At 42.4% G+C, this 137,091-nt stretch overlaps 3 protein-coding genes across 4 annotated transcripts; all 3 read right to left on the bottom strand.

The window, feature by feature from the left end:
• Positions 1-12,260: 12,260 nt before the first annotated feature.
• On the bottom strand, positions 12,261-21,430 carry rab18a (RAB18A, member RAS oncogene family). Its single transcript, XM_053342661.1, has 7 exons — positions 21,243-21,430; positions 18,583-18,638; positions 16,172-16,233; positions 15,795-15,867; positions 15,149-15,267; positions 13,861-13,927; positions 12,261-13,102 (listed from the first exon to the last, which is right to left on the bottom strand). The coding sequence occupies exons 1-7, from the start codon at positions 21,308-21,310 to the stop codon at positions 12,933-12,935; spliced, it is 615 nt and encodes a 204-aa protein (XP_053198636.1). The 5' UTR covers positions 21,311-21,430; the 3' UTR covers positions 12,261-12,932.
• Positions 21,431-24,416: 2,986 nt separating this feature from the next.
• On the bottom strand, positions 24,417-54,437 carry LOC128382657 (integrin beta-1-like). The gene is made up of 16 exons (XM_053342655.1): positions 54,152-54,437; positions 36,864-36,924; positions 36,395-36,480; positions 34,896-35,115; positions 34,600-34,770; positions 33,891-34,129; positions 33,390-33,545; positions 33,196-33,291; positions 32,342-32,431; positions 31,964-32,104; positions 30,655-30,848; positions 30,268-30,506; positions 29,957-30,179; positions 28,222-28,457; positions 27,853-28,019; positions 24,417-25,651 (listed from the first exon to the last, which is right to left on the bottom strand). Exons 2-16 carry the CDS (start codon positions 36,922-36,924, stop codon positions 25,586-25,588), a joined length of 2,385 nt encoding a protein of 794 aa, XP_053198630.1. The 5' UTR covers positions 54,152-54,437; the 3' UTR covers positions 24,417-25,585.
• Positions 54,438-59,872: 5,435 nt separating this feature from the next.
• On the bottom strand, positions 59,873-121,995 carry nrp1a (neuropilin 1a). Of its 2 annotated transcripts, none has more exons than XM_053342653.1 (18): positions 121,672-121,995; positions 119,832-120,267; positions 118,120-118,294; positions 100,771-100,952; positions 92,414-92,641; positions 89,152-89,307; positions 86,198-86,364; positions 76,081-76,236; positions 73,895-74,039; positions 70,021-70,352; positions 68,417-68,561; positions 66,529-66,639; positions 65,623-65,673; positions 63,586-63,729; positions 63,199-63,476; positions 62,995-63,091; positions 62,822-62,875; positions 59,873-62,696 (listed from the first exon to the last, which is right to left on the bottom strand). In XM_053342653.1, exons 2-18 carry the CDS (start codon positions 119,932-119,934, stop codon positions 62,410-62,412), a joined length of 2,811 nt encoding a protein of 936 aa, XP_053198628.1. In that variant the 5' UTR covers positions 119,935-120,267; positions 121,672-121,995; the 3' UTR covers positions 59,873-62,409. The 2 variants fall into 2 exon arrangements, with proteins under 2 accessions (XP_053198628.1, XP_053198629.1); XM_053342654.1 differs by having other exon boundaries at positions 66,550-66,639.
• Positions 121,996-137,091: the final 15,096 nt, after the last annotated feature.

The following is a 137,091-nucleotide window of genomic DNA, read 5'->3' as shown; positions in this document are numbered from 1 at the left end:
TCTTCTTTATCTGCTAAATGCTCCATTACTGTATCTGTCTGTCTGTGAAGTAAAGTGAACTGAAGCATTGTTGCTGAAATCATGGCTGATGAGAGCCGTGAGACTGAACAAAAATGTTCCATTTGAGGGCTGTAAAACAAAAACAATGAGCTGAAAGAAGCTACAATGCTTCATTGAGCTTGGCTGGTAATACATCTCTGTGGGCTCATCATCATGAATATTACACATATATATTGTAGTCATTTTTTACATTGGTAATATGAAGGTATGGACTGGTGCAGCTATAACTGATGTTTTTTCTCTTTTGCTTTATGTTAATTCTATTTTGTTAATCTTATGCCTTTTATTATCTTGTCCATTTGATATTTTATGCATACATTAACTTTGAACAATTTTATTACCTTTGTTAGAATCTGCCTTAACTGCCTGACTTAATTATTGACTGAACAGTAGAAATGTATGTTAGCAGTTACAGTGTGCAGTTTCATTTCTGGACTGTCTCTGATTGATCAACTTTCACACAGTATTTCAAACCTCATGTCCACATGAGAACACAGCTTGAAGTCCTGTGAGGGCAGAGAGAGTTTTTCTTCCAGCAGCAGCAGCAACAGCAGCAGCAGCAGCAGCGGGCAGACTGCAGAGTAAAACAGAAGCCACAAGCACTCATAACATAATGACAGCCGGGGGATCACAAATAAGACGTAGAGGAGAGTGGGGCCTGGTGTCTCTGTGTAATATTTCATCACAGAAAAGCTAAATAAATTCCTCAGTACAGTCAAGTGAAACCACGTAAATGCAGCAGATGTAAGAAATGGCAGCTGCCGGAGGAATGTGGTTTGGCAGCGTGCGAGGCCTGGAGGGAGTCTGGAAGGTCCTCTCACGTTAACACTTTGTGTTTGGGAACACAAAGATACATTGTTGACGGACTCAGCGTGATTCAATCGCAACTCTGCCTGTGCCTTGTATGTGTGTGTGTGTGTGTGTGTGTGTGTGTGTGTGTGTGTGTGTGTGTGTGTGTAAAAGGGACAGAGTGGTGGGTCTGATCTCCTTGATCGTGTCCTTTCTCATCATATGGAAAAATCACACACAAAACAGGCTTCCAAGTGTCCAGACCTAGTGAAACTCCCAGGACATATTTTAAAAGGATGGCATTACAGAACTGTCATAGTGGTATTTAAAAGGTATTAAATACAGATGCACACACACATTTTACTGTTTTATGAGAGCATATTGTGATATTTAAACATTCAGGGAGAGAGACATAGAGACAGAGTGAGAGGCCGTAGAATTGGCAGGCAAATATATACACATGAGGCGTAAAAAATTGTGGAGTGGAGCTGTCTGGATTCACAATCTCACCATGGGTGACTCGCAGTTTGATGAAGCCAGGTTACCGTTTTATTCACAGCATTCTGCTTTAGTGGATTGAAATCGATCAGACATCTAATCCTGTCTAGAAGGTGTAGGTATATATGCTGTTAGGAAGGCTGTTTTGACTACCTGCTGCATCAAACACTCAATCTGTCTTTGCATACAGCCCATTACTGTTGGGAGGAGGGATTATTCGTCTTAAACTGTAAGCTTCTACTCAAATACAAAAAAATAAAATTGGACTATGTTTCAGTTATATTTATGTTGCTTCCATAGCAACAATTTATATTCACTGAGTGTAATTAGAAAATGTTAAAAATGGCCTGTTGGTACCAAATTACATTTTAGAAAACCTTTTGGAGTGAACTATTAGTCACATTTAAGCCATCTGTAATCAGAGTAGTGTTGTGTTTTCACGGTGTGCAAACCACAATGGAAAGTAATTGTTACTGATTATCAACTAAGCCAGATGTTAGTGCTTAATACTGACGGTGTTAACTGTTAAACCAGGCTTGTAACATTTCTGATATGCTGTTAAATATACAAGGAGAGTACAAGACAAAGAGTGCACAGTTTGTGTGGCATTTTTTCCCCCTATCTCCATCAAAGTGCCACATTATCATTATAAATCAATGCTCTCTAACAATATGTATTGAAGTGATACGAACTAAGTGCTGAAAGTCATACAGAGCTGATGTACAAAAGGCCTCATTAAATATGAATGCTGTATAGATTAAACTACAGTTGTTCAAATGAACCCCATTTGGAGCAGCTACAGTGTAAAATGCAGCTCATAATCATACATAATAATACAACAATAGTATAATACATATAATATTATAAGTCATTCTCCATTTACTGATAATACATTAACCCATGATCAGTAAAATGTTGAATTGAGGATTTTTAATGGAGTATTTTCACATTGTAGTATTGGAGTATAAATGACATACAATATAATAAAATACAGACATTGATCTAGTTCTACATTAAGCAACAGGTTACAGAAAGGCAGATGTATGACTTTGTTAGACTGTTTCAATTGCTGGTATTTTCCTATTTTGTGGTATTGGTATTGAGTGTCACTAAAACTTCCAAAGCTCCACCACACCTTCTAAACACCACTAAAACAGGTTGTGTGGCCTCCATTAACACAACATCATTACTCATGACAAACTGCACTTGATTGACTCTCAGTAATGCTTGACCCACTGGACTTCTCCTCCCTTAACATACCCTAAATTAGAAAAGTTAGACACTAAATATTATTAATTGTCAGATATAACAAAGAGGTTGTAGTTCAGTTGTTATGCAATGATAAAATTAAGCAATTTCACAATGCCAAAAAGTTGGTGCGCAAAGAGGAATACCAGCTTTATAATGCAAAATCCATCTGGAGCGCAGACCATTTGAGACCATTTGAAAAATCTAAAATAAATGAATATAAAATGACTGTGAACATAAGCTGCAAAACAACATAATTGTTTGGGGAAAAATAAGACCTCTAATAGCAGGATTTCTAATACTTGTGGGTTTGATTATAACAAGTTAAACACTGTTTTAGGTTGCATAAATCCTTGTTATTGAGTGGAGGGGGAACCAGACAGAATAAACTAGTATCATTTTACAGGGAACATAAGCCTGTAGAGATTTCTAGACTTGGTGGAATTGCTTTTCATTGATTGTTGATAGGGAAATTGAATTTTAAAAATGATCAGTTCCTCCCCAGTCTTAACCTACTTGATATGGATAACAGTGTTGAGCAAAGCAATTCCAAAAATAAGGGAAGTTTCTAAAGCGGCCTCTGCATGGTTTCCTCTTTTAGATACACAGCAGGCTCATCTTCAGCCGTGCTTCATCTGCCTTGGAAGAGACCTCAGTGATGTGTACAGTAGCGCTTTACAGCCTGCTGCGTGACTTTAGCACCATTTGGCACGGACCGCACGAGACCTCCCGAGGCCTTTGGAAAATATAGTCCTTTCACTGCCTACAGAGCACATGTTGTGCAACAGTCTGGATTCTTCCTCTAAGTTCAATCATCATGCCTTATACCATTTTTGGGTGCAGATGGCTGTGGGACGACCTCAGGAGGACATATATGGTCACATACAGTATGCTTTTCATTCAGAGTCGCCTGGCTGTGACCATTGTGGGCTACGTTTCAGGGCTGGTGGAAGGATGAAGAAGAGGCTATTCTGTGGATCAGCATCACTAATACAGGGCATGCAGAGATGGCATGTTAGGATGTATTCACAGTGCAGCAGAAAGTACATGAGACAGATGTGACTGTTGAATAAACCTGCATAGAGTTGCATTTTACTCCAATGGATCACATCCTGAAGCATCCAAAGGACAAACACTACATGTAACTTAGAATTTGTCAGTGTTGCCATAACAGAAAGTAAATATTACACTATTCACCTGATACAACTGTCATAATTTTCACACCCGCAGCAGCTTGGCTAAGACCAATGAGATATAGCAATTGAAAGAAAGCCTAATAGCCCATTTGGTTTGTATTTAGGGAGACAAATCAGTTCAGTCAAAACATATGTACCGAAACAAAAATGTGTCCAAAACAAATGAGAGAAGTGCAGGAACAATAATAAACGTATTGTCTCATGTTATTAGCAGTGTGTATGAGCATGTGAGTCTCAGTTCACACTGGTATCACATATTGCATTCAACAATAGAAATATCTGATTTAAATAAATAGTTGACATTTTGGCTTGAGAGTTAAATAAGAAGCTATACATGATTTTAATATAATAATATAAAAACAGGGGAAATCAGCTAGTTTGGCTCTGTTGAGTGGTAATACATTCCACTCAACATCACCCCTAATAACACACTATATACTATACTGTACACTATAACTCACAACCCCCAAATTCTCTTGATACTTTGGTTTTTGTACAGATGAAATTAATGTGATATATCGTGTTTATTAGTGAGCTTCAGGTCACTAATAGATTGATTTTGTGACCTTTAGACAAAGACAGACTGGCTGCTTTTTCCTGCTTCCAGCTAAACTAACCCACAGAGACGTATTAATCCTCTTATCTAACTCCCGGCAAGACAGTGTGCAAAATGTGCAACTATTTCTAGAGAACCAAAGAGGAAATCTGGTCTACTCTAAAGACAGGAGCTGGTGTTTGGTATCCACACAATGGCGGTGGTAATAGATGGGAGCTCACAACCTCACTGAAATATATAGGCCTCGTTGCTACTGTCTGCTGTTTGATTGGATAAATGTAAATATTTGAGCCCAGCATTGCTGTCTGTTGGGAAGCTGAGCCCAGGCATCCAGCACTGTAAATGAATTTGGGAGGTGCTCCGGGCCCTGTGAGTGAAAAGCAAAAGTTGGAACTGTGGGGAAGGAGAACCTACACCCACATACACCAGTTATTTTATCTGTTCACAGCCCCAGGAGGGCACAAGGCAACAGTGGGGCGGGGGATAGTCAGTCTTTTATTACAAGCCTGCTCTGGGCACAGTGTTTGTGAAAGCTGATGTAAAGTAAGACACAGGAGAGAGAGTCTGGAGTCACCGCCACTCTGCGTTAAGACAAGGTAGAGCTCAGCAGGATAATAACATGAGCCATATTGCAACTGAAAGTGGTGAGGTGTAGACAAAATAGCCGCCCCAGTACTGTAGTAACCATTACACCTCACAGCTTTCACACACAGGCACAGTTACAAAGACATTGCATGCAGGACGGCATAAAGGAATGCCCACATGGATGCACATCTGGTTAGCAAGTCTGAGGCATCTGAAGGTGTCAGTTTCCTGACATCTGAAACAAACAATCAAAAACAGTGCTTCGCTAAATTCCAAGAACAGCACTGCTCTACAAACCAAAACATTACTAGGCTTACATATTTGCTCAAACCTGAGGTAGCTTTATATTAAAAATTGTGCAAACTAGGGATGGGCATGATTAATCAATGATCGATAATTGATCATTAAAAATGTCGATCACATGAATTTTTTATCGATCAAACGCTGGTGTCAAATAGAAGGTGTGTTGTGTAGTGTAGTCTTGAAGCAATGCAATGAATTTCACTATGTGGCAACAATGAGACATCTTACCAACAGGGGGCGATATTTGACAGAGAAAACAGCTCAGCTACCTACCAGCTGCCGTAGATATCGTAAACATGAAGAGGTCAAGGCTAAGTTTGGCGTGGGACCTTTTCAAACTAAAAATGAAAATGAGTTCATTGTAAACCCTGCACCTTGACCAGGCTACCCACTACCAGGATAGGACAATGCCTCTGCATCCCGGCCACTTCGGTCCAGTCAGAGCGTTTCAGCTGCTGGACTGACTGTCACCATGGCTACTACAGTTACACCAACTAATCTCACCAGATAGCTAAAACAAGAGAACTAATAAGGTAGGCATATTATGTTGGCTTGTTGCTAACATATAATGTATGTAATTTTGATTATCTGACTATATGTAATTCTATTTGATATACCATTTAAATGAGGCAGTAGCTAAAAGGTAACTAGCTCAGTGTAGCAGTGTCTTAGCTTCTGAGTCTGGTGGTACTTGTGATTTGGTGAAGTTAAGGTAAATTTAGATTACTCAGTGGGATGTATAGAATTAGATACTCACTTTATATACTTAATTAGTTCAAATCTACAAGACAGCTTAAAGAAAGCATTGTTATATTCCTAACACTGTGAACCATGTCCATTTGACAGAGCATTAAACTGCCGATTTGCATTAAAGCTTTCAAAATATGATGAGAGAAGTGGATATTTAGACTGTTCATTTCAACTTCTCTGACTCCAGATGTAGATGTAGTTTTTGATTTAGCCAGTTTTCATCACTTCAGCACATGAAAACAAAGGCAAACTGCAGAGTACTTGGGGCAATTCTCACAAGGACTGTCCTGCCCTGCTTTGCCATGTCTTGATCTATAAGTAGCCTTGAGTAACCAGAGATCAAACAATGTCCTCTCTCAGCCCATTAGACAGACAGGAGTACCTGTGCATGAACTCCACTAAATGACTCTCGCAAGCTATGTGGTTACAAAACACTTGTCGCGCCTCTGTTATTCCATATAATCTGATTGAAAGGAAATCCTGCGACAAAGTGGATAGTGGAAACACACAGTCCGAATTAAATGAAACCCACGTACATGTTAGGTATCTCGTGTTTGTGTGACCTGGCTATGATTTCCTTAGAGACAGTTTTATTTGACTTTAACTTGCTGGTGGGAGGGTGGGAGAGGTAGAACGTTGGCTTTGCTTTTTCAAATTCAATTGTCCACTATACAGTCACAGAGCCTCAGCTTCCTGTGGTTTGCAGTAATAAACCTAAACTCGGGTTACATCCAAGACACAAAGGACTGCAAATGGTCAGGGGAAAAAAAAAACACAGTTATGTGGACCTGTAATAAGTTAAGGCCCCAAACAGTAAGACCCTGCAAGAACTAGAGAAAGTACCAAAAGGTTTCAACCTCTGAACTTTATCCTTCTGCTCTGCTCAGCTGAGGTCTGGCTTGGTGGAAAAACAGCTCCTATGAAGCAACAGTGGATCTTCCCGGGCCTGCTAGACCTCCTTGTCTCTTCAAAGTAAGTGAAATTGGGGTCTCTTGGTCTTGGTGGTTTACAACAAATTCTCTGCTCCAACCCCAAAATGGAGATCAGCTTGGCAAAGAAAAATAAGCAGTGCAATTACAACACAGGGGCCAGATTATTTATACAAAATAATGGATTTGTTTCTATACATGCCAATCATTTCACTCAAAAGGGAGTTTATTAATGTGGATTTTTTTTGGGTAAGCAGACTGCTGTAGTGGAGCATGTGTCCAGTCCATGACAATGTTTGAGGCATGTGGAAAGCTTACACCCAGTCCATGTTGATACAAAGTGATTAGTTTATTATAGAAGCCAAGGCCTGAGTACATGGGTATTTGCTTCCATGTTGTAGCGGTAGCATGAGTGAGATCCGGATGGCCGTCCTGACATACTGAATGACGACACAGCCGTGGAATCTGAGATAGGGAGGTGGCGTGTGGCCAGGGATATGCCACACAGGACAGGAGCACCGTGAACAAGGGGAAATATGGGTGGTGGGATGATGAATGAAGTTACTCATCCTTCCATTTTGTTTCTACAAGGCAGCAGTGCCCCCCCGTTGCCTGCCTGTCCTCGGACCGTGTGCTTATTGCCACAGTAACCTGAGGCCTGGATGAAAGCATCCCCTACTGCGAGAGGAGTTTTCTCTTCGAGGGTGAGGAGTCTCCATCTCTTGCTTTCTTTAGGGCCTGTACACAGGGCACTGTGTTTTTGAAAATAACAAGAGTGGGTTACAATACAATCATTTAGGTTTAAATTAGATTGACAGAGTGTCAAATATGAGGAAACTCAATTACAGCCCTATTACTAGCTGAATTGACTTACATGTATCTGAGGCCAGAGGTTCACACCAAACAACGATAGAAGTTTCCTGCTTACCCGAGGCCTGTTCTTATTAAGTTATGGGGGGCCTGGCATGATTGATAGGCAGACATACAGTTCTGCTGCCTCTTAGGATGTAGGTAAGCCTTTCTGTTGACAGAATCCATATCAGTTCTTGATAGAACTTCTGCCCACAGATGTTTTTTTTACTACTTACATTTAACACTATAACCATTCAGGTAGTATTCTCAGTTGAAATATTACTGAATTAAAAAAATACTTACAGCAGGCCCACACAAGGAGGTTCAAGGATCATCTGAGTGAGTCAGGAAAAGGGGGAGGAGGGTTATATTCTCTGTAACCCAAAGGACTTCGAGGCCTACGGCAGGTCACGCAGCTCAAAACAGATCAGCCCTGAAATGGGACGCTCCCGTTGCCTGATGAAATGTCAAAGGGTCTAAATGTAAACGGGTGCAACAATGTAAACACAAGGTTCCACATAATCAAAATGTTTCCACCTGCAGTGACAGAGCCATCAGTTCTGGGCATGCCGGTCATTACCTCACAGTCTTCTGGTGTTCAGAGGGTAACCTAAGAGAGGCCAGAGGTGGGCCTTGGCTGACTTCAGAGGAAGGAAAGAGCAGGAGCAAAGGGGCATTTTCCTCTACCTCACCTCAGAATATAAACAGTGAAACAGTCTGCAGACCTGCAGGTGGTACAGGAATCTGTTTGGCCAGAACAAGGAAGGTTGTCTGGAAGGAGAAGGGCTTTGATTTTGTTTGTAAAGGTTGATCTCCAAGAGGGCCCTGAACTTCTGTCCACAATCTCTGCAAAGGTGAAGAAGACAAGAGAAAGTCTACTTAACCTTAGTGTCACCCAGTCCCATCACATTGTCATGATCACAGAGTATGAAGAAGTTCCTCATGGCGAACATACATTAGGTCCAATTCAGGTGGTCGAAGCAGAAGATGATCTTTCCAATCATCCTCTCACTGTCTCCTGTTCTCTTACAGTATAAACCAGCATGGCAAAACAATTACCTGATAGAAAATCAGCAATGAGCATGACAAAATGAGTGACGCCTGGGAACCCAACACCTTATGAAACGATGCCCGACGTCTCGTAACATTTTTACACATGACAGCATGACTGCTCTCCTGAGGGGCTCGTCTGAGCGCTAATCCATACGGACCGCCGCTGTGGCAGGCAGAGGAGGAGCAGGGAGACAAGACTGTGTTAATGAGAGCCAGATCTGCTTTGTTAGCTTAGCGGCTGGCTGCACGCTCAGACACAGACAGCAGGACAGAAAGCAGTCCGTCAAGCTGTCCCTGCACAACTGCTCTCGGGCTTCTGAGGCAACAAGGTGGGGCAGGACAAAAGGAGTTCTGGGAGTTTGGCATATTACTAAACCTGGGTGTGCTATTAGTACTCCCTCCCATCTCCAACAGAGCTTTACCCACTTGCAGTTTTTCGTTGTCAGTGTGCAGCCAAAAGAAGTCCATGGCCCAGAAACCATACTCAGTCAGTTGTTCCAAACCTTGTGACCATCTAAATTGTAACACTGTCTGTTTTTGAACCACTGCAGTGGTTGCATGTGTCTTTGGGGTATGACGAGGTCGACCAAAGAGTGATTTTCCCTGTCTCATTACATTCTGTTTTTATTTTATTTTTAAGTTTTCAGGGGCAATTTTTGACCTCCTTCAATAGTTGAATAAAGAGAGATGACAGGAAATGAGAGGAGAGATGGGGAAAGATATCTAAGTAAAGTTTTAAATGTTTGCAGAGGTAAAATTCACCGGTAATTTATTTAAGTGTAAAGAAAATTACAATATTAGAAGAATGACATGAATGAGCATGTACATTTTTTCCAAACTTAGCCTAGTAACCTTGCACCCCCCTGGGCCTCTGACCCCTCATATGTTCATGGTAGACATTCCACCATTGACATTGCAGAAAGAATCGAAACAATTTTGATAAGTAATCAATAAAGTATGTACTTTTTAAGCTACAACAGCAACTACTACTAGCTCCAGATTGTCAAATGTGAGTCAGATGTAGTTTTGGGCTGTTGGTTAGACAAAACAAGCAAGTTAATATCCACATAATTGTATTGGCAAATAGGCATTTTCATTATTTTCTGAGTTAATGAGGGGAAAGAAAGTTTGATAAGTGAAACAGTTTGGTTGAAGCCATTATTTAACTCTCTACTACATACTGTTCTCCTAAGGCAACAGCTATCTATGAATACATTTATGGTGACACAGTGTAATATCTGACATGTTTCTGATTAATACAATACAAATCTGAAATTTACACTTAATTAATGTTGCATTTTGTGATAGGAACACCTTTTTTGTGTTGATTAGAGACAAAAAAAAAGGTAAGGTTGAAAATAGGTGCTTGAATCTCAATCTGTGTCCTAATGTAATTTCTGATGCATGAGTGTGTTGCTTGTTTTCACCTAAAACTTCTACAGAGATCTGACTTTTTTTGGTGTTTTTGCACTAATATTACACACTGTGGTCCTAGTCATGCAGTAGAAGGTTAAAGAGCCCATTCTTGATTAGGATAAATACTTCTGACATTTACAGTGTACCTAATAAGAAACTGTATTCAATTTTAAAAGGGCAGTGAAGGGGGATTTTTAGGAAGGCTACTGCACTATTTCTCATGATGTGGCAATTAACTTTGTGAATTATTCTAAAAAAATATAGAACCTGTCATCTCGGCCCCTTGAGTAGCTGATATTTTTCCAGTTCAGGCATGAGGAAACAGCAGCACTACAGCTCAGCACATTGTTGGACCACATGAAGGCATTATTATGCTGTATGCCTCCGTTGTTGTTTGACTGAGACATATTTCCAGACGGCTGCCTGGACTGTGGCAGGAGATGAGGGATACGCTACAAGGGAAGAGTCTTCGCTCTCGCTGCCAGCCCCAACCCTTTCATAATCGCCCAGGAATTATACACATCCCAGTTAAAGCACTGGTAGAGTGAGTTATGGCTGCAGTGGTGTTTCCTGACAAGTCTGCCAAAAAGATGATTTAGATAGATCACACGTCTGGGGTCTGAGGGTTCCTCGGACACTGTTTAAACACCAGTCTTTATCCTGAGGACAGAGGAATGTGAAGGGTGCTGAGTGAAAAACCCCTCACCTAACAGTGACATTTCCAACACGGAAACCATGACAACAATGTTATTGGGCATCTCTGCTGTAGACTTGGACATTGAAACCATTACTAGAAATTACTCATTATTATTCAAAGTAGCTCTTCAAGTAACAGATGTCAGCAGCTCCACAACATTAACAACGACACATTCACTTAAAAAAGAATTTTATTTAGTTTAATACATAGGGCGGTTTGTAGTGAAATATGTATACATTCAGCTTTACAATTCATACAGGAATTATCCCACCAAATTCCTAAAATACACACAATTTACAAAGTATACAATTTCCAACATATTTCTGAACACAAAAAAAGACAGCGATACCAGTTTAATAAGTAAAAGCATTCTTTCTTTTTGTTCTATTATACCATTCGATTCAAATGGTAAACCTGTAATGCAATGCTTTATTTTCAGCTAAATATAAGTTAAGGTGTTTACAGCAAATAGCCTCTCGAGGTCATTCACTAGACAAACAAACAAAAAGAATGGCACGCAGAGTTTCCCATGCAATAATAATTAAAAATTAAAAAAAATAGTTAAAAAAAAAATCCCATCTGTCATAACACATGGTGGCATCCATGTCGTTTTTTCTTCATCTCGAGATCGTACTACATCTCCCAAAACGTACGCCAGCACTCAAATACTACAAACATGGTCAGAGATCGGGGGGTACAGTACATTTATAGCTGTTTCTCAGATACAAACACAGAGATAGGAGTACTGTGAAATCCATTAGCAATGTGGAGCACAGAGACTTTTCTTTGATTTTCCAAAATTTTAGTGGAAACACCCATATGACTCACTGCCCTGTTTAATATTGAACACTTTCCCTTTGTCTCTGTCCAGTCAAAGGGATCTATATGAAAGACTGCAGCAGTACTAGTGATATTACTGATATTATCTGTCTGAGTGAGGGGGTGCCAGTAGGTCGCACTCCATTAAAGCAACTCATTACAAAAAAGGCGTGCAATTTTAAGAGGCTCCCTCTTCTTCAGCACCCAGTGGAAAGCTCACTGGTGCCAATCTCTTTGATTTACGCACTCTTCAAAAAACACACTGAAGGTTTGAAGTTGGAGTCAATAAAAGTAGTAAAACGTCATTCCAAACACTTGGTAACTCTATTATAGTCTCAACAAAACGAGGCAGTTGTGTGGACAACAGAGACACATAATCCAAGCCTTTATAACTGAGAGTGGTGGGAAGGAATAGAGGATGGCTTGGCTTGATAAGCTTCTCCATAAGCAGCATACAGTTCATAGGTGCTGTGCTAAGAGGGTTGGGGAAAGGAAGGAAGGAGAAGAAGGAGGAGGGGGAGCGGGGGGGGGGGGGGGGGGCAGGATCAAGCGCATGACAGAGCGGAGGAAAGACAAACACTGGAGAAAAGTCAGCCCTGCAAATGATACAGATGTGCTCCCTAAGGCAAGGTGCTCCGAGGACACAAAATAAAAGCATGCTGGAGACAAGAAAGAAACCTTGGTCAAAACTGTTTCCATTCTCATTATCATACTTCACAGATTTAGCCATATGCCTGACAAACTTTGGTTGACACTATTGGACTTCACTGCCTTGTTAAAATTAAATTGCAGAGTATAAACTGAGAAATGGTTATTACTTTGACCAAGGTCCCAAAACTGCACAAAACTGTAACTCAAAAACAAAACAAAGAGAGAGAAAGTTGCTCAAATGTCATTAAGAGGAAGGCTGAGCTGCTATGGCGTTTTAGCACAGCATTGTTGTTTTTTTAAGTTTTTTTTTTACAAAGTGTGCAAAAAGTAGTGTCTGTGTGAACACAGGTACAGAGTGGGGACGGTCGACCCTTACAGCTCAGCGGAGGGGACACAGCAAAGCCTCCACTGCCTTCATGTCTGAGGAGGGAGGCTGTTCTTTCAAGTGAGTGTGTATGCTTGTATTTAAGTGTGTGTGTGTGTGTGTGTGTGTGTGTGTTTGATCGTGTGTGTATGTGTGTGTGCGTCGTCTAGATCAGAGAGCAGTAGCCGCCGCAGCTTCCGGTTCCCGCGTCTTCGTCGGAGAGCTGCACTCCTCGTCCGTGGTTCTCGCTCTGCCATAATCCTGGAGTCTGGATGATTTTCTCCACCAGCTCCTCGAACGCACACTGAACCCCGTCCCTGGTCTTAGCGCTCGCCTCTGAGAGGACAGAGTTAGGAGGAGTAGAAGTAGAGAGGAGAGGAATGAAAGAACGGTGACACAAGGTGAAATAGAATAAAGCAGGTCAGAAAAATAAGAGAGAAAAAAAAGAAAAATGATGTGCAGAAAGAAGAAGGTGACAAGAGAGAAGGGACCAAAAAAAAAAAAAAAAGGGAGGAGAAAGGAAGATGAGACACAGCTACAACAACTGTTAATGTCTGCACCTTGATGTCATCATCTGTTGGGCTCCCAGACTGGAGCGGCAAGTGGTGGAAAATGTCTCAACAATAACTGTCAAGTCCAGACACTAATAGTAGACCTTCAGAGGTTATTAGGGGATATAGGCAATACCCGCTCCACAACTTGATCCAGTAACATTATAATAATCATAGGATGAAGAAATAAATCTCATTTAGAAAGCCAAATCAGAGTTTATAATATCTGGAACTGCCTTGGAAATGTTTCCATTTCAACAAACATTTTTCAGGATTAGATGGAGATAAAAACTGGGTGGTTGACTTAAAGCGCGAATCAATTCAACTGCTACTTTAGTATAGATCTTTGTTGAAAAATAAAAAGTACAGGGGAAAAACAAGAGCACATGGAAGATGATATATGAAGCCTGTTTTATAAATAGTACTATGCAAGCATTCCTCAGCAAGTATGAGAGTTATTTCAAAGGCTGTTTCCCCTGTGTAGTAGTCTGCTGTAACTCATGCCCAGCAGGTCTTTGAGAGTGGGGAATCCTCCTGACTTACCTATAAAAAGCATGGAATGTTTTCTTGCAAACTTCAGTCCTTCGGCCCGGTCTAGTTCGTGGTTTTCCTAAAACAAAAGGAGAGGTAATGGCTTATTGGAGGTCTGCCGGGCGGAGCTGTCAGCTACTGTGGTCGTCACAGGGCGGAGAGGAAAAGTGATTTTCACAGACAAAGAACAGGACACAATAAATTCATAATGCTCTACTTAGTGGACATTTTTTTAAGTAGGGATTGGAATCATAGATGATCTGACGATACTATCACAATATTTTCCCCACAAAACGACATATCACAACAAAGGCGATTCTGTGATACACAATATATCGCAAAGAAATATATCACAATATCTGTAACTGATAATGTGCAGTGTTTATTAACAGTACATTAGTATCGCAGAGACAGACAGGTGATGCAGTGCTAATAACCAAAAGATTTATTCCTTTTCTGTGACAGTAAAAACACCCACCCCGCCGATTCCAAACTTCTATATAATGATTTAACAAGCTATTCTGGGCTGAAGGGTGATGACAGTAGGCTAAACGTTAACATGATGAACAGCTTTCTTTTTTGTTGTCACCTAGAATTGCCATCCATCTGACCATCACCAGTCTGCTGAGAGCGTCCATAATAAAAGTCAAAGTAGCTGAATCAATTCTGAGCTTGCAGTATCGATAACGTAGAAATATCACGATATGTTGTAATATTGTGATTTTGCCTTTATTTGACAGTGGGTGGCATAGAGGCTGACAGGAAACAGGGTGAGTGAGAGGGGAATACCAAGGTGCTCCCATATTGTGATTTTTTTTTTTCAATGATTGAATTCCATTTTTTTTCTCCCACCCCTATTTTTATCCACACTGACTCATTCTGGTATCCTGGTAAAGGATGCCCTGCCAAACATTATGAAAGTGGGTCTGTCATGGTCATTTAGTTGAGTAATTTGTCAACTGGCTGTGAGTTGACTTTTTTCAAACATACTTATTTCTGGAGACTTATTTTCCTGTTCTGTGGGTGTTTTTGGGAAAGTTAAATACACATCAAGATATAGAAAACTGTTTTAATGTAAGATATTTTTATTCAATTCAACCTTAAATGATTGCCGGATGACTAGTAATGTTTTTGGTCATAAGAACTTAAGCCAAGGCCACAAACACTGCACTTTATATATTAAGTTGTACCATGTGCTTGACGACCTGAAAATAATAATACATTTTAATGTGTTGCTAATCTCTAACCAAGACCTTGTTTTACCTGAGTGGCAAACATTTCATACCACAAACACACTAACCTTATCAATTTTGTTTCCCACAAGCATTTTCACGAGGTCGTTCCTTGTACAGTATGTCTCCAGTTCATTCAGCCAGTTGTCGAGCTTGGTGAAGGTTTCTCGCCGTGTGACATCATACACTGCGTAAACCAAATGAATAAGACATGCTCGGCATCAAAGACGAAAAAAAAAAAGCAATATCAAGTAACAACACATGAAAACAAAGGGACTGAAGTCTTCTGACAGAATCACACTGGACACTCATAATCCCAGTGCTACAGCAAGGCGCCTTCTGTTTCTATATATCATTAGAGTGGTCAAAAAGCATGGGCTGCAGAGGAAGTCTGTTTAAGAGTTTTAACTTAGTTCCTGTGTGTGTGCGCATATGCATACTGTACATGCATGTCCATATGAGGAGTCTGACTTAAGGGTATAAACTAACTTCCAGAAAGAAAGAGAGAGAGACAGAGAGAGGCCAGCGTATGTGCGTGTGTGTGGGTCACAGGATGAAAAGCCATCACTCTCTTTACAACCAGGGGCCTGACTCTGAAGTGGAGAGGGCACACACACACACACACACACACACACACACACACACACACACACACGTACATACAGACATGGACACAGGTGCTTGAGCAATGATGGCAGCAACAGCTTGGCTTACCGAGGATGACTCCCTGGGCGCCGCGGTAGTAACTAGGCGTCAGAGTTCGGAAGCGCTCCTGTCCTGCAGTGTCCTGCAAAACAAAAACGGGCTCAGCACTATTTAGACACACTCAAGAGGGAAAAAAAACAACTAGTGGCTCAAACTGGAAAAAACAGGGCAGACTGACATAAACAACAAGAGCAACTCTTCTGTTTCTCAAGGCGTGTTTAGACAGAAATGATGTTACGTTAGCACCATCTTCTGGCCACTAGAGAGAACTGCAAGACTGTACTCACAGCAGGTTTGATCCCCTTCGACTGACAGACAAGAGCCACATGTTGCATTTATATGAGTGTTACTGAAGTATTGTGATCATTGTGGAGTCTGTTACTTACCCATATTGCAAGCTTTGCCTTGTTACCGTCCACCGTAATGGTCTTCACCTTGAAGTCAACACCTAGACAATGAAAAAGTAGTCGATCACTCCAGCTGTCGTGATTACCTCATCCTGCTGCAGTCGCAATATGATGATTCCTACAGGTTTCACCAATTACTGCCAAGAATATTATATCATGGTGACAGACTATAATTATTGATGATGAATTGTCAAAACATACATACCACACAATGTCCCTGAACTTATGCTAACCCCAGCTATCCAGACATTGGCATCATGCCCATCCTATGTCCTGTATTTAAATTATGGTGTAATTGTGTATTCATATCCACCACTAAAAAGGATGGTTTAAGGCCTTAAACTGAAACCAATACAGGTCTTTATGAAGAAAAAAAAAACACTAAATCCAGCACCTGTGAAATGGCTCAGAAAGCCATTATTCACCCCTAAAAGTCCCAAAAGAGCAGACATTTACATCAAAATAACAATACTGTCCCCCTTCACCTTTAACAAGTAAATCTCCTCTATTGCTTTTGAGCAGTGTCTGGTTGTGACTGGATGACATATCTGCCTTCACCGACAGATTTACCAGGGAAATGTACACTTGTGATGGGCTTGTTTTTACATCTGGGACTGAGGTGGAAGAGTTCAGCTCAGAGCCAAAACGGAGGAGAAGAAAAAAGGGGGACGTGAAGACAGACGAGACAGGCTGAGGATAGATGACACACGCTGTGTGTGCCACGCATGCACGCTTCTGCACACAAATATACAGCCTGTTCGCACAAGTCGATCGGAACGGCTTAAGCTCTTTCCTCGAGTCCGGTGGGGGTTGCTTGGATACGGTTGCCAGATGCACGCGGGGAGATGAGTTTACACTAAACATTTCCCTGGACCTGGACCGGTCCCTCCTGTTTTAATTTACTAAAAAATTTCTGACGTTTCCCAGAGAACATGCAGTGTCTGTTTGTAATATCCCCAACACAACAAATGCCACTACTGCTGGAAGTCAAGGCTGGGTTGATCTCTGATGATAGAAATATGCTGTGAACACCACAACACGCTAGAGTTGCTGTGTTGTCTCCTCTTTACCTTTTAAAATGACTATTCCAACTATATTTACTGGCAGCTAAATTCATCAATAAAAAGTGATGACAGTGATTACTGTTATGTAACTACGTTTAGATCAATATTCTATAGGCTAATGTGATAATGTACAATAAACTATAAGCTCAGTAAACTGCTTCAGGTGGTGAGAATGATGATATTCTGATTGATAAAGACTGACAATAGATTCAAAGTGATTTTAATTGAATCTGAAGGGATTTTGGTTAATAAATGAGCCTCTACTCAAATGAAGACATCTGTTTGGCAAAAGAAATCCCAGCTGGCCAAAGCAAAACAGTAGCGATCCACGCTTTGACCTTGAAAAAAAAAAAAAAAAGAGAAGTGTTTTTAAGGCTCCGACCTTTCTTGGAATCTGTTCTTTTTCGGTTGTTTTTAACAAAAGGCAGCATTGTGAGCTACTAGCTTCTTCATGAGATAGAAAATACATGTGGGCTCATAAACAGGATTGATGAATTTTGAGTTGTTAAACGAACGTAAACCTCTTAGGGTAGTAACAGCACCAAGGACGCCTCCGAATATAGATGGTGTGTGTCCTTGATCTAATATAAATTTACAGATGTGCCTGAATTGGAAGAGAGACCCCCCCCTCCCTCCCTCCCTCCCTTATAAAATTCACCATTTCGGTCCGCTTTCAGATGATTTTCACACTCCTCGTTGAGTTTATAATAAATCAAATAGCTCTGCTGCTGTGAGGTTTGTGGCTGTGTGGTATCGCGGTGAGTTTTACTTCAAGCTTGTGAAAGTGCCTCAAAGCTCCTGTCAGATATCTGTGCGCTGACCTCGATTTGACTTTGATTTCACTATTTTAAAAAAACTTTTAATTTTCTGTTTTGAATTATTTGCAAGAAACACCGGGGTGTGCAATAGACACAACCAAGCCAGCGTGGTGATTGAGCCAATTCTGATGCTGGAGCAGATAACTAGCGGTTGTATCATTGTGTGGATTTTGTTGTTCGGCATCTGCCAGCAGCCTCAAATACAGACTACACACTAGGAATTCAATTCAAAACAGTATCTTGTATCAGTTTTATGAATGTGATAGTGATTGTTGTTTATTTTCATTTACATATGTGTGTATCACTATTAATCCAATGACATGAGAAGAGAGTGAGACATGTCACTCTTAATTATTCCAATATAATGTTTGTATTAACCTGTGGTTCCGAGTGCTTGTTCAATATTATTTTCACTACCAGTAAAGTTTAAAGATGACTCTACTGATGAATGAACAGCACATGTTGTACACTCAGCCTTTATTTTTTTGAGCTCCCATGTGTTACTCACCTATTGTTGCTGATTGTTCTGGGTCAAAGGTGTCATCTGTGAATCTTAAGAGGAGGCTGTTGACAGGAAGAAGGATATAATGAGATTGAGACACATGAATCACTAACACACTCAGCAGAACAGCTTTTTTCCCCTCCAGCTATTTGATTCTACTTAAAGTGCTTTTTGGTGTGGGATCAGGTTTCCGTTTATCTTGCTGACGTAACCTAACCAATGACAGCAGACTTCATCTAATACTGTATCTCTATCTCTTTCTATTGATCCCTTTGTCCTCCACATGCATCGCTGGCACATTGTTTGATTGTGGTCAGGAGGGGCCAAGGTTCATTACTTAACTATGACTAATCAAGTGCAAATGCCTTAATCACGATGCTGATGATGTGGATAAGCTCACCGCTTTTCCTTGACCAAAAGTGCAACTCTCTTATTTTTCCTCATGGGCCATTAGAAGGGATGCTGGAGCAATGACTGTTTATTGTTTGAGGTCCATGCAGCTGATGAGCTGCGTTCAGAGACGGCCAAGTTACAAATGTATTCAGTGTAGGTCATTTGTCCAGGTAAAATGAAACCTGTGTATTCCTCGCCAGGCAGATTTTTTTGATGAGTTGAGGGCCTCTACAGATTGCGGGGAAACAAATTAAATATCTGTACGCGATTCCAAAGAAAAAAGAGGCTAATCGGTGCACTCGATGATAGCACGACTGGCTCGAGATGATTCAAACGGTGACATTTGAAACTAATCATAGTCTGAACTAGTTTATTGTATTAAGCAAAAGCCTATTTAATAATAATACAAAATTGCTTTCTGGAAACGCCACTCCTTGGCCTCGGTGGTGCACAAGCAGGAAGCGTATAGTGCAGCTGGCCACAAACGCGTCTGTTTTCTGGAAATATGGAAATATGAGCAAACCCAGGTCTATGTTATGATGTTGGCATGAACTCAATCTGTGTTTGGTCCGTGCGGACCTGCAATCACAGTAAGCAAACGACCAGCACTGCCAGAAAAAAAGCAAGTCTGCCCATCAGCTGAAACAGGCACGCACCCAAGATCTAAATTACAGCAGTGTGTCATAATCAATAAATTGTCTAAATAAGCATAATGCCAAAAAAATTGAATAAAACAACACTGAGATTAAAAGTTAAACATGTAGCGCTGACATAAGCTGATGTAAAGAGCGTGAATTAGTGTAAACATCTGAGATTGTTTACAACCTTCTGGGCTGAAGATCAGCTGATCTTAAATGTAGGATAACCACATATCTACTTTACACTACATTCAATATCTTGCTGACCATGCTGAAGAGCCCAGTCTTGTGATTACTACACAAAAAGGCCTTTTACCCTTTCATGGTTCATGTTACGGCTTGTTACTTTGAGAACCTGGGGCTTGATCATCAGCCTGCATTGAAAGATGATTATTTTGGCCAGACAGTTCTTTTATAAAAGGCTCACCGCAACGCTTTGGGGCAGCTCATTATCTATGTACCGTGCTACAGCTCTGGAAGACACGCTGTACTCGGTGCCATTTGAAATGTGATGGTTGATGGCTCAGGCCAGCGATCAGGATTCTTTCATGCAGTCTGGACCACAATCGAAAAACTGACCAAGCTCATTGTTGGCAGTTGCCAGACTAAAGACTGCCAGACTAATCTTGGTAAAAAAAACGTTATACTGGGCCTTTAATTATTAGGTGCATTAGTGGTTACTAACAAGCACCTCTGATTACCATATAATGGCAACTGTAGGGGACGGGACTTTGATTGATTGACTGATGTCTTCAATCAATCTATTTGCGTTTGAACCACCTGATCTTGAAACGTTATGGTCCATGATTAGAAAGTGGTGGTTAGGATTGTTTTTGTTTTTTTAACTACTCATCACATCTTCACATAACGCTATGCAATGCGATCCAATACAACAGCCCTTCCATAAATCCTACTCTTTTTAAAGTTTATGCATTTTCAGTTTTTGATGACATTGTCAGGAAGGTGATAATTCTACTTTATGTTTATTATTGAGGTCATTGTGGGTGATGGTGGTGTATTATGGTGTATTATATTGAATAGTGTTTCTACTATTTTGTCCACTCCATTAACATACATGAGGGGGGCAACATAAGAAAAAACAGTCATTATAATGCACTTCAGTACGCCACCACCACTTAGTACTACCTCAGTAATAAACATAAAGTAGAATTATCACTTTTTTTGACAATGTTAACAAAAACTGAAAATGTATAAACTTCAAGACAGCAGCATTTATGAAAGAGTTGTTGTATTGGATTGAATTAAACTGCACAGATGTATCTAATGAAGTGTCCAGTGAGTGTAATAGTCTTAAATAACTGTCCACGCCATGAAGTCTGGGCAGCAGACTGGACTCGGGATTGCAACATCTTCAAGCAACAAAGATGATGTCACACACACAGCTAATGTAAGCTAGCTGAGGTTAGCCAGACAGCTAGCACATTTCAACCTTTACATTAGGTTATGTAAGACAGACAACGCGACCTGTTTTCTAATAACGAAGAGGAGCACCACACCTTTGTTATTTTAAAAAGCTGGTGTAGCTTTTAAACGCAGCAATGAGCGGTTAGCTGCTAGGTTAACAGTTAGCAGTAAGCCACGACATCATTTTTCTTCACGATAACTTTAGCTTACCTGGACTTTCCAACACCGCTTTCTCCTATTATCAATATTTTCAACGTCGTTAATGTATCATCTTCCATTTTCCTCCTTCACAATGAGATGTCTCACTCTTTAGATAAATGGAACACACTGTTTTAAAACGACGTGTCTGGAGAACTTGCGCTCTTGTTTACAGCTACAGCAGAGATAGTTTGACAGCGTTTTTTTCTGGTGAGACGTCTCACTCCAACCATATCCGGTATGACGTTTTCTCCAACCATATCCGGTTTGACTATTTGGCACATCCGGTTGGAATTTGTACTCGAATATCTAATTAGTTTATCTTGTGATTACATAAGAAAACACACAGAAAGACACAAATATAACAATAACATAAGAGAAATAATCTGTATATTCATAAAATGATTTCCACATTATTGATATATGTGGTGTGATGACCACTTTTGTTTCCCTGCTCTGACTGGCTGCTCTGTTTTGTCTTTTCTCCTCCTTCCAGGTAGTACTCAAGCAGAGCCCAGTTCACCTGGGCTGGGGGCTGGGGACTGGGCCACCTTTTAACATCAGCTGGCCTGCTCAGTCTCTCTCTCTCTACCAGCAGCAGGACCCTTTTTCTTTGTTTGCTTCATTTGTTTGATTTTTAGCACACAAGATATTCCCGCATCCATGCACTTCCAGACACCACTGATTCTACAGATTTAGCACATAGCTTTGATTAATTTATGTAAATAAGTTACTTTAATAAATTACTTTGGTTTTGTTTAATTTAAATGTGTGTTTTCCTCAGTTTGTCTGAACTTTGAGCCAGTACATGACAAAATGGGGGCTCGCCCATTCAGTAAGACCTTGTAGTTATTTGAATATGGAGGAGTTTTTGGAGCAATGCACTAAGGACCAGCTCTTGAAAATTGCTGAGCACTTTAAGATTTTAAGAAATTCCTGACTAAAAACCTGAAAGTCACTATAAAGACTATGAAATGTAAATTGCTAGATGATGGTATATTGTTCGTGGGATGGGTTTGATTCCTTTATTTGCCCCACTCCACAAGGTGAACCTGAACTGTGGTTTAGTTTCTGGTGATGTAAACATTGCACTTCAGCGTGAACTTCCACTTGAAGGGGTAGATATTATCCTTGGTAATGATTTAGCTGGTAGTCATGTATGGCCAGATGACACAATTGGGGATATTTCTGAGCAACCTCATAGCTTGTCATCTTCACAGTGTTCTGTGGTTGAGCCAGGGAGGGTCCCAGCCTGTGCTGTCTCTCGGGCTAGGAGCAGGTAAAGCCCTGACCTCTCCTAGGAAACAGAGCCTGAAGTTCCCCCTCCTCGATTTTTTTGGACAAGTCTCATGTTGAGGACTTAAAAAATGCTTTCAGTACACCTACCCTGACAATTGCTCCTTTTGTGTCCACTTCTAGTGGTCAGTCAGCCAATGTATCAGGTTGTTGCCTTGTTACCTGTGGTGGGATCCCTATTTCAAGCTCAGGCTTCTGGTCAGTTTACTATGAGACAGCAGGTTTCTGACTGTGACTATTTGATTTCTCTGGCCAAATGTGCGCCCAGAGTTTGTCATGTTAACCTGTTGACCCCTTATTTTGTGTGTTGACCTTCAACATCTGACACAGGACCTGTGTCCTGTTCAAATCCTGTTCTATGCTTTGGTGTGGTGTCCGGTCATACCTCTTTTGTTTGGGGGGGCAATTGGGGCGGAGGTGTCACCTGATTGCGTGTTGCAGGGCAGGTTAAACTAATCTGAGGCAGATTTTGCTTACTTTTGACCATTTCGGATGACTCATTTTTCCAGTCTTTACTTTTTCCTTAGTGTTGTCCCTTCAGTTTCCCTTTTTAAAAATGCTCATCAGGTATCAGGCTGCAGGGAATTGAGATGGGCAACAGTTTAGTGAGTTGTCTTGAGTGTGTACATTAGTAGCCCAACTGGCTCAGTGTTTCTGTAATTCACATATATACTGATATTCATTCATCCAGTTTAAAGGAATGATTGGTTTGTTGCTTATTAAAGTATGTTATATGATTGAACATTTTATAGGGTTGTATGTGTGTGTGTATAACAATTGTAGTTTGTAGTACAGAAATCCTTGGTGGGGGAATGTGATGACCACTTTTGTTTCCCTCTTCTCCCTGGCTGGTCTGTTTTCTTTTCTCCTCCTTCCAGGAAGTACTTAAGAAGAGCCAAGGTCATCAGGCTGGAGCAGTTCACCTGGGATGGGGACTGGGCCTTTTTTTTTTAAATCAGCCGGCCTGCTCAGTCTGTCTCTCTCTACCAGCAGCAGAACCCTTTTTCTTTGTTTGCTTCATTTGGTTGATTTCTAGCACACAACATATTCCTGCATCCATGCACTTCCAATTCTACAGATTTATTGTGTATATATATACAGCGTATATATGTTTGTATATAGTGTGTGTATATGTACAGCGTATATATAGTGTGTGTATATATACACCGCGTATATGTGTATATATAGTGTGTGTATATTTATATACAGCGTGTATGTGTATATATAGTGTATGTGTACATATAGGGTATATGTATGTGTATATATAGTGTGTATATATATGTAGTGTGTATATGTGTATATATAGCTCCCTGGAGCTGCAGGTAAATGTAGGGGCTGTAGTAAAGCTATTGCCTTACTTAGATGTAGGCTAATCAGTTGTGATTTTATGAGTCATCCACACATTGATCTCATCAAGGTAAGGTTATAGCCTTACTTAGATGTAGGGGCTGTAGTATAGCCAATCACAACAAGTGATTAGCCTACATCTAAGTAAGGCTATAACCTTACTTAGATATAGACTAATCAGTTGTATAGCCTTACTATAGCCCCTACACATTGATCTCATCAAGGTAAGGTTATAGCCTTACTTACATGTAGGGGCTGTAGTAAGGCTGTAGCCTTACTTAGATGTTGAATAATCAGTTGTTGTGATTTTATGAGTCATCCACACATTGATCTCATTAAGGTAAGGCACTTACTTAGATGTAGGGGCTTTAACAGTGTATATATGTTTTTATGTATAAAACAATAACTTAAAATTGTTCACAGTGGGTTTATGTCTCAGTGAAGTCACAGAGTGAAACACACAGGTTTTGTACTTTATTTAATAAATAACTCATAACAGCATCAGGAGAGATCATGGTATTGAAACAAAAGGCACTTTGAAAACAATACTGTAAAGGCTTGAGTGTGATAGTTCATAGGCATTTGGGTGCAAATACATTTCGGAGGTGATTCATCTGACGTCTGAACAAACTGAAATACTCTTGTTTGAGTCTTACGTTCTGAAAAAAAAAGTAACACACAAAACATCTCATATGGCCTCTCCCAAATGAGATCACTGAACAAGCTGACAGAAAAACATCATGACATATTTTTGGCGCGCTTGACAAGACACAGGAAAGGACCTGAGAATGAGTAATAAAGTCACTGTAGTTAGAAAAAACAGCATGTCATTAGTTAATTGCAACTTGTATCATAACAAATCTTTTGATTGTTCAACATCGCTGTAATTTCATAATTTCAACAAGTGGTATACAGTCCCTTTGTGATAGTATATCAACCATACAAATGACAGTTGATATTAATCTTCATCTCATGTATTAAATCCTTCAAGTTAAAACAACAGTACTCAATAAGAGTGCAATAAAACCTTCAACGTTGGATGTTTCTAAGCTGCAGTTCAAAACTACATTTACAACTAGTCACCACTGCATGATCTATTGTGATTCTACACAATTGTCCAATCTGAGTTGAATGCTTAATATTATTCCTATTGCAGCTGCTTTCTATATATACACATACACTTTGACGTAATGTGCTGCTACGACTGACGATTTACATATTAGACTCAGGTCCTATTTGGAACACACAAACACACAGGAAGTCAGTGCACAGAGAGAAACAGAGGAGAGGAAACAAGAAGCTGAAGGACAAAAAACAGAAAGTGTCTGAGGAAGAGACAGAAGCTGAAGAATTCTTGGACATATTAAATATCCATGTTGTCCACTTTATGTTGTTTAAAAAAAGCTAAATCCTCTGCCCATACCAGTCCTGTGGCAGGAATACAAACTCCTTCAACTTCTGCAAATATGCAACTTAAAAAGTATATACACATATTGTATACTGTACATCTAAAATACAACAAAAAGCATATAAATCATATGTGTTAGTAAAAATACAGATGCAGTGGCAGAATGGTACATTATAGTGACAAAGCGACAAGAGGAAACGACATAAATTCCACCTCGAGTTCCCCTTCAGAACCAAAACCTACGGTAAACACTGCAGTCGTCAAACACTTGATAGCAGAGTTCGTTGGGAAAAAAACGGCGCCATCATTTGCCTTCGTATTTGGGATTGACCACAGTTGTGACGGCACTTTTGTAGATGGGATTTTCACCCTAGAGAGAAAAGATTGAAGTTGGAGTTGTGTTATTATTACTCAATGAAGCAATATAGAAGAGTTTATGTTATGTTCAAATCACACTGTAAAAACTGGGTTACCTTTACACACCTTTACCCACAAGAATACAATATTTAACAGTGAATGTGTTATATACGTGTTATCATTTACTGTATACGTCATCAATTTAGATCACACTCCGTCACAACATGCTTTCACAATAACATAAAAATATCAGGGGGTACAATATACAAATGAGGCCTCACATTTCATTAAATACTAGCATACATACTTACCATGAAAGAGTGTTTGTATTTGTTGCCTGGAGACAATTTTGAACGTTTTTTATAACCTACAGCTCTTTGTTTATCACAGCACACTCATGCAGTTGTTCCCTAACTATAAAAGCTATATTACTCTTAGTATGAGCCCACTTTTCCACCTAAGTTTTCTTTGAGGTTTTTAAAAAAAAATGGTGAAAGAGGTAGAAAGCCAAACTGAGTGAAAGCAGGAGGTGCATAATCATAGACAGATCATGCAGGAAAATCAAGTGGAAAGGAAAAGAAATACAAACTTAAAGGACAGTAGCTTTTTGTCCATAGCTCGGGTTCTGGAACTGATTGATAGGACTCTTGTATATGGGGTTTTCTTGCTACAGGTAGAGAATGAGGACAGAATAGAGTTCAACAGAAGAGGGAAAAAGGTAACAGTAACAAAGCAGCACAGAAAAAAAAGAATAATAAGGCAGTGGGAGTGATGATAGGAAGATAATATGAGAAACACAGGATGAGAGAGAAGAAATGAAAACGTAAAAGATGTCCATAACACTGCAGGGTTAACATTAAATAAAGGTATGTTCAGCCATTTTCACTGGTATTGTTTACATTAACTCTAAAGTTCTGCTGTTGGTTGAAAAAGATCCTGACCTGCATTAGCTTGTTTATGCCGAGAACCTGCATGAATATGAGTATACCTGATACTGTATCATACAAAATACTGTAAAAAAAATATTAAAGAAAACCATTAATGTAAAGCAGTGATGCAGCTTATATTTCTATTAAGCTATTCTGCTGTCTGACACACTGAAATGTCTGCTCTTATTTCAGTGGAAGTTCATTGTAAGTCTTCACTGTGCAGCTGTGAAGGGGCGGGGGGTGGGATTGGAGAGTGGGTGCTACACTTGTGTAAAAACACAAACTGCCATTAAGGTTGGGGACACAGTTATTTACCTTTAATTCTTCTGCAGTCTCCACTCAGGATGAGCACAGTGAGGAATGGAGGACACTACTCACTTAGCCAATGTGACATGAATAACCTCTTAGCTGCTAATGTGAAGTGTGGCAATATTGAGGTCAAAGGTCATGTTCATGTATCATACGATAAGTCCATATGTAGACATGATGATGTTGATAATTATGTTATTGTGCGATAAGTCTATAATTATTGTGATAGACCTACAATTTACTAATTATTATTTAGTAAATGCTGTGGACCATGATCTTGTTGGAAAATCCAGGTTGGTCCAGTTTGACTAACAGTCTCTAATTTATCTAAAATTACAGGGATGTGGAGCCATAGGCTGCCCTGCCCATGGTAATCAGAAAGACCCCAACATACAGAGCTGCCTCAGTGCAGATCAGGGACATATGTTTCATCAAACCCACATATACTGTAGGTATGACATGATCCTGCCACTAGGTGGAGGCAGATCACAGCGCATGAAGTTCTGCTGAAACCCAGTCTTCTGTCATATTGATGTTGGCTGATGAATCTGCAGAGGGGAGGATCTGTGGCCACTCCCCGGAAAAAGTTCTGGCTATGCTCAGAGTGCATAACATTCCCAAAAAAGTACACACAGCCTCTGACATTTTTCCTTTTATTTTGAGCGCCACTCAAAAGCAACACATCGGATCCGTGTCTGCAGCTGCGAGACTGTTGGAGAATGTGAGCGAGGTACTTCGCGATGATATCAACAGGTCTGAAAATCTCATCTGTTGCCCAGAACAACAACTGATCTTCGCAAATTAATTCCGTAACAGCGACTGGCTTTGCGGAGCGGCCAAACAACACCTGTTTTCCACATTTAAGTTACTCTACAACTAGGGGTGGTTTGGGGGGGGATTCAAACATCTGCCAAATATCGAAAAAATATTATCCTGCTCATATTTCACAGGAGCCGGTATGCTTCCAGACACTCACCGTATCCCATTTGGCGTTCATCTTCTCCTTCTCAAACTTGGCGAACTCTCTCCTGTCGTGGATGATCATCAGCAGTTTCCAGATGAGCAGCAGGGCTAAGCCGATGAGGACGATGCCGGCGACCACCCCCGCCACGATGGGGATGATGTCAGGGCCGGCGGGGCAGTCTGAAACACAGCGGGGTTCAGTGGAGTGCTTAGGCAGCTTGAAATAACAGTGTAAAAATAACATAGCATGGCAAAAACATACTGTCACACGGCTATATGTGAATAAACTATTTTTGCATTCCAGTCACCACCAGCACCCCTGTAATTAACTTCTTCTGTAACAAAAACCTTCCACACCCTGCCTCGTGTTAGCCCAGCTTACCCAGAGTGTCCACCACATGGACCTCCTTCTCCGTGTTGTTGTTGACGGCGTAGGTGTAGTAGAACCAGCAGTCATTGGCGTCTCTCTCCTTGCAGTGCATCACAGGGTAGGAGGCGTCATTGGGTTGAGGCAGCTTGTCCCTGTCCTTCACTTTAATCAGGTTGAAGTCGCTGCAGTCGCGTTCGCACGTGTCCTTCTTCTCGCCCGTGCCGAAGGCCCGACACTGGACGCACTCTCTGGAGGGGACAGAGGGTTTCTGTTAGTGATGAGCACTTGGGTCAAGGCTGCAATAGTACCTTGTACCACCATTTGTACTGGGAAACCTTACAACTCCATATTTTGCTTTGGACATACTAGGTTTCCAACAGTGACCATAATTATCAACATGAAGAGAATGGGTCAAGTCTTGTGTTGTATTTCTGTGGAGCCTGACAAAGGAAAGAGAAAAAAAAGAATGTGCTTTTTTTTTTTTAAATCCCATCATTGAGGGCCTTTTTCTGATCAAGGGCCCCTGGGATTGTGCGTATGGTAGATCCGGCCCATGAGTGAGGTCGGTTTCGCCAAATAAAAAATGTTTATCTTCAGTTGTGTGTAATCATGCAGAGAGTTTTGGCTTTATTTGTCCAGGATTTTGGGATATCTGCCCCCACTCCGTTACAAGAGAGGTGAATGAAATGACATATGTGCTATTCAAAGCACTGAAAAAAAGACATCAGTGTCCTTTTTACATGGGATAATCCACAGAACACTGTCATCAGCTTTCAAGAGGACAATATTTTTAGGAGAAAATAGTTCAGATGAATGAGGATTATGAGGACTGTGGATCATTCCTAAATGTCATTTTTCAATGATGACAGCATCGTGGACAAAATTCCATACGCCTCCATTTTACCTTAGATAGATATATTAAAACCTGGGCAAATAAAACCCAAACCATCTGCATGGCTGGAGACCAATGAAAGTAAGTGATAAAGTATATCTATATATATATATATATCTATATAATATATTTATACCCATATAGTGTTAATTTATATTACTATACAATATGGGCCTTCTTGGTCTCTTCTAGTATTGCACTTTTTAGAATTTCACTTTTTCTATACTGTCTAAAAATGTAGATATTTGTCCTGCCTTTGCATAGTTTCGTCCTATCAATACAATCAATGAAAGCATATTATTATTAGAGTATCATGAAGTTTTAAAGATCAGATTTTTTCCAAGTCTGTTTGAATGCAATACCTAGATGCCAGAACAGTACATTAAAGAGTAACTGAACGCTGTGGGAGATGAAGTCCACATTCTTTGTTTTGTGTGAAAACACATTCTTAACTTCAAGCCAAAGCTAAAATGACATTTTACCAGGTATCTTTGACCTGGCATCCATTTTCATCATTGCTGGTATTGTGACTCAGAAACAAATACATGTGAGACCACTGAGACTCAGCGAGGAAACAGTTCAGAGAAAGACAAATGAGGGAATTTTGTACTAACCAGACCTTAACTGGAAAATATGCACTTTAATTTGCCTAAAGTCGGATTCCTGCAAATTAGCTTCACATGAAGTTTGGAATGTATTTTTTTCAGGAAGAAAGGACTATGTGTTTTTAATCCTGCATTTCTTAGAGTCTAGTTGCTACAGCTACAGTAGCATGTGAGTATTGCATTAAGATAGACTTGAAATGTATAAGTACTTCTTCATGAACAGATGGACACATCTTCATGTTGGCCTTACTTGTGTTCGTCACACACTCCTGGACAGGTGGGGCAGGTTTCACAGGTGGGACCCTGGAATTTGGGGTCGGTGCACTTACAGGTGCCACACTCGCACTTCCCTCTACCGTTACAGATCTGCTTATTGCTTGCCAGACACGTGTTGGTATCCAGAGAGCAGTCACAGGCACTCCCGGTCCAATTGGGTTCACAGATACACACCCTGCACTCACAGCGTCCATGTCCTAAAGAAAACAGAAAGATGAGGAATCCTGTGGTTTTCTCTTTAACATCATTTTACATTCTTAGAGGAGAACTTCCTGTCATTCTTACCTCCACACAGCTTGTTTCCAGAGCGGTCACAGTTGAAGTTGTCACACTCGCAGTACTGCCCGCTGTACCTCTCCTCGGGGTTGTCTCTCTTCTTGCACTCACATGTGCCGCACACGCAGTCTCCGTTGTTGCTGCAGATGTCGGTGCCGTTGTCTTTGCGGCAGGTCCGGTCCATATCCTCTGTTGCCACGTCGTTGCTGCTGCACTCGCACTGTCTGCCTACACGTCCTTCATTACATCTGAGACAGAGGGACGGGAAGGAGGGACAGATGTGTGAGGTTGTGCTTTTAATCAATTTCTGTGCCTCATCACTACAAAAATAGAAATCCTAGTAAGACTTGGAATATGAATGTTTTTAAGTGTTTTTATACATGTTTGTGGACTTACTTGCAGGCTCCACATTCATAAGTCCCGTGGCCAAAGTGGCAGAGGTCACTGTTCTCGATGCCATCTTTGTGGCAATCACACTCGCAGATGAATTTGAGAGTAATCTCCACCTCCTCTGTGAATCCCAGAGGTTTTATCTTGATGGTCTCAGCCTTTGGACAGCCCTTAGATGTTACGCTGATGGTAAATGTGACCTAGCAGCAAAGGAAGAAAGGAGAAGAGGGAGCCAGAGAGTAAGTTTACCTTTTTTAAGTCTACAAGAGTTACAAAAAGAATCGATAGAGAAGTTTCCACACAGCATTAATGTCAAAACAAACTAGAATTAATGAGAGTTCATGGGAAGATCAACAAGAGAAGTGTTTTTGTTGCAATACACATTGCAAAAGTGATGGGTGGAGAATCTCCCGTAAAACACAGAGGGTATAATTTGCTATTTGTATCTAGTGATCTCCTCAGAGCTGTGGATTTTAATAACATGCTGGATGGTTTCTCCAAAAAAAACATGTTAGAAAGAAATATTTGTTTTAAGGTCAGCTCACTCTGTTACTGAGTCAGGGGCAAGTTTGATGATTGTTAAATCCTGTGTTGACGCAGTTCTGAGATTGAATCTTCGCACATTGCAGCCATCTAATATTGAGTGTACACAAATGTGAGACATCTGGTATTTATCTAGAGTCTGGTACATTGTGAAAGCACACAGTAAGAATTTAAATCACGCTAATGTTACTAATATTTAACAGGAGTGAGCTTTGATGCTCCTATTACTGCTTACTTATTTACCAATATCAGTTGATCACAGTCTATTTTTATATATTTTTGCTTGGTTTTATATAATAATCGATGTAATCTCAATGTGTGATGCAATAATATTCTGCTTGTATCTCACACACACAATTAACTCTAAAACTTTCTTTTTTGTAGTTCCAGCATTTCTACATGCTCTGAATATCCATGATATGCTGTCATGACATCATGGTAATGTATTTTCTGCCCCAAACCAGTGTGCACATCTTCAATTGTTTGTAAATAGGGCATCTACTGTTGTTAAAATATGCTATTTGTGATTTGACTTAAAAGTTATAAACTGTAAAATGCACAGTATAAATGATATCTGTATCACTAAGACTCTTCTTTTCTAAATACAGGATCCTATGGACACGGCTGTTAATTACTGTGAAACCGTTCAATCATTGCATGCAATACTTCTAACACATTTCATTTGACACTTCCAGCCTTTCAATGGCCAGAGGATGCCTTGTGTGATTGAAAAACCGACAGCCTTCATGAAGAGACATTTTCTAATTCTCACCTCATCTCCAATGGAGATATTGGAGCACTTGCGTCCACTTTCTCCCTCGCTAACCACCCCGTTCTTACAGCGGGAGGTGTAAGCTATGGTCACTCCGTCTGGAAGCTTGCTGTTCTCCAGAATGACCTCGGAGGAGAGAGACTGCCAAGAACCGAGAGATAACAACATGAATGTTATTTTCTACAGAGGAATGTCATCTGGTAGTTTTGTTTTGACAGTGTACAATACACAAAGGCTTAGGATGGGTATTAAATGAGAGGACGCGTTAGGGGGGAAAGTTTTTTAGGTGTTCTAACTCAGTCAGAATGCTTTAATGTGGCTCATGTGAGTAAATGATAATCAAATGCTTGACGTGAACAATCTCAACAGTATACTTACATTGTAGGCATCTATAATGAGGTTGATTACATTGCTTGAGTTGGCAGACAGGGTTCCCACTGCAGACTTTGGTATCAGATTTTTCAGCTCCTGAGGAGATAAGCGTTTAGAACAAAAGCATGTGTAAAAGTTCTGCTAATCTTGTGATCTCTGGAATCCCAGTGAGCAAAAACGTGGGATCAGGAATACTTTTCTATGCACTTTTAAAGACTGTTGTTCCAGCTGTAGCACACAAATGCATCACAGTAGAGTTACAAAGGCCCCCAAAAATAAACAGCGTTAACCATTTCATGCCAGATTTAGATAGACATAACACTGATTTCGACCCTGAAATTATTAGGGTGTTGATGCTCTAAAGCAAACTGAAGCTTCTGTGAGGTAATGAAAAAAACTTTGATCAAACTCAGATGGAGCTGATGGAAGTGGCCTGAAAAGCAACAGCATGGCAGAAGGAAATAATCAGAGCTTCAAGGGGACGCTGCCATTAACTTGCAGCAGATGTATTAACTCAGGTAGATTTATTTATTTTTTTTTTTACAAACTGGGCATCTTCCAAACACACACATTCAAGTGAAAGGGATTTAAAAAGATAAAGGAAAAAAGGAGATTAGGACTACAAGGATTCATTTTTATTACTGTTTAATCTGCTGATTATATTCTCAGTTAATCAATCCCCATAGGTAAAGATGACATACCGGTAATTCAATTCCAAAAGCTAAAGATATCCAGTTTACTATGTTAGAAAAGCAGCAGATTCTCACATTGGGAAACCAGTGAATATTTGGCGTTTTTGTTTAAAAATGATTAACTGATTAATTTCCTGTTTATTGGCTAATTGAGGAAAAAGAACTAACTTGGTAAACAGGCTGGAACTCCTCTGTGACTGCAAAGATGGTCTGAATGTTGTTGTCGCTCAGCTTCTGAACCAGGTGAGCAATGGAGGGATAGTCCTTCAAAATAAGACGGAGAAGAAAAATCAGATTGACACAGTAAAATCACATGACAAAAGATAATCCGGACTCTTTCTCCATCTAGAAACCTTTCTTACATAGTAGTGGCTCATGGTATACACGTTGTTCTCCAAGTGGCATTTTCCATCGTTGGGCAGTACGATTCCACCCAGCTTGCCATCTCCGGCAAAGTGGAAGCCGGCGTCAGTGGAGAACACCAGCAAGCGAGTCACATTCCTCCAACCGATCTGATCCTGAGAGATGAGAAAGAAATAATCCAGTTAGTAAAATAAATACCTGCTACCAGCTATAATTACGCTCCATAAAAACTAAAGGGGAATCTAAGCAGCTCAGAATGAGACACATCATCTTTTGATTATCCCTGCATCCAAAAAATTCCTTGTAAAACACCAAGGACTCATAAAATACCATTTCACACATCTCCACATAAACACATTTACTGGCGCTGCATCCCTCCGAGCAAGTGGCATAATTATGGGAAAATAACTTCAAATTGTGAACCTGAGCGTGATTATTTCCCCCAGGATCACCTAATAGCAACAGCTGTTTTTTGGGAGTTTTTTTTTTTTTTTGCTTACCCCACACACAGCCACTTGCATGATGGCATCGAAGCCCCCCTCAGGTGAATCCAGGTTTCCGGAGATGTGCTGCTGACCCACCAGGGTGTTGAACTTCTTGCCGTCGCTGGTCAGCTTCAGGACGTTCTTGTAGCTGAAGGGGCTGGTGCAGTTCTGGTCGCCGGTGCATGGGTTCAGCAGCTTGGCCGGGGTGGTGCTGATGTAAGGCATGACTGTCTTCTCCACAAAGGAACCAAAGCCTTTGGGAAAAAAAAACCCATCAAAAAAACAAAGGAAAGAAAGTTTGATTCAGAGTTTCTATTCAAATGACTTCAGATTGTTTGGTGTGGAGATTGAGCACTTGAGTCTAAGGGTAAGTTGACACTGAATGAATTCAGACAAGGTCACTGAACTCTTAAGTGTTTACTCCTTTGGTTTGTTTATGTAGGTCAGAATAAGGTCATTTAAACTTGGGTGGCACTAAATACCTAGAGGAACACCTGAAAATACAAGTCTGTCTGTCTACTTCAAGGACAACTGTGCAGCTCCTTGAGTTTACATGTTTGTAGCAGCAATAGGACATGACATATTTGTCTTTTTTTTCCTATAATAAATAAATATTCTTAGCTACCAAATCTGTTTTTAGTCCTAGTTTTCTAAAGCTCTTGCTCTTGCCCCCAAAAGGAAACAAGCTGTCAGTGAAATCACACATCAGAGTCAGAATCCTCACCTATCCTAAAGTCAGAGGTGATCTTTGACATCTCCAGCATCAAACTGGTTCCCAGGTTCTTGACATTCTCCAGATCGTCCTTCATGGAGTAGGACAGGTCCATCAAGTAGTACAGGTCGATGGGATAATCTTCCGCTCGTTTGAACGTCAAGTCGAAAGATTGTGGCTCTCCTATATACACACACACACACACACATCATACATTTAGAGATGTTAAAAAATGTGGATTGACCTTTCCTTAAAAAAAAAAAAACAAGAATATTCTGAGAAAAAGTTATGCTAAAGTGGTTCCTCACCAGATCGGAGGGTGAGGCTGAGCTTCTGGGGCTGGATCTGAGTGATTTCCTCTGGTTTCAGTTTGCCTGGTCCCTTTCTGCGATTTGTCACCTTTTTGTCCTGAAGGATCGTCTGTCCTCCACGCGGGTTCTCAATCAGTTCCTCTGTACATCCCCTTTTCAACAGAGACTGCAGCTCATCGCACCGTGACGACACAGTCTCGCCCTGTTTCAGGAAGTCCTGAGAGAAGCAGCACAGAGACAGATAAGAAAATATGTTTATTTAACCTGTGGAAACATTTTGTATACTATAATATATTTTGTTGCTCTGAAAAATCCCCCGGATGATGCCATCAGTCATGACATCATTATTTCTCAGACTGGGCTTGTAAACTACTCATTTAAAAGCCTACATTACAAACTGGAAGCATGGAGATTGAAAGATGTGGAATTTACCAGGCAGAGTATCTAATTATAGTCTCTATCCAGCTGAATTATGGGACATTAAGGATCCAGTGTTTTTACCTGTAAAAGGCACTAAATGAATGGTTTTAGTTCATGGCACATTAACTAAAATCAAACCAAACCTAAATATCATCCAGACATAAACATAAACCTCCCACAAATAACACTCCAGGATATCTCCTGATATACAAACACAGCAGCATGGGCACAAGAACAAATCTACATGTACATCATTAGTGCCAAACACTGTATTTTTGATCCAGTTCATAAACAAATAGTCTGCAATCCATGTAGAGTAGGAATTTATCTGTCATAAAAAGACTGAAAGTGGGGATATTTTGGCCTCTGATCAGACAAACATACTGCGTTAAACCTGTCAGCAATATCAGTGGCATTGAGTTTATTGTTCCATGTAAGTTCTGAAATTATTCATCATTTAAGTCATTTATCAAGCTTTTTGGCTTGTTCCTCCATCTAAAATGTGAAGATGAGAGCTGCAACTAATTATTTTTTCATTATTGATTAATCTAGTTATTATTTTCTTGATTAATGGATTAATTGTATGGTATATAAAACATCAGAAAACAGGTAAAAAAATCCACTTCACACCTTTCCAGAGCCCAAGGAGACATCTTTAAATTGCTTGTTTCTGTATAAACCCTAAATATATTCAATTTACAAAAATCAAAAGCAAGGAAAGAAAGCAAATCTTGAAATTTGAGAAGCTGGAACAAGGAAATGTTTGGTATTTTTGAATGAAAACCAATAATAAATGATCAAAAGTTGCTGATTCATTTCTGATAGTTAAACAAGACAATACAAAAAGCAAACTAAAACTAAAAACTATTTAAAGAATTCATCCTGGCCTCTGTGAAATTGCGCTTTTCATTATTTTCTGATATTTCACAGGATCAAAAACAGCTCTTAGCTACAGCCCTACATTAGACGCTATCCAAAATGACACGCCTATAATAACTTTAGTCCTTATGGCATCGTAATGGCATCATACTGCACTTCTCGGCACTGAGTATAGCCGACGGCTTCGATTCACATACTGGATCTGTACACCAGCCACATTTGGCTCCAGCCTGGATGCACTCCCCGCAGTATTTGGCGTTGGCATTGATGCACTCGTTCCCCTCTGGATGGAAAACAAAGAGAGAAGAGAAGAGGAGGCAGAGTCAGAGGGTACAGCACAGCCCCTGCAAAGTAAGCAGCCTGTTAAGCCCCCGTGTTTACACATCAGTTCATCTGGAACACCGTGTGGCTCAATGGTAATTGGAGACAGAGTAGGAATATTCCGTCTTTTCCATTATCCTCTACTCTCCATGACGCTAAAGTGGAGTTACAGTTCTGGTCAATGACATCATTAAGCTAAAGTAGCCTGCCTCTCTCTCTCAGGGGAAAGGATCATCATTATACGTCTACTATGTGAGCTGACGTCAACAAAACTAAATGAAGTGACAGAATAATGATGCGAGCCATTCTGGTTTGACAAAATGAGAACTGACAGAGTAATCTTACCTTTCTGAGCATTACAGAAGACTCCTAACAAGGCCGATATCAAGAGTAGCTTCAGGTCCATCTGAAAACACACACACAAAAAAGATATTTAGCCAGATAGAATAGAATCTTTCAAACATACCGCGGTCCTTTGTTCACCTGTGCTATTTTGAAAAGAAACATGTCATTGGTGAATATCTCTTTGTTATTAACAATAGCTGGCGTGCTTGGTGGCCTGAATGCCTCGATTCATAATTTCCTGGACAAAAGGGACCTGAAAAGCCAGTGAGAGCCTCCCACAGATGACAGATTCAATCTCTAAATGGCTCGGTTATAATTGGAGGTGATAAATTATCCAGTGGCAGGGGCTTGGCTATTCTCAGTCGGTCATAGGGCAACAGGCGGCTAATTCAATTCGCACGCAAACATGGATGCACACACATAATGTTGCACAGCTTGGACGGCAGCCTTGCTTTTCACATAATTCCTTTTACTGTAAACAACACCGCTCCCCAGAGTCCCTCTCTTTTCATGTATATTGATCCCTTGTCTGCTAGCAGGCCCTTTGGTCCACCATATCCATGAATCTCGTCCCCCTCTTAATGCAAAGCTCTTGACTTTCTAATAATAAGAGGACTTACGACCTTTCTCTGCACTGTACAGCTGATTTGTGAACAGTCTCCCGCTACGCTAACAGCTTTGTGAGGCTATTCTACAGCAGTGCTTTGAGCTAAATGCTAACACGAGCACGCTACCACGCTCACGATGACTGATGTTTAGCAGGAGTAATGTTTTCCATGGACCCATCCTAGTTTGCAGTGTTAGCATGGTGCCAATTATCAAGAAACACATGAAACAGTTGATGGGAGTTAAATGTTGGCCTGATCATGGCGCTAGAGGAAAATTATTGTAAATGATCCTGTTGGGAACACAAATCAAATTTCATGGCAACTCCATCCAATAGCTGTTGAGATATCTCAGTTTGGACCAAAGTGGTAGGCTGACTTGATGTTATCCAAGGATTTTTATTAAAAACCACAAATGTTGACCTCATGATATAGTGCTACTGAAAAAGCCAGGAAGGGAGGGAATCAACAAAGTCAATTGGATGGCTACATCGTCTGGTAGCTGTCAATGTCTGGACCAAATCTTGTGACAATCCAGACAGTAAATGTTGGGATTTGTTTTAAATGAAAGCACTAAATGAAAAACCAAAAGTGTCAATGCTAATGGTGCTACAATAATAAATGTTAGGAGATTATCAAAGTCATTAGGACTCATGAGTCATTTTGGACCCTGAATGATCACAAGATTCTGCGGTTATCCACCCAATAGTAGCTAAAATATTTCAGTCTACCAAACAATGACAGACTGACATTGCTATCCCTAGAGTAACGCTGCTAGTATGGCCAAAAAATATGTGGGAAGACTTTATTAAGTTTGAGGTCAAAGCCTTCTTGAGAATATACAATCATGAGAACAGAGCTGAAGCTATATTTAAACTGCACTGTATGAACAGAGTTTAAATATACAACCATTGTAAATTTTTGCTTTACTGCTGTTGTCTCAAAAGATTTAGCCAGCACTGACATGCTTAAGGACTCTTTTTTGGCAGGTCTAACGAACAACAGCTGGGAAAGCTTTGACAAGGACGAACCAGATCAATGGTCTTGTATTGTATTGTATTAAGGTGCGCGGGCCAGCAAGGGATCACCTTTGTGCCGAATCTAATTAACATGTGGAATGTAAAACCAACATCCCGTCTGACCATAAATCAAAAACTCATGGGAGTCATTTCTATGAGAATCTCCACAGTAGCTCAAACATCTACCACACTGGATATTACAGCATGAGGTTCAAATTAGAGATGGACAGACGGTGATAAAGTGACAAAATCTTTTTTTTTCTCTTTTTTGGACCTGTGGCTGTTGCCGGCTATTCATGGAGGCTACATTAAAAGACTGCCTTACACTGTGGTAAAAGAAGCTCTGACGTCCAGTGTGTGTGGTGTTGAATGATGCATTCCTGAGTGTGTGTGTGTGTGTGTGTGTGTCAGTGTCCGTTTATATAGACACAGGAGAGTAGACGTCCTGTCTGTGGCCCCCCAGATTAGATCAGCTGGTTTGAATCTCCACTGCTGTACGTGTGTGTGTGTGTGTGTGTGTGTACCACATTTAACCTGGCTTGGCCACTGTTACTACATCACCATCACCGTGTTGAAGCCTTTGGTGACACCTAAAAATCACAATTTTAAGTTTATATGTCTTAAAATCAATAGGTTTCATATTGTGAGTTGTTGTGAATCTCAAAGTATGACAGCTGTATCCAAGATGATGAACAAGTGATTTCAGTGAACACCAAGCTTACAATAAGGGAGGTAAAATTTGCATTCCTCTCACAACAAAACCACACTCGGATATCTTCTCTTTATTATTACTGGGGCTTCGTCTTCAGCTCTGGTTCGCCGTTCCAAGGACTCATTCACATGCAAACTACATTTATAAAACGCCAGTGAGGTGTCAAGTTAGAAAAATAACCATGTTGTCTTTCAGCCTGTGAAGCTTAGCAGCTGCACAGAGGAATGTTCAGTAAAAAGTAAGGTAAAATATAGCGCAGAGACTAGAGAGCAGGCCAAGACAGGGCTTGGAGCAGGATGTTATGCTGCCTTCAAGTACTCTTCAAAACCTCCAAGTTCTGAAGTCATAAATACGACTTGTCAGACAATTCAAGGTGGTTTGGGTTAAGATGGACAATATAACAAATGTAGCTTTTTGCCTGTTTTATCTTAGAAGTAAAAAGACAAAATGAAGATGAAAAAACACTAATCGTACATGAAAATGACGTAAAGAAGCCCTGCGGAGTTTTCTTGTAAAGAAAGTTTCCGTTACATTCGGTGTTACTCATCAAAACTCACTGTGTGTATCCTTGAGGTCTAAACATGCCTTCCTCATAAAACATTTGCAAAAAACCAAGCAAAAAAAAAAAAAAAAATCAGAGCTGATGACAACCATGAGACATGGTTGAAAAACCGGAAAAAACGATAGTAGATAGCAGCCCTTGAGGTAAGTCCTATGGTTTGCTTCAATGTGCTATTTCTGTATGTTAAACATATAATCTAAAACCAACGTTTTTTAACTAGTCTAGCCACAGGATTGTCTTTTACCATTAAAGGCGTCAGTATGCTCCAACCGAAGTGCTCGTCAAATGGTCCATCACAGTTGGAAGTGCAACATTTACAATTGTTTACCCCAGACCTATTAAATGGTTGCTTTATACTTGTTTGTTGCTATATATTTCCACATTTATATATGTGGACAATCACACCAATTTCTTTACATCCATTTAAAGAAAGCTAAAAACCTACCTCTTCACTTGAGTCTTTTATAAGCTTTTCTGACAGTCATCTCTGATAGTATCACTGATGCACTACTGAACGTCTCTTGGGTAACTAAAGCAAGCCGATAAAACCTGGTTTGCAACTGTTTTTTATGGTAGATAAGCAGGGGTGTGGCTCACTCTCCTGTGGACCTCCTGCACTTTAAAATAACTTCAAAATTTGTCTTGGTTTTTGAACGCCTACATGATTTCTCTTCTTGACCAAGTTTCAGCCCAGTGAGAAGCTGCAACCATGTAGTAAATATGAGTGTATCCTTCATGACCCCAACACATTGGAAATATATATATAAAAATATATTATGTAAAAAAAGAGCAGTAATTCACATGAAAGTGCTTAAAACATAATGAATTAAAAACTATTCATACATAAGAAAGAAGTTCTTGGCTCTACAAACAAACAGAAGTTCTGACTTCCCGAGACGTTTCGATGATATTTTGATATTTTCATAAATGCTTAGTTGCTAAGAATAATATTTCCAGCACTGCCTAACAACAGACTAACTGCACTCCTCGGTGGGAAAGCTGAACTGTGATGCTGTGAAGCCATATCCACAGACTTTTTTTGAACGGGCAAGATAGAGCCAAGAAAACATTAACATGTATCATTGAGTAACATCGCAATAAATAACAGTCAGTTTGATTTATTGGGGTTGAAAAGTTCATGCTCCTATAAGTACATTGTCATAAACAGCTGGAATACATTGGTTGTGGTACAGAATATTCATCAAAAGAGGAGGGATGACTTTTAGGATTTGTTGCATAACAACCATAATGATAACAGTATTTATCCATGGGAAAGTATGTAAATACAGATATTCGACAGTTTATTGACCCAAGCTCCCACGCTTTTCCTGTGTCTTTCACTCTGACATCAGCATACATACACACATGTTTTATTCCTCAGTGCCTGTCCACTTGTCACACACACCTGAACTGTGACTAAAGGCAGTCCAGTGTTTTATGGGCTCTATCAGTTGGCAGGACGAGGTGATGCATGGCAGACGCTGTGGTGCGTGACTAAAATGGGCCGAGCCTCTCAGGCATTCCTGAGAGACTGAACGTTGCCTGACCAGGATAGTAACCTACAACACTCTTACTGCACTTTGGTGAAATGTGAGCTACGACACCCATGTTGCAGGGATGCTTTATTTGCAGCACCCTATTTCTTTTTACCTCTTGTCCTGCCAGATCTCTAACCATTACCATGTGCTTTTAAAAACAGAGGAGATGGGAAAGACAAATGCAATGTGTATAAATCCTAGGCTTCTCAAACCTATGAGACAAACGTTTCCCAGTTTATTTAAGTAGTGTTAAAATGCTTACTCTATCAATTGATTAGTTGACTAATTAAAGCAATTAAAGCACTTGTGCCAATAATGCATTTTTAAATTTGGAAAGACTGCGCCCCCCACATATGCCTCACAATGGTTTGGTCCACTGCCTACCATCCTCAAACTCCCATGTACATTAGACCTCAGTATGAGTGTCTATGGAGCAATCTCTGGAAGTGTGTCAAATTATTTCCTTTGACTTTATTAACCACCTTCAGCATCACACACGTCAGCAGAAACGATAAGTGCGTCTTTAAATTGAGAGTGATATGCGCATTTACGCATGTGGCACAGTGACAGTGGTAACTTCATTAACACAGGATCTGATGGTAATTAGTGCTCTGTGCTCTGCTACACATCTGGCAGGTCAGCTGTGACACAGTGATTCCAGGTTTATATTGTGGGATTGTTGTAATAAAGCAGCCCTTTTATGAATGAATCCTGAACTTCGTCATGGCTGTCAGGATATTTTTATTTTAAGCTTAAAGTCTGAGATAAACCTCATTACGCACACAACAAAATGTCAGTGTTTAAATTGTGTTCTGGCACTGGAGCTTTCTAGCTGCTCAGATAAATCTGGACCTCTTTCCAACTGTTTCATATATGGGGCTGTGGCTTTTAATTTCTCTACGATCTTTGACAGTAATATTGTTTTAAAGGATGGCAATGTGGAGACTTTAGTCCAATTATTTAACAATTACTGCTCCTCAGTGCTGGATAAGGTAGCCCCTCTGAAGCTCACAAAGATCCCATCCACAAATGAATCCCCATGGATAAATCTAACTATGTACAGTTTTTGGTGCAAATTTTGGATGACTGAGCACTTGTGGAAAGCCACAAAGCTTGAAGTATACAGGTTATATCTCAAAGACCTTATAGGTGTCCTCAATGACATGGTGGAGGTTGACAGATCCTCTTATTTTTTCTAATCTAATGTCCTCCAGCAAGAGAAATCCCAAAGTGCTGTTTGATACAATAAACAGAATTGTCTCTCCGAGCACTCCAAATCTGCCAATTTTCTCTAGAGGTGAGTGCAATAACGTTTCACCCTGTCCACTCACTAGTGGTTCCTGTAAGCCATCCATCTTGGATTCTTTTTGTCCTGTCTCTAGAGATGATGTCACAGCCTTGTTAGGAAAAATTAATCTCTTCAAGCCCACTAGATGTCCTACCAATCTTTCTGTTTTTAAAGGTTGCCGGCTTAGTTAAAACTATAAACTGCTCTTTTGTATCCATAAGAAATGAGACCTGAACCCCTCCCTACCAGAGAAACACAGAAACTTCCTTTCTTCTCCTGAATTTTAGAAAAGGTTATTGAAAGGCAACTTGTTCCAACACTGGTTTTGCACAAGGTGTGTGACAAATTTATATCTGATTTTACAGATTCCAGATTTCCAAATTACCCTCCAATGAAATGGCTCTCCATAAGGTTTCAAATGATATCCTAATGGCTGCAGGTGATGGAAAATGCTAGATTTTGGTTTTGTTGGATATTAGCACAGCATTTGATACTGTTGACCATCACATATTAATCCACAGGTTAAAACACCTAGTGGGCATTTTTGGGACTGCTTTAGAGAGGTTCCCCTCCTATCTCACTGATAGTGTTTTCTCAGACAAACTTCTGTCAGACACTGCTGCTTTGTTATGTAGTGTACCCCAGGGATCAGTCCTAGGGTCTATTTTATTATCCTTATATATTATTTTCTAGGACAGATTATCAGTACTTTCAGCAACATCTGCTATCATTTGTACACCGATGACATTCAGTTATACATCTCCTTTAAATCTGATGAGTTTGATAGACTGCCCTGTATTGAACAACTGTTTAAGTGCAATTAGGAACTGAGGAACTGAGTGGAACATTATTTCCTGCAGTTAAATGCAGATAAAACTGATGTCTGGATTATTATCCTATATAATCTGCCGCACTGAGCGAACACTCAGAACTACCCCCCCCCCCCCAAACTGCAGAACATTTTATTACAGGAGATGCAGATAAAAGGCCAAGAAAATTGTCAGGGAGCCCAGTCACCCCAGTAACAGTCTTTTCTCTCTGCTGCCATGAGGAAGGTGTTATTGCTGCCTGAAGGCCAATACTTCTTCCATGACCACATCTGGCTTCCTCAGGACTATCACAACAATTTACACTTTGCACAATTTTGCAATTTCTCATCTGGATACAGTACATACCATATTTTACCTCCAAGTTAGTCTGCACTAACTGCAACTCTCAACTCTGTGTACTGTGTCTAATTTAAATCACTGTTTTAAATGATTGTTTGGTTTACTGTTGTGTTAACTCAGCTGGAACAGGTACATTACAGGCATTTCTCTGTGTATTGTACTGTGTGTGATTGCATATGTGAGAAATAACATTTGAATAGTTGTTTCTTGTTCCTTCTTATCCATGATTTATCTACTGGGTTTCTTTTGTGTACTTGTGAAGCACTTAGTGATTGGTATGTGTGAAAGGTCTATTTAAAGGCACAGTTCACACCTTTTCCCCCAACACTTCTAGTACTGTAGTATTGTATATTCAGAAAGTGTCTCCAAGTGTTGTCTCCATTTCAATACTGTGCCCTACCACCCCATCACCCCCATATCCATTTGAACCCACTAATGCCTGACTGAATATTTCACCCTTGTCCACAACAGGAGTTGTACAGCTGTCTTTTTTATGTGTTTTTTTCCATTAAAAAATATGTAAACCATGCAAAAGTGTCTTTAACCAACTACATGTCTAATAATCTATGATAAAGTAATTTCAACCATTTCCATGTATGCTGCTTCTCTCTGTTTTATATCATTGTACATATTTGTGTTTTGAACAGTTGGAAAGACAAAATGAGAAAAAAATTAGAGGATTAATTAATTTAAAAATAACTAACAGAATGTATAACTTTAATATATCCTCATTGTGTTGAGGCATTCTTGGTGTCCACTCAAAGTCCTCAAAAGGTTCTAAGACCACAGTGTGAAAATCCCTAGTGTAGAAAACCCATCGTAATTGAGCCACACAAACTTGAGCAATGAATGAGTGGACTTACTTTCCTTTAAATTGAGTTGCATTTGCAAGTGCTTAGAAGTACTTACTTCAGCAAGCACTGCCATGAATAATGACCAGCGTAGTGAGGGAGGCAGTGAGGGAAAACAGCTCCACACAGTACAGCATACAGCATGTAGCAGTAAAGAACTGGTGGCGGCTCAGAGTCACTGTGCTCTTTGTGGGAAAACGTCTGGGTTTCCCTCACTAAGAATGGCTGTTCTTCTCAAGCTGTGAAAAGGGGGAATGGAAAAGAGGGGAAAACAGGAAAGGGCGGTGCACATTTCCCAACTCGGAGGGAAAGGGGTTGCCTCTTGCCTAAAGGAAAGGATCTTACAGACTTTCTTTGCTTTTGCTGAGTTAGCCCTTTAATCTTTCCTAATCCTCCCTCCTCCATTCAACTATATATTTGTTAAGACCTGTTTAATATCAGTTACTGAAACTAAACAGGTCTGCCGGCTTAAGCATTTCCGTCCTCATATTTTTTAAGGATATTGATTTTAGTTAATATTTCATTAAAACATCCCAAGAAGCATTGAGCCACTCCGATGTATGTGGCATATCTCCGGCATCCTTCACTCCCATCCTCCTTCCTCTCCCCCCCATTTCCTTCCTCTCTCTCTCACTCTGTCTCCCTCCTCCCTCATACCACCCACACAATTGCTCTGTTCACTCCCTCCATTAAAAGCCAAACCAAACCGATGGCCTCTTAACTTCACATAACCTTCAAAACAGCGCAGAGCAAGGGAACATGTCTGAGATGTAAAATCCCCCCGCCAGAACTGAAGGAGAATACCAAACAGTGTCCGTCTGTGTCTCTGTCCTCCCCCCCCACCGACACCGCTGCTATCTCCCAACACGATCTGGAGGACCCTCTCCTAGCAGACAAAAGCAATGAATCAGGCTGCCCTCTGAGACCATGACAGAGGGTCTGATCCTTAAAGTGGTCCCACTCACCGTCCCCTCTTTACTAAAAGAGCCTCTGTGAGATAAATAATACTAATGAGACAGATGTCTTTAATCTTTTTTGCTGCTTCTTTGCTTCCAGGACAGTGATATGGGCAGACAATCCACTCTGGTTTCCGTAGCGATATTTCCACTGAAAAAAATACTTTAGATGATAGGCATGAATGTACAAAAGCCTAGAAATGTCATCATAGTTTCCACGTTACATGAGCATTCTAGTTTTCAAACTTTTCCTTAATAGAGGATTCTTCAGATAGAAAGAAACATGAACATATGCGGCGTTGAACAGCTCCGTCGCAATGGAACTTTTGAGCAAGGAGAAGGAATGCCAAAGACTTTCCATCATGTCTGATTTCCCCAGTCTGTCTTATTTTTAGCTTCAAAAGAAATACACAGGTACTGTATGTGTTAATGACATCAGCTTCTATTTCTGTTTTCACATTTTGAAAAAATGTTAAGTGATTTAGGGCCCAGAGTATGATGAAGATTGCATCACACAGTTGTGACATTAGCTAACGAGAGAAGCATATTCTCCAACATTTTTACCACAGATAAGACATGCAAAGTAGGCAATTTCCCTGAGGTAGCTTCAAAGTATGAGTATGAAACTTGCGGTGGTTGATTAAATGTTTACCATTGACATGTTAAAATATAGTATAACCAAAGCACAGGCAGGAAACTCATAAAGGGAGCAAACTGATAGTATCTTTCTACACATGAGCAACCATGAGCTAATTATGTAAATATACTTTTCTGTGGTTTTTGTGTGTTTCCTGCAGCTGAGGTCTGCTTTTAGAAGAAAGAAGAAAGAGGAAAAAAGGCTAAAAGTTGATGCCTGTTAGCCAAAGCTGCCTTACGTCAACCCAGCGGGAGTGAGAACACTATGTCAACGGCAAAAACACACAAGTACAGAAAAGTCTTCGTAGTCATACCAGACAGTGGCGTGTCAATCACAATAGCTCTCTGAGCTAGGTTGATAAATAATCAGATAGTACGTTAGCTAGCTTAGTTACTAACAGGACAATACATTCACACAGTATATTCAAGAGACACGTTTGTACCACTGACTTCACCATTCCTCTTTTATTGAACAAACACCTCCATTAAAGGAAGTTTAAATAAAACCATTTGGTACAACACAGTTTATAAACTATGATAACTTCTCCTTTTCCTAGATTAGCATTATCAGGGGGGGGGTTGCTATTGGTCAATGCACCAATACACATGTAAAAGTTCCGCAAAGTTGAACTTGATGAAAAAGGTTCACATTATACCCCCACAAACATATCCACATATCACCATACGTTCATGGATACTAATTGTTTTTGCTGTGAAATGTTGCCCCTTTAAATGCTGGTGTGATCTTAAGACTGCAGCTGAATTAAATGTATTTAATTAACACCCACACAGAGGTTTCTACTTATTCTAACTGATTACACCTCTGTTCAGCTTGACGTAGGGTGCAGCTATGCAGGGAATTATGTGAGGTCACCAAACTTCATGTACCAATTAAAAAGATTAAGGTGTCGTCTTGCCGTAACACATTCAACAAAGCCAAGAGTGAGGGAGACGTCAGTCAAGCAGACTCTGTACATGCACATGGCTCTGAAAGCAGCTCTAATCAAGTTGAATAAGTGAGAACACGTGTTTAGGTGGACCATGACTGTTTAAGGGCGCTAACTGTAGCAGATCAAAGTGGTAGCTAGGTGATATATAGTGCAAATGGTCAATGATACTTTTTTTACTTTTTATTCCTGGCCTAAAGCATGTGAAGTGACGGCCACAAGAGAATTAAGTACTTCACAGCAGTTTCCAAAATAGTTAATCTAATCCGCACTGAGGCCCACAATCATCCACTCTGTAATAGTTTAATAGAATAATAGAGGTAGTTGCTAGTGTCTAAATGCCAGCTTTATGAGGAGCTGAAAAGACAGTTTGTTGCTGATCTTGAAACTTCTGCTCTGCATTTCACACAAAACACTTAGCCGCATATGTTGGCTTGAAGCCTACCAACATTCCTCTTGTGTGTGACAGAGGCTAAAGATACACTTCTAGCAGTGGGATATTGCCTTGGAAGGACTTTACTTTTTCCAGTTAGATAATCAATAACACTTAAGCAGTTGGTTCTGGTTTCTTCTCTGCAAAATACATTGGTATTGAATACAGTTCACGTCTCATCACAACATGTCTTCCCGCAGTAGTTCAGTAGGAACAATCGAGGCAGAACCACAGCCTTTGGAGGACAGCCAAATCCATATCACTATTCATGGCTCCATCTCTGTGTTGAAAATAGCTATGCAGTGCTAACAAGTTATTTCTGACTTGTCCTCCCCACCTGGCGTCTGCAATCATTCTAAAAAGGTAGACTAATTCACAAGAGACACAAAATCAAACCTGTCTTAACCCCACAGAGATAAAGAAAAACAACTAACATATGTTAAATAGTGACATTTCTATACATTCTTGGACTTATGGGTAGGAAAATGTGTTCCATATAACTCATTACACAAACTGCAGATCGAATGCTGTTATACTGCTCAACTTTTGAAGTACAAGACAGAAACCTGACAGTAGCTGTGCTCTAGCATCTGTAAAATTGGACATTTTTAGGGGCCCATCTGTTTTACCGTTTATGGTGATCCACTGAAAGCAGATCTAGAGAAAGTCAGAGCATCCAATTCTCACCACCGACCATTAGGCTGAAATGTAGGCTAGTTGTTGGGATCTGTTGGAGTTGCCTGGCTGTTACAGTGTGAGCCCAGGGCTCAGTCCATGGTGCTGCAATCTGCTGTACAGTAAGCCTCCCCAAAGTCCCTGACTTTGCTGAGTCTGCCTTTTCTTTGCTCAAACACAGGAAGCGCAACCAGATCACACAGGAAGCCTGTATCATTCTGCCTGAGAACCAGCCATATTTCCTCCCTTGAAGGCGTGACGACATATTTTGCATTCAATGGAGAAAGGAAGAGAAAGAATGGGAGAGAGACAGAGAGAGGGGACCACACTGCCTTGTTACAGGCAGTTGAAAATGTTGTGAGCTGCCAGAACGGCAGCATATTGTCTTTATGAATCAAGCGTGTCTGATTCCTAAACCTAAACCAGGCCATCAATGTAATCTAAGCTGTGGGAAAAGCTAAACAAGCCTGGAAGCTGCATCATACAGTGTCAGCAACACAGCCAAAGTGGACCTTACCGGACATTAACAACTGGCTGTAAAAGATATCAACTCTCTGAGATGATGCACAAAAATCAGCACTGCACAGGGAGATAGTGAAACATGTAGATGCATGACAGCAGCCTGCAGTCTCAGAGAAATACTTGAAATGATTAATCAACAGACAGTGAGGACTGAGACAAGAACAAAAACCTTTTCCCCAGAGCTACTGTCTGCTGGCAAACAACTGGCAGACAAACTGTATCTGCTAAAAACAAGTCCACATGCAAAACATGATTTAAGGCAAAAACAGAGAGAAAACTGCTTTATACAAGCTGTCCAACAGAAGGCAACACGTCACAAAGGCTGTGTGAAAATTGTGTGAAAGTGCTGCTCTGTTTTTCTCTACACGGACAATTATGTCAAAGTTTGGTCTTAATCCGATTTTAACCCTGACGCAGGCCAGCTGTGGACACCTCAGCTGTATTTCTGCTGAGGCCCTTAATGTGCAGAAACTGGCACATTAATGACACTCAGCTGTCTTTCATTAGGCCCCAGACTTGACACTTGAACTAGAGGGCCTCCATTTCCGCTACCGTGGTAGGGTGAAAAATATGCAGACTTAAAACAGTAAGCGTTCCACAGTTACATGTATTTCCTCATGGGAACAGTAGAGGAGTAGCCGTCATGTTTAATTCTCAAGGCCTCTGAATGAACATCTTGTTCTAAAACGGTTTGAGCTCTGCTGTAGCATTTAATCAGAGCAGCAGACTATGAGTAAAAAAGGGTCGACTTAGACAACCTTTCAAGCTCGATGTTCCTTAACAATATACAGCTCGACATCAAGTTGTTTCTGGCATGTGATCGTCATCCTTTTAAGGTACTTATGTTTATTTCCTCAGTCACTTCTGTATATACTTTAAATACATTTAAATACTTTCTAGGAACAGTTGGTGTAATATGTCTGGTCTTTCTGAAAAGAAACAAACGAACACATTCCTCGAATATTAGAGAGGTATGGTATGGTCTTTTGCAGCTTCAGTGGGAATGGCTGATTCTTTTAAGTATGACATGGACATTTTGTTACAGTGTAAGTGGTTGTATTTTCGTTGTATGTACAGTACAGTGCGGAATGTTGCGTGACATTTCTGATGGTATTAGATCAGATATGCAAAGCTGCAAGAATTCAAAAGAAATGAGATCCAATCTATGACCTTATGATGCTATACTGTGTTTCTGTGTCTGATCTGGCAAGTTGTTGGTAACTCACTGAAAACCCTGAGAAACCAGCATCTACAGACCACATTCACAATGACAGAACAGTGCTCGCATTGTTTTGGTTCTATATGTTCATACATGTAGAGCAGCGAAGTGGGTGCACCAGAACTGATCAATGGTCAGTAATGACCAAAGGTATGAAGAAAGGCCAGTTTTAAAAATATTGACTTTATTTGTAATTATAATTAATGGAACATTTATGTCAGTAGATAGATGGGCAATGACATGGCACAAAAGCCAGACGTGAACCCGGGACGTTGTACTTTTTGGTTAGTGTGTCAACCGTAGGACACCAGGGCATCCCAACTATGAACTTCTAATTAAAGCTGAACTGATTAAAATGCAGCAATCATACTCAAGAAAAGACTTTAACAGCTACACCAAGACTCTTTAGAGGAAATGGTCTCCGTCCGGTCACAAACAAAATCTGGAGTGATTCATTTGTGAGGTGGGAACATGATCTGACCTCAATCTGACCCAATTTCAAGGAGTACTCAGCAAGTTTGAGCCAAACTGCTCCTGTAGCTTGGTGTGCAGTTACTAGCAGCTAGCCAGACAGTGAATGGAGGTTCAACCCGGACTCATAACAAAGGACTCTAGGCAGAGAGAAGGTTCTTCCTTCTGGACCTTATTTCTGTTTACATTCTCATGCTTTCAGTGATGCATTTTGGTTCAACTGAATTTCTTTCTGCTTTGTCCTTCTCTGTGAAAACAAACTGAACCAATGAAAAAAATTCACCAGGTTAACCAACTCATCCACATCAGAACCATCTACAGGACTGACCACCACTATGGAACTGTTTCAAATTTCGTTTGTGACTGGAGTGAGACCCACTTCATCTGAAGGGACTCAGTGAGGTTGTTTTGATCCAAGTATGACTACTGTGATCAGACCTACCCAAGTGAATCATACCATGGATGAAAACAAATCAGTCAGAATAAACAAAAACCCCTTAATTTAACAAAAGAACACAAGCAGCTGTGTTATACCTTTAAAGTCTGAAAATGACTAAATTATATTTAAATCAGAAACTCTGACATCAAAGGCAAAGTCAACAAAATGATAACTCTTGGGACATTAAGGTAACACTGATCATGTAATTAGGGCTCAACCGATGCCGATAAAAGGGAGATACATTGGCCGATAATCTTACATACAGTTTACAAACTTTATTGTATAAAATGACATCAGTGCACTGAAACAGTAAACTACACTGGGAATTTAATAATGATAAATTACTATAGGTAATAAAACACATAAAAAAACGTGTGTATATATTTAGGATTAGATATACAGAAAATGCTGCCTATATAACTTTTAAAAAATATCGGTGCATATCAGACAACATATATGGTGATACCGATATATCTGTGATAGGCCAATATCGGCCGATAATATTGGCTGACTGATATATCGGTCTGTTCAAGTCTGGGGGGCTAAGCACATATTGTTCATCATCCCTCATTTCTTGTCACATCTGCACTGATGATGAAATCAATGCCCAAAAATCTAAAAAAAGACTAAAGACTAAGTGTGACTACACATTTGATGCCAGCTCTCAGTACTTGATAGTGTTTGAGTGTTTGATAGTGCTGGGTACGACAGACATTTTTTAGTTGCTACCAACAAAGTGCAAAGTTTGATATCTGGCTTTGACTATCAGTTTTGAACAGAATGTCCATTTTCTTGATCGCAGCCTTCTTATTTTAAGTGTTAATGAAAGACAAGCTACTGTTCATGTTAGTGAATGAAGCCACACTTTGAAACACAAACTCTTTAATACCCTTCAGCTGAGTCGTGCTGTGAGAAAAGCACATAAACATTTCTCTTCTTTCCCTTTTCACAGACGAGCCTGTCACAATAATAAACACAGTACGACAGATCTCACAACCCGCAACAGTCCACTACTATTACTACCAACATAAAATGTTTGGCCTTATTTTCCCAGCAGACCTTGGCAAGCAGGGGGTCAGATTTAACTACGCCATTCCTCGCTGTGTTTCAGAGGCTGTTTTTAGAAGCAGAAGCCCCCCACCTCCCCCCTAGGAAAGGCCAGAGACTACATTTGAGCTCAATAGTGGGAAGAAAGAGTGGAGTAGGAGGATAAAAGAGGGAAAAAGTGTTGGCTATGTGAAGCTTTGGAGGTTGCGCACCAAAAACCAAAAGTAAGGCCCACCCCGCAATCTAGCTGCAAAAATAGAAAAATTGGTGCCAAAAATGAGTTTCAGAGGAATGGAATTGAACAAACGCCGGAAAAGAAAGTTATTGTACCACACAGAAAGGACTCGACTTGAATTTTTGCTCAAAGTGGACCTCAACTTTCCAAAATGGCTTAAGAAACCTTGAGAATGTAGGAAAGACTGCGGAGGTTTGTGCTTGCTGGTCAGGCATGTGATTTGCTGCCTAACAAATCATAGATAACTGCTCTTCTGGGATCATCAGCTGTAGACCCGCTCTCAAACCTGGATGGTGGATGTGTGTGTGTGTGTGTGTGTGTGTGTATGTGTGTGGTGGAGGTAAATGGCTGTAACAGGCGATTATTTGTACCACTTTACGCCTCCGAGACTGAGATTTCCCCCTTTAGCGCAAAGCATGTGTCACGGTGGGCAATCGCACACATTCATCACTTCAGTCTCACAGGAGCAGAGCAGCACATTGAATCCATGTCTTTTGCACACACACACACACACACACACACACACACACACACACACACACACACACACACACACACACACACTCATCAGTTCAGTCTAAAGGGGTCAAGTTTGACCATTAGGTGTGCGTCTCTCATTGACAAAGAAACAAACACACACACACACACACACACACACACACACACACACACACACAGGAAGCGTCACATGTTCAGAAAAAGAGGTCTGGGTGTGGCTGTGTGCAGTAAGGAGTCTTATAAATCAGGTGGGAGCCCGGCCCCTGCAGCAGCAGCTGTTCCCCCCGGGGCCCTGAGGTCACATCCATATAGCTGGTGGCTACTGGCTACTGTCTTTCAACTCCACCACTCCCCCCCCCCCCCCCCCCTCTTTCCATCCTCCCCTGCCCCCCACTGTCCTACATTTACCCTCCTCCTCAATTAGCCCTCCTCCACCCATCTCCTTCATGACATCCCCTCCTTCAATCCGTCCTCGCCTCCCTCTCCCCCCACCCACCCGCCTTTCCTGCCTCCACTTCCCTGATTAAACTGAGCGCTTTACTGTGGAGTCAGCGTGCTCAGCTGCATTTGCGAGGCCTTCATCCTCCACACTCTCCTTCAAGATGAAATGTCAGATCTCTGCTTGATCCAATCAGTGGCTGCTGTGCCGCCTGTCAATCATACATCGCATGGGAGGGAAAAACAAGCAGGAAAATGTGTATTTAAATGTCAGAAAGCTACTGTGTGTAGTCTGATGTCTGTGTCTTCTGCAGTAAGGACACAGAACAGCGCCTGTGTTCTCCTGTTGGGCTCTGAGTGTGATACACAGATTCATGTCTTCCTGTCTCTCGGGGGCCTCACTGGGTCAAGCTTTCAACAGTTGCAGATTGTCAGCATCTCCTTTTAAGTGATCCCTGAGTAATTTGAAGAGATCATGTGAGATGACTTGTTGATGCTCTTTCATATGACCGTCCACATTAATGGGAGGAAGAGCAACAGCTGCCTGTTGCATCTGATCCACCAACCATGGATGACTGCTGTACTGTAGATCACAATACCCACAGAGTAGATTTGATTTATCAATCATACTGTCATACTGAGATGATTACATCACACTCACACATTCACACATAGACACTTATGAGACTAAACTACATTCAATCACCTTCTGAAAGACAATATCAAAGCTTTCACCTATTAAAATGAATACTATAGAGCTGTTTAAGTGATATTTCGCCATGTTAACACCATACACTACATTATGTTTACTATTAACACATGTTGGACTGCTGTAGACAACTATCAACCCTTATAGGACTTTGAAATTATACTACAACAGAAAGAAATTACCTGTAATGCAATGACATCACTCTAAAGTTAGTATTGAGAGCTTCAAACATGCAAGTTCAAACATACAGCAATAAAAATAGTCTTTGTTGCACTGGGACAGAGGAAGACAACATGTAGAGATGAAGGATCTTGTTTACCTTGGCACTGTGGTGTTATTTCCGAGGCAGCATAAAGCAGTAAAGCTCGCTTTCCTCCACAGATCCAGGGATCCAGGGATGATCCTCTGCGCTGCCCTGCTGGCACCAGGGGCCACTTTCTCCTTCCTCCCGAAAAGTCACCGCGGATTTCCCCCGCTGCTCATTCCCTCCTCACAGGAAAACGTGTGCAGTTTATACTGAAGCCAAACGGGGGAGCAGCTCGACGGCTGGGAGGAAAAAAACAAACAGCGTCCCTTCAGCGTCTGTGTGGAGCCCGTCTCCTCGGTGTGTTACAGGGGGGAAAGCGGAGAGGCAAACCCGCAGCGCTCTGCTCCTCCTGCCCGAAGCACACTGACGTCAATGCGCACAGCGTAACATGAGAAGTTTCCGGTTATGATTTTAAAAATAAAAAAAAGAACTAACACGCTAGTAGTTTGAAAACTCACTAGACTTGATTCTATTACAAGCATGTGCAAGCTTATATTTATATTGGATATAATATTTACATGTAGACATATTAGGCTATAAAATAATAGGATATAGGCTGTAAATCTTCTCTTTGTGCTTACATATGTATATGTATGTATGTATGTATGTAAGCACAGTACATAGGCTACATCTCTCTCTCTCTCTCTCTCTCTCTGTGTCTGTGTGTCTGTGTGTGTGAGTATATTTAGCCTACAGTTATGTCAGAGTAACAGCCTATACGCACAGGAAAGCTTTAGTGTTCCCACCATACTATCACAACAGTGGCACAATTATTCAGTCATGCATAACATAGCGGCCATTCCTCTCTCTCTCTCTCTCTCTCTCTCTCTCTCTCTCTCTCTCTCACTCTCTCTCTCTCTCTCTCTCTCTCTCACACACACACACACACACACACACACACACACACACACACACACACACACACACACACACACACACACACACACACACATTGACATTAATTTCCTGGAGACCATACCCTAACCATGACCACTATTTGACTTACCCTAAACTTAACCTTAACCTAACTCTAACTGTAACCACTGACATAGCAATAAGTGTTTACCAATTGGGCACTGGACAGGCCCTTCCGTAATTAACTGGTCTTAATGTCCCTGAAAGTTGCTTATGATAATCCGCCACCACACCTTCACACACACTATATGGCTGGAAAGATTAATATTTTTTTTTTTTTTTAAATCAGCTACTTTTGTTTTGAAGGCACCTACTTCTGTGTTCCTGTTTTATTTTAGCTGACTTAGCAGCTCCAGTCTGGCCCTCCTGCTGACGTCACTGTTAGAGAACAAACCTACTCACATAATTGCCTATTTATACAGATGATGCCAACATGTCTCTTCAATATCATTCTTCTTCATCATCATCATCATCATCATCATTGATCATCATTACACAAAAAAAACAAAAGGTTATTGCAGAAATAATTCCAGACATACATTCTTTCCCCACCTTGTAATCATGAAATAATACACATACTGTATGTTTATCCGGAAATCAAATCTAGCATTGAAAAATAATGCAGTGCTATGAATGAAGTCAGTAGTTATCATCACAACAAATATGATGGTAAATTGTCATGATCACTTACATGATTGCTTCAGCTGAATACACTTTAAGCAGTTTGAGGTGTCTAACTATAGTTTTCTCATAACCACTGACAACTGTATGAAAAACCTGTGTCCCTATACATTAATGGTCTCATCTTTTACCCTAAACATCCTGAGGTGTACGATAGTGTTCTCTGTGAATATAGCCTAGATAAATCCATGTTACAAATACAAAAGATAAAAAGAAGCATGAAAAAAGAAAGAAGGTACATTGAACAGTGGTATCTAAAAAACCTATTAAATACATAGTAATCACAAAAAATAAACAAATGAATAAATAGCATCACTGTGTAAGTGGATGTCACAAGTATTTAAAGCCACTGCACAGTTTTGGATCAGTTTCAGTGAAAATAATCAGCTCAGCCATCTATTTATTTGCTTTAAACTTAGCGGAAAGATACTTCTGTCCCAGCACTGGGGACATAGTGGAAAATGTTAAAGAAAACAAACTATCTAGTCCGGAAGATCCTTGAATCCTGTTTAGTCTCCAGAGAATGTTTACCAGGGAATGCAGCTTTTTTCAAAAAATGTCCTTGTGACCTCTTGAGATGAGTGAAAAGTTGAATGTGCGTTAAGCCCACAGATACTATAATGTCTTTCCCATGTAGTTCATGAATCTGGCATTAGATGTACAGAGAGAAATGTATAGTTTCTGGTGACACTTTCTTTTTTCTATAAGAGTCCAGAGTAGAATTTATCAGGACTCACAATAGAGGTCACGTCCTTCTAGATTCCTAAAGGGATACAGAAATGTCTCTGATATGAATCATACTCAAGAAGAAAGAACAACAGCATTAAAAGGTTATGAATCATACCGAAGATAGAGCAAAAAATGACCAGAAAAAGAAGAGAGATTTGTTTAGACTCAGTAACAGGAAGTGGAAGTGATGAAGATGAAGAATGTCAACTATTTGACGTCTGCTGTTTGAAGAGATACGGAGTACAGCAGAGGCTCAGACAGACTATATGTGACCCAGATGGATTCGACGTCATGGAAATTGACTTCATATGATTAAGTGTTGTCTGGGTTCAACATCTGATTTCCTCTGAATAAAAAGGCTCAGGCTGTAAAAAAGGAGAGAGCAATTTATCATGTTACTTTAAAAGAAAAAGAAAAACAAACCAAGGGTTTTTTATTGGTTTGTTTTGATCCCACTATGTTCAATAGTGACTGGAACATCCCATTTATAGATATAAACCATTATAATGTATTTTTCTTAGGATTATAAGGATTTTCAAGAGATACAGCATAAATTAAATGTTAATGCATCCATAGATTCTGGAGCCTCCTTGTGGTCTGTTTTGGTCAATGCAAGGAAACAAAGACCAAGCACTAAGGACTAAGCAGCGTTTTACTATGTAACTAGTCAATTTCATTAGGTCATTATTTCTGGTATGTATTGTATATTGAATGTGCTTGCTGAAGGACTTGCTGTCATTTGTGTGTATAATATCTCTGGTATATAACTAGAATGATAGCTGACAAGGACCAAAAGAAAAGACCACATTACACCATAAAATCCTTTCATTGATTTCTGTCATGTTCATATCGATTTCAATTATTATTTTATTACTTTATGAGGCGCTTTGTTGTCTTTTTTTTTTTTTTTTTTAACATGTTTGCAATGTATGAACCAGGAAGGTCAAAGGCCAAAATGCAGGACAAAACCTTTGTAAACTTACACCATACCTCTTTAGCCTGGCTTTTGAGTAGAATTTCCAATGGTTATTATGTAATATCTATTTAATCCTTTATTCAATTGTGTTAATCTTGTTGTAAATATTTGTATCTCATTTATTTTTAATGTCTTTTATCTGCTTTATTGGTTTGTAATTTCCAGTGGTCTCAAACTGATTCATCTTTTATATTTGTATTGTCTTCGATTGTCAGTCACCCGCAAAGACTTTGAATTGCTGTATAATAGGAGCTATACAAATACAATTTGATTGATACATTGCATATTGTATGAGAACATTATTTAGCAAACTATGTGCCCTGTATTTCAAAATGTGATACTTAATTGGTTGTGTAGAACCAGCCTTAATCATATTTCAATAGAATACCCATGAGGCATTTGTACTGGTTTAAAAATAAACACACACACACACACAAACACAAAAAAAAATTGTGACTCTACTGTTCCATCTAGTGGAAAATAGGAAATCTACAGTTATAGTTTGATAACTGTTTTATAGGACAAACAATCTTTTTTTAAATCTGCTGAGCAAATTCACTTCATATGAAGAGAAAGTGGTCATACACCACTAACAGTAACTCAGGAGTCTATTAAAAACTATACTTTTTGACTTGACTTCAATTATACATGTCCTACATGTTATATTTGGCTGCTACTATAGTTCACTTCAAAGGACAGGTTCACAGTTTTTCAAATCTATCTTTAGACGACAGTCAGGAGCCCAAATGAGCACTGGAGCATGTTTTTCTTTGCTGCAATCATTCCACCTATTCAAAGTGACAGATGGAATAATGTACAGTGTAAGTGATGAGGGCCAAAATCCACAGTCCTCCTTCTGTGCAAAAATGTATTTAAAAGTTGATCTGAAGCTAATATGAAGCTTCAGCTGTTCAAATGAGTCAAATCAGGTAGATATCGTTCAATATTAGTCAAGTCCCTATTTTTGTTACTATTTGAATATGATGTTAAAAGACTGTAAATGTGTCAGATATCCACTTGATATGACTAACCCAGACTGCTGAAGCCTCATATAAGCTTAACATCTACCTTTAAATGCAACACCATTACTTACATTGAAGGCACATTTGTTGTTTTACATACCGGAAAAATTGTGAACCGCTCCTTTAAGTTGCAATTCCACAAGAAATATTCTACACAGAGAAATGATCGATGACGCTTTGTTGCTTGACTTATTAATGAATGCTTGGTACTGTTCTACAAGATCATTGTTTTGAGTGGGTTTAAGACAGATAAAAAATGATCCAGTGTGGCTGCTGTGTTACAAAATCTCTTTTAGTTAATTGTGTGTGAAGGATATGAAGCCAAATGATGTTAGGAGTCTAATTTGCTTGTTTATGATAATGGGGACTAAGCATTGCTGCTATTTATCTAAGAAGTGTTAATGCTTAAACACATTCATCAACATCCTGAGCTTCTGTCTCACATATTTAAACTGGAATATAACTGAACCTATAAATAAACTGATTTCCATTCATATTGTCCTATTTAGACTTTCAATGTCCTGCCAAAGTAATACACCAACACTTTAGGATGTGGTTTACCTCCTCAGAGAAGCAAAAAAAAAAAAAAAAAAAAAAAATTCAGTGAAAATGAAGACTGAGCCTAATTTCGGCTAATGATAGGCCAACATGAAAACCAGCTCACTGAACGAGTGCAGCTCACATCAGCTTCTCATTAGTGGTCAGCACCCGCCCTTCGCTCTATGCCATTATTTTCACCGCTGTTTACCACTCCAATAGGTGGAGAGTCCTCACATCAGAGGCTTCACTGGAGTTGTTTCCATCTGCTTGGAGATCTGGGCATAAATATTCACCATTTATTACTAACTGAGTGGCTCAGCAGCTTCATTAGTTGTTTTTCTCTCTTCGGTTAAGATTACCAAAGCAGCCTTATTGATAAATAACTGAACCTTGAATAAATGATCAATCCCTCATGTGAAGACGCTTTTTATTTGTATCTTTGGAAAGTGATGGTTGAGAGACAAAGAGTAGACAGAGCGTTCTTGTTTACATCACCGCCTTGTTGTAATAGAGCTTCCACATTACCCTGATGGACATAACAGATGTTGTTTCGAAGAGGTCCTCATGAGGATGTTGAAGTTAACCCTTAACAGCATGGTGGTGATGCGGAACAACACTGGAGCTCACAGTTTGATGATGCTGAGAGTGTTCTGGATCACAATACAAATATTCCCTTCTTTTTCTTTTTAAGGCCTTGCTGTTTATTCATTTTTTTTCCTACAACAGCAAATTACAGAAGCAGTATTGAAAATAAAAGTCTTATTTTTTTGTTTTTGTAAAAAAAAAAAAAAAATCTGCACAAAATTTGAATGACAGTACAAAACGGAGCGTTAATATGCCATGTAAATGAAGGAGGGAGGGACATTACTGTGGGAAAATCTATTATGCCTTTTTCAATAATGAAAACATCTCAATATTTTTTACATTTCAGAATTATATCACATAATCTGAAACTATATATATAAAAATGATGAAAGAATTGTGTTTTTTGTGTTTTTGACTTTCTTCAGTTTTTTTTCTTCTTTTTTTTTGCAAATGAACGCTATAAACACATAAACCTCTTAAATATATTTATCAGTGCAACATTGTTTCTTTTGAGTCCACGCTACAGTATCCTTTTTCTCTAGTTTAGCAGACGTTGCTGGAGCTACAGTCCTCTATAGCCGAAAAGCGCAGATGGTACGATGTAGAGGTTGAAGAGAGTAGGACGCCAAATCTGAAATGAACAAGCTGAGCATGTGTTCACCACGGCACGACATACAAAGCACACAGATGTAAAAAGACGTCACCCATCTCAGAAGCAAGTTTTTTGATTGTTTCACTGTGGTACAAAAAAACCCCACTGAGTTCTGGGTCCCGTGGGACCTTTTGTCCTGATACTCTCAGTTCACTTCCCCTTGGAGTGTTAAGCGGAGGCATTGTCCCAACCATCCATCTGCAAAAACAAGAGTCAATAGAGATTTTGAAGAGTTCACATCAAGGTGACGTTTGCACTTCTTTTAAGCTTAAAAAGACATAGAAAAACAGACATTGCTCCTCTCTACAAGAGTCCTATCATATCCCCTGTTGATTTTCTCTTCCAGGTCTCTGACAGGGCAAAGCAAGTAGTCAGTTCTTTTAGTGAGTGATGACCGTTTGGTGAACTGGGGTCTTATAGTAGTTGTGGGTTGGTGAGATCCCCCAGCAAGCATCAGCAAGAGGGGGCAACCATCCTTTGGTAAAGCCAACGGAGGGAGGCCAGTTGACCTGATTCAGGTGTCGCCCCTCGATCCTCCGCTGCACCAGTGTCCCGTTCTAATGACATCAGCTCTGACATCACAACGTTATGGCTGCTAAACGTGAAACACGTAAAAACTCTTTGCGGCCCGACAGGCCATTTTTATGCTACAATACAGCATGTGAACACTACAAACTGGGTTTATCATGAGACACATGTCTGGCTAAAAGTAATGATAGCACCATTCTTCAGTTAGTGTGTTAACCCCTCATTTAATAGGCTTCTATCAGGAGGGAATCAGTAACAAAGTGCATTCAAGCTGCATTGTCCAGATAGCATTACTTCAGTGAACAATCCACAGTGATGTTTGGAGGTGATGATGAGTTTATCTAAGCAAAGCAATGATGATTGTTGGATTTTTTTGGTATGTTGGCAGATATTTTCATATATTTTACTACCTGCTCTGCCATCAAAATGAGCATGTTTGAAGCTAAGTGTGAAAAAAGTGGTGATCAGTCAGACTCACAGCAGAGATATGATGGAGAAATGAGAGATGGGCTCAGAAAAAGCCAAAAGTTCATCATGATGGCTGATTTATTTTTTTGTTACCTCTTAATTCGCCCTTGAGTGGTTTTTCATGAAGTGCGTGTTTCGATGACAGATGGCTTGAATGCACATTGATATCGCTGTAACATCAGCACACACAAAAAGTTTGCTCATTTGAGCAACGTAATCTAAAATGGAAAAAAAAAACGGTACACTGCACCTTCCACAAAACAGTCAGAAGATTGTATTTACACACACACACAACCCATGAAAAAAGGGATACTGCAGCTTTTTTCCTTTTTACTTTCTTTAAAAAGGGCAATAAAATATATTAAAACTTATTTACAGTGTGTGGTTTTTTGGACAGAAAACAACAAAAACAAAACAAAGCGCTTTGATAGATTGGATCCTGTTTTGCAGGTATTTATAAGATAATGTGCCCCTGTTTCCTGTCATTATAACTTAAGCCAAGTACAGTAAAAAACACCCAGATCAACAGAGGAGGCCAACCGAGATGTACTAAAGGCACTGTCAGAACCATACATTGCCATGGATGGGACCCTCACTTTAGAGTGATAGGGGTCAAAGGGGAAAGGGTACATATTTTCGGGTCATAGATTATGGGCACACCCTGTATGCCACACCATGGGGCAAATCTACAGTTTTGCCGGATATGGTTCATTTAGGATTTTGATACGTCTCTTTCAAAACTTGAAAATAAAGAACAGCCTTCATGAACTGATGATAAAAAAAAACATTTCTTTCCCAGAAAATGATAAATACTTTAAACATTATTAATAAATTGGTCTCAACACCAGCATCCGATTGTAAAAATTAATGAAAATCAAAATAGAAAATTAAAATATCATCTAAATCATCTGTACATATTTTTTCTGTATTTGTTTTGTACACAGTGTCCCCTACTGGTAGGTTCTTTTTACTGCAGCTCCTGAGAAAAGCGTGGATCAGTCCAAACCTCCCATTGATTCCTGAACCTGTCCCTCATTCAGCGAGTTGAGGGCGTTGGCAGTCCTTACAGTCCGCCTACTCGCGGATATATGAGAGGATATGCCTACAGCCAGTCTGGTGCACGCTCTGTGAGCTCTGCACGTCATACAGTCACACAAATGCACTCAGTCCCACCTCACGCCTCTGAGTATGAACTCTGTACATTTAGTTTGTCCTTCTTTAGCTTGACACCATCCACCAGTTCAAAGTTATAGTTTTCCAGGGCTGATAGGTTCCTGTCCGACATGCCTCCGTGCGAGCAGGCGCAGTACAGGACCACACCGCAAATGGCGCCCAGGAACACCCCCAGGGCAGACATGGCGATGATAGTGATAAGGATTGGGTCGAGCGTCTTCAGCATGTTGCCTGCTCCGCTAATCTGGTTGGTTTCCACAAAGTCTGGGTATTCAGTGATCTCCTCAACTAGGGGGTAGACACAGAAGAAGAGGAGGAGAATGAGATATGAGATATGAACCATGAAGGATTGAGAGAAAATGGTTCTTTAAAAGGAATACCACTAAATAAACCCTCCTTGTGAAATGACTTACTGATTCCATTGAAGGTATCCTCGGGTAACATAGGCTCAGTGGGTACGTCTGGATCTGTTTGAACAAAAATCCCAATTAAATCCAATGGTGGAAGAAAATAAACTGCAGTCCAAACTGTACAGTCATAAAGGAGTGAATGGGGGCATTGTAACTATGACCACTAAAAGCCTCACCTTTGCAGTCCGTCATGCTGAGCCCATTGAGAACTTTAATGTCATCCACAGCAATGTCTCCCCAGCTCTTTCTCTCCACCAGCCCTTCGATCACCACCTTGAAATAAAAATAAAAAGAGTCACATTTCATCTACCCTTTCTTTAAATGATGGAGTGGAAAAATAAACAAGTGACACAGTAAACGGCAAAAGAATTCTTATTTACCTGATAGGGTTTGTTCGTGCGTGGAACAGGGACGCGACCTTCCCTCCACCGGTTACCTTGGTGACCACTGACTGTCCACAGTAGGATGTCAGCCTGTCCATCAGCTGTCTGTTTGCGCTGTTTAATATGCAGGGTGCCAATATGAGGTCCGAACATGTGGTACCAAAAAGACACACACAAGTCCGTGTCCGGGGAGCTGACCATTGGGCTGACCAGTCGAGCCACCTCCGTCTCCTGGGGACCCGTCGCCAAGGTGTAGATGAAGTTCCCTGATCCACCTGTTAATGTTGGATAAAAGAACTTTTATCACCGGCCGACAAAAACATGAGGTTGCATATCTCTTGTATAGCGATATGGCAATAGAGCAGTATCCTACAGGTCTCTCACCTGTGTGGTCCATGTTGGGTCCGGTGTTGAGGGTGGGGGTACCACTGGACTGGATCTGCCACTTTGAGCCAGTATCCTCTGACGTCCAGCTGCAGAAGGATGGGTCAGTGGCCCAGCCGAAGTCACAGGCAAACCACAGGAATGCTGCAAACATGATAAAGCAAGATGGTAAGGTGTCTGAAGGTGACTTTTCATCATCCTCCTTATTACAAAAGGAGAAATTGCCAAGAGCTCTGGGCTTTACCTGGGACAATGACCTGAGGGCCTGTCATGATATGACTGCAGGCTACACTTTAGGTCTTCATTCACTCATCTTACAAGCTACAAACACTAGAGGGCAGCAAAGAACTGTGGGATGTAAGCTTAGACTTCCACAGCTGGGGAATAAAAACAGCTCACTCAGAAGGAAGAAACTACTGGGATGGAAGGATCATCTCAATGATCTCTTTTAATGAACGTAACATATTAAGAGAGGTGTGGAGGGCCACTAGGACCATTAAGAATAGGCACAGTACAAAGCAGAGGAAGATGGGGTCTGGTCATGGTGTCCAGTTGAGAAAGCAACATTCATAGCAACCCACAGAGAGCTCAGGATTTTTAATGAGAGCTGGGACAGGAGGTTTGAAGACAGCTATGGTAACAGTGCCGGGGCCCCATTCCAACAATGCAATCCCCCCACGGACACACGCTGCGGTGAAGAAGGCTCTGTCGAGGCCAGAAAATGTGTGGGAGCGTGGGTTTTAGTGCTCCTCAAATTGGATAAAGGAAGACTTCCAGGGAACACAAGGGAGTGAGACGTTTTGGGATGTTAGCCACGGCCTTAAACTCCGGCATGAGATGCCTTTTGAGATACAATGAGGCAGATTTCCAAGTGACAAAATATACAATCCCAGCCAATATCCCCTTTAATAATGGGAAGGTTTTAACAAGCTTCTGCAGGCAACAACTCTATTTACCAATTAAATGCAAAGGGTGGAATTCTCTTGTGGAGCTGCATTTCAGACGCCAAGCCGCTTTTTTGTGTCAAGAAATCCCATTTCCAATTAAAATGGTTTTGACTTTGGCTTTTTTTTTTGTTCCATTCTTGGGAGGTTTTGACTTCGGCTACCAACGAGCTCTGGATCTAAGATGAGCTGCCACATGAGTCACTTTGCCATTTGATGAAAAGAAAAAGAAGACTTTTTCTTGCAGAACGCCGATGGAAACGACATCCTATGAGATTAGGGTGCTCGGCACGCACGCACCCGCCGCACGTACATACGCGGAGCTGATTAGCGCGCATGTTTTGAGAGTCTCGAAATGAAAAGTCAGACAGATAAGTGTTTACCCACAGACACTTAGTTATGTTTATACACACGCTCCTGCACCTCAACCCTCATCTATTATCATCAGCGAGGGTCCCGGCAGACAGACCCAAGAGCCGGCTGATGGAGTGAAGGGGGCTGGGTGGAGCTTACACTATGGCCCATTAGCCAAGGTCAGACTGGGGCATAGCTTCTCAGCTGGCTGCTGCCTCATCAACCTGCTATAGGAGTCAGTGCTACTGTATGTGTGTGTATATGTGTGTGCATGTGGCCCCGAAGAGCACCCAATTTCCTCCGGTCATTTACATTCTGCTTTCCTGTTTTGTATTGTTTGTCTTGTGTGTGTGTGTGTGTGTGTGTGTATTTAGTGCATGCCTGTGTCGGCCCAGTGATTAGTGATTATGCTGAGAAGGCAGCAGCAGAGCACCAGTGCTAATCATCAGCTAGCCCTGCATCACACAACCTCTCTCACCCTGTCAGCAGGAGCCTCTCAGGGCCATATCATCAGCTTTAATAACAGACACACATCAGAGGAGAGAGGCCGCCTCAAGCTGGCAATCATTAGCTTCTTGATAAATCTATGGAAATATATTCAAAACAAACCTTGAGCGGTTAAATATTTACCCTGCGTTTCAACAGTCCGGCATGCAGCGATCATAAAAGACATTCTGTCCTTAGTGAGACATGTAATCTTTCAGGTACAAATATTGTATAATATAAGTTTTCTGCTCACCTGGGATGGTGTCCACTTCAGCGGTGGTGGTGTCTGGCGTTGTGGTACCACCTGTCACGACACAAAGCATCAGCACATTTAGCCTAGCCTGGATTCCTTTCAAAACTCTGCACACACGCACTAAATGTATCTGGCTAAATCAAGCTCGTCACACGACACATGCCTCGTCTTTTTCTTCATTCTCACCCTCCTCTCTCTCTCTCTGTCTCTCTCTCTGTTGATATATCTATCTTATGTAACGTGTTCAGAACACGTGACTGAGACTGTGCCATGCTCATCATTGGAGACTGCTGGTTAATGGGGGAGTGCAGGCAGCAGTGCAGATACAGAGAGTTACTGGGTTAGTGGGCAATGAGGCCGAGAGGAGTGGGTGGAGAAAAAAAAGAGCCGGAGGAGGACAAGCAAGGTGAGAAATGGAAGGATAGAGATGGAGGCTGTATGCAGGTTTAGAAGCAGGTGTGTGTGTGTGTGTGTGTGTGTGTGAGAGAGGACGTGCAAGTGAATCCTCTTGTGAGCTTGCAGAGGTGGAGGTAAGAGGGGATAGGCTGTATAGAGAGAGAGAGAGAGAGAGAGAGACAGAGAGAGAGAGAGAGAGAGAGAGAGAGAGATAGGTGGGAGCTACAGGTGCAGCTAATTAGAGTTGTGCAGCATGCCCGCGTTCACGTGAGTGCATGCGCCCGTGCTCGGGAGCGTGCACGGTGGATGGTAGATTAGCCGCGGTGTCAAATCGAACTGCGGCAGAGAGAAGTGAAGAGAAGGGAAAGCGGCTGTGGCACGAAATCGAGGGGGAGCGGATCGAGCGTGTGCCGTAGCAGAAGAATAAGGGGGAAGGAGGAGGAGGAGGAGGAGGGAGAGGAAGGAGGAGAGAGGGGTTTGGTTGCAGTCTCATGAGGGCGATGTTAGCACCTGTCACATCGTAGTCATCACCTGTGCCGCTGTGGCAGCTCGCCTGGTCGTCGTCGCAGTCATCGGATGGAGTGGTGCTCGGGATGATGGTGGTAGGAGGCAATGTGGGAGCTGCGGAGAAGAGAGACAACAGATAACATATTGGTTAGACTTCAATTTAAACATGAATTCACTGGTGCAGGGGCTCAGCTACATCACTGTCATGTTAGCATTTCTGTTAAATGTCTTTATTGTTCACAAAATGTAAGAAAACATGGACCATCTGCACTTCAAATGACAAACTCAGCTTAAAAGGGAAAGTACTCTAGATGTTAAAATAACTACTTTGCTTTAGCTATTAGCACCTCTTTTTTTAATCAAGCTGTGGAGGTGTTGGTGTATAAATAGAGTTGAATCTAAATCGTGGTGCTTTTAGGGTTTGTGCGGCTGAAGCTCAAAGTTGCAGAAACAGAGCTTGGGATTGGCTATTTGCAGGGCTTCTGGCTGCCATAGCGGCCTATCATTATAGCCCTGCTCCACTCGGATGTGGGCAAGACCCAAGAACCCCACAGCCGTCCTGCAGCATGTGTTTGTGTTTACACTGAGTGAGTTGAATGGGCTTCCCCAGAAGCAGAGGGAAGGAAAAAGGATGAAGAGAGAGAGAGAGAGGCATAGATGGATAGAGGCAAACTGCCTGAAAATGTATGTGCATAGTATCTGTGTGTGTGTGTGTGTGTGAGAGGGATTGTGAGTATGTGTGAATGTGTGTGTGAAGCACCGCTCTTGCTCTCTCCCTCAGCTAGATGAAATATGAGGCAGATCAGCCCCTGTCAGATTCAGGGTGGGGAAGGTCAGGGATGGGGTCAGCGCTGCGTCAGGGGAGCCTCTCACAGAAATGAGGATTTAGCTCTCCTTCTACAGCTTGCTACGCATACACACACACACATACTGGCACACACTAGTACAAGCACCTGCCTGTGTGTGTGTGTGATTGTGTATACATGCCTGTAACCACATGTTTGGCTGGGTGATTGCGGTTTCCCCTCTGCGTGAGTATGTGTGTGTTTGGCATTAACACTGAAAACAAGCATTATCATCTGACTAAAGCTCCCGGTGGGAGTCCATAGGCTTACGACGGAATGGGCCTCCCTGAAATCCAATATGTAAATCCACTTAGGGCGAGCCCGCTACACACTCTTACATCGCTGAGCTGTTTCTGCGCTACGTCAGCTTCAAGAGAGAGGGACAGATAAAGAGCTGTGGGGAGAAAAAAGTGTAATTTCAAAGATGGCAAAGTGGGTGCAGCCCCTTTTGGAAAGAAGAGTGGCTTTGGGAGGAGTGTGATAGGGGCCAGGCTGCGATAATCCTACTTGGCCAGGTGGGTTTTCATTTGATCCCCCTCTAGAAGTGGCGAGTTATGAGGGCAGCTTTGATGTTACAAGGAGACAAGACAACTGTCCCTTGTCAGGATAAAGAGCAAGAGCTAGACAGCTGTGGGTTCAACACAGGGAGCCCTCACGCTCATCTTTAAATAACCAGGACTGTGGCAAAGGCATGAAGCACAAGCTACTTACAGCCACGTCATTAGCCAAGATGATAGATGGCTCACCTGTATGAGTGCGTGTGGCAATCTGACATGTTGAGAGAGTGAAAATGTCATTGCCAAGGTTTAAAACCTCACAACAGATGGAAATGTCATCGGCATGAGGGAAATAAATGTTGTCACTCTGGGTAGGAACTTTGGTAGAAATGTCATTACTGCTGATAGAGATATCATCACTATAAGTAGAAAGGTCATTGTCATGGGAAGGACTGCCTTTCCTACTTGGCTTCTTTGCCTCCTTACTATCACCAAATCAGCTGTTATTTAGATGGAATAAATGTTAATGCGATTGCAGTTCCGGTTTACCTTCAACCTCGCAACCCAGGAGCTCCAGTCGTAGCCCCATCCCGGCAGGAGTGGACCTCTCTGGGTAAATTCTGATGAATCGGGTAAGCAGGGGCTCCACCAACCTCAGCTCGGGTGTGTCATAGTTGCTGTTCCCTTCAAATATCTGGTAGAGGAAAAAAGGAGAGAGGGACACAGACAAGAGAAGACAGAGCAGACGAGTTAAAAAAAAGACATAAAGCACAATATTGCTGATAATGTCACTTCTGGCTGTTTGACTTATTCGGCTTTTCCGAAATGCAGACACCCCCGAGGCAGGCTTATTCCTGCCTTCTACAACCAAAAAAAAAAAAAAAAAAAACAGAGGAGGGAGGAGTGGTGGAGAGATTCTGGGAAGATGGAAAAATGATGAGAAACAGCAGCAGAAGATGACCAGAACTCTTTCATCTTCCTGACATCTAAAGAACAGCTTAGGTGGGTGACATAAGGGCGGGGGTAGGGGGAGGGCCGGGGGGCAAAGACAGCATGACACACACCTTTGTCAAAGCTAATTTACAATCCTTCAGTTCAGATCCTGAAGGAAGGAATAAAGGTGGGAAAAGAGGAGAATGTGGGAGATCCGCGAGAGAAGGCAGCGAAGGAGGAGATGGAGGGCTGATGGAAGTGGATTAATGGGTGTGACCACGTGAAGAAGCATGGTGCGACTCCCTTAGATGTTGGGATCCTCTTAGGCGAGGGGAGAGAGTCTGCTAACTAGGACAGGAGGGGGGGATATGGATCCTCCTCACTCCCTTCATAAATCAACCATCAGCCCATCTGGATCAGATTTATGCCCTGTCAGGGACGCTTGTAATTGGGGACGGGCTGCTGCAGCTCCTCCTGGTCCTGGAGGTAGGTGTGTGTGTGTGTGTGTGTGTGTGTGTGTGTGCGGTTGTGTACGAACTCATATATATTCTTTGTGTGTAAGCGTGTGCATGCATTGAGCAAAGTGTTGCCGTGCGTCTTCCACGTGCGAGTCGTGACACCTGCAGATAAATCTTAGGTCACTTCTCTATGTTGCATGTTCTCTTTCATCTTCTGTCCTCCTCTTTCCTCTTTTCTTCCCACCTTCACTCACTCCGTTCACCCCTCCTTTTCTCTCAGGAGAGGTTTCGCTATTCCATTGAAAGGGTCGAACTACTGTGTGTAGCACGGAATACAAAGCAGGAAGAGAGAACTGGGAAAAGACTGTGAGAGACTTGAGATGCTTATCCTAATGTGATTCAAAGCACCGCCGAAATTGACTCGCAACGATTGCTGAGTGACTCACAACTGCCGGGGATCAACACCGCGGTGAAAATTGACTAAATGCGTCATGATCTGAATTGATGCTCTGACGTATCCGAGAGACATTTTTAGAAGCGTGTATTCCAATCATTTTCTACAATGCTGGAAGGTAAAACCCCATCTTTTGATTTGGGTTAGAAATCAAACTGTCAATTCCAATAAAAAGAAAGAACTTTGCCATAAAGAATGTCAAGGGTTAGGGTTAGGTTAGGGTTACGCTTAACAACCCAAACATCCCAGTGGTTTTAAACATCTTAAACATTACTCAAGATTATTATCTGTAACCGAAATCCTCTTACCTTTGGCTTGTTCCCGTTGGTGTCCAAAACCATCCGCCAATCGGAGCCGTTGTTGCTGTAGCCCAGGCGGAACTTCTTCATGAAGACCTTGTTCTCACGGTGCTTCCCTCCCTGGATGATCAACCCCTTCACCAGCTTCTCCTCACCCAGATCCACCTGCAGCCATTCATTGATGAAAGGTTGGGGCTGAGGGAGCAGGGTCCAACCGGTCCGACTGGTCAGCAGGCGAGCGTTCTCCGGTACCCAGCTTCGATCGGTGTGAGAAGACGCTGTGATCTGGTTGTCGGTGATCAAGCCCGATACCATTCCCAGCATGCCTGAACATGGGTACTCTGAGAAACAAAAGGGAATGGGAAAAAGTGCTTAGTTTTTTTGATATAAACTAATGGAAACCTGCAGAGATTCAGGGAACCAAAGGCTTGATCTATGTCCAAAAGCTTAATATTCATCATCATTTACAGCGCCACAAGTCTAGCTTGCTGAGTTTGAGGTTCATATAGGGGCAACGAGGATATTGAAAGTCGAAATGAGGAACACAATTCCCCAAACTCTTTGTGATGTTACTGTGATCTCTCCCTCTATTCTCTTTCTCTTTCTGTCCATAGCTCTCATGCATACTAATTCCTCTGCCTGAAGCACTTGTCTCCAGGCAGCCAATTAAAACCCTCCTCTCCGTTGGTGCTTCCACCTCCTGCATTCTGGGAGCGCTTTTTCTTTTCATCTCCCTTATCCATCCTCCTCCTCCCTCCATAGGCTCACATATACTCACACAGCACAAAAAAAAAGAAAAAAAAATTCTCTTTGTGTTTTATCTGCTGCTGCGCTCATCTACCTTCTGCTCCACAGCTGTCAACATCTGTGGGATTGTGTCTTTTAACACCACGTCCACATTTTTTAAACTTTCTTCTTCTGCTTATTTTTTTGTTCTACTTCTCTGATCTTATTCTATCAGAACTCTCCATTTTTACCATCTTTGGATCCATCTCTCACTTTTTTCCAAAGGGAGCAGCTGTTTTTTTTTATTTTTCTCACCCTTTTATCTTTAGAACATCCCTCCATATCAAAAGCAAGAAAATCAACTTGTTGCTGCTGCTGCTTGAAAGCAATTGTGTTTGTTTAAATCTGAAGTTTTTAACACATGTTGTCACCTTCGTAGTGCAGCAAAGACTGGGATAATCCGATAATTTCCAGTCTTATCCATGCTAAATTGTTTCCAGTATTCTATCTAATGACATGTTATAATATCAGGTTTATTTAAGGGACTGTACTAGCAGTTTGCAAAGGTCAAACACATTAGATCATGATTCAGAGAGCTCGAGTGTAAGATGCAAATCATCAATAAATATCCAATTCTCAAGGAGGAGAGCTCCAGGAGTAAAATATAGTCATTTGTGGAATCTTTGCCATAATGTCTTCCTATCTGAACACACCTTTACAATTGTGAAACCAACTAATACAAGGTGTGATACTTCTCACCTTGTATTAGTGGTAAATAATCTTCCTGTGTGTCCCTTCCTAGCCTTCCTCCAGCACTTTAATACCAAGACACTGAGTCAGGGACCTGCGGTAAGCAATAACATATTTACTATCTGGCTCCCATGGAGGGATAAATCCAGGCATTATTACATCTTCTGTGTCTGTATGAGACAAAGTGTGCACTGTACCGCTGCAGGACTAAATGGCGTTAGCTGCATCTGGGAAAAAAGTGAGCGAGGACTCCGAGAACAAGGCCTCTTTCAGACGTGTCTCTCTCTCGCTCTCTCTGGCTATCTAAAGCCGCTTCAATGCAGACCCCGTGAGACGAATTCCCGGTCCTGAACTCCGGGACTAGGAAAGTCCAAAAAAACTGGAGCTCAAGGAACAAACGTTGGCGGTGCGGAAGCCTCCTGACTTATTTTCAGACTTTTTTTCTCATTCTTTCTTTCGTCTTGGGCCAAGATCTGTTCGAGAGTGATCACGGGAGCCAACCTCTGGCAGAGCAGAGCTAAGGCAGTGCGCACTGACCGCCTTTGAAGTGGTGGGATATGAGAGAAAGGTATGAGATTGTGATTGAGAGTTTGTATGTGTGTGTGTGTGTGTGACTGATCTGAGTTTAGACACTTGGTGAACTCCCCGGGTCATCTGGAGCTGCTAATCGACTTCAGCTGCGATCACAGACGCTTCCAAGATGGCAAAGCACGCAATGACACACCCAGAGGAACAAACACCAGCGTGCGCCTCTGCGGACGGCGACTGTGTAGTTGGTGATGTGTGGGTTCGTGGGCCCACATTTAGGGGTTTGGGTGGAGCATCAGCGGGTTCATCACAGATATTTATATGCCACGGCCTATTTACAAACAACAGGGCGGTGGATCTTTTTATTAATGAGTAGCTGCGTGTATCAGCAGGGGCACGCGACCATAATGATTTAGGAGGAACATCTTGCAGCTTTCTGAGGTCCAGCTCCTCCTCTCTTCTGATGCCTGAATGACATCTAAAGAGGACGGCAGGCACCTTTGAATATACAGCATGTTTTGGCTGCTATCATGACAGCACCCTTCAGAAAAAGTGAGCGTGCACTCAGAGGCTCCCCATAATTCTTTCTACACAAGTTCTTTATGAAGATTTTGCTATCAGGGATTCATAACTCATAAGATAGAAAGCAGTGAGTCACCGAGTTTATGCAGCCCTCAAGAGCCTCATCGTTTCTCTCTGTCTCTCTTTCTTTCTTTCTCTCTCTCTCTTTCTTTCTTTCTGACTGTGCTGGTAGCATCTAGTGGAGCTGGCAGTGTCTTCAGAGCACCCATGGGTGCTGACGTCATCACGGAGGCCCTGTGGTGACTGCGATCTTGTGATGTGTTTACGCTCTGTGCAGCGGCTTGGTCGTATGCCAGGAACACACGCCCCAGCTGTAACCCTGCTGTGCCTACGCTGCCCTCCGCTATTACACCAACAGCCACACGTACTGTATGTGACGCATAGCTGCATAACACCACACGCACTAACACACAAGGACAACTGGCCCGACCACTACTAATCCTAGCCCTAACTTTAATCCAAGCTTTAATCCTGAAGTAACAACAGTGACAAAACAAATCCACTCTGTTTTATTCTGCCCTTGTAAGATATACTCCAAGTGAAGAAGTACACACAAAGGCAAGCACTAATTAACATTCAATACATACACTCATAAGCCCATTGAGATGCAGGCAGATGTGCGAAAGCCATATGAAAGCAAGCCCCACACACACACACACACACACACACACACACACACACACACACACACAAACACACACACACGCCAGTCTCATTAAAATAACATCGACGAAAAGGCAAAAGATGAGAAGAGCTTTGCCAAAATCAAAGCTCTGTAAGCAAACGACAGACTGTGGCTAAAGAAGAGGCTGAGACCAGACCAGCAGGAGGGATGGGACCGTGTAGAGCCCACCCAGCACCCGGCTCCCCTCTGCTTGCCAGCTGTTGGCTCCATTTATATTGAATGAGGTACATCTAAACATGGGGTAACATAAATAGGTAATCCTCCTTCGTGCGCCACTCCTCTATTATGCAGCAGCTTTTTCTTTAGCCTTGGAGGACTTCTCACAGATACATAGCTTCTCCTCACACCTGGCAGAGGTGAGCTGTTTGTGCAACAGAGACCGAGGTGGGAAGAGGTATAAACAAACACTGGAACATGTGCAGAAATGCGAAATCATGACATCATCTCATGAATGTGTTCAATATTTCATCAGGATATAAATGGTGTAATGTGTTGTGTGTTTTTAGTGGTGGGTTTAAGCAAAGGCAGAGCTGATGTGTGTGTGTGTGTGTGTGAGAGAGAGTGTGTGTGTGTGTGTGTATGTGTGTATGCATGGATCTCTGCAGTACCAACCTGATATCTTACATCCATACACCTCGAAGCGCAGCGCGATGCCTGTTTCCCAGGTAACGGGACGGATCCGGATGAAGCGCGTCAGTGTGGGTTTGGGCAGCATCGTCTTGGCAACGTCTGTTGGGTTGGTGTTGCCTTGGAAAACCTGCGAGAGAGGCAGGAGAAAAAGTCAATTATTGACAGAAAGTTGAGATGCAGGGTGGATATTTTTCTGAAGCCTTGGCTGCAGCACATTCAGAAAGGAGAGATTTCAATTGGTTTTAAACACATGAGGTTAAGATGCTGCAAGTTTTTTCCTCAAAGCTGAAAGTAAACAATAAAACTGCTGGAGCTGAGAAACTGGTTTTATTGTGAGTGAAGGTAATGACACATAAACATCTAAATGAAAAAATCTAAAAGGATCTTTACAGTGTGGTGGTATGCTGTGTAACACAACTTTTACACATAAAACAAAGTTGCGTAACACTCTTAAAGTTGTTCTTCCTCTTTCCATGCACCACATGTCGCAAAAAGCCCATGTCCTGTGAAACCTGATGCAGTATCTGTAACACGGACAGGACCAGATTGGCTCAAGATGCCCCCCCTTTTCTGTCCTCTAAGTCCCAGATCTGGTGGATGTTTTACTGCAGTGTCTTGTTTAAAAGGTCAGAGATGTCAATGTTTCTCCCCTGGGGTCGGTTGACAGTTTACTAGCACCATACGTAGAGGCCGGCCACCCAGCATAACAACTCCCAACAGTCCATCACAGTTCATTCCGGGTAATTGAATCACACCGCTGACCATACGGCCTCCTGACTGAGCTATGTGACTGAGAAAGAGAGATAGATAGAAAGATAGTTCAGCATATCTACACTCAACTACAACACCACCAAGGTTGAACCATTAGTCCATACTTCCTGGCTACCCCCCCACCCCCTCCCTTCCCTTCTGTAATCCAGTCTCTGAGCAATACCTGTCAACCACCACGCCGCTAAGGGACTCAGCAACAAATTCATCCACTCTCTTAAATGTCACGCTGAGTCTCTCCTCCGCTAGCTAACGGTAAAGTGGCTTTTTCCAGAGCTACGGTAAGACGTCAAATTGCAGGCTCAGCATGTAGCAAATGGTGCCCCTTCGCACAAAAGCACTTTAGAGTCCGGAAAAACACAGACCGGGCTTACCACGGCACCTTTAAGCTGCCACTTTACAGAAGGGACTGTGTACTTTGAAAGAGACCATAAAGAATCAGGCCTCGGGGGCATGTGTACACAGCAGTACCAACACGCTTGTTTGGATGCTGTGTTGCTCTTGAGAACTTTTTTTTTTTTGGTTCCACTTGCAGCCTCACACTTTTTCCGCTTAAAAATACCTCGTGGTGTTAACATGTCACACGAGACAACACAACGTGAGGACTGTCCGACACACACACACACACACACATACTTCCTTCAGCCTCTGGACACCCACAGTCGAGGGGTGTGTTTGCTTCCAGATGGACAAAACCTGGTCTGTTGACAGGCCGATCAGCAATCGATAGTTACAGCCTGTCACGCTCCGGTCAAGCATGCCATCCCTCCCCTCTTCTTCTTTTCCCTCTTGCCTTGGACCCACCTCTACCAGCTGCTCAAACATGACAGCCTCTCCTTTTTTTTCTCCACTCCTCCTATCCATATCCCCCTTTTTACTCTTGTTTGTCAAGTCTTTTGTCATCGCCACTTCTTTTACGATAAGATGACGGGTGCCTGACATAAACCAGGAGCTACATTGCTAACAAAATCTTCCCTATGGCTACTGCGGCACTATTAGCACGGCAACGCGCGCTGTAAATACTCTCCACTTACACAGTTGGTAGGGTATAATTGCATGTTTTGAGACAGAGACTAAAGTACATATAGCTGGGTATTCCCCTTGTTGTTGAAATCAAAGGCGACTTAGAGCAGACCACAATTCAAGTCAGCTGTCTTCTTAAAGATGGGTTATTCTAAGTGCATTACATGTGCATGGAGTGGTTTCTATGACACAGGGCATGCACACACTGAAATAGACTATTTTCACTATCTAGCCTGGCCTTAAAGTCTTATGTAGAGCTGAGGGCTGCAAGTATTTCGACATGTTATCCAAACCTTTTCAGATAATGAAACTTTTTCCACCCCTAAGTAACTTAAGAGTGTAGAGATGATGTCATTAGACCGCTGAGTATTAGCTACCTTTTGTTTGGAGCCCTCCTTCAGCGTGATCCAATCCTCTCCATTAGAGCTGACGTCCACTTTGTAAGCCTTGACAAAGTAAACCCTCTTGGTCTCCTGGGAGATGGCGCCCTGGGTACCGATGGCCGAGACGAACCTCAAGAACCCGAGGTCCACCTGTGAGGACAAAAAGAGAAGAGACAAGTGAGCAAAAGCTGCTTGAAATCATTTATCATGACTAAATTCCATCAGAGCTGTGAGCACGACAGTATTTTCTCTTTTTTCAGCGTTTGACTGCTGATTAAGTGGAGCAGATTCAGCTGAAAGCACAATACTCTTCACCTGTTAAAAGGCATGAATTCTTTTTTTTATGAGGGAAAGGTTTTTAATGCACATGTCTGTATTAATAATGCACTGACACGCCGGGAGAGTTAAAAATATAACCCCCGCTATTAGAATCACCTCTGGCCATGGTCTCGTCAGCTGCTACCTGGAATTTAATAAACAGCAATGAAATGATATTCGGGCTAATGAAAGAGACATAGGATGACAACTTAATTTCCTGAGATGGGAGACAAGAGCTTATTGGATAAAAGTGAACGCCGAATAGAACGAGGAGTTCCGCAATCGCATTATCAAAATCGGCCAAGAGGAAAGAGAGATAGATTGAATATCAAATATTGTGCCTTTAAAATATGCAGGGCTTTATAAAGTAATCATGAACTGCGGTGCACTACTGGAGGAGCTATTATATTTTCACAAGGAGACTGCCAGAAGCTTTGGGGTCAGTGCACGTCTGTTCTGTGCTCACATGTATGTGTTCTTATATGATCTGTGTGTGTGTGTGTCTGCTGGATTTAAAGGTGAAGCTGAGCAGAGAAAGCTGCTGGTTTGCATCAGACCTGGTAAAGGAGCACACTGTCTGTCTGCAAAGCGTCATGCCTGCTCATGACCATGACCGTCACTGACAGGAAACACACAAAAACACAAACACAAACACACACACACACACATACAGCCTTCTGGATGTCACACTGGCTTTTGTTTCTGTGGTAAGAATAGCCTTCAAACTGGCTTATGATCCTGTTAATGCTTCTGTCCGTTGCCTGTCTAACTGCATTGGGAACCAACAAGAGAGCTGCTATCTCTGCTTCTGGGACACACACACACACACACACACACGTAAACTCACACATATACAATTCCTCAGTCACCAGTGGTAACAAATCCGTTCCTCCTGACCTCTGTGGAGGCTACTTAACCCCACCGTACCATCCCTTCATCCATAACAGAGAGAAAAAAGAAGAGTGGTTCCAGTGTGAGACTGGAGGGCTTTCAAAGTATGCTAACTCCCCTGCATTTAAAGCAGCGTGCTTAAGTCGAACAAGCGTTAACAGGGTCTCTGACAGGCCCGAGCTGATGTTAATGAGGAGTAATGGCGTTTGCGTGTAGACCTCTTAGAACACGGGAGCGGTGCAGGAAGCCAAGGTGTCAGTGGAACAGGTTTTCCAGATCGTGATGACGGACACGGGGGGCTTTGATCTGGACGCGCGATGGGCTCAGAGCTTTGATGGATGGTGACCCGGAGTCTTGAGTAGATTACCGAATCGACGCAGAGGAGTTCATCGGTATGTGAGGGTGCATAAGCGAGGAAGAGTGTGACAACAGTGAAATCCCTTATGTGAGAGCTGAGAGCAGACAGACGCGATCAAAGCCAGGGTAGATCTGTCTCCAAAAAGAGCTCCATGGAGTTCCAGGATGTTAAATTCATATACTTACTCAGCTCCAGCTAAGCTTCGCCTGCCAGCCTTATATACAGTACTATACCATGCTTAATGAGTCGGAGTCAAAAGCAGGAGAGGAACATCTGCATGCCACAGAGTACCGGTCACTCCTTAAATTCACATTTTATTTCTCAAAGTAAAAAAGACATAAACAGATGGGAGCAATAAATGACGTTCCACTATGCTATTCTCTCACTCTCACTTGGCCACTCAAAGGATTTGGATGGATGGAGACTAACAAAAAAGACAGTCACACATACAGAGATGGAATACTTTTGTTCCTGTCTACAGGCTCAAGGGGCTTACTCAGTAAGTCCCAGATTTCTTTCGGGTCCACAAATAGAGACAAAATCAAATCCCTCCAGCTTCAGATGTTTCTCATTTAATAACGCAAGGAGCTGAATTCCTCTCTGCTGGTTAAACAGATATATGTGCCAGCGCTGGATGAGGAAAGAATAAGGAGATGGCAGTGAGGCCCAGGCAGGTCTTTAACATCTGCACTTAGATGGCCTTGTGTGACTCATATCCAATCTAGACCAATGGCAAAGCGGCTTACTGAAAAAGGCTTACCTAAAAAAAGGTCTAATAGGAAGACTTGGCCTTGGGATGTTTTCTCTGAAAGGATCTCATTAGGTGTAATGGAGAAGAAGAGCCGCTGGGAGTGAAATGAGTGGCGGGGCTAATTGGGAACACTCATGGGTGCTCAGACTCAAACAATCCCAGCATGCTGAAATATGACTGGTTTGAAGAGGGTTGGACGAATATATCGGTTTAATCAATAGTCAAGGCCAGTGGGATTTTTTTTTTTCATTTTGTTTTTGTAAATTATTGCTTTCATTAAAAAAAAAAAAGGCAGCCGTTTAACCAGCAGCTGGTTCTCTGCCATGTCATGGGTGTGGTGTTTTAAAGAGCTGCACATAGTAACATACTTTTATCCCTTTGTGGTTTAATACTTTTAAAGGTGCAATAAATCACGCTGATTGAGAGGGTGCGTCATACTGACAAGAAGGAAAACGTAATAATTAAGTAAGTATTTTGGCACAAAAGCTCAAGGTAAGCTGTGAGAGGACGTGAAAGATAGCAGAAGGGACAGAAAGGGCGAAAGATGAAGCGCCAAAAAAAAAGTGATGAGGACGAAGAGAAGAGCGAAACGGACAAGGTTGGGAGGGCAAACGAGCCGCTGACAGTGATGCCTTGGAAGATGTGAAGGACAGAACCATGGGAGGGGGGGTGTATGGCGAAGAAGTGCACAGTCTAGATCAATTTCACAGACACAGGGCTGATAACAGGGTCTGGGTAATAAGCAAAGCATGATTTATTAATGGCTCCTTGTTAGAGGCGGAGGAACGAGGCTGAGGCTGAGCAGGCAGACTGAGGTTACGCGGGTCAGGGAGAGAAGACGGACTCTGCCAGGACGCTTGGATGTAAAGCTCAGTCCATTCCATACCGCAGAAGCCACCGTGAAAACAAACAGGCCTGGGTAATGATTACTAGTGGGACTGCTTTTAGCCCAGAGCGACAGACAGCACTAACTGGCCTATATGCATAAAAACCAATAAGCAAGGTTTCAAGTTCTCAGCGGATCTTAGCTAAATATATCACTCTCAGATGATAAAGTATTTGTCATCAAGCCCTGACAGTCTGAATCATGTTTAATGGGTGATGTAATCACAGCACAGAAAGGTGTGAATAATGACTCCTAATCTCATGTTTAGGAGGAGGTGCTGCATTTTGAAACTTTGCTGATTTTACAAGATGAAGCTTGTGTCTGGGTCGCATTCACCTTATTCCTATTTCTCCCAGGAGGTAGGTGTTTTGGACCCACCTATAGACAAATGACACTATACATTCTGGGCATGCTGGCGCACTGTAACTCATATCTAGGAGGGGACACATACACACTCGGAGCCATAAACATGCCAGGCTGGGTAAGAAATCATCCAGACTGCTCCGAATCTTTTCCATAAAGTAACAGCAGGCTGATATGTGGGCAGGACTTCAATGTGTCCTTGTCTCCGAGGAGTTTCTTCACGCTCCAGTGTGGTCCAAAATATGTGTGACGCTTCGAGTGTGTCTGTTTTCGGGAGTGGGGGTTGTTCTCTACCTTCCCGTTGTGAGGCGAACTGATAACTTAAAAAAAAAGAAGCCTTTTTGCCTCACAACAGCCAGTGTACACGGCTCCAGTCGTTTCATGGGCTAATGAAAGCAGAAAGGCAGAAAAAGAATTAGACGTGCTCGGGCTTGTAACATCAGCCAGTTAAAACCTGGTGTGCGTGCAATTAGATCAACTTACCGAAACACACATGGGCCATTTGAATGAGTTTATATGCACATGAGTGACACACAGTATATTTGTGTGTTTATGTGTGTTTGTACCAAATTTGAAAAGATAATTTCCCAATTATCCCTCAACGGTGTCGGCAGCTGTAGGCGTGATCATTAGGTCTAGCTGCTGCTCGGTGTATCGTCTGTGTGACTGTGTGTGACTCAGATGTGCAGCGAGGCCACATGATATGCATTTGAGGCAAAGGCCAGTCATTGTTGTGTGTGGGTGCAGAGAAGGAGACATGCGGTTTATAAGGCGGGCGAGGAGAGGGGGGGGGGGGGGTGTTTGACAAAACAGCAAAAAAGGCTCAAAAGCTCTATCTCTCGCTGCTTGATTGGCTTATAATTGAGTTGCCAGGAAGTCGTATGCAGCAATCTGTGCTCCGAGAGAAGTTTACCAAATACTTTCATGCATTTCTCTGCTTCCCCCAACAGAAATAAGGAGGTGGGTGTGTGGGGAGAGGGAAGGGAGGGGAGAGGGAGGGGGTAACTTCCCATCTGCGTATGCGTGTGGGCTGCTGACTGAATAACCGAGGCCTCTGGGGAATGAGTTTATTCGCTTTTCCCTCACCGAAAAAGAGAGAGAAATGAAGAGGGTGAAAAAGAAGGGGAGAGTTCCAAAAGTCAAAGAGCAGCTGGTAGACGTAGGCAACCACTGGAAATACTTCACCCATCTCAAAGGGTGGTACAGTTAGAAGATAGCTTGGAATCATCAAGTAGATGTCACCTGCATATAAAATCTGATTATAATATCCTTTGTATGGTAATGAGAGAAATAAGACTGTTCTTTTGGTGTGAGCTGACAGATGAAACAGCTATTTTGCTAAGAGAAATCTTTCTAGCTCCATATGCAAGCATTCCTAAGCCAAGCTTTTAAGCAATCTGTCCACTAATTTCACCTACAGTACTTTTGGTGTTGGTAACGGAAGCTTTTTTGGAATAGCTCCATTACATTAAAAGTGTAATTAATTCTCCTTTTCATGAAAATTGTATTACTCAAACGCTCCAGGACCTATGAGCTCCACTCACGACCCTCCATTTATCACAATATCCACCTGACGGAATTGCGGTTTAATTTTAGCCCCTGACACCTTCTTTGGTGGCTTTTAAATTATGCATGTCTTCCCCAATGCGCCAATCACGCTGCCCCCCCCCCCCCCCCCCCGAGAAAATAAAAGGCATATCCATATAAGATGGGATGACCATTTGTGTGGTTTGGGTATTACTGTTTCATGATTAAAAGGCTCCAGCTGTTAGAGGAAGGATTTGTCACTTCCATCCTCTCCACACACTCACATGAGTAAAGCTCTGAGTAATGATAGTGAAACCAAGGAGCAGTGATCGGGATGGAAAAGGAAGCGACCAGGATGCATGACATGTCTGGGAAAGCTGCTTGACAATCCTATCTCTGGACATACAGCTGTGGATGACTGTTTAGTGATAGCGTTCGACTACAAGGCTTCCAGGCGTTTGGCTCATCTGTGGCGCAGACATTGCAAATGACACTGATTACTGAGCTGAGAGAAGCCTTTTTTTTTTTTTTTTGTCTCCCAGTACTTACGCAGCACTGTTTCATTTCATTACATCATGCCATCCCTCATGTTTCGGCGACTACCTCTCAAGTGTGTCTCTCTACCCCCCCTCCCTCCCTCCCTCCTCCTCCATTGATTTTCCAATTGAGAGCGAGGCCTGGGAAACGGCGGCGGCTGGCAGAGACAGCATCCATTGTTTCCACGACTACGACGACGATGATGATCTCACTGCGACCGGCCTCCGAACTCTCTCCTGCTTCTCGCTAGACCTCATCAACTGAGAAGCCGCTGTTAATTACAAGCCCGGTGTTCAAATTACTCATCACTGGGCACAGTGGCGGTGAGCTCCAGAGCAGGGGACAGGACAGAGAGAGAGAGAGAGAGAGAGAGAGAGAGAGAGAGAGATAGAGAGAGAGAGAGAGAGAGGGAGACAATGGGGGCATTTCTGCAACTCATTGACCTGAAGTAACTGAAAGCATATGTGAATGAAACAGGACAAACAGGATAACCTTTGTACTGGGCGCCGTGGAAAAGATCAACGCTACGGTGGCCAGAGTGGTGTTATTTTTTCATAGAGGAAGCAGGTAATTAGCGGTTGTTCGGTTGGTCAGGCGGCTGGACTCAATCTGTTATCTTTAGTAAGTGGAACAGATTGGAGGAAAATACATGCATGAGGAAATATGGTCAAAGCAGGACATATCTCCCTTTCCCCCATCACCACAACTACTACCAATGTTACAAACTCCTATGTCAGCCCAAGACAAGACCCCCCCCCCTTTCCCCTTCTGTAAATGCTTGACTTTACCTTGAGATGACTATCTCATGGAGAAGATAAAGGAGCATACTGTGTAAACAAACACTGATATGCGTCCCCATGCTCGCTGCTTTCATCTATCAGAAAGTCAAGATTAAAGCATTTCTAACATGAGAAGACTCCGACTCATAATCTCCTCTCACGACCGAACAATTTAGCTTATCAGAGACACGTATACATGCTGATGCTGGCAAATACATAAGTGCAAATAAAGTAATCATGGATAATGCATCCCGGCAACAAGATTGTAGATAATGGCAGGAGCTATTGAAGTTAAATTATAAACACGGAGGAGAGCAAATCAACTTGAGCTCGTAAAGATAAAGAACTCCCAACCTAGTGTATGACATGAAGTGTATATTGCCATTATGACATGCTCAATAAAGAGGCTTTCAGGTATTGGCTTGGTTGGTCTCCCTCCAAGGCAGTGTAAATTATTCATGTTCTGTGTATGTGCAATCAATGGCAGCTGCCTGACAGAGATCCACTCCTGCTTTTACTGCATCATTCAGATGATGCAGTGACTCTGGATAGTCAACAAAGCCGTGTCAGCCGTGTCAGCTTCTTAGCAGTTTTTCCTCCCATTGACGTCCCGGAGGAATCTTTTCTTTTCAAAGCCATGATGCGCCAATCTGCAAACATACACTCCCCCCCCCCACCCCTTCCATCCCTAAGAGATGAATGTGTTGCACAGATGCAGGTATTTCCTCACTCTGGTGCCGTGTGGCGTTCAAGGTTTTCTTCGTGGAGCTAGCCCGAGTTCATAAAAGCGAGGATCAGGCCTTAAGCCGGGCGGTCTGGGGGTGTACCCCTCATTTATTTTTGCTGCAACCTGCCGCAGAAGCCCCCGCGGTTCATCCTCTTAAGCTTCAAAGAAAGCCGTGGCTCATACAGACAGATAATATGCACAAATCTCCCTCTACCTTGATGTAGATCTGTAGACCCGCATTTTCAAGAAGGATGAGAAAACGGAGGAGCGATGCAAAGGAACAGATTTGAAAGGAACAGGGGGGGAAATAAATTAAATGAAGGTCTGTTTTGAAGGGTTATTGCCTCTTGCTTTTACTCCCTCCTCGAGCCACAAACCCCCTCAAAGGACATCTGTCCATCTCTGTGTACACCAAAGGTCTGATTAATGACATGGCTAACCCAGCAGTCAATGCTCAACCACACCACACCAATCTAATTACCCAGAGAAGAGAGTACAGACTCTAGCATCTTACCCTCCTCCTCCTCCTCCTCCTCCTCCTCCTCCTCCTCCTTCTCTCTATGCATCAGAATGAGGCAGCATTAAAATGGATGACAAATCTGGATTATGTTGAGCAAAAAAAAAAAAAAAAAAAAAAAGAAGAAGAAGAAGAAGAAGAAGAAGGAAAAGCAGAGCGGAGGAAAATGCCCAGGAATCAAAAGGCCGCCTGTCATGAATAATAAACCAGTCTGCCTCAAACTGCAGTCAGGGAATGATAATGAAATAAATAATGAATTGATTACTATGCATCTGACGGCGCACTGAGATGATTTGTACGTGCCGCGAGGGGGCCTGAGCTTGTTGCAGCACCACCACGGACAGGCTTAATGAAAGAGGAATGACGAATTCCACTCTTTTAATACCACTTGTGATAATTGGGCTCCTGCTCAGTCTGCTCGCCACGAGTGCATCGCGGCTCCTTAGAAAACGTAAATTATGCGCCACACAACCACAGACTTGGCTCTTTTGCCGGCTTTGAAATAAAAAATGAGTCGCCCTCCAGCCCCCCCCCCCCCATTCGGTGTTGTGATCTGATTAGTATTGGGAATTCAGCATGCCCATTAGAGCATCCAGATTTTTACTGTCAAATCAAATCCTCAATATGATCAATACTTTGTAGCGATGGAGAGACTTGAGTGGCAACAAATCATTGCGTTTACTAGTAATTTCCGCTGACAAAGAGGCAACGCGGGGTAGAGGAGAGTTCAAGACTGCTGTTACCCTTAACACACAGATCTTACTCCGAACAATGAACCTCCCTATCAGAGAGACAAATGCTTTAATGCGACAGACTGTCCGACTGCTAGAGGAAGTGGTAAGGGAAGCCATGTATCTTCTAAATCCACTCAGACGCATGCTGGGTTCCTCTGCAGGACAATATGGATCCTGCCAGACTCTCCGAAAATCGCCCACGAAGCCGAAAAAATGCACAACTGGACGCAGACAAGCATGGGAGAACACACGCAAAGAAAAAACCTGCACACTACACTTTCACACACTGATTAAATTAGTCTGAAGGAGCAACAGGGGCCCTCAGGACAATATTTTCATTGCAATAATAAAGGAAAAGCTTGCTTATGGCCCTCCCCAAGCAAATATTTGGCTTTGGGTCAGCTCTATTATTTATCCCCTGAGGAATACGCCGGGGCCAAACTTTTCAGCAATGAAGCAAAGACTGTAGAAAAACAGCAGAAGAAGAAAAACAGTCTGGGCATTTACAAGGCATGGAGGCTTTGGGTTAATAAATCAAACTGGCTGCAAATACATCTAGGTAGTGTTGGGCTGTTGTGTCACCGTTGGGGGTTTGTGCTGTGAGTGGACTTGGGATATGTGACTTATCCTCATCTGGGGACGGAAGAACTAAATCCTTAATCTTTCCACATAAAGTTCCCCCTGGTGGGCGATGATCGCTTTGTGCAGATAAGCCGACAGACAGAAAAATATGACAGAGTGTGTTTGTGTGTGTGTGTGTGTGTATTTGTGTGTGAGTGTGTGTGGTTGGCAAGACAGGATGCCTACACTAAATCCCTGCAGGCAGCCTGTTACTAAGGAAAAGTGAAGTTATCAGTTAGGATAGGAAGACACAGATAGACAGACAGGTAGGCAAACAGTGACACTTATATAACTTATACTTTATATAGTGTGTGTGTATATTTATATGTGTACACATTATTATGGTATATATATTGTTATTCCAATTTTAATTTAATTCTTTAACATTGTCTTTTGTAATCGTACTTTGGAAACATATCAAATGTCATGCCAATAAAGCCTAATGAAATGAAATGAATTGAATTGAATTGAATGGAACTGAACTGAAGAGACAGACAGGTAGGAAAACAGTGACACTTATGTAACTTACACAGTATATAGTGTGAGTATATTTATATTCATGTACATTTTTATTATATATGTTATATATTGTTATTCAAACTTAATTCATTTCCATAACATTGTCTTTTGTAATGGTGCTTTGAAAACACATGTCAAATGTCATACCAATAAAACCTATTGAATTTAATTTAATTGAACTGAACTGAAATGAACTAAACTGAACTGAATTGAAAGTGGACAAGTGTTTTTTGTGAGCCTTGGACTCCACCACCTCCACCACCTCCACCACCCGGAGGTCTATCATTCATCATCTGTCTCGTCAAACTGTTATGGAGAAACTGCACCTCCAGAGACTGAAGGACAAACACAGCACACCACTACTGTGCTCATGCAGGCAGTAGTCACTCTTAATACTGCATATACACCCTCAGACTGTGACTCACCTCCAAAAACATACTGCAGACAGCTGACGAACTGTTTCACACAGCCATGATTCACCTTTCAGACATTATCTAGCTTTCCTCTGTATGCTGAAACTAGCTTCAAAGTAATTATGTTGTGGTATTTGCATTTGAGTAACACACATGAGGTGATTTAGTACCTGGATCCACTCCTTGTTTGAGTCCTCTGCTGGAGTCCACGCATTTTCATAGTAGTTGAGTCTGGAGCGCTCTGGGGACCAGCTTGGGTTGTACTGGGATGAAGCCATGATTTGGTCCGATGTTATCTCTCCCGATTCCATTCCCAAGGGGTCTCTGCAGTCAAAGTCTAGGAAAAGGGAGGGGTGAGATAGGAGGTATGGGAGAAGGATGAAAAGGGAGAGAGATAGAGTTAAAAAAAAAGTTGAATTCTGAGCACTGAAAGCGCCAGAATGTACCCAGCATGTGCTTTCAGTGTCCCCAAGAATCAGAGCTCATCTCTGGGGAGGAGGACACCACACGACAGGCACTCAGCTCTGCTGGCCGGAAAAGAACAGCACATCAGCAACGCCTCAGTAAATCCTTTCTGTTTCTTCCTCTCTCTCTCTTTCTCTCTCTCTATGTAGTTTTTTAATGGAAGCGGGATGAAAGTGTTCCGCATTAAGACGTAAAAATGTCTTCATAAAACATTCAGTGTGGGCTAAGTTTACGTCTGTATTAGGCGTTAAAGTGACTTTCACTCTATTTTTTCCACTGACTGGATCCGTTTCCTTCACCTCCCAGTAGGCAGTTTATCTTTTTTTGCAACACAGTGACTCTTTTTCCCCCCTAACTCAGTCTCCTGGGGGAGTTTAGGTACATTTAGTATCTGTATTTTCAGGGCCGTATATCACACTAAACGGACACGCCACCTCGCCTTGTTTGTATTGACATGGGGCAACCGTTTTTAGGCATCCTGGGCTTCGCGGTTAAAGACTCAGCTGGGTCAGGTCGGCTCCTCTAACCCCTGGAGGTCAGATAAGTTGACACCGGCGTGGACGGAGCAACGGCGAGGGTTGGAATGAACAATGTGACCTTTAGATCGGGGCAGGGGGGGTCTTATGATGTCACTGCAACACCCTAAAGCTACAGTATATAAAGCCAAACCTTTTCTTTTATTGTTTACTTGCTTCTTTTGTCTGTCAATGGTGAAGTTTGACAATGTGTGGAGCTGTTAACCTTTTATTCACAAGCCCACTTCACTGAACACAAGACTATGGTTTCATACTTTACCCCAAAAAATGAAATCATGTGCTTGTTTGGACACAGATGCCTACACTCAGAGGGCACAGGATAAGGAACAGTGTGGAACTGCTATGTGGCTGCTGCTCTATGAGCTAACACAGATGGTCTCCCCATCTGCCACGCTGCTACCACACCTCAGTCACTGGGTCACCGTGTGTTTGTGTGTGTGTGTGTTTGTGCTTTACGGTGTCGATGCGCAGTTGTGTAAGTATAGAGAGTGTGTGTGTGTGTGTGTGTGCGTCCGAGTCTCAGCGTGACACTGAGAAAACAGTCTCGCACCTCTCCGCTCTCATCTGCGGCTCTCTTTGAGAAGTCTGCCCGTTCTTGTCAAACTTCTGTAGTCGCGCGGAGAGGCCTCCGAATCATCTAGATTACAGGGTGGCGATCAACAGAAAAACATATAAAGGAGTGCTTGTTTCGCAGGCCGGGGAACGCTATCTGATCATGCGGGTTACCGAGCAAAACGGGATTGATAGCCGAGAAGATAGCGAGGGTGTGCGAACGGGTGAGGAGGGTGATCCGAGGGAATGAAAGTGAGAGAAATGGGTCGAGAACAAAAAGACAAGGCCCTCCTTTCATCACCTTATCACTTCTCATCAGTTGCTCTCAGCTGGAGTGTACCATTCTGAAGCTTGAACATCCACTCTGTATTATACATAAAAGGGATTATGAACCATTATAGCGGTGCAAGTCCAAAGGAGCGCAGAAAAAGTTTGGAAATGTTCTTTCTATGTTGGAAACGTAAGACTGAGCCACTCGTGTTAATGGCGGTATTTACTGATGGCTGCTCAGATATATCACCACGCCTCTCAAATGGCCAATGTGAAAAAAGATGATTTGCGTAATCTGATCTCAGACTTGTGATTAAAGCGACTCGAGTGACTCGGAGGAAAACTGAGGAGAAATGACATCAGCAGTCATCGCCGCGCTTCATTACGGCAATGCGGGGTCCTTCTGTTTGTTGTGTGTGTGTGTGTGTGTGTGTGTGTGTGTGTGTGTGTTTGTGTATGTACTTAACGTCTGTCTTCCCCTGTGGGCAAGAGAAAATCCTTTTGGAGATGATTAGTAGATTTGTTGAATGTCATCCATCTCTATTGCTATTCAAAGCTTTTGTGTGTGTGTCAGTGTGTGTGTGTGTGTGTGTGTGTGTGTGTGTGTGTGTGTGTGTGTGTGTGTGTGTGTGTGTGTGTGTGTGTGGGGTGGTCTGGCCCTCAGGACAGATTTATGACTTCTACCGGCGCTCGTCTTCCTTAATGAAATGTTTAGTCGGAGCGTTTTGCAAAATGGGGTCGGGGGGTCGCGCCCCGTGACGACGATGCTGCATGTTAAAGCCCTAGAGGTGTGTGTGTGTGTTTATGTGTGTGTGTGTGTCTACAGTTGGTTACTGGTGGGGAAGCTGCCTTTTGGAGCCTGTCTGGGCCCACAGTTTGTTAATGTAAGTCTTGTAAACCATGGGAGACAGACTTTGTAACTTGTTACGCATTCCATGAATGAAGAAGCAGGAGGTGTTTATTTAACAAACTCTTAAAGCTCTGTTAAACGGGTGGGAATTGGTTATAATAGGACCGTGTGAAGCTTTAGGTAGAGACATCTGTTTCTTACTTTTAGCCATATTCTTTTAATGCTTCCTTCACTGCCCTCTAATTCTACTGGAACTAACCAATTTGGATTCATTCTCCTGCAATCTGAACTCTCTGGATTCTGATTTCATTTAGATTTCTACCAAATTTTTGCCTCTGTTCCTCCTCTGCTGCCGCTGCTGCTGCCTTGCTGGCACCCCCCCTCCCTCCCTCCCTTCCTCCCTCCCCTTCCATCCCATCTGTGTGAATTCTGTGTTTTTACGCCAACTCACCCTCTGGAACGGTCCTTTCGATGACGGTGAAGTTGGCAGAGAAGCCCTCCTTAGCGATGGCGCTGTCAGTGTTGATTGTCAGTGCCAGGATGCCGGTGTAGGAGATGATCCGACCCGGAGTGTTCTGCCCACAGTACCTTCCGACGTACGGCCCAACTGGAGAGGGGGGGGGGGGCAGATGGAGAGAGAAAGTAGAGAAGAGAGGGGGGAAAAAAAGAAAGGATAAACATTGTTAGTCAGGTTAGAGTTAGGTTAACTCAATATTTGTTTGTTTGCCACCACCATGTCACACATTGGTTTACCAACCCTGTTCCCCCCCCTGTGGAGGTGTGGAAACTAGTGTGTCAGTGAGGTATGGCAACCCCTGCATTTTTTTAACCTGACACCATAACGACGAATAAGGAAAAAAAGACTCCCGGCATTCCACGCTTGCTTGCCCCCAGCGAGCACAAAAAAAAAAGAAGAAGAAGAAGAAGAAGAAGAAAGCGGAAGAGGGACCTGTGGTGTGAGTAGGTCACGGTCTCTGTCTATTTGCTGGCTGTAAATATCTCACATCTCGAGACTGGTTTTTCTCTTTTTTAATGTTGTGCAGACTGAGGCGGACACAGCCATGGCTCAGTGAGTTTTGTGAAGGAGACCAAACAAGTAAAGACTGGACAGAGACAATAGGGGGAGGGGGGAGGAGGAGGAGGAGGAGGAGGAGGAGAAGAAGAGGGGGAGCAAGTCAGTAAATGACAGAGGGCAATAAAAGTAAAAAAAAAGGACACGTTCCAGTGGGGTGAATGAGTAGAATAAAAGGGGGGAAACGTTAGGGGGAGACAGAGAGGCAGAGAAATGAAAAGGGGGGCAAAGAGTGATGGGAGGGTGAGAGCTGGAGAGCAGGAGAGAGCACAATGACCTTGCCCTGGTGCCTCTGATGTGTGCTATGATCCGTGCGTATTCGTCTGTGTGTGTGAGTGTGTGTGTGTGTGTGTGTGTGCGTGCGGGGTTGGGGGGGGGGGGGGACCCGCAGCTTATCTGTGATTACTAATGCTGTGATCAGTGGCGAGTGACAGCCCTACCTCCCCGTGGCCCTCCTGTCATCCAAACACACCTCTTCCAGCCCAGCTCCTACATGAAAGGCGAGGGGGCCAAGCCGTGGGGACTATACGGGGGGCAAGGGGTGCGATGGCTCAGATTAATCTTCATAACCTAGGTGCCTGGTGTGTGGTGGATGTGTACGAGTGGACGTGTGTGCTTTTAAACCTGCTAAAGCCTGGTTTGAACATGAAAAAAAGAAAAAAAAGAAAAGCCATCTCCCGGATTATCTGCATGACTCCCCAGCTCTATGAAATTTTAAAGAACCCAGGCATGAACTCTGAGTCCTGCCTGCTTTTCGGTTCCTATGGGAAATAAGGGCGAGGGGAGTGGAGGTTATTCTTCCGCAGAGCCTGCCTGGCCATTGAGGTGTGCTTTGAGAGGAAGAGGAGGAGGAGGAGGAGGAGGCCTGAATGTGCCCGGACATCTCCTCACCTCTGCGCACCCCATACGGCTAGCGCGCCCCCAGCCTTCTGTGCTAATGCATTATCGATCCAGCAGGCACCACAGGTACCGCCTGGCAAAAGCCGACACACTATTTTCCTCCCGTGGCTTATTTTTATACGAGGCTGTCTATCACACGCACAACAACACTCGAAAGGGTGTGATGCCACGTCTGTTCGGAGCGGCGTTGGTCCAGTTTCTGCCCCGAAAGAGGCTCAGCGGTGGACAAAAAGAGACACGGATGCATCTCGCTCTTTTTCTTTTGTGTCAGACTTTGAGTTTGAATTTAAATTTTCACAAGCAAAGGTGTTTTTAGTAGGAAGTAACACACTCTCTCGACCTGTGGAGTGAATATTTTGTATAAATATGGCTTCAAAGGTGATAATAATGTGACATCTTCTCAGTTCAAGCCTTTGAGATTCTCCTTAATCAACAGCAAATCTTGAAAATTAAAAGATGTCTCACATCTTGGGATGATCGACAAATGAGTTATGGAAATGATTTGCAGAATAAAAAGGTAAGCCGTGCACAGTTCAACCCTGCAGAGATGTGAGCTCAGCGAACTTTAAGTAAACTCACTTGAAAAGGCGCCCGCGATTTACACTTCAACCTCAGAGCGCCGAATACTGATGTGTGCCGGGTTGAACTAGATAAAATTGTTTCAATTTTCAGCCACTGATGGGTGAGAAAATGCTTTCATCTTGTGTTGGAATAGCTGGCAGAAGAGAAAAAAATAAAAAAAACTGAAAACTTCAAGAAGGTGATTTCGCTCACCTGAGTTCAAAGCTTCATCTCAGGCTATGGAAGCATTGCTTTGAACCCGGCTCGCCCCTCTCCCTCTCTCTCTCTCTCGCTCCGTCTCTCACCTGCTGATTTTTTTAGATGGGTTTGAAAATGCTATTCTAAGGCCATATTTTAGAAATGTGCACACGCTGCAGCCTTTGCCTAACCCTGCTCAAATCAGAAGATGCTGCCTCTTATCAAGACTAAGATAGTTCGCTTCTAATTCCGTGAGTCTTTTTTTCTCAACCCCTCTAGTGGGAAACACACTGAAACCTCTGAAAAAGGAAATTCCTTTGAGGATCGTTTCCTGCTAGACTGAGTCGTTTTCTTTATGCAACAGGATTTAGAGAAGCAACAACTTAAATATCATATCCTAGATCAGGCGTCCCTGTCCCAAATGTGCAGACACTAACAAATCGTGTGACACAATGCAAGCCGTGACAGGGAAAGGAAGGGCGGGAGGCTTTTGTAATCAGGAAGTGTTTGGCATTGAGCGATGACTAAGCATTACGCTCATGTAGACAGAATCTTGGACCCCTGCCAAGGCTGGTTAAGGCAGTTAGCCCACTGGCCCGGATAATGCCATCATATTGTGAAGAGGATGTTAATTTTCTCTGGTAAAACAGTGAAAAGTGACATTGAAACCCCCCAGCCCCTCGACACCCTCCCACCACCCTCTTCACCCACCTACTTCCTGTCTCTGCCAGTACAGGAGAGTGGGATAATGCATATTTTAACATCTTTCCTATAGTGGCCTTGAAATGACTCCTCTGTGTCCAAATATGCAAGTGGACAAATATCATGCCTCCATTACATAGCTTTGTCTTTGTGTTTGGTAACCACCCTAGAGAAAAAAAAGTGTGTTTATGTACATATTCTGTATATATAAGATTCTATTCTGCTCTATTCTACTTTATGTTTATAACAGCTCTAAAAGATCTAACAGGGGCATGCTCACCTCCAGGGAAGCCATCCCAGATCTCAAGCCGGTCGTAGCGGCAGAACACGCCAGTAGGGGGCGTCGGGTCAGGCTCCAACTCAAAGCTTTCGAACTCCAAGATGATCTCTGACATCTTCGGGGCGAAAATCATAAATGTGCAGTCCAGATTGTTGGGGTATTTCTCGGGGTAGCCAGGCGACTTTATCACACCGCTGTTGGAGGTGAAGTTCCTGGAGCATTCAGGACCTGCAGAGGAAGGATGAAAGGAAGAAAAGAAGTGAGAAAACGAGATGAGACTGGGGACAAAGAAAGGGGCGGGATTGGTTCTATTGAACGATGGCTTGTTAAGTGTCCTGTTTTTTGGGTGGCTTTTTTGTGGTGGGTATTGAGAAGCTCTGCCTCCCAGTCAGTCTATTGAGAGAAGGATAGTTTATGGCCTACAGATGAGAGACCACCTTCATAGTCTTGTTCAACTGGAGGCTACATCTGGTTCTCTGCCTTTTTTTTTCATTCCTGCATGGTCACAAATGTCCTACTCCATCACTGAGTGTATGTGTGTGTGTGTAAAATCTGTAACTTCTGGAACATCTGGACTGTGAGAGCAAACATTAGTGAAAGGCTTCAATCAACAGAATCAGGGAACGATGAATAAACAGCTTGATTCACACACACACACACACACACACACACACACACACACACACACACACAAGCCCTCATCAGGATACGTCTGTGAAACATATGAGAGGTGCTCAGGAGAAATTACAGTGTCAGTGATGGAAGGTGAGGGGCAACGACTGCACACATACACACATCTACACACACAGACACACACTTAAACGCACAGTTTTACACAAGGGAAAGTCAAAATATTTATTCACAGCTCCCCGGAGAGCTGCCTTTCAGATGATGAGGAGCATTAACACATTTCCCATGTTAGCCACTTGTCAGAGCATCATGAGCACAAGATTATTATTTAAGAATGAGTGACATGTGATAGAAAAAATAAAAAAACGAGGCTAAGAGTTGCAGGGAAATTATTTTTTTATATAAGGGAGTGACAGGAAGCGATATTAAGACATGCAGGCTCCAGCAGAGAGGCCAGACTGCTACCAAGCCTGCTTTATAAAGCACACACACACACACACACACACACACACACACACACACACACACACAAACACACACACACACACACATACACACAGCACAACAACAACAGGGAGAGGAAAAAAAAGAGGACTACTGTCATCCAGGGCAATTATTTGGAGCCATTAGTGGCAGAAATGTGCCCAGGATAACGTCATTTTCATGCTAGTCTGACAGCGCGCGTGATGGGCACAGATGGGGCTGATCGAAACCAAAATTGCAGGGAGTTATCGCTAGATAGAGCCTCCACGCTGCAGTCATTGTAGCTTAAATGAATGTGGCAAACTGCTTTTTCCACTGTCACTCAAGCATCTTGCAGGGGCCCCCTAATTCAGGACCATCAGGCCCACTTCAGCCTGTCCACTGGCAGAGTGAGTGAAGGGAGGGAGAACCATGTTGATTTTCTTTCTCCCCAAGTTGAAAGCCGCGGTGAGTGGCGTTTTGACTCTAAAGAGAGTTGACATTTAGTGCAGCGGCAGAAAGTGTGGCTTTCGAGAACAGTGGGCACCATTAATTTCGCAGCTTCCCCTCGTATTTACCCCCAGAAAATGGAGAGATTTTGTCGAGAGAGGGAGAGTGTGAACGTTCCCCCGGATGAGAGGGTGGCTGGATGCTGAGGATCTGCACTTTACCATGGTGGATTTGGGAGAAATGTCAGGCAGTTTTTTTCCAAGGAGGGGGGAGAAAACCATAGATGTGAGCCACTTCTTTGGAGAAAAAAAAGGCGACGGTCGTCCTCCTGAGTGCTCTAGACAGCTGCGGTACCCGAGGTGCAATTCAGGTCAGTGTATTGAATTTCCTGTGGATATTGGCTCAGAGCTCCACTCTCCATCCATTTCATCACCCCTCCAACATGACCCTTATCTCAGCTCAGGAGTTGACCAGAACAGATGTGGTCATTGGGAATGCTTCACTGGGAAAAAAGCTGTCAAAATTCAGCCACTAAGGCACTTAAAAAAAAAAAAAAAACGTGTCCAAACTATTCATTTTCCCACAACTATTTTTCTGTTTCTGTGATCTTCCTGAATGATCACGACTGAGGCCTAACAAAGGACAAACTCCCCTATTGTCTGCTTTTGTGTGCCTGGCTGCGCTTGTACCACCCGCTCCCCACCAAAAGGACAGAGCAAAGACATCACAACAAAATAGAGTGGTGAGAGAAGACAGAAGCACTCTGGTCGGTCCCACCGGCAAGATAATCATCCAACAGATCTCTTTTATCTAGTGCCTCCACACGGGAGGGCTTACGTCCTCAGCTCCCCCTCGCTACACCTGGGATGCTTTGTGTTGATGTCTGTGTGAGATGCATTCAGTTACGGCACTCACGCTTCTCTGTGGCGAGGGTCCGTATGCGTAGCGCGCGTGTGCGTGCATCTGTATTGACAAGAAGACAAATATAACACGTTGTCTTGCCCTTTACTCACTCTGTGTATCTTCCTTGCTTTATTGCTGCTATTTGTAGTTGTTTGTTGACTGGGCAATAAACAGGAGAGAGAAATGGATTGAAATAGGAAATATAAATATGAACGTTTTGGAGCTTGACCGATATATAGGTCAGCTGATATTATCGGCTGATATTGACTTATCACGGATATATCGGTATCAGCCAATATGTCATCCGATATGTGCCGATATATATATTTTTTCATTCCTTAAAGTTATATATGCAGCATGTATATTTGACCCCTTTTCTTGATTCAAGTTTAAAATATGCATATGTTGTTTTTTGTTCATTTGTTTCATTCATAGCTAATTCTACTTATTCAATTCCCAGATAAGTTAACCGTTTTAGTTCACTGATATATGTGTATATTCTGCCATATATTCGGCCAATATATCGATATCGAAATTTTTTTACTTCCTAATATGGGTATTGGCATCGGCCCTAAAAATCTAATATCGGTTGGGCCCTAGTTTTGACTCACAGGAGCTCATCTCAAAACACCACTTAGCTGTTTCACTTCATTTGAGATAAAGCAGATAGTTCGGCCACATTGAACCCCAGTCGTCCAATCATTGCTTTTAAACAAACGCCAGAGTTTAATGACAGGAAGTAAGGAGAGAAGAGAAAAAGTAACCTTCAATGCACAACGTTTACCTGCAACCTTCAACCAGGCACTCCAACGTTTACTGCTGGCAGTAATGGATTCTTTTAGCTCTCGTTTATATTGAGCCCTTCTCCTCTGGTTAGGGGGGTAGGTGGGTGAGGGGGGGGGGGGGGGGGGGGAGTAAACAAATGTCATTCCGGCTCGCTCGCTGAGTGATTAGAGTTTGTTTAACGGGACAAGTCGTTGCCAGCAAAATGATATTTAATGGAGATCTGATTTCAATCTTCACAAGTGTTGGGGAATTATAATAAATCTTAAATAAATATGGTTTCGGCGTTAAGAGAGCAGGGCGCCTTTCAACTGTTAGCTCCCTGATGACTTGTCCCTTTATTCACTGTTAAGCAGCTGCTAGAAGTGCTGAAAGCAGACTAGAGGCTGGGCGTTAATCATTAGAACAACATTGCTGCGAGGAAAAGGCGTTAAATGTGACAGCCCTCTCGCCGTTTTCATTTTTTAAAATCCCTCTCTGTATCTTTCTGTTTCACTCTTTCCACAAATCCACTGCTCTTTTTTTTTTCTTCTTCTTTCCATCTATTTAACTCTCTCCCTCCTCAGTCAGGGTTATTAGTGGCCGGAGCCATCGGGTCTGAAGGTGTTGTTCTTGGACTGCTACGTAAATCACAGCTGTTTATGTTCCATGTTGCTCTCCGGCTGATCATTAGCCCATTCCGACCCTCTTTTTCCCCCTCCTTCACACCCATTACTGCCTTCACTTCATACCACCCTTTTGTCAACCCCCTCCGACTCCACTGTGTCTAACAGAAGGGTTAATCGCTGGTAGAGAATAAACTCATTCAACACTGGATCAAACATTAACCTGGAGCCTGTGGAGCGTCAGTCATCGAAACAGATGGTTAAGACGGGTTTACGTCCACTAAAAAACCCACACACACACATACACACACACACACACACACTTTCCATGAGGTACTGCACTGTTCTTTATCTACTGTGCCCGTGACGTGGCTCAGGTGTGGGGAGGGTAGGGGTTTAAGGGAGGGAGGGTGTTGGGAGGGGGGGGGGGTTGTACATTCTCCCTCTGGTTCCTCTTAAAAGAAATTTGTTGTCTTATGTTTCCATGAGGGTAGCGTGTGTGATGACAGTACGTCTCCGTGCCAGATGTGACCTATGGCATCGGGGCGTGCCGTCCACGAAAGCCAAATGTGCCCCCGTGTGTGTGTAAAGCCCTACCTAATACAACCACACACACACACACCTTGAAAGTGTTTTTACAGGTGTGTGTGCTTGGACTGAGAATGCCCGCATCATGGTGACATGATAAACAGAGCTATAAGGTGGAAAGATGGTGAGGCTTTTTTTTTTTTTTTTTTTTTTTTTTTTTTAGTGCTTAGTAATCGGGAGTAGACAAAGACTGAGTGTGTGTGCGAGTGAGGAGGGTGTAAGGAATGGAGATGGGGAGATGGGGTGGGTGGGGGGGTTAGTTACTTTCAGTGGCACTATCTCTGCCTCCTCGCCCACTTCAATGGGCCCTCGGCCAGCCTTGATGTGGCTGCGAGCAAAAACTGCTGAGCTGTTAAAGGAAAACATATGTTGTGCGTGTGCTCGTGCACTTAAGAAACACTTGAGGATTTTAAGCAAGATACCGTCAAGACAGCAGGATTAAAAGATCTTTGTGTAATCTAAAGGAGGAACAGGATTTCAAAGGAGGGTAACCTCACTTTAGCTCATATATATGACTTTTTTGGGGGGGGTAGATATTAGTGATTTATGTCCACGCTTGTGATTGTTTATAAAGTCAAGGCTGTAGTTTGCCCCGGCTCTTTTTTTATTTACCGTTTTATGACTGTCTGGAAATAGAAGACCTCCGTTGAGACACGCGCTCACAGCTCACTTGCCATTCTGCTCCCTTTAGCTCAAATATTCCTCACTTTTTGACTATCTCTATCTTTTGCTTTCACCCCTCCCCTCACCCTCTCCTCCCACCACCCACCACCCACCGGCTCGCTCGCTCTTCCTGTCTCTTGCCAGACTTCAGCCGGCGGAGCGAGGCTGCCAATTTGCAGGCTATAAAATAAATAGCCCGTGCTAATTAAGATGGTTGGATGGGATGGAGGAGCGGAAGAGGGGGTTAGAGAGGCTGATGTGGAAGCGGCCACAGAGAGCCGCAAAACAACCTGTTCTCTTCCAATTAAGACACTTCTCAGTCTACCGCTGATGAAAACCAGGGTTGTGAATGCCAGTGTGTGTGAAAGTTGTGTTTGACATAGTTTACGACTTAAGTGGGTAAACCTGCAAGTGCAAACATACTGGTATGGGTTGGTGTGTGAACCCTGAAGGGAAAGGATGTGTTTACATTATTTTCCTATGTGGGTATATTTATCATCCACGTGACTTTTGTTTGTGTTGAACCCAGGAGGAAAAAGCAGCACCGGTCCCTGAGGTCAACCTCCAGTGATCTGCAGGCCCATAATCACAGTGATAAACAGCCTGCATTCTTTCCATTTTCCTTCATTGGCATGCACGAGCGTGAGCCTCCCATTCCTCCATCCGTTATCTGAGCATCTGTGTATCATCATTAACATTACATGTGTTAGCCAACACAATGTTTTCCCAACTAATACCCCGCCTGTTGATAAGATGGGCTAATCAGCTAGCTTTGTATCTCTCTTTCTGCTTGGTTCTCTCTCACGCTTGAATAAACAGGGCTGTTAATTGATCTCAGAGCCCTTCTCTTGGCGGCAGGCAGTAGTCAAAACACAGAACAAAATAAAAAGCATAAAGAGATCTGGAGAGTCTGGATCCAATGAGGGAGCAATGGCACTCCACAGGAGCTCTTCTCAACAGGGGGGATTGTGCAGGGTGCATAATACCCAAAAGAAATAGTTCTGTCTTAGGTTTTTTATCAGCGCTACCGCCCTATTCCCCTAACCCTGATTCCCCTTTGGATTCAATCAGCAAGAAAAAAGCTCTGATTTTGATCTTACTGGAACTTTCTCGAGTCCCGAATCTATCTTCTATCCGCGCTTACATCCATATTTCTTGCTAGATCTCCCCCATATCTCAGTGACTTCTAAGAGCGTGTTCAGCAGTTTCCCTCCTATCGCCACCGGGCCCCTAACACGCCTCATTTATAATCAGTCCTGGGTAATAGATGAGACTGGGAAATACCACGCTAATCATGGAAGAATGTAGTGGATTTAGCCGGCCTATCGAGGGGGAATGAAGCAGCGTGTGCGCAGATGAGCCGGCGTGTGTGTCGAGGGGTGGAGCGTTTGCTTTGATCTCGTAAATGAACCCACACTCCACCAGCTGCCCTGTCGCGATGGTGACACGCACAAGCCCAAACACACACACACACACAAGAGCAGACACACACCAACCTAGATTAAAAAAGGAAGGAGGAACCTTGCGGGGGCCATTCATCATGTCTTCGAGGTCACGGGGGGCCGTCCCACAGACTGCTGCCGAGGTTAATTAATGAAAGTGGAGTCTGGAGCACCTGTCTGCCCACTAGTCACTCTCTCCAGATATGTGTTGTCCTCCTTCCCTTCAATCCAAATAAAGGAAGGCAGCCGACTAACAGGAAATTCTCTCACTTGATGTGTTCCTTTCCGATAAGATAGACATCCCCTGAGGATATTTGTGTGTTCTCATACCTGATTCCCATCTATTATTATCCAGAGGCTTTCTTTTTTTTAGATTCAACATTAAGGAAGGAACCAAAATCTAATTAGACACTACTGCGGTGCTCAGAAACTCAAATAGGTTAAAGCACATCCTGCTGAAACCCTTGTCAATGGCGCTGAATCGCACTTTCTCCACAACCTGCTAGTCTTTGGTTATAAAAGCAGGTTAATGCCATCGCCATCTGACGGCGAACCAACATTTGCTGAATCAATGGCAAGCAAATTATGCCCTCGCTTATTGTACAATAATTCACACCACATAAAAAGTGCTACAATTATGGAGCATATGGGACTATGATTCATTGCTTCTCAATGCAGCATATTGCTTGCCATATTGCGATTGCATAATTTGATGCTCTGGTGCCTTGACTAAATCACAAACAAACCATGAAATTAGACGGAGAGACTCGTTCTTACCCCATTATCAGAATTACTCCACCAGATCTCGTGCTGTGTCTTACTGTGGCATGTGACAGATTGAGCAAAAGGCAAAAAAGTTGAGTAAAGATTGTTTGAAATGATTTAATTGTGATGTGAGGCTTGTGACAGTGTTTTCATTCAAACTTAAAGCAATAAGTCACCAGCTACTTCAAGATGTGTATTGTTTTTTATGTTAATGTATTCATGCTGTAGTGGGAAATGAATGCAATTATCATGTTATCTAATCAGACTGTCGCATAGAAAAGTGTGAGCTTCTGCATGCATCTACATTGTACTGCTGGATGTATATATAGCACAAAAAAAGGGGGAAGGTGTTCTTTTTCGGGAACGGCAGACAGTAGCTGGTGTGAAATACATATGGAAGAATCGCTTCTATTTTTGACTTTGGAAACAGTAGCTGACCAAACATAATAAGATCCCTTTAGGAGCTGTTCTAGAGCTTTCAATCAAATGACATGATGTGATAAATCAAAAAAAATGAATCTAAAAAGTTTGTCAGCACCCTTAGTTCTTGTTTCCTGGCAACAAGACACAAACAGTTTCATGGGATATGTGACCATCAATCAGAGAAATGGAGTAATAGTACAAGCAATGGTGTCATGTTGGAATAAACAACCCAGCTTGCACTCCTACTTTAATAAAACTGTAAAAATGATGACATATTTTCAACACAGCGGCTTTAAATGGACAATATTAAATGTGTGGTTGTATGTCAGTATTAACCCTTTCATGCCTAGTGGTCACTACATTGGACAGCTATTCAAAAGCTGTTTTTTTTATATATATATGCAGTGGATACTAGTATGTCATCCCATACACTACCACTTCATCTGCAGTCACTTTTTTGGTTGTAAATCAGTTCATTTAAGTTCATATATTATGTTTTTTCATGCCTAAAGAGAATTTTTTAAAAAGCTGGAAAAAAATCCTGACTGAGATTATCATGATTCATGCATTAAAGGGTTAATAATATTTTATGTGACATGCCAGGTCATGTTTCATATAGTTATTATAAGGTGAGGCCACCCACCTGTCTTAAAGATCTCATATCGGATAGAGAAACCTGCTCCGTGGGTCTCGTAGTCAGACACGAACTTGATGAAGAGCTGGTTTCCAGAGGAGACCACCGGAGAAGGGGCGATCTTCCCGCAGTACTTCCCCACCAGCTGACCGCTCTCATCCACTCCATCTCGCACCTCCACATAGTCATACCTGAACAAAGAGAGAGAGGCGGGGAGAGTAAGTGTTAGTGATACTGTGCTTTGTAAAACATTTCCTCCTTCAGGGTTCAACTTTGTTCCTGTCTTTGTTCTTTGTTCTGCAGAAGTAAATTGAATTCGGCTGCAATTAGTGTTAAACAGTGATTCATTTCATACCGTGCATGTATGTGGACACACACATTCATACTCCGAGGAGCACATATACACAGAGCAACACAGCATATTGTGCAGGTAATGTAGTGGAAATAAAACACTGTGTACTAATGAGGTCTCAGGTTAAAACTCAGAGAACAGGTGTGCAGGCTACACTTTCATTACATCACACACACACACACACACACACACACCATGGAGGTTTTGCACTCCCAGCAGCACTGAGGTCAGGTTTACGTAACTTGAACTGCTGTAACTACTGAACTTCATCTGAACATTTGTCTGTCTCCTGTTTAACCATGGGATAACACTGACAGTGTGTGTGTTCCTTTTCTATAAGGAAAAATGAAATTCAAATATGAATTCAAAGCGGTTACATTTTGGCCTTTGGCTTAGGCTGGTGCATAGAAAGAGCAGGTGTTAAAGCTATTAAGCACATACACACACACACACACACACACACACACACACACACACACACACACACACAGTCAAACATCACATTCAAATGGAATTTCAGACCCACGGCTATTGAAGGGAGCAGCCGCTTAATTGAGTCGGCACAGGGTTTAGGAGCAAAAGAGGAAAACAGCTTTGAAATAGGACTGGGAACAGGAGCCATGACTCACACACACACACACTCTCTCACACACACACACACACACACACACACACACACACACACACACACACACACACACACACACTCTATACACACAGAATCTGGCATGCGGAACTTAAGCTGGTAGAGAAGCAATGAGGGCGGCTTTTCGACGAGGGTGGTCTAAACAGCCTCAGGTTATCAGTGTGTGTATGTGAGTGTTTTCAAGCACTTGTTAAGAGTGTACGTTTAATGCATTCGAGTTGCGGTTTTGACTCTGGTGCCTGTATGTGTGTGTTTGAGTTTGCAAGACGGTTGAGATGACTTCTCCATGCCGTATTTTGACTGAGAGTGACGGGGCGAGTGCCGCTCCTAACGGCAGATTTGGGTTCAGATTTCCACAGTACTTAATTGCCCATAACGCCCCGTTCCTGCCAAGTTTTCAGCTCTGCAGGCCACTTATCGAATGTATTCCTGCCCAAAACCCTGATGACCTGCTGCACCCGCTCTTCCATCTTCATCAGAAAGCAAAAAAAAAAAAGAAAAACGACACACACTGCGAATACAGAAATGAATCTTTATGTATGCGACGTGTAATGTGCAGCAGGTGTGTGGCCATGCTGAGTCACACACACACACACACACACACACACACACACACAGCTTTTCTGTCTCCTCCTCCCCTTCTTTAGAAAATATGTGCCTTCTGGGCATAGGGGCCTATTTTCATAGTTTTCCTTGATTCCCAAATTACTGTCAAAACATCAGACCTCCTTAGCAATTCTGAATTCACTTAATGCCCCAGATTTCATACAAAAAGGCGATTTACACTTTTGAATGATGGCTCAGGGTGGGCTAAATCCCTCAGGTGCCGCCAGACTTGTATTCACACGCCACCCTTTTTTTTTTTTTTTGCCACCATCAACAAAAACTGGTTTCCTTCACCTGTCTCAAATTTGAAAAAGATATATACTTTGTTTTCACACATTCTTCATGTAGAAGTTTTATGCTTTATAAGTTTGGAGTTGGCAAGTGAGAGGGGAAAAGACAGAGTGTAACTAAATGTAGAGCCGGAGAGAAGTGGCACTCCACGAAATTGGGTCCCATGAGGAGATGAGGGAGGGGAGGGATGACTTCACTTGTCTTTCTGCTTGGATGGAGTAATCTGAGGTGATATGGAGTTGTCAGCAAGCATCAAGTGCCTCCTTATCTTCTTCTCTTTTATCTATTTTAAAGTTTTAGTCTCCTGGGTTAGAGGGCACCTTGCATGAAAGCCACTGCTTCGTCACAGAGGTCGACTCAAAAAGTGACTGGAAAGATCTCGTTTAGTCCGCTTTGACTTCTTCGTATAGTCTGAAACTCTGAAATTCAGAAGCTAACCCTAACCCTCTCTTAAGATCACATCTTCTTCGCTCTCTCTTCACGGGCCCACCAGCTGTGGCAACAACTCCACTCAACTTATACAAGTACCACTTTGTTTCAGCTACTTTATCAGCTGCAGCTCCGTAAAAAAAAAAATAAAAAATATTAGTTTCACATGGTGTTTACAATGTTACCCCCTCCACCCCTCTCCGATTTGCGGCTAAACATCCAGGGAGTCGCTCATTATTTAGTTTAAAGGGTCTCCTCGAGCAGGGGGTCGGGTTTCTGTTGTAATGATGTCATCGCCCTGCCAAGTTTAGTCAACACAGTAAATATTTATAGCGAGAGGATTAAAGTGGAACCAGTGTTGCTTTTTTTTTTTTTTTTTTGGCAGTCAGCAATGATGTTAATGTAGGTTGAAGTCATGTGTCTACTTGTAGTGAAGCGCAGAGCGTTCTGAAAAATAAACTGAAAGCATATTCTAAGATGATGCAGCACTGAGATCTCTGTTTTCTATCTGTGCAATCAATTTCTCAGTTAGAGGCCCTCTCCTCTCCTCTCTTCTCCTCTCTTCTCCTCTCCTCTCCCCTCCTCTCCTCTCCTCTCCTCTCCTCTCTCCATCTTTTGGTTCCCAGCTAACAACAGAGAGCATCAATCTTTCTGTAGCCCTGCTCTGTTCTATCAGCAGACTTATAATTCACCTCAGAGCCTATGTCTCTGCAGCTATCTGACTCCCCCCTCCCCTCCCCACCACCACCACCACCACCACCCCACCTCTCCCTGCAACTGCCAAAAGCTGAGCATTGCCAGACGCCTAAAAAATTGATGCTGAGATGCATCACTGAGATGAAGAAGGAGAGAAGAGAGAAGAGCATGCTGCAGTAAAGCTGGAGGAGCTGAGCGAGTGTTTGTGTGTACATGCACCAGATATATATGTGTAAACAAGTGTAGGTATATGCGTATTGTGTACAGTAAAGCATGTGTAATACACGCTTGCACATGAACAGAAGCTACAAAATGAATGTTTTCAGTCCGCCTGTCCTCTCAGACTCTTTATTTACTACCCAAACAAGAGGGCTGCTCTTATTTTTGCTTCTATTTCAGCTCCTCGCTCCTCCAGGAAAGCTGTTTATTGCATTTTTTTTAACTCTGGCACATCATCAGCTCGGATGGACCTCGTAAAGGCAGCACAGCAGGGAGAGAGAGGATGCACACGGAAGAGAGAATACGCCCTGGGGGTCCTCGATATGTGCTGCGCGAGGAAAGAAAGAAGAGACCTCCTTCTCTTAAAACGTCTCTATTTGTGCCTTAATGACTGGTGTGTCAGCCAGAACTCCAGCGGTTCTGCGCCAGTAGATCCACAGGCTCTTCTCCGCTAACATAGATCCACACAGGCTCTTATCATCTGGAAGACATTATGGTGGGGAAGAAAAAAATGCTTGGCGGGGCAGTTTGATGCCTCTGAAAAGGCTATCCTGTTGCCAGCAGTGTTAAATGTAGCTATAATCCATTGCTCTAAACACCTGTGGGGGAGTTGCTTCTAGGGTTGAGAGTCCTTAGGGGAAGACAGAGGACAGTTAACATCCTATATGTAGGATCATAAAAGAAGAGCAGGAACATGGCCTACTTTTAAGCCCCAGATGGTCCCACAGTTTTGGGGGTTTGCCTGTCTCATCTACACCCCCCTCACCCCCCTCACCCCCTCCGAAACATCAAGTTAAACTTAGATCCATCCTCCGAGGGGCTTGTGTGGCGATGTGTTATGTCGTGTCGCCGCCGTTGTCGACGTCTTTATTCCTCATGACAATACAATCCAGTTGAGCCGTGCGCCTATTTATCTGCCTAGTCTGCTTTGGGTGTGTGTGTGTGTGTGGGCCTGCCAGCACACTACAACACACACACACATGCTCACACACCCACACACACACACACACATAGAGCTGCCTACCACAGTGCTAATAGTGAAAACTGTTTGCCAATCCAGTGGGGAAATTAAAGGGAAAAAAAGAGAGGGGTAGCGGGGGCGAGGCGGAGGAGGAGTGGTGGGCGCCGGGTGAATGTAATTCTCAACGACCTTCGCTTCACCGACTCAAATGTATTAGCCTGCCTTCTTTCTTCAGGCACAGAGAGAAAGCAATCCGCTAGTGTCAAACGAGAACATTAGCCCTCCTTGCAAAGCCAAAGAGAAGGCGACAAACCACCGGCCTAACAATATAACAGTTATATTGCCTGAAGCTTTCCCATGGAAATAATCTGTCCTCCCTCTATAAATGTCCGCTTGATATGGTTCTACAAAAGCAATACAATCTGAGGCAATGGAATAACGCTATGACAGACTGTATAAGCCTCGTACAATTGGTTAGATTTCTTAATCAGACCATTTATAAGCCGGGGCATTGCTGTGGAAACCCCCAGAACAAGAGCTCTTTCTTTTGCTATTACTCTCCCCTTCAGGTCATCTGTGTATAGAACAAAAATGCCCTGCACTTTTTTTTTTCTTTCTTTTTTCAAGCATTTCTCTCGCTGCAGCTGTCATTGTATAACTTGCTATTGTACAAAAACATGTCACCTACAACATGTCAAAACATCTCAGGGTACCACAAAAGGGGAAAAAAGGCCTAAATAACGGACTTTGGGGACAGCTATGTGAGGCCAAGAAAGACTCAGCAAGAAAAAAAAAAAAAAAGGAGTTTGTTGTCAGCTGTCAAAAAAAAAACCAGTCCAACCACAGAATTCACGTGTTAACGAGTCGTGGCTAACAAACTGTCACTTGGGGCTTGGGTAAAACATCATTAATGTTTGTTCAAGGGCCCCCTGAGACAAGCTGATCTCTCTCTCGACTTAGTTTTTCCGAGCCTGGAGGGGACATACCTACGCCGCTGAAATAAAATGGTCTCTCTTTCTCGACTTTCCTTTCCTTACTGCCTCGTTCTTGCATGTGACATTCATTAACCCGCGCTAGAATAACGGGTTCCCTCTTTTCCCTTGGCCCAGCGCAGTTGTAATGACCCCCATGTCAACTCGTCTGGACGGACAAGGAAATACAAAAAAAAAGAAAACCAGGGCAGTAAACCAGGTCTACGTTTTAATGTTCCCAACTCGAGACAAGTTGCCGACATTAAGCTTTTTATTGAAAAGAAGGGACTCATGGTTAAAACTCAAGCTAGACTATGATGAGTGAAAAGAAAATCACTTTCTCCACTACGCAGAAAATGATTGGAGAAGTTGAAGGCCTCAGAATGTGGCAACCCACCAGCGGGGTAAACCACCGACCAATCAGAGCCGATGGGTTCAGAAGTGGTTTCATGTGGGCGAGGGGGGAGAAGGGCATGATTGCTTTGCTCACCACTACACCGCCACATGGATGTATGGATGGAAAGATAAAAAAAAAAGATGGATGAAACGATATTTGGCCCAGCTGCACCCGTCCGAGAGGGGCGTCTTTGGGTGTCACACCCCAACACGGTTACGCTCGGCTCGCTCATATTTTTAGATGCCGTGGTTGTTTCTGATTTTTTTTTTTTTTGGTGGCCGCATGTTCGCAAAGCATACTCGCTTTCCTGAACAGCAATTATCATTAGCATTGATGGATTTAGCGTGCCTCCATCCATTAGCTTTCCTAATTACACTGTCGAGAGATCTGGTGTCGCCAACAATCAGATTAATGAATTTGGCTATTTAGACACAATTATTGCATCTACCCCCTCCCTCTGCAACATGCACAATAATCCTTTATTCCGATATATGAGCACAGAGTGACAAGAGGGAGATTTCTGCCCTGAGGGGGGCGGGAGGGGGGCGAGAGGGGGTCCTTTCTGCTCAGCACAGAGCCGCCTCACACTGCTGTGAACTGTAGAGAGGGGGCGAGTGGTGGGTAGGGGGCTAAAAAACAAGCACGGGAAACAAAACTGACCACAAAAGCGCCCACTGTTAACAGGCCGTCTAAAGCCCCCCCACCCCCGCTTTACCTCACATGTAGGACCGACTGCACTTTGAACTCTGGCAATGCTGAAGTATGTTCAGCTGACATGTTCTCTATTCCCATTGGATCTGTGACATGCCTAAAGGGCCAAACAGAGCTATGCACATTTCAGTCATCCTGTTATGCACATTTTGACCTTCTTCCCTCATTAAAATGGCGATGCGTGACAAATAGGTCACAATAACGTGATTATAGAAATGTGAATACGTGTCAGTGGTTGAAACAAAAGAAGTAGTAAATTTACTCTATGATGTTATTTAGTCAGTTGTTTTAGATAGCATCTGATCTCAATGACTGACCTAATTAAGTGAGCTTTTTTTTATTTAATTTAATTTTTTGAAACTATCATTTTAGTCTTTAACAGTTTCTTTACCTACATCTTAAATCTTATTTTCACTTTATTTTTGTACTTTTTATTTAAAGCAAACTATCTTCAAATATTCCAATAAATTCCCCTTTTTTAAAATAAAAAGTGAAAATGAGTCGCTCTCTGATGCACATACAAAGTGTGTGAATAAAGCATCTATCACTGCGGCACAAAAACACAAGCAACCACTTTAATAACATAAATAATTTATCAGTGAAAGCACATCAATCTGCAGTGCACTGCTGATGTCTAAAGTCCAAGACTATATGAAAACTGTATAATACATAGCTGTGGATGTGAGCAGAGTTGAGAATATTCATCCAGCCCACATATCTTCTTCTATTGCACATCTTGTTATCATGAATACAGCAAGAATGAGTAAGAACAATTAATTAGAAAACCGCCCACAGCAACATGGAAATACGTATTTAGCACTTTTCCCTGCTAAGTGAGTTTCGGAAATGAAATGGCTTAGCATACAGCGGCGCTCTATGTGTCTTAGTACGCTGATATGAATATTCATGATGTGAATGTATACTTTTGCAAATGAAGCGGCGAACCCTTTGGGTAGATTTCTAAGAAACATCTCATAGAAGTAAAACTGCAGTGTAGTAATGGCCTCATTATATAGTCATTTTGACTGAGAGCTATTATGCAATATGGCAGTTATACACTCTCTGCTGAAAAGGTTGAACGTGTTAACACAACACACCCAGAAACTCTGTGATATGATTCACAAAGGACCAAAAAAAGGAAAGAAGAAAGGCAGGAAATTGGTATAAAACTGTAAAAATACTAGGAAATAAAGCGAGCCAATAAGATTGAAAGGCTGAAAAGGCCTGTGTGTTTTCTCAAAGAGAAAAGAAAGAAAAGAGAGGGAGGGAAAGAGAAGCACTCCAGCCCATTTCTGGGGCCATTACAAGAGGGAATGGCTCCCATTTGTCCCACCTTGACATTTGAGAGGATCTCTGATTACACAGGAGAAAGGGGCAGGCAGAGGTGAGCGAAGAGAGAGTCCTCCACAGGGGTCTGTGGTACGGCTCAGATGATACGCCGTCGTTACAACAATGAGAAGTCAAGGGTAAAAATAACAGGGCGCTGGGACAAAGGGGGCAATGTGGCACAGCATGGCCGACACGTATACAGCCTTTTTTAAACACACTGTTCCTCCCCTGTTCCTCTAGTCAACCCCCTCCCAGAGCACCCATGGGACTCAGTGCCATAGATACATGCGCACCCCACAGGGAGGGAGGGAGGAAGCACAAGGCTGCTTTATCTTAACCTACTGTATAATGAAGATACAAAGACCCAACTTGTATCTCAAAGCAGTAAGCAGAAGTCCTAATATAAAAGGGTTTTTGGAGCTGGGATCCAGTTAAGTTGTGATTTAAACTCCACAAACTTGAAATACTTACCTCACAATTCAATTTGGTAAACCACAGACCATCACCAATCATCCACCACCTATCATCGCCACATTTTAACAGGATTATTTGTCTTTGGATGTCTTGGGCCTGTTGCTGGCACACATTTCCATTAGAAATAACAAACAGGCTTCCCTGTAAATGAGCTTCAGTATGACTTGGACACATTTTTTGATATTAAACTCCTGCAAAGTTTTCAGGATTATACTACAGTAACCCATTTATTTTGGGTGTGTCATCCAAAAAAGGGGGTGCTTGTTAGGGGACTATTACTGGATATTCTATTCATGACTACATGTACAGTATAGGATGTACATGATTGAAGAGGTTTGGCATGTTTGGACCACGTGACAAGAAGAAACATAGAGATAATTGTAAACAACCTTAAGCCAGTGACCTACTGAACTTAACATGAGACTAAAACTACCAGAGTGAGTGCAACACGGAGAAAAAAAGAACAGCAACAAAATGCGCTCGCCAAAAATCGAGCTGAAAACACACCGCAGATCATCTCCCTGTGTTTTTTTTTAATGCTTTCGGAAGCTAGCGGTGCTCCCCGTCGGGTAATGAGCTGTGTGCAAGGAGCATGCCGCATTCAAAGGAAGTGTAGGAGCACAGAGAGAGAGAGAGAGGAGAGGAGAGGAGGAAGGGAGGAAAAGGAGGAGGGAGATATGAGGCTGAGGTCAACTAGAGGTAAAGCCGTTGGGTGCTGTTCAAAAAAAAAAAAATCTCTCCACAATGGGCAGGAAGAGAGTAAGAGTGTGGTGAGGGTAGGATGAGAGTGGTGGGTTTAGAAGGAAACTGACTGGTGAGGGAGATAGAGAAAAAAGAGTGAGGGGTGTGTAAGCTGGGAGTTGAAGAAACAGACACAAAAGAAAGAGACAGTCCAAAAACTGATACAAGTAGTTGGCAAACGGGTACAAACATGAATCTAGTGGAAGGTTCAGTGGCATGAAGCACACTCTCTCCCTCCCTCTCTCTCTCTCTTTTTCTGTCTTTCTCTTTCTCTAAGATTCTTGCACATGGCTCCGCAACGGCTAGGAAGCTCGAGGGCCATGGCGGTAATAACTGCACTGGGAATTATTCAATTAAGTGGCCCATCCGTCCCTCCAGGCGTCCTCCCTCCTCTTTCTTTTCTCTGTCCTCCCTGCAGCCTATGGGAGGGGGGTGGGGTGGGGGTTTGGTGGGGGGTCAGAGAGCAGTCTGGGCTCAGTGCTCTGTGACCCGGTCATTTGGCTGGACATGCAGTCACTTGGCCGGGAGCAGGAGGGGGAGGGGGGGCTGTGAACCGACCATGAGAGAATGGGATTGTCCTCTTTTAGTGTATACAATGTGCGCAAACAGCCAGAAGCAACTACACCTGACCCTTTAACCACACAAGAACCTTGAGACGGGACCATCTATTTCTGGTTCATAACAGGAAGGGGAAAAGGATGATGGTAAAAATAAATAAAGGCAGTTTTTTTAACAATACTTACATATTTGCTAGCGTGGCTTGTTTGATCGGTCGTCGCCAGATATGGACAATTTGCTTCGAATGGGGGTTGGCTTTTTTGGAAGATTAATATTTAAAATCTGCATCCTTTATTGCACTCTGATGGCTTGCATTCTTCTCACTGCTTTCAAAAGACTCAGGTTTTTCCAATGACGCAGCACTATAAAAGCCAAATAGGGCGTGCTGCGAGGGCCACATGCCAAGCTGTGCATCTCTTCGATAGTGCCAGGCATTGAGACTGAATGCTTGGCATTACAGGACCGATTTTAAGGGCTGATGGCCAGCCGTCTCTTGCCAGCATTTGGAGGGCAAGGTGACTCTTCCATTTACTGGCCCCGTAATCAAACTTGCATGCCAACTTGGAGGCTGTTTGTCCTGTAGTACCGTTTCCTTCTTCATTCTGGCAAAATCCTCAAGGAGATTGCGTAAGCGTGCACCGACGAAGAGCCTTCTCGTCACTTGATTCCTTGGCAGGGGTCATCCTGTGAATTCTGGACAGGCGCCAGAAGTACAGGCAACTAATAACACTTTCAGCACTTCCCTGCTGTGATAATGCTGCAAAAGGTTGCTGTGAGGCTGAATTTACGATCTGTTTTTTTTTTGACAATTACTGCCATCTAACAGAAGAAATAAAGCCGTGAGAAAAGAAAAAAAAAAAGCAATGAAAAAGAAAGACCACAACTAATGTCGCCCAATTTAGTGAGGAGAGATCAAGCATAGAGCAAACAAAGCGAGGGATTGTGAGTGGCTCTAACTCAATCAGAGAGCAGTGGGGTACCGCCCCATCAATCACTGTCTGCTTGCTGTACTGACCGAATCACGCCGAGGCTGAGTGGTGGAGAAACAACCAGCGAGTCCACGGCCCGCTGTGCGCAAACACAATGACCGAAAATGACCCCGGGGATCTGCTTCAGCTAAGGCGAGAGGGTCCTCTGGTTAAACTTTCTACCTACCTACCCTCTTACCCATTGCAAACAAACTTTGCTTCACCCTGGAGGCCCTCTGGGGACTTGCTTGATTGTTTGAATAGCCGTTGAGCTCCCCCTCCCACCTGCCATCACGTTGTGGATCTATAAGCACCAGGGCGTTAGGGCAACAAACACGCAACGTATGACCATGGCCACATCAATCAAAATCATGAGCCCCCTATTCAAGGTTAGACCACTGAACGAAACATGTCTGACAAGCCTGGACACGGCGTATTAAAGTGTCCACAACCTCCCTCATCAATTCAACTAAAGAGCCTCTTCTCTTTGCTTTCTCCTCTGGGACCAGTGGATAAGTGAGACATTGGGAGGCTTCAAACTAATCCAACCCCTGACTACTGGTCCGCCACCCACATGCTAGGAACTGAAATTGTTCCTTTATTCGTTCACCCTTCCCTATCACTTCAAGTTGTTTTCCACACGGCCTCATAAACGAAGAAATCAGCATTTAATGGGAGGAGAGAAAGGCGAGAGAGGAAAACCTGTTGCTAATTATATTATATGAGGCAGAGCAAGGGGGAGACGGTGCTTATTGCCAACTGTCCTTTGGAAACAGGAACGCATAATTGAATTACAGCCCTCGGTTTTTTAATGCTTTTTCGTTGTTGCTAGAAGGGAGGAAGAGTATGAATTTTCTTACAGTCAATACATATGTGTCCAGATAAGGAGCTGGGATTATCAAATGTTGTCTTCCAATCATGTGTCTCTTCATGAACTCCTTTTCTAGCAATCTGTTTCTGATGAAAAGTTTAAAAAAACATACGAATGACATCTCTAAGCTATTTGGGCTGCGGCTTCGTTTCCACAAGAAACTTCCATATAGGGGAAGCTTGTATTGGTTTTGGGGTTGGAACGAAGAAGAAGAAGAAGAAGGAGAAGGAGGGAAAAGATGAAGAATTTATCAGCTGTGTGCCAGAAATAAGCTTAGTGACATACAATCCCCGGCAAACATAAGTCACTAACTCCCACATCGAGATGAAAAACAAAACAAGGCGGACACACGAGACTGTATGATGCTTTTGTGCTGCCGCAGATATGCGACCGAGTCTTGAAATCCCGCCGGTTATTTATGAACATGGCCCTTGTCTCGTCTCTTTCTTTCCCCTCTCCTCTCCTCTCCCCTCATTCCTTCTTTTCCTACTCCTCCGCAGTGAAGTGGACGTCCCCTCCCGCTGTGAGGTAGAGTGGCTCGCCTCCCGGTTGTGGTCAGGTTGTGCATGAATCAAAGTGGTGACAGAGCAGCGGGGAGGATGGCAGATGCCACGGCCAGAAAGCTTTTCAATCAGCCTGCCCTTCCAAGCCGCGGCCAAGGTGAAACACTTCTCCGGCGGATGAAAAAAAAAAAAAAAAAAGACCCTCAACCCTACGGTCACTCTCTCACACACACACATACATGTATTGCACACATGCTGGGGACACATGAGTGCAGACCTACTTTACTTTAATCCTGCTCATTAGCCAGAGAGTAACCCTTTATGTTGAAAAGAGGCGATGGAGAAGAAAGAGAGGAATGACAGTGAAGGTCAACTGCTTTCTGATGCAACATTTCTGTCTGCTGTCCTGTCTTCTCTGCCCTCTGGTTAATTAACAAGGGGAACACTTAACATTTATCAGCAAGGCAGCTTCTCATTTCTCTTTGAGCGGCTCACCTGCCTCATTAGCCGTTAACATTTTGCAGGTAGGAAACTGTGATGGCGTATCACGAATGGAAATGTAAGATTTTTGGGCGGGGGGGGGGGGGGGGGGGGGGGCTTGTCTATGGAAGTTTCACCATGCTGACAAAATATGGTTTGCTATAATTGCTGTGAAGTGCAAACAAGATACATTCAAAAAAAGCAGATTGCTCTTTTGAGATTTTTCAGCGCGCACTGTTTCAAAGTAATTTCAGGTGTAATTTCATTTCTACTGTTATGAACTGTGGGAGTCTATTGCCGTGGAAAAATACCAGGTGCATAATTTCAGCAGCTTTTGTCATACCTGGTAGTTAAAAAGAAAGCGGCGTCGCCTCGCTCCCGCTCCAGCTCGCTCTTTATTTTTGCTGTGCTTATTTTGGCGGCGCTCGCTTTGAACTCTACCAGCACGGATGCTTCTCTGACACGCACTTTGAAAAGAAATGTCGCCCTAACAGCCCATAAGTATCTACAACAATCCATGTCACTCCAAACCCCTGTCCCCCTCAGCCCCCAGGGGTCACACAAGCGCTTCCCTTCTTTAAAAGCCTCCACTGCAGAAAGAAAAAAGGTTCCTGCCTTATTTATTTTTTCCCATGACAACGGCTGATGAACGGTCACACAGCCCACTTCTCCTTATTTGCCTATGGCTGAGCGTGAGAGAGAGGAGTTAGGGAGGAGGAGTTGGAGATACTGCTCTGCACTCCCCCAACTGTGAAGCTCCACTGTTTGTTTTTATCACAGAGCTGCTGCATGCTATTCAGGTGGAGGGCTACCAGTGGAATTAGGGAAAGTGGCCAAGTGGATCTTTTTCCCTAAAGCCCCTTCTGTCCTCCACTCTCACTTCCTAGAAACAGGTGGCGGTCTTTGTCGGACAGTATGACACCATATGAGATGAGTTAGTGGGATTCCACATGACAAAGGCAGAGCCAACTATAGATCTACGGTATGGTAATACCCTGCTCCTCCTCTTCCCAAGTTCCTGTTAGTCATCTCTGGAGTCCAGGCTTGGCTAGGAATGCCAGGAGGGGGCAGGATGTCTATTGTAGAGGTTACACAGCAGAGAATGTTTGCCTTCCCAGCAGGCCAAGCAGCTCGACGGGGGCAGCTCAGCAGGAGATCCGAGTGGAAGGGGCAGAGGAACAGAGAAGGCAGAGGTCTACAATTAAGAAGAGGAAAAGGAGTGCTTTTCCTAGCTTTGAGTTACAGGCACCTGAAGGCAGGCGGGCTCTTGCAGACTTTTGAAGCGTGGTGAGGCGAGAGGCTTTTTGCCGACTTTCCCCTCAATATCCCCCCACAAAGGGCTGCTTGAGAAGGCATTCCTCAAATATCTCTGCTGCCTAATACCACCCTGTTATACATCTCATGCCCCCTCCCCTCCATCTACTGCACACTCTGTCACACTGGAATTTCTGTGAGGTCTAGAAAAATACCATCCAGACAGAGAGGAAAGCAATGAAATGAGTGAGGGTTGAGGCAGTTTCACTCTCTATGTTTTAACCCTCTCTCTTTGGCTCCTCCAAAACAAACAGTGCAGCCTTGACTGACTGTCTGGCTGGCTTTCTGGCTGGCTGGCTGGCTGGCTGGCTAGCTGCAAGGGATTTCAGTGTGCTGAAGGAGAAACTGTTTTTTCGGTCTGGTCAGCAAATCCGATGCCATCAATGATTCATAATGTTGTCAAGAGCACATCATATCTATCCTCTTCCAGTCAGCAGGAGGGAAGAAGATGGAGAGAACAGCCTGCAGCTCCGGATGAAAGATTCTTTAGATTCTTGTTTAAGTGAGTTTAGAACTGAAACTCTTAACTTTATCAGACTTCTGAACAGAATATCTTGTTCGGACTATGAGAGCTGTGGTCTGTGTTACAAATGAGATAAATTGTCCTTCATTCCGCCTCATGTGAAACCTGTCTGTCACTTGTTTAAATTCAAATCCACTGAAACCTACATTTTCCCATCAGATGGCAGAGCTGCCACAGTCAGACGAGCCTGACAGCCCTTATCAGATCACTGAGAAAACGAGAATGGGCGCATGGGGAGGGAGCCGGGCGAAAGCGTGTCTATTTACTTCAGTTTTTCACTTGAGCTTAGCTTGCTCATTCCACTGATTTTCGGAGAGAATTGACTTCAAATATTTGCCTTGATGCGGGCTGCGCCTTCGCCTCAAACTTCATTAGCCGCGAGAGAGGCGAGGGCGGCCCCTGAAGCTCCACTCTGTGAAAGTCTACAACGGTGCGTGAAAGGTAAACACGTTCTACATTCAGAATCGCAGGGCTCACTTAGTCTCCTTATCTCTGTGATGAAGTGTTTTCCTCCTCCAGCTCTCAGGATACAGGCCTCTGCACTTCCCCAAACAAACCTGTCAAGGGTAGTGCACACGTGCAACAACACCACAGCGGACAGACTCCACTCAGCAAAGGCTGTTTTTCTTTTTGCAAGCGCCGCTTTGAGTGCTTCTTGTTTGGTTTGCTGATAACAGCCATGTTGGTGAACATGTGGTGCATGTGTGTTCCATTTGCCCACTAATTAGATTGCAAGGCAGTGCACTGAAGCATGCATTGTAGCCCCCTCCCGCCTCCGCCTCCACCCACTCTGCCAGTCCATCAGATAAGGAAGCCATTCTGGCTCTCATCAGTTTCCATTATGTAAGGTCTGATTTGGTGAGTGGAGTTGCGACAGGGAGTCTGATGGGTCCAACACAAATCACACACACAACTACTGTCTACAGATGCATCAGTAACTATTCCCCCTGCTCATAATCCAGTTACCTATGACATGCCTCGTCAGCGATTAGCACAATAACCTACATACCTCATGCTACATAGTGCCATAATTGGAAATTAATGAGGAAAAAGGAACCTAGTTTGTCTATGTTGGATGAAGCCAACACGCAGCCACACAAGGTGGAACATATTGTGAAGTGGAACTAAAGTCCCATGAAAACCGCTCCATTAAAAACATTATAAATGAAACAGTACACCATTCTTAAAATAGAAACCAAAATTAGAGGTGGGGACGACCCCGTTTCCCGATGCAATCTCTGCATGGCCCACATGAAACACAGACTTACTTAAGTTTCACAGCAGTCCTTCTGGGTGTTAGCATATCCTCTACACATGCAGTGTATAACCTTCTGACCAAATTACTGCTCAGTTACACAGGTTGCTGCTCCTATGTAATACACATAGGGTAGAGGCAAAAGAGAGAAAGAAATAGTGAGGAGTGGAGGGAGGGAGGAAGAGAGGAAGGGAGGGAGGGAGAGACGCTCACAGATGCAAACACATCCACCACATAAACTTCATCTGCTAACAAATTTATGAGCAGCCAATTAACTGGCAATCCGCAATCTGCAAATTCAGTGGCTGTAAATGAAAGAGCAGAGCTAATTTGTAAATGATACATCGATGGATCACTAAACTCAGCGCCCGCCTTCCTTTCAAACCTGGAAAAAAGCTGCCTTCTTTCAGCCTGAAGGGACTAAATTCTTTTTTACTGTGTGTGTTTAGACACAGGAAATTCATTCCTGACTAATTTGATTAGCACGAGCATTGTTAGCACTACCCCCCACCTCCTTCTCCTCCTCCTCCTGTCCCTTCCTTGCTCTCTTTCTTACTGAGGATCTTGGACAGTTTAATAGTCCCTCTGGTGCTGAAATCGGACCCAAAAGAAGTGTCAAGGAGCATCCAGACCTCTAAAAGACAGCAGCGTTCAGCCGGTCATAAATCTCTGACAGCAGTAAAGAAAGGTTAAAGTGGGATTGAAATCTGGGATTTAAAAAAAAACCAAACCCTGAAAACAGATACCGGGACCATTCAGGGAGCACAAAGGGAGCGGAGGGTCCAGGTTTTTGGGTGGAGTGGGGATACAGTAACAGGATTCAGCAAAGCCCTGTACTCTCCCGAGCCCTGCAGCGTAAACAAACAGCTGAGACAGAGGAAGGCAGAGGCACCGACACACGCATCGAACCACACACACACACACACACACATACACACACACACACACAGGCAGGCAGGCAGGCAGGCAATCAGAGCGAGGCAGTCTGCCCAGGCAAGGCTCACCTCAGGGCAGCCACACTGACACAGGCTCATCACATTACTGTCTGTCTCCGGTTTCATCGGCTTAAACTATCTATCTGACAACAGGTTAGCTGCTTAGCCTTTTGTTGGGTGCGACAGCTCACGGCTTAAAAGTCAAACGAGGATGTGTGAGTGACTGTCACTGAGAGATCCACCTTTAAAAAGGTAATTTTTGACCGGAAACTTGTGTGGAAAAAAAAAATCTGAGATGAGTCAGATAACTTCCCTATTTCCCAAGTCTGACATTAACAGAATAAGTGCTCAGTTTAAATACGCTGAGACTTGTTTTTTGGGATTTTTATGTGTGATCTAATTTTAGAAATACTTCTTTATTTAAGGAGTAATGGGAGTTTAAAAGGTAATATGAAAATGAATGGCTCATTAAGATAGACATTTTTTCTCACAGTTTTAAAGTAGCCACGGTTAATGGCCTCTGCTGAAGTTTTTTGGCCCTTGTAGTTCTCCCTCTGTGCCCTTTTTGCAAAAAAAAAAAAAAAAAACAGCAATTCAAATCAATATTATACCCCTGTGACTTCACCCCACAAAGACGAGAAGTGAGGACATTCCAAAACCAAATGGCTTGGGTTGAGACATTCCTGCCGCTCTGTGTAGTGCCAGAGCTTCAGTGAGCCTGCGGACACTAGATGGCGCAGTTTCATGTGCAATAGGCATGTGGGAGAGGGAAGATTGAGAGTCACACTCACATTTGAATCCTGCAGCACTCATTCAACAGACACACAAATATGAAATCACATCAATCTTTAAGGGGTGTATGAGTGTTGCCAAAGCGAAGTCTGGGGGCCAAATGGGTACATTGAAGAGGTTTTTGATTGTTGTCAGAAGTTTAATTCCTCTGTTTAACTCACGTAATGTTTGCAGAATGAGAGCATGTTTCACTGTCCCCTTTATTCACAACTAAAAACTAACTTCAGATCAGATTGGGGCCCCAAGGACAAAAACCTGATTGAATGAATTGGCTTTTTGGCTCCAAAAGCACATCTGTTCTTCATAGACAAGATCGCTAACTGGTGCAGTACTTACTTGCACTCCCGGTCCTCCAGATCGAAATGCGGATTGAAGTTGATGAGGATCCGCTGGTGAGGACCAGGCGCCGTTATCACCCAAACACATCTCTGAGAAGGGGGATAAGACATGGGGTATCCTGGCGAGGTGAGGTAGTTGGCGGTTGAGATTCTGATGTTGCCTCCACATTTATCTGCAAAGAGAGATTGAGACGGGCTTCTTTAAGAACATAAACAAAAGAAACTCACATTTCAAATTTGGGCACTTAGTCTGTGCTCTCATCCACAGCGGTTTACAGCGAGAGAACAGCTGGACTAAATCACTTAATCTCTGTCTTGCTCAAGGACACTGAGGCAAGCTGTTGGGCTTATAGGACTCATGTCGCTAGGATACAAACCTGAAATGGTGACCTAATCTTTCCACTTATTATCAGTTTTATTTTCATATCAAGATTGAACTGAGAATCTGATGCTTTTAAGAAAAAAGTAAAGTTCAATTTGAATATTTTGGTTGTATTTTATTGAAGTAAAGTCGTTTTCTATGATGTATTATTTCAAAAAACACCTTTCTATCTATAGAGGAGAGTCCCTGCCTCTAATTGTACAGTTTAATTGGAACAAAGTTTCCCATCTTACTACAGATCTACAGATGGTCTGCTGTATAGTGAGAATATAACATCAGAAAAGAGCAGAACACATGAACATAAAATAGTCTAGATAAAAGATAAGATTCACCCTTCTGTCTCACATTGAAATGAGAAAAGAAACAGCTTTCCAAACAGTTTGAAAACATATAAGCCACATAAATAACGCACAAGTCTGAATGGAGGTTAGAAGCTTCAAAAGGAAGACTGTTGTTTTATCGAAGTCAAATGTTCTACAGTCTGTTCCTTTAAACTTCTCGGTGCAGCATATGTTTCATCATTAAAAGGAATATTCCTTTGTTTTTTTGTGTGCGCGTGTGTTTTTTTCAGAGGACCCCGCTTCTGCTACTCACATCTCTCTTCATTTGCGCTTCATTATTTTATTATGAAAGCCTCCACCATCTGCTGCGCTAACCTACGCGAACACCTCTTGAAAATGACATAAATCGGAATAAATCAGCAAGGAATCAATGCGCAGTCGAATAGAAACTAACCATGGAAAGAACAGAGCATGCTTGGGAAGTCGGGCACTTGGGGCTGACTTTTTGAACTCTATTATAAGTCAGAAATCAGTTTGGTAAGTGAAAGTTGCGCCAGAAAACGACTAAAAACTGATTAAAATAATTTAATAAACTGTTTTAATATGAGTCTAGTATAGTTTGCAACTCTAAAGAGTAAGTATAATTAAGTAAATGAAACAATAGAAATGTTTTACTATGACATTTTAACGGTATGGGAGATAAACAGTGGTTTAAGAGTAATAAATTGTAAAAGGGTAACAATAAACTCACAATGCGAAGGCGTATAAAACAGATATTTAAAAAAAGACTATTAAAATAGCGTTACAATAAAGTCTCTGTAAAGCCAACTATCAAACAATAGTATCTCTATAAGTCTCTGTGGAAATAATGAAAGGAGGGATTTTTTCTTTTAGGTGTTGGCGGTGGGCAGGTGAGCGCCTTTGCGAGTTTGCCAAAAGATCAGCGCCGATCAGAGAGGGGTTAATCTTTTAAAAAAATATAAGGATTAGTAGCCTTGCAGAGTACATAAAAGGATTATTTATACAGATATCAGATGTCACACTTACCGTTTTTTAAAGCCTTGACCACCAAGAGGATTCCCATGAACAGGATAAAGACTAATCCACAATGCATCCTTGTTGTATCGCCACAAAAAATAAAATTACGCATACAAAAAAAACGCCGAAATTAAACTCCTCCAAAAAAGTGTGCTGGCAAATATTCTTCTTTTCTCCTTTTAGCAAATAAAGAAGAAGAAGTGTCCTTTTTTTGTGTGTATATAAGGAAGTTTGGAACTGCTGAGTGCGGGCTCAGGTAGCTGGCATCCTGTCATTCAGCTCCTGTTTCCTCTCTCCACTGTCGGCTGCGCTCTTCTCTCATGCGCCGTCCGTGCCATATCCTCTCCAAAGAAGCCAAAGCGCACACGATATATGAAGAAACGACTCCACTCCCTTTACGTCCTTTACTCCGTCAAATGAAGCCCGGGTGGGATGTAATCCTTGGCTGTGGAAGGAGTGAGGGAGGAGGGAAAAGAGAGGGGGGGTAAAGAGACAGACGGAAGGTGTGAGCAGGTTAGGTATGGGTGCTCTTGCTGTTGCTGTTGCTGCTGCTGTTGTGCGCTCTGGACATTCCCGAATCTGTCTAAACGCGCCTTCGCTTGATACAAACAGGACTCTAAAGGCACTGGATACACCCCTTCCCCCGAAAAACTGTGACCCCCCCACCCCCACCAACCCCTTTGCTTCTATAGGCTCAGAGTGGGGACTCAGAGAGGTTGATGATTGGCTTGATTACAAATAACCAACCTATGTGGGAAAAGCCCTGTGTCTTTTTATACGTATGCAAAGCTGCACACTGAGTCAGAGCACCAGCAGTCCGTTAAGTGACATGACTCTCTCTCTTTCTCTTTCTCTTTTACTCACCCTCTCTTTCTCCCTCCCTCTTCCTTCCCTTACAAAAGGGAGCAAGGCATTAATGGAAGATGTAGTAGGCCTATCACAACAGAACTCCATTCAGGAATATTTAAAAAATCAATATTGGACATAATGCCATACATCATATATCATAGGAGATAAATCAGGCTACCATTACGCATCTGACATTATAACCATTTAAAAGTCTTACATATATTTGGAACAGAGTTGTGGTATTTCCTCAGGATGTCCGTTTCCATGTCTTTCTGTGACTGATCATTATATGTGACACACTGATCTACATAACGAACCAGACTGCAGCTTCTCCACAATCTCCAACTTGCCTTTTCTGCGTCTTCCAAATCCATCCGTCCCTCAGAAAAACTGATTCTGCAGCTCAAATGGAAGCTGAACTGCGGTGCTTATTATAGGCCTAGTTTCTGCTCGGGAGCTAAATAATAGAAAGTGTTTTTTTTCACCCTCTCTCTTTCTTTACTTATCTTCTCCTTAGTCCTTGGGGATTTCTTTTATGCGCCAGTAACTATCCAGATGCGCCGATTGTTAAAGCTTGCCCTCACAACGGTGACACCATTAATGTGGCACTCTGGAAAAATTTAGGGGAAATCAATTAAAGCGTAAATTATGGTAGCCTCGAGTCGTTTACTCAGGGCTGCCCTTACTGGGTCACACCGCACAAAAAGGAACGGAGCCGGCTTGCACTCATCAACCTCAATCCTGCGTAAAACACAGAGCAGCCAAACGCATCGTTATACAGAATTCGTTTCAAAATGCGTGGTGGAATTAGTCAATTTCAAAAGCAGAAAATAAAGCTCTAACAATCAGATTTTTATTAGGCATATGTCATTAAAACTATGAGTGGAATCGCGGAATAATGATGGAAAATCTCATTTCAGTGCACCCTCTGTAATGCTGAGATATTTCTCTCAGCTCTGTAGAAGCTGTGCATTAGACAAATAAAAACAGCTGCATTCACCTGCGTCTTGAGGACTCGCAAACCCGCAGGCATCCAGCCCTCCTCTCTCTCCACTTCCAACATGCGTGGAGCACAGTGTACGATCCGACAGGCTTCCTCCGATTCTGTTAAAAAATATATATGATACCAGGTCTTCTCCAGAGGTCCACAAAAGCCAGTCAAGTTATTTCCCCCCCAAAATCCCCTTATTTAACACCGGGGGGAGAAGCACAGCACAGTCCGATTGAGTCCCAGCTCCACACCGCGCAAAGACGCACAGCCGATGGCCGGAGACTCACTCTCCTCTCCGCGTACAGACTGCTCTCCTCCCGGCTGAGCTCTACGAGTCACACACTCTCTCTCTCTTTTCTCTCTCCCTCTCTCCTTTTCTCGCTCCCTTTCGTTCAGCGCTGCCACAAGTGAAATCCGGCCAGCGTGAGAGGAGAAAGAAGACAGTCCCAAAAATATAGAAGCACAGGAGGGAAATAATACAGAGAATGTTAAAAGTCCTAGCCGATCAAATACAAGTTTTTATCCCCTGCGTCCGTCACTCCGTGCGCCACCGTTCTCGGCTGCTCCACTGACGCAAATGCAGAGTTTGAGTCCGTGCCAGCTCCACACGCCCCTTTACGAGGGATGAGTACGTGGGCGCGCTTGATTGTTGGCGTGCATGTGTGTGTGTGTGTGTGTCGGTGTGTGTCTACAATCGAGATGCAGATTTCACCCAGCTGTCTCTCTCTCTCTTTCTCCTCGCTCTCTACCAGCTCGTAGCCTTTATTGGACGCATCAGAAAGCCACATTACAAATAAAATACGTTAACCCGCAGGCGTCTAGGCACTCGTAAGCCATTTTGAACGAGATTCATTTGTTATTTTGGCTCATACACAAGACATACACACACACACACACACACACACACACACACAAACAGTCTTTCTTATCTTCATCTGCCTTTATGAGAAACTATAAGAATCCTTTCATAAGTTTTTATAGGAGTGCAACACAAATATCACAGTCAATCTGGAACTCCCTATGTGTATTGTAGTGTTATTGAAGTGAAGATCAAATATAATGTAGTGTTTTAAGATCACATTTGAGCACCATACTTATTACAAGTCCTTATGGCAACATCATAAGAATATTATAGAGGTACTATATGGTGTGACGTTGCTTTGTGGGAGGCTATAGGGGCCCAAGAGATTCAATGTTTCAGTGAACAAAGAAGCTGTTATGGACATCCTGTCAGTCACCCACTTCAGCCTCCTTAACCAAAAATACACACAGACTTCTAAATGACAGCGGATGTATATTTGAACATGATCTGGACACTAGTGACATTTAAGGTGTGAGATGTGACACAAACTACAGACCTTACCACATGATATTAGAGATACATTTAAAAAGAAAAGTAAAAGTCCCTGCAGTGTTTGCTGTTATTTATGACTCATGCAGGGAGTTTCATTGGAAATGATACAAGTTAAACATGTGATTGAGCATCAGATAGGACAGGAAAAGATCCTGCATGTTTAACAAACAGGATGAACCTTACAATCTTGAAGCAGGACTACAGTTTTAATTATGAAGGAGCTCTTAATAAACACATTCACACACCCTCATTTGGTATCATCTCAGATTTTTGTTGTATGATATAAACAATTCTAAAACTGGAAAATACCAGTACAGTAAACAAAGTGACACTTCTGTTCAAAACATCCAGTGTTACGTCATCCATTGTGCAATGCTCCAGAAAGGGGAAATAAAACTAAAACAGAATTCATGTCATCATTATTATTATTTTTCTCATGTAGCTCAAAGTTCCCCCTTTTGTGCCCTGTAGCCTTGTGGCCTGTAGGGGGCATCAGAGCTAGTGAGCAGCTCACAGAGAGCCACCCACTGCTCCTCAGCCTCACCTTACTGTACTGCCTGTGTGCTGCTGCTGGGTTTACAAACAAGTGCGCTGATTAAAGGTTGTTGCAGACTTAATCACTGTATTCAGTATGTATTTTAGTCAGATTTCCATTGCAGCATGGAGCGTTCTCTTATTTTTCATTGAAGCAGTGATGAAAAAATAATTCTATGTATTACTTATTATCATCGCTCCATTATAAGACATGTGTTGCCCTCAGAGAGACACAAGCAGCTTGACATGCATTAAGATGTCCCTCTTTTTGAAAAGTTTTTGTGGCACAATGGAGCAAAGATAAGCCAAGAATCCCTACACATTATTATTTTTTATTCCTAGAGAGAGAGAGAGAGAGAGAGAGAGAGAGACAGGATCGAATGGCTTTATTCCCATCACAGCCCTGGTAATTCTCTGTCTTACTGATAACACAAATGTTAAAATGGTGCTGGGCATCTCTATCAAAGGCAGCACTAACAAGCCTTTCGTGTCGTCCGGATAACACAGGAACAATGGCTTCTAGTCATTTCACAAGGGTGCCTGCCTGTGCCGTATCTAAAATGAAGGAGGGGAGTCGTAGAGGAACAATAAAAGAGCCATTTAAAGGATTTGCTTCTTCATATATGTATATCCATGCTAATCTTTAGTACAGCCCAGATGAATAATTAGCTCAGATACAAAAGCAGACATTTTATGGTTCCTGTGAGCAGTGGACTTGATTTCATTAGCCTGGCCTTTATTCACCAAAGTGAGCCAGTCAGAGTGAAACACACAGGTTCAAACCATCAGAGTGACGGTTCCACTGCAGTTTCTCATTGAAAGCTCTGTCTTTGGAGTCACTTCGACAATCTGGTCACGATTTAACACTTTTTGGGATGTTTTGAATGAGAAGTGACAGGAGACGAATTTAAAGGAGGAACACGATGCAGGCTCATTGAACGGTTTGATATGTGAATCACAAGCTATAGACTTCACAGTCAGATCTCAACCCGACTGAGCACCTGTGGGAAATTATGCACTGACACGTTAGACAGCGCTCGCCATCGTCAATATCTTTTGGAGGAAAGGTATTCCCACTAGTAGAGTTCAATAATCTAAAGTAAGTCGCAATGAAGTTGTTCTAGAGTCTCATGGTGGCCCAACTTTATTAAAGCAACCCTACTGCCAGACAAGAGCGTCAATATTCATTCTGCAAAACATCCGATTCCAGTCAATGCCAACTATTTTTAAATTCTATGTTTTTACAATATCTGCACATATAAACTATGGTATCGTAAAGGTTAAGGAAAGATCTTTGTTATGGCAAATAAAATATGATTAAAGCATCGTAAAAACTTTGTTGAGCTTGGGGAAAGACTGTGGTTATGGTTAATAAAAATGTAAATTGTAGGTCTGTAACAGGAGGTGAACCCTAGCCCCAAGCATGGAAGTTGGATACGTTACACCCATCCAACCACCCTGATCATCCAGCTCTTAACATGAAGGCTACACGTGGAATGTTGGTGATGGACGTAAATCATGAGGTGACAGATTGTCAAATATGGATTTATTCTTCAAGATACTGGCATGAACACACTCCTGTTGAGTCTCCCACCCATCTGAATGTAGAAAGTACCATTAGAAATTGTAGGGAAACTCCAGAGGGGGATTTTAAGAGAAGCTGGTAATATTTAGCAGTTTTCATCAGAAGTTCCTATTGATTTCAATTCCTCTATGAGATTTTGCCATTCCTGAAACCCTCTTCTCTAAACCTACCATTAGTACCCATCACAACTAGACTGATCGTTACCCAAGTAAACCCTTACAGGCTTGTAATTCTTAATAGTACCCAAAACATTTAACTGAGGAGGGGGGAACCAAGCCAGCTAGCAGCCCCGGGGGAATGAACTGGGCCACCCATTCAGAGATTTCATCCATTTTCCGATTGCAGCTGCACAGCGAGGCCTGATATTTTCAGCCCTGCTGCCCAAAATGAGTGGGTGCATGATGCCAGTCCTGATGTCATATCATCCAACGTATGCTGCACAGATCTCAGTCAGACGCTGGCTCTTGCTTGCTTCTGTCATATGGACCATTTAATCCCATGGATTTATTTGCTAAAAACCCCAAGCTTTGATATACACTACACCATATCCATCTTGGCAGCATTTCTTCTGTAAAAACAAGTACTCTGTCACGGAGTGCATCAGGGACATCACTTAGGCACACACTCCGGACTTTTAACTTCAGTATAAAATGACAGATATGGTTTTCTTCTACCAGCAGGAATATTCAAACGCATGTTCTCGTTCCTCTGCATTACAAAATGGATTAGAGGTGCAGACCATGAACTTTTAAAAGGACCTTGTTACCTACTAATCATACTGTGTTCCAGCTTCTTCTCCATGACAACCGCAGTAAAAGACATCTACAGGCAGAGAGGTTATTGTGTATGTATGTGAATAGGGGCTATACAGGTCTCACAGTATAGGGGTTGCTGTACCTGTTTTATAATTTCGGCAGCTGTTGATAATTACCAGCCTCTTGAACAGGCTTGCAGGCACAATCGACACACCTTCAAACTCTGTCAATGTGTCGTAATCCTGGGATTTTTTTGGTTCAGGGGAATGTGGAATGCATGTTTGTGTGTGTGTGTTTTTTTACTGTGTGTTTGGGTAAAAGGAGAGGTGGGGAAGCAGGGCGAGAAAGAGAAAGGTGAATGGATTCCGGGACAAAGCTGAGAGAAACAAACAGCAGCCGAAGTGAGCCCCGCTCTCTCTTATATTCACTTTCTGAGAGACTGGGTGAAGACATGGGAAAAGAGAGGAGAGCCTGACAGATCCCTGCACTGCTGACTCTTGAGGGTTGGGGTGGTGGTGGGAGGATGAGGAGGAGGAGAAGGAGGAGGGGTGGTGGTGCTCAGTCAGATCAAGGCCTGGACTAATTGCTACAAAGGCAGCGTTTCTCCGCTGAGGCGTTTGGGCGAGGTGAAACTGAGTGTGAACAGAATTAGCAGAGGGATGAATAAAGCGCTTCTTGAGTTTAGAGACGTTATGGTAAAGAGAGAAAAGAACATAGAACCTGAGACGTTTTCAGGGATATTCCTCTTTCATACGGAGGCGAGGGGGAAACACAGAGGTAGAAGAGGAGGAGGAGGAGGAGGAAAAGGAGGAGGAGGGCGGGACGGAGGGAATAGAACAAAAACATAAAGAAATAGCTTTATTAGAAGTAGAAACATTTACAGTGACATTTAGTGAAGCGGGGAGGATGTATGAATAAATATGCATAATGTTGCCGGGAAGCATGGAGAGCTTCTCAGGGGTAGAAGAAGGGTGAGAGTGATGGCTCCTGAATTAATGATGAGGGAGCCTACTGTCTCTCTCTTTCTCTCTCTCTCTCTGTGTGTGCATGTGGGTCTGTATGAGTGTCTGCACATGTGACAGCATTTAACTGCAAATGGGTATGGGTGTGTGTGAACTTAGGGCACACGCACACGCACACGCACACACACACACACACGATCATATATCCGACTAACTCTTGCAGCACCCCAATTTCACATCATCACTGATGGAAATTACCCAATCCTCGATACCTAATCAAGCGATCATTTTTTGGAGACACACAGATTCGCGATTGTCTCTGATGCTTAATTACATTTCTGGGAAAGCCAGGGAGCAAACCGCCTGGCAAATTCCAATTTTTGGTGCAAATATATATATTTTTCCTTTTTTTTTTTTCTTTCTCCGGCTGGGTTAATGTTCTATTCTCCGCTCCATTTTTTTTCTTCCTTCCTCCAGTTCGCAGGCTGAGATGATGAATATTGTGCTGCTCATCATCTAAAGCACAGGGAGAAGCCCCAGAGATCAGGGCAATGGAGGGGAGGGAGGTGTAGAGAGAGGGAGGGAACTGTCAGGGAGAAATGCTATGTAGGTCAATGAAGAATTGCACTGGGATATTGCCTCCTCAGCTCACAGTCTGGGAAGCTGATTTGATTTCCAGTGAATCCATCCGACTTGAATTATGAGAGATTACCCTCCCTAAAATCACCTTGGTGACTACCGTAGAAAACCCTCTGCTCTCGAGGGGATCTATACAGAGAGATCTATACTGCATATTGGCTAAGATATATACTCAAAAGTCTGCCCAACTTCAAAGAACCCTTAGTCATACAGTTTTAATAGTGTAAAGATTTGTCCTTCAGATACAAACTGCAAAGAATGAGGAGTGAATGATCCTTCATTCTGTTTATTCATAATTTTACTTTCATACCAAAACACTGGATGTTAGAATAAAGTAGCTTAAATCTGAAGATTTTAAAACTCAGAAATGGTACCCAAAAAGTAGAAGTATGCTCAAACATTACAGTAAATGTTAAAGCCTGTACAGTAGCATTTAAAACAGTAGCATCCCTTAATCTCATTGGTTTATCTGCCATCAGTACATTTGTAGATTTGAATCTTTCACATCGAGCAAATAATCTTGAAAGTGCTGACCTTAGGGTCCAAAACAGAGGATGCTATTGTGACTTATCAGTTGTGTTGCTGTGCAAACCGCTTCATGTAAGAGGCAAGATTAATTGGAGTCAAAAGTTGAAGGTACAAGTATGCTACTTAGATATAGTGTGTGAACTTATTTTTCAGGTTATGGTAACATGGTAACAGACTAGCTAAGTGAGCTGACTGACTAGCGCAAGCACGGTCCTGGCCAGTTAGTGTGTTAGCCATTAGCTCGCCCTATATTAGAAACTAGCTTACACTTATTAGCCCTGTGTGTATTTATTTAAGTCACACAAAGCCTATTTCACAGGGATACACACATGAACTTTGCTGTGACCAGGCTTTTATGGTATACTCAGAGACAAACCCTGAATGGTGACCAAAAAAAGCTACTATTCACACACAGGTGGAAACAAGTGTAACCTAAAAAATGTTATAAAAAAGTTTGTTACATTGTTTGTTCATGAGACAATGTTAAAAAAAAGAGCTGCCTCTCAGGGTTAATAAACAAGAAAACATATCAATCTGACTTTTTTATACAACAAGGGTGTGTTAGGATACAATTTTATTGGAATCTTAATTCAACCAACAAAACCAAACCTTTTCAGAAAAACTGTCTCCTGAACAAACCAAATAACTATCTTTACTTTCCATATTCTTATTTATGCATGTTGGGGTGGAGAGTACTGAGAGCACTGCATTCAGATTAAGATAGTTCCCCTCTGTGAAGCACTTGCTGTTTATATATAGTGTGTACTGTATTTCTCTCAGGAGTGTTCATCACTTGCTATAGATGGAGTTTCATTGTTATAGTAGCTCCTCAGTTAGAGTTAATTGGACACTTTTTCTTTATTATAGATGTACTTTCTAAGACTAAAGAATGAATAATGTATTTAAAGCATCTTTTATACTTTTAAATAAAAACAAACTTGATAATTCATACTCAAAGGTGATATAAAGTCATCATAGCCTCTTTCCTGTGTAAGATAAAAAAAAGCCCCTCCCTGCCACTCATGCTTTGTTGAGTTAGTAATTGCCACAACAGGTGGTAAACCTAGCTGCCCCTGTGGCCCTCCTACCTCAGGAGGGTTAAAGACACACAACAGGTTTAGTAATGGAGCCTGAAACAGCAGCACAGTACAAGCACAAAGCCTAGTGTCCTAGTAATTAAGAAGAGGAAACCCCAACAATGGCGGCTTGGCCTGTGATGGTGAAGATTAGCTGAAACAGCGAGAAGGGCTACTGAGGAAGATGAGACGCTAGCCTTTGTAGTTAATATGTGTGTGTATGTGTGTGTGTGTGTATATGGTGTGTGTGTGTGGTTGTTGCTGGAGGGGTGGGCGGTACCTCTAACAATCAAACTAGTTACTGCTGTTAGTGTGAGCGGGTATAGAACACTTACATAGTAAATGCGCTGTCATGCTGATATATATATATTCTTGTATTTTTCATGGTATTTTAACATCTTGGTGAGTCTTTTGTGTTCCTGTCTTTATGTGTCAAAAGGTCTGACTGGTCATGAAGCCACCGCAAACAAAACACTGTATCATGTGACAGAACGGGTGATTTAGTCTTGGATTATTTACAGAAGGCTGACAGGATGTGATAAAAGAGTCCGATGTCTGATGAGAACTAACTTGGCCAGGAAGTGATAGTCGCACTACTCACTGACACACACACACACACACACACACACACACACACACACACACACACACACACACACACATCCACAAATCACAAGACTGCATTTCCCAACAAGACCAAAGAAGGTCACGAGCAGTAAAAGGTTTTTGGTATGTCGGGAATGACACTGCTTTTTTGTGAATGAATCATCCCGGACATTTGGATCAGGAAAGCTGAACAATTGAGGGGACTTCTCAAATCAAATGTGTCCAGCTTGCACACCATGTGACATAAATTTCAAAGTCGTAAAAGTATCTCTAATTCACCACGAAGGCCCAAAAAAATGCAACCTTAGTAAATGATTAAATTGTCAATAAGACTGAAATTCCTCCAGCAGCAAATTGATGCACATTTCACATCATATGCTGCTCAGGTTATATCATTTTCCTCAGGCTGTGCACGGGCAGGAACTTTTTTTTTTAATTAATTTTTTTAAATAAATTTGGCTCCCACTCGAAAAAGCTAATAGGCTCTCCAGTCAGCGCTGCTTAATGGGATTTTGAGGTGTAGCAACAGTAGTGTGGACTATGTTGTTTAACTGTGGCTAATGTTCCTCCCTCATTAAAGACTGACCCATAATAACGTTTAACAAAGAAACTTACTCGTGCTCTGTAGGTAATGGTTTTTTTAAATGACCGCAGTGTCATATGGTGTCATTAATGAGTCTTTCTGGTTCAATTATTTTTTTCCCCCACAGTGCTTCATAGTTACTGGAAATGACTTTGTGTAATAGAAGTTTAAATGAAACAAGCTTGGGTTCCAGATCCATGAGAAATGATTTACTGAAATCTCACCTATGACACTGGTCTGATTCTGAGCTCTAACACTTAATTGTCCACCAGAGCTGATGTTGGAAGATGTTTCAAGTCATACAACTTTGAGGCATCAGACTATTTGATGTGCTGAAGAAATACATTTTACTTGCACAATTTGTATTATTTATTACATATATGTATATATACATATATTTGTTTTATCAGTACAACTTTTGGGTATTTTTAGTACCAGTAATATGTTTTTTTCCTTTGGATGGCTAGAGATGTGTTTCTATGTGATGTTACATGTGGCTGTCTTAAGTGTGGCTTAAGAAGAATCAATAAAGTATCTATCTATCTATCTATCTATCTATCTATCTATCTATCTATCTATCTATCTATCTATCTATCTATCTATCTATCTATCTATCTATCTATCTATCTATCTATCTAGTTACTTGACAGGAACAGAGACAGAACAGAGAAACTTCAAATCTCATCTTAAAGGACCATTGTATTGTTTTGCCACTAATTTTCAGTAAAGTTCAATGGTGATTATTCATTTATTAAGAAGAGGTAAGAAAAGAAGAGGAACAGTAAAGTGATCAGCCATGTAAAGATATTGAATCTCAATCTAGTTTCAATGTCTCTGTACATGTTTTATTTTATGTATTAGAGACATTTCAGTTTGTCTCATTCTCTGTTTAACCTCCGTATAAAGTGGTTTAGATCAGTTTCTTGCCTCATGTAGTGGAATCACTGTGTTCCTAAATTTCCAGCAATATCCAATAAGCACTTTTATCTGAAGATACTGACACCTCTACTTTAACCTGGCACTCACATATAGTTGTGTTCTCCTCTTACAGTATCTACAGCTAATGTGCCCAACACTTTAAAGCTTCGCCTCTCCTTCCCGCCAGCTCACGGTGACCCCTGAAGTCCTTTACCTGCTCTCCGTCAATATCTGGAGTTGTTATCCTGACTGCAAAGTGCCGTCGCCGCTGCAGGAACAAACTAACTCCATTTCACCATGTCAGAGTGCAGCCCTGAGAGAATCCAGCCTGTCCACCGAGACAAATAGAGACAGACAGCGAGAGGAGGAAAGAGATGCAGCGGGACAGAGAGTGAAAGAGAAAGAGAGAAGAGACAGGTGTAGACAAATAGAGGCCGGGCTAGAAAGGAACTGAAATATTTGGAGTCAGACGCAGCGAAAGGGACGGTGAGTGAGAAATGTCTGAACATCAAGAGTGAGGAATGGAATTGGATGTCGAAAGAGAGATGGAGAGAGAAATTGTGCTCAGCAGAGACAGGGAAATAGAAAGAGAAGGAGGAGGAGGAGGAGGAGGAGGAGGGGAGGGGTGAGTGAGTGAGAGAGAGAGAAATAAAGAGATTTGGAGTTGAATGCAGACAGAAAGAGAGGGAGAGAGAAATGGGGGTTGACAGGGAGGGAGAAAAATGTAATTGGAAGCAGACAGAGAAATAGAGCAGGGGAGTCAAGTAGAGATGTAAACAGAGAGGATGAGAAAGTGAGTGAGGAGTTTACTGTATTTACATGTCTGTGTATTATAAAAAATAAGTAAAGAAACTAGAATCTACCGCAGAATTTACAATGCAAAATCAAAGGTCAAGGTTGATGTTATTCTATATTCTTTTTCTTGTCAACAAATCCTATTAAATTGTATTCATCCTACTAACAAGTACTGTCAGTGTATTCCTCTATGATATACAGCATTTGTCCAAAAAAGCCATCAATGAGCCACACACTGGGTAACATGTTCCTTCATACTGCCCTGCTACTGTAAAGACTCACAAGATCACCATTGTGTATTAATCCACCGCTGAAAATAGTCCCCAGCAAATTTACTGATGACTCATATTTGAGGAACACTTGCTAAAAGTTACAGTGCCCAGCTGTTTTGGGAAATCAATAACAGTTTTTCAAAGGGAAGCTATATTTGTATGAGTCATTTTTAAAGACTTGTGTCTTGAGTAGGCACAAATGAGTTTGGATATGAAAGTCCCAAAGTTTTGACATGTTGCAACACTGCTGCTTATGGGGTTTTTATGGGATTCACAGACAATAACAAATAAAATAATCCCAGCAGAAGGAGACATTTGCACATTTGCCATGTCATTATTATTATTTTAGTTTAACATCTTAGCCCCAGAGAATCATCGTTTCATTCTGCTATATATATGAATATGTAGTTTTAATGATGATAAGCTTTATAAATTAAAGACACAAAAAGTTAGTGAAAAAAACTACACTGAAATGTAAATGCTTAACATATAGAGAAAACTGTATATGGATAGCAGCTAAGTCTATTTTGCATTTTAGTAGTTAGAGAAATGATGATTTATTCTGTCAGGTCAATCTTAAATATGTATTGAGAGTGTGAATACATTTTATTGTTATTCCTGTATATGTTTTCCTATTTACATCAACTATGAATTCATGATTTGCAATTCTGTATTTTGCTTTTAGTAGTTTTCACCCCAGCTAAATGTAAAATCGTTTATGTATATAAAGTTAATATATACAGAGAAAGAAAGAAAGAGTGGGCAGGACAGAGACAAACAGAAAGTAGAGAGTAATCTTTGGAATTTAAAAAACTTCCACAGATTTAGTGTCTTTTTAAAACAGAGAAGACTGTTATCAAAAAGAAAACTACCTCAGTCCCTGGTGAGCATCAGCACTGTGAGCACTGAGCCAGGAGAAGTACATGTTTATTGGTATAGTCCTCCAACACATGTCACACTGGTTAATAAGTAGCTCCATTATAGTCTTTTCACTTTTTTCTGACATGATTCTCAAGATAGTGAGAGGTCTGTTCAGCATGGGTTAGAAACACAAACACGCCCCCTCGTATATATACACAGCATAGTCTGGGGGTTGACTTACCAATCTTAGTTTTGTAACTCACTTAAAATCATTAAGTATTTCATTTTTTCATGCTAGATAGATGAAGACAAAATAAACTCACATTCACACAGAGATGCACACAGCCGGGCTACTCTCTTTTAATTTGCAATAAAGACTCATGAAATCATCCCACTAGAGGAAGCCAGGCCCGCTTTTTGGACGGCAGACAAAAGCGACAGCTCACCACAGTTCCTCCAGTCATATTTTATGGTTAATTATAAAGCGTTTGATGAGAGTGGCTGTTTTTTAAAAGGCCAAATGGATTGGATGGCTGCGAAGCTACAGTGTTCACAGACTAGACATATGGCTGGGTGTAATCGCCACAAGGTTTTCAGCTAGCGCTTTAAAAAAAAGAAGAAAAAAAGAAAAAAAGAAAACAAAACGGGGGCCTGGCATGAGAACACAACAACACAAACAACACACTTGTTCCCAACACGTTGCATTCTTGTTAACTGTTACTTTAATTTGCAATTGGACACAATCATTTCAGGCTCTGTTGATTTTTCATATGCACCCCCCCCCCTTCCACACACACACACACACACACTCCCCCGCCCTCCCACTTCTTCTCAGCTTCACTGATATGAATCCAATGCCACACTATGAGCCGCTACTCTGTTGCTGTTCTGCATTGGCGTGTCTGCTCAGCTCAGATGTCGGTTTATCAGCGCCTCTTGTTTCTGTAAGGCTAACAGTCACACCAGCGGCAGACTGAGACTGACATTGTGATGCTGTTGACCTTCTCTGACCCTATTTGTTTCACTGCCAGCGTCTGATGTGGTGATATGCCTCTGTCTGTTTTATCAGTCCTTGGTCAGTGCCTCTCCAACTCTGCCACCCTCACAGCCTCACAATGGGCCCTTGAGGCGCACACAACACACACGCGTACACATCCTCCGTGTCACATACGTGCAGAGGTTAGCTTGCCTTGACACGCTGGTTGCAATCAGTGTCACATCTCATCGTGTGGAGCTTATCCAACAACTCTCCAAAGTAGGACTATAAAATGAAGTGTTCTTCTCAGCTGTATGGTTTCTTGGCCTCTCTTCCCCTCTTTTCCCATTACGCCGCCCCATCACCCTGTCAAGCTGAGGAAGTGAGCCTAAGCAGACACTTAATTTGTCTTGTTTTGTCATTAGCTCTGTGGCCACGGATCGAGCCACAAATACATGCCCCCCCGTATTGATTTAATGTCACCCCGCTGCGTTGAAGTGATGCACGAATCGTCCTCCCTCGCTTTGGTTTTTACAAAAACTGACGGGACGCCAGGCATTGTAATGTATGTCACACATTGACGAGATACAACGGGCGACGAGGTGACAAGTAGGACCGATGGCATTTGATAGAGTGCTCCTTCACTGCTTTGAAAAGTCAACACATGCGGCAAGCTCTCTCTCTGTCTGAGATGATGAACTGATGGAGGGCCGCCTCAGTGCACCGAGGGCAGCTCATCCTGTCTGTCTGCTGCTCCTGCTTCTCATCTGACACTTCTTCTGATTTTAAAGTTCATATCTACTGAGAATCACATTGTTTACTATATAAAAACAGAATATGCTTGATATTGACATTGATGATGATGTCCTTTTTTTTTAAATCACCAAATATTCTGATTTTGACAGATTTGAGAATTACTTTTTATTGTGCTTTAATTTGTCATTCTTTTTTTCTACAGTAGTTATGAGCAAAGTGACTCATTGTCATGTCGTGTGGTCCTGAAATAGTTACAGTATTTTATGACAGGCATGTGGGAGCTTCCTCTAAGAAGTGTCAAACTGACCTCAAGCATTACTTGGAAATGTTCTAATACTTAAAAAAAAAAAAAAAAAAAATTCATTTGGTTCATTTGTATAATAATAATGAATAATTGTATTATTTACACAAACCTTATGTTGTCAATGAATTCTCTAAACTTGCATGTTTGAGAGAGGAAGTTTGGCCTCATTAGCTAAGTGTCAGCAGATGTGGTCCATTTGATGGTGCTTTGCTGTGGTTCCACTGGGTAGGACACTGACACATTAACACACGGCTTTGATGTTAAACAAAAAAACAGGAGGATCCTTCTTTTGTCACTAGTGAGTCCACACAAAGATTTTAAGTGACTATTTGCTGTCATCTGTTAAAATAAGTACGTTTGCAGGGACCATTTATTAGTCATCATCACATTCAGCGTGTGAGGGTTTATGTGCAGTGCTCTCTCATTTCCCCAAATTGCTTGCTTTTTGACCGGTAGTAATAATAATTAGACAGTTAGTCAGCACAGTTTGTACAATTACAGTAACTTCGGCTGTCAGGTTTTCAGTCCCGTCGGTGTTGTTGTAAATATTTTTTAGCAAACAGGATAGATGGAGGTGTTTGTTCATGTCAGGGTATTTATCTGACAGTTGAATTATGCTAATGTAATAGCTATTGAACACATTTCACTGTGATTGAAGGCATATTTATTCATGTTTGGTTGAAATTTTAGCTGAATAAATGAAAGTGATTTGTTGTTTATAACTGTGCATAGTTTGACAGTGTTATATTTAACTGGGCTTGGTGATGTATGGTTCTCCATGCAGTCTGAAAGCAAGACATTCATACAACAATCAGCCCCTAGCTTGTTGAAGCACATGGTCTTCATAACACACAGCAGACCCTCTTCATATAGTGATATCATACATTATTGCTAATCGTATTATTCGCATTATTTTTGAATCGGTTTTAAACTTGCTGGTTGAAAAATACAGTATGATTACTGTTAGTATACTTAGCCTGCCCCCCAGCTCCATCTGCTATAATTATCTGTCTCTGCTACCATTTTTGAATCTCCAGGCAACGCACTTGTCAAGATCATTTAATAACTTTCTTACAATTGTGTATGCTCACTATTTTTCTGGCCTCCTTCAAAAAATCTATCAAGAATGTAAGACTTACTAACCACATAACAAAAAAATTTTATCTCATCATGTCAAAGATTGTTGTTTAAGACTCAAGTAAAAGCACAAACACATAAAAGTATGTCTACATATCTTTGTGGACTATTGGTATGAGGTTGTTTATCTGGGTTCCTTGGTCCCAATGAAAGGAAGTCTGGATGCTACAGCACATGACCATATTTTAGACAATCCTGTGGTTCTAAACTTTGTGGCAACTGTTTCCTGTTTCAACATAAAAATGCCACTGACTACAAAGCAAGATCCATAAAGACATAGTTTTCTCACTTTGTTGCAGAGAAACTTGACTGACCTGCACATAACTTTCAACTCAACCTCATCCGACACCTTTGGGATGAACTGGAACACCAGCTGGGAGCCAGGCATCCACCCAACACCAGTGTCCGACTTCACTGACGCTCTTGTTACTGAATCGGAGCAAATTCCTACAGCCAGGGTCCAAACATCTGGGCAACAGCCTGAAAACAGAAGGGTGGAAGCTGTTAGAGCAGCAGATTAATGCCCGTGGCATTTGGGTGTAGTTCTTGGATGTTCTCATACTTTTGTTTCATGTTCCTTTGGCCTTGTAGTGTAGGATTCTGCTGTGATTTGATATGATGTGTGTTCGGGTTTCATTTTTGGAAAAACTCACAATCTAAGTATCCTTCATTGCCTTAGACATCAAGGATCTCAACTGTCTACAGTCTTTTATCCTCTGAAATCATATTTCTACAGCAGACCCAGCTGAAGAAGGCCACATCTCTCCAGTGCATTCTGGAAAAGGAAA

This window comes from Scomber japonicus, chromosome 21 (assembly GCF_027409825.1).
Source record: "Scomber japonicus isolate fScoJap1 chromosome 21, fScoJap1.pri, whole genome shotgun sequence".
NCBI lineage: Eukaryota > Metazoa > Chordata > Actinopteri > Scombriformes > Scombridae > Scomber > Scomber japonicus.
This window is presented reverse-complemented; position numbering and strand designations above follow the sequence as displayed.

Coding starts and splice junctions, on each gene's coding strand:
- rab18a (XM_053342661.1), bottom strand. CDS start 21,310: ATGGAAGATGATACATTAACGACGTTGAAAATATTGATAATAGGAGAA. Junction 13,928..15,148: donor TGGGAAACAAAATTGATAAG/GTTAGTGTGTTT, acceptor CTTTTGTTTTAG/GAAAACCACGAACTAGACCG. Junction 13,103..13,860: donor ACATTCCATGCTTTTTATAG/GTAAGTCAGGAG, acceptor CTGTCCTCTCAG/AGGCGAGCGCTAAGACCAGG.
- LOC128382657 (XM_053342655.1), bottom strand. CDS start 36,924: ATGGACCTGAAGCTACTCTTGATATCGGCCTTGTTAGGAGTCTTCTGT. Junction 35,116..36,394: donor GTGGCTGGTGTACAGATCCA/GTATGTGAATCG, acceptor TGCTTCTCTCAG/GACTTCCTGAAACAGGGCGA. Junction 32,105..32,341: donor TCATTATAGATGCCTACAAT/GTAAGTATACTG, acceptor GGTTCTTGGCAG/TCTCTCTCCTCCGAGGTCAT.
- nrp1a (XM_053342653.1), bottom strand. CDS start 119,934: ATGCGTAATTTTATTTTTTGTGGCGATACAACAAGGATGCATTGTGGA. Junction 118,295..119,831: donor GGTCAAGGCTTTAAAAAACG/GTAAGTGTGACA, acceptor CTCTCTTTGCAG/ATAAATGTGGAGGCAACATC. Junction 86,365..89,151: donor CGAAAGGACCGTTCCAGAGG/GTGAGTTGGCGT, acceptor CCCTTTTCCTAG/ACTTTGACTGCAGAGACCCC.